Below are 142,740 nucleotides of genomic sequence, written 5' to 3' on the forward strand. Positions count from 1 at the left end.
AGTTCTAATAGTTGATAATAAGCTTGGAAGACAAGAAGTAAAGTAGAAAGATATGAAGCCATGGAGAGTGAGAAAAAAACCTGGTATTTTGGGGAAAAGCCTGCTGTGACCAGCCCTTGCCTGAAGAGATAAACACAGTGGATAAACACATCTGGCTGCACCCAAATTGGGCAGTTTGAATGACCTCTACTCCAGCCTTCTCTGAGATTTAATGTTCTAGCTCCTTAAACTGGTTACTTTATGTTCCTCTTAGCCAAAAATGAGTGTGTTCAAGAAGGAGGGAGGGCAAGGGTGGAAACAAGAAGCCCCTCCAGGTGCCAGTTCAGGGCATGGGAATAGGGATCCTTCACTGCTGGCAGACTTGGGTTCTTCTGCTGACCATGGCAGTCCCCTGGTGCTAGCCTGGCAGCAGTGGGCACAAGTGTGGCTGGTGCCTGTCCGGGTCCACAGCCCAGCATTCCCACCCACAGGGCAACAAGAGGCAGATCCACTGCAGCAGTGGGGCAGACTCATCTTTGTGATAGCAGCTTCGAGGAGGAAGCCCTGCAGCAGCTGCTTACCATTAAAGTGATATTTACTTGAGCTTTGCCTCTAACCAGGATCCAGTAGCTACGCTAATGCCCACATGAGACTGGGTTAGGTTTCCCCAGTGCACAGTGATGCTTTTAGTCATGCCCACTGGGAAAACTGCCTGCACTTGCTGCTGCTCTGTTGCACTGTGGTGGGGGAGCTCAGCACCCAGGTTGCTCCTGCAGCTCCACTAACCAGAGCCCTGCCCTGGATTTACTGCCATGTTGTGGCATTGTGTGAGCCTGCCTACAATTAACCCCAACCCATTCCACAGAAAAGAAAAGACACTCAAAATAGTCCAAAATAAATGCTTGAGCCACAAATCCCATGTGAAATGACCACCCTGGGAAGCAAACCCCAAAACTGCCCCAAAAACTCAGAGCTATCTGGGGTGACTATAGCAGTGCACACAAGGGCTTGCAAAAGCTCCCCTTTCATCACACCAGGCTGTTCCTTAGGCCAGCCCTGCCTTCCTGCCCTCCCTGTGCCCAGCCCTAGGGGAAGTGACCTGCAGTGGTGAGCTTTTGTGCAACTGATCCTCTCTTCATGCTGTGTTACACCAGAGAGAAAAGCGCCCCCAGCCCTCCTCGCTCCCCAGGGAGTGCACCTATGGTTCAGGTATGGCAGCAGCTGAGTGGCATCCAGGAGGTTCCCTGGAGGGGTGTCACAGTCACCTGTGGCAGAAGAGAGATGGACAGCCTCTCTGAGGGGCTTGGCAGGACAGCTAAAAGCTCTGTGAATATATTCAATATATGTCATTAACATAGTCATTAAATTTTCAAGGACCCCTGCAGGACCTCAGAGAGATGAGCTTATAAAATCTCACCGGAGCCCCACGGCTTTCTCAAATTTGTGCTTAAGATGCCAGTGGCTAACAAGGCTGGCCAGCATTCAGGCTCCGTGGCATAACTGGAGCTTTGTTCACATCCTTCTCATTTCATGGTAGCTCAGAGCAGTGGAAGAGCTCTGTTGTGAACGTGGATATTGTCCATAAGGCACCATGCTCTTTTTAGCAGTTGGTTGTGACTGTGTAGAAGTGCAGTTTGCCACCTGAGAACTCCTGTAAGTTTTGAAGTCCTGCCCACTGCCTTCACTCTGAACTAACAGATCTCCTTTTCTTGAGTGTCTTGGAGAAGAGAGATACTTTATAGATGTAGATAGATTTGAAACCAGATAGCATCTCTGAGATCCTCCTCCAAACACATGCTAGGAGTGTCACATAGCAATCCCAGCGCACGCACACTTAACAAGCGAGGCTTTTTTTTTTTTTTGAGAGGGGTGGGAATGTTGAAAAGAATCCATACAAAATATTCTTAAAGAAAAAGAAAGCCACAGGAGGAGCAGAACAGTCCAGCACTGCTGAGCTCAGCTGTGGAGTTGGATGTCAGTAGTTTTTTTTTCTAATTTCCCAATTGAAACTCAGGCAGCTCGGGAGGTCCTGATGTGCTCTGCCTCTTCTGTCACTCTGGGGAGCTTCCTGCCCACTCCATTCCTGATGCCTGTTGTGAGCCAAGGAAGAGTTAGCTTAATCAGCAACACCAGCCTCTGAGTAGTGCCAAATTGTTGTCATTAATCACTTCAAAAATCACTGCACTGAAAATAGTACACAGGGTCAGATGTTCAAAAACTGGCATGGTTTCACTGGTGTCATTTAACCTCAGCCACAAAGCCAGAACACACCCCTAAAGAAACACTTCTTATTTTCTTTACGTATTATTTATGAATTTTAAATCCACTCACACAAAGCTGCTCTTCACCTTTCCTAGAGGAAATAACTGCTATGAATGGTCAATCACCTCCAAGTGAAGCCAGGCTGGACCAACAAGGAACGTGTATCCCCCTAAGAGATGCCTGGGGGTGCTGGTCTGAGGGTTTGGTCGGAGCTTCTCTGTGCTACAGACCACCCTCTCTCCCTTGGAATCTCAGTCCAAATATTTGGCAGATGCACTTGGGGCTCATTACATTACAGAGGCAGCATGTTCACTGCGCTCCCCCGAATGGCATTCTGTGTGTGCTGCACTTGTTTTGTATTTGCTATATTTAAGCCACAGAAATATGCGCTGGGGAGGAAAAGAGGGAAGTGGTGGTATCTTGGAGGCAGGGAAGAAATGAAAATAATTTCTCAAAGCTGCAGTCCTCTGTGAAAAATTTTGGCTCACAAGAAGGAAAGAGGAGCATGGTCTCTGCACCAAGGACCTTGACAGGTCACCCATACTGCAGTTTATCTGGGAATGATTACAAGGCAACTCCAGTGCCACACTAATGTAAGTAAGGATAGAAATTGCTTGGAGCCTTTGCACCTGAGGACTCCTTCTGGGTTTCTTTTATGAAACTGCCTTGTTACGGACATGAAGGAAGACCAGTGTGCAGCACTGCAGAATTCATACATGGAACTAGATTTTTAAATGTCTGACATTATTTGCTCCTTTGCTTCCTGCTTCCACCCCAGCCTTTGCAGCCTTCTTCTACCTGACCATCATTTTCCCCAGACCCTGCTCATCATCCCTGCAGCTCCTCCCCTTCCTGCCATGACCTGTGGGGCTCACAGAGCAGCAGGAAGGCAGGGCCTGTCTCTATGCTGCTGCTGAGGGTTGCCGCCAGACAGGCCAAAGTCCTGGGTGCTCCTGACTTGCTCTTTCGTTCATGGACTGAGGATACCTTTGATGTTTGCTAACATGTCCTATAGTGTCTTGCCCCATATAATACAATCTTTCATGATCCTTGGTCCTTCCAGGCCAATTGTCTGCTTCACATCATGGGGTGGAGGAGAACCAGAGTGTGCTTGTGCAGGTATAAAGAAAGGTTTTCTCCTCCTCTGTGCTTTAGAGCTTGCCCAAAATTTGTTTCTCAAATGCAGGTGAGGGTGCAAGGGGAGTATGGAGGTGAACATGGGCTGGGGCCACATTTTAACTGTAGCCCCGATGTCAGCAGCAAATTTCAGCAGCAGGTATTACTGCTTGATAACATGGGAAGAGATGGGCACAGTCCCTAAAAGAGCCCCAAACAGATTCAGAATCTCAGCCTGCTGTCATGATGGATGGTGAAGGTTGTGGCAAGGAGACTGATCTGGGCATTTGAGAGCCAGGAAACAAGTAAGAGGCAAGAGATTATCCAATGATTCAAGAGGAACCCAGCAAGGAAGCTAGGAACATATTGACTTTCTGTCTGCAAAGCTGAAACTCTTCCTGGAAATGGTCTAGCGGGGTCTTCTTGATCTTAAGCATGTTGGTTTTATTGAGACAAGTAGCCCCAAGCAGGAATCTCACATGCTGCAGAGCCATGGAAAGCAATGTGTTCCACTGCCTGCACTCCTCTGGGCAAGTTGGTTTCATGGCTGTCCAGCTGTCCAGCAGCAGGAGTTCAAGCTAGCCCATTACCAGCAGCATGGATGACACTCTCCTGCAGTCATGCTCCCAAAAAGCCGGCTGATAGTGCCATACCTGTCCCCAAGTCTCCAATCCCTCCTATAGTAGCTTTGATCATCTCATAGTGTAGCTGACTTCCAGCTGTCCAGGAAAGCAAAAATTAGTTTGCAGCAGTTTTTCAAATGCCTTAACTAGAAAACAAGGAATTATTTTTATAAACAACAGACAGGGAAAAAAATAAGGATAGAGCTGCAGTACTAGACACACCATCCACACACTCGCACGTAAGAGCAGCTCAGCCAGCCCTGGTTGCTAAGCAGTCTGAGAAACTGGAATGTGCTGCTCCCTCCAGCCCTGCATGAACATTGATACACAAAACCTGCCCAGAAGAGGCATCAGTGCTGATTTTAAAACAGGTTCTTGGGGAAAAAAATGCAGTTGGTGGCTCCTTTGTGCTGCTCCCCCAAGTTATATATGTGAGGATAGGTAGGATGTATGCTTGTGCATACACCTCCCAAACATCAAATGCTGCCAGAGGCACAGGCCATTGTGGGAAGTGTTCTTTGTCTTCAGCTATCTCAGACCACCACAAATGCAGCCAGGTGAGACAAAGAACAGATAAAAGAAGGATTGATTACCTAGGGAAAGTGTTATCTCTGTGATACATCAAAAGCTAAAGGTGACTCCCCTTTCTGTCCCTGGCCCTCTCCCTCTGTATCCATAGCTGTTCCTTGACCATCATGCCACGGGACACAACCTCTGCATTATGCTTCGGTCATTCCCAAAGATCCAGCCGTGCTGAGCATCTGGCCGGAAGTCCCAAATGGAATTTGTTCCCAAATCATTGCAGAAGATCAGCACTAGTAGCTCTTCCCCACAAAGTGCCCCAGAGCAGCAAGTGGAAAGACTTGCAAAAGCACTATCATGAGAAATGAGGAACTTGAGGGTGGAGCAGCAAAATAGTGATGGGAAGTAAAAGGGGGGAAATGGTTGCACAGTGGTTAGAAGACAGAAAAACAAGTGGGTATCAAACTCTTCTGGAAAGAGAGCAAGAAGTGTTACAGGATGACAATGAATGTGCAACAAACTGGACAGAGAAGCTGTAAGTATGGGAATGGAGTCAATCCAAAGAGCAGCATGGGCAGGGTGCAGTAGGAGAATTGTGGCTACACTTTAATATGCATAGTTGGAAAGAGTAATGGCAAACTTGCATACAGTCAGAATGTTAAAGCTCACATCTTGCTCAGATTGCTCATGGCAGGGGTCAGGGTCTTGTCTTTTACCTCTCCCCTAAAAGCTTTCCCAGGTGATGGTTCCAGCACCTGCCATGTTCCCCACTCTCAAATATGGTAATTTACCTATATTTTTGGACCAAGATCCCCAGGTAAGGGCAGTCAGGTTTGCACCCTATGTTCCCACAGAAGACTTTCCTGGGTGTGATAGCTGCTGGAGATGTCCTGTGGGATGTCCATCAGCAATATGAAGATGCCTTGCGCATCCCTTCTGAGCCATGGGAGTTACACAGAAACATAGCAAAGACAAGTTACATCAGGAAAACCAGGTATAAATTGTCTTTCTTAAAGGCTAGGGCAGGCCTGATCTACCTCAGACATCCAGAGCTCAAAGCTGTGGTCTGCCCAGCCATCCCCCCACAGCCTTTGGCCTCCTGCTGCTCTGAACATGCTAACAAGAGAGCTCCATGCAAATTGCTGTCTGCACAGCCTGCCGAGCATTGCCACCCACCACCAGTCCTTGCTTTCAGGTGAATGAAGTCACCCAGGCCTAAGTCTTTGTATCTGCATAACAAATATACATCCCCACAGCAAGCAGGGAAATTTCAACAATATCCCACTTTTTCAGGGGGGTCCACACAGAGCCCTCCTGCACAGTATCTTATAGGGAAAAGAGAGTTTCCCCTGGACCTCTGTCCAGACTCCTGGGTCGTGCTCCCCCTTTCCAGGTTTGTCTAGTCTGCAGTGGACCTGAAAGCCTCTGGCTCTCTTGATTCAGGGGATTCAGTGGCCTGGAGTCTGTGTGGCAATAGGAAAAGTGAAGTACTTTTCAATATATCCACCCCCCCCCAGAGGGATGTGTAACTGATGCATATCAGCCAGAAAATCCTGCTCAGCCCTTTCAAGAAGCTTTCCAGTGCCTGGGAGGAGCAGAGCATTTAGGTATTCTCAGACTATAATCTCTTCTCTGATAATTCTGATTTATTCTTTGGCCTGGAAGCAAAGGCTAATAGAAAGCAAAGTGCTTCAGCAAAGCTCAGCAGGTAATTCAGTAGCTCTGGTTTAGTTGTCCCAAGTGTAATGTGGGGTTACCAGTGCTGAGAATTAATGTTTGTGAAGGTGCACTGGAGCTGTCTCAGAGACAGAAGTAGACCATAATTGTCAATTACTGCTTTGAAAAGGTCACTGTTTTCTAAAGACAAAGCTAAAATCAGCTGTTGTCACTTAGAATTGCACTGGGGACACTCATGATGACCTATTTTTAACATAACAGAAGATTACGCTGCAGTACCGTGAATAATTTATAGGCATAGTAGCATGATCACAGCCACAATACAATGGCAGCTTCAGTTCCTGCCAGATGATGGAGGGAGACAGAGCTCTCTGGCAATTTCCACTGAATTAGCAAAACAAGACACACGTGGAATGACTGTCCCAGCCTTTCAAAAGCATGTGTGTCAGGATGAATACATGTCCAGAAGGACTAAGTGGGGCAAAGATTTTATCTAGAGCATCCATCAACCTACTCAGTCTCCCAGCTGTTTCAACAAGCACTGGGGGCAGAGAACTGGGAGTGTGTGTAGGGCTTGGTGTGATGGGGAGGAGGAGAGTAGCCTTCTGCATTTGCTATGCTAAACTATATTGAGAAAGCAAGAGAAACAGCTCATACATCCCTACCACACGTATTTGCATAGGATAGAGGATAATTTCTTGAAAGAGGAGGCTGCAATATGAATTAGGTAATTTGCATCTGCAACCTTAAATTCAAAAAAATCTTCTGCAAGATAAGATCAAAAAGGCCAGAGGGAATTGGTAACAATTGACCAGAACTGTAGGAAGCTCCAGGTTGAAGTAGGATGTTGCAATTAGTCTATGGCACTGAAAACCTTTAACAGATAACCAGGCTTCCACAGTGAGAGCTGCCACCCCCTAAAAGGCTGAAATGGACTCAAACACATATTAAGTGTGCATGATGAGACATTTATAGCTTTCAGCGTTGCCACAAATATTTCCTCTCCTCTTTCCCTGGCATTCCATAGCCCAAAGTGCACAGCTGCTTTTTCCAGAAAGTTATTCCTCTGCCTTTGCCTCAGAGTTCACATCCTGTGTGACACAATGAAATGGGGGAACAGTTGATTCAGTCAGAGATGTAGAAAGGTCACCCTTAAAATTCTGCCTTGGAGCTACAGCAGTGACATTGTGTTGGCACCAGCCCCTACACTTTTTCTAGTGGAGGAATGGGTGCCTCTGGAAATACCACAGCCCTGATCGCTGTAGAGCCCATCTGAACTCAAACCTTGGAAACGGCCTCTAGGCCCCAGAGGTCCACACACCAGTGTGAAGAGCATGCTTCTCTGCTTTTACTAAATGTGGAGTAATTTTGTCTCATTTCTACTTTCTAAGGCTACAGGGTTTATTTTCAGCATACAATATAAATAACTCATATTCATTGTTCCTGCTAAAAATTACTTAAGATGATAGGTCATCTGGAATTGGCAGCTTGGTTTTTTATTCAGGGACAGTTTTGGGGATTGTTTTACATGCAGAATGCTCTGCAAAACCTAGCTCTGTCTTCCTTGTCATTTCCTTAACTTCTTCATACAATATCACCCTCTGTGTGACAGGTCAGTGTACTCAATGAAAACAAAGTGGTGAGTCTACCTATCCTGACCCAAATGGGGAAAGATATGGGAAGGGTATCAGCATTGACTTCTCAAGCCTCCTTGGTAAATTGTGTCTATTTACCAACCCCATAGATTTGCCAGGGATTTCCTCTGCCCCTCACTCCCTCTTCCCCCAAAAAAGAGACACTTGCAGCTGTTTAAGAGGCACAAGGGAGAGCTTGTTTGAAGGACCCTACAACAGTTTTAAATGCTGGCAGAGGAACAGCAAATCATATAGAAAATACAACGTGTGTTTGGTACTTCTGTTGGCTGATGTAAAGTCCAGTATTAAAAAAAGTCACAGAAGAGAAATGAAGTCCTAAAGGTAGCAACAAATATATGCAAAATCCGTATCTCTCTAGAGAGATATATTGATAGTAAATAAGACTATGTATTTTGGAAGGAACACTACATTTGAAGAAAATACCTCACAGTCTCTGGGAAAACACAGCCTATTTTTTCTTGAGGTAACAGAAAAGATGCTTGAAGGAAGAAACGCAAGGTCCATTCATTGCAATGTTCTTTCATTTATATTCGCCTTTAACTGCTGTCTTCAGCCCGCCCAACATCCAAATTTAGAGCTTTCATACACACTCCTGACGGCAGCGGAGGCTGCAGCGAGTGGTCCACCGGCCGCGGGCAAGGCAGGCGGCGGCAGCCCGTTCCCTGCCCCACTCCAGGCGGGAAGGGTCAGAGGGATTTTGCAGATGTTCCGCCTTTGGGACAAACGGCCTGAGGGGCCAGACGCATCGAGCGAAAAAAAGGAAGAGCAGCACAGCCGCTTCTCCCAAAAAGGTACGGGGGCACCGGGAGCGCCGCATCCCGCGGGGCCGAGCCCGGGGGGCTCCGCACCCCCGCACTGCCCGAGGGTGGGGGCGGGCGGCAGCAGCACCGCCTCCGCCGCCTCCTCCGCCCCCGCCTCCCTCCCGCCGCGGCTCCGCAAGGAAAAGCCGGCAGCGGCTTCGCTCGCTGCCAGAGCGGCGGTGCGCGGCGACGGGAGGCGAGCTGTCCTCGCTTCTCTTCATTTTTGATTTTTTGTTTTCATTTTACAGCTTTAATTTTATCCTTTTTGTTTTTAGAAATTATTATTCGCTGTTTGTTAGTTTTCCAGCTGCGGGCGCTGCCGCCCGGGATGGGGCACCGCGGTGCCCGAGGAGCGCTGGGCGGCGGCGGGCGAGCGGCGTCCCGGAGCGGGCTGTGAGCCGCGGCAGCAACAGGTACCCGGCCGGGCTCCCGGAGGGGTGCGGGGCCCGAGCCCGCGGGGAAGGAAGGAACGAAGGAAGGAAAGGGGCGCTGCCGAGCGGGGACGTGGCCGAGCGCAGCTCCGGGGCTGCGGGGCTGGAGAGCCGCGCTCACAGGAGCGGGTCCCGACCCCGCTCAGCTGCCGGCGGCAGCGGCAAGGTTTTGAGAAGGGCAGAGATGCTCTTTTGGGGCGTCCCGGGCATGGTTTTGGGCTGTGATTGTGAAGAAAATCTTGAACGTGGGTGTTCGCTGAGGGACATGAAACTGGCTTAATATATTCTCACAGAGCGTGGAAGTGCTTAGCCCTGTTTCCATAAAAAAGTCTCGGCGTTTCCTTAGGTCTTGTCTTTCTATTTCCAGAGGGCTTTTATGGTATTACTGGTTAGAGGAGAGCTTAGACCCTCTTAAGTTCCCTTTACAGTCCTCTGGCTCGTTCCCAAGGACTGATGCAAACCCATTACACACTGGCATTGCTCTTCAGTTTACCTTTGAATGCCCTGGTTACAAAAGGTCACCCTAATCCTGTGACTGGTCTTTCTATTGCTGTGTTAGCCGAGCATTTTGCTCTCTCTCATTCAAAGTTTCAAAACGCTTTCTGGAAATTGTGTGCTTGTGGCCATGCTGCCTTTGCACCCTTTCATCCGTCTCGCTGGGAAGAGCTGAGTGTATTCCCAGTGTAATTTCAGCATTCATTAATCTGGCCATGCATTCAGCCACGCTCATTTTAATTACTGTGTTTGAGCTGCTGTCACGCAGCTGGAGCCCCGGGTAGGGAACACGCTTCCAAACAGAAACATCATCTTCTCCAGTGGTTAATTAGGTTTCACAAGTATCCCTCTCCTGCATAAACAAAAGTAGGAGCATATCCAAACAGAGAGCTTAAGGAAGGAGACAGGAGGAAGGTGTATGTCCTGAAAGATTCCTGTGCTGGTTGCCCAGCTGTCTTGGAGATCTTCACACAGTGGGAAGAGATACAACGTGATGTGGTTTGTGTGGCCAGACTCAGAAAGGTATCCACTGGGATGGGTTCAGAGCCCTGCTTTATAACCAAAATGGGCAAATGTGACAGATTGTTCCACGTTTAAATGAGTGTGGGTGGGTATATATGTTGCACAGTGGGAGTCTAAAGGAAGCAAAGTTTCCTTTTTTCCCATAAATCCAGTGTTTTCTAAGCTAGCAACTGAAGATTAGGACAGTCACTTAAGATGGTGTCTGTGCTGCCTGCAAGTGCAGATAAGCACTTGTGCAAAGTGAACTTTGACAATCCCAGCATTCATAACCTGATGCTGATTTAACTTTGGCATCCAAGCAGCATTTCGTTGACAAAGTGTGGGCTTTGGGGGTTTTCTTTGTTTTGTATTGTTTTTAAAAAGCAGCATGTTGAATTTCTTTCCAGGATCCTGCATAAGGAACAGAGCACTTAGCTTTGGCATGTTGCTACTCCTCTCTAGAACGACAGTACAGTTATATCTTAGAGCTTTTCCTGCTGCAGAATTAATATTTCTTAAATGCTTGGGAATGTGTAAGTGGAAAAGTGTGTGGTTTGTGAAGGAGCATCTGTAAGTGAAAAAGGTGCTTTTCTTCCCTTGTGCTTTCAAGGCACATGACCATTTTATTCACCTGTATCACAGAGCAAACACTTGGGCTAAGAGTGGTACCAAGCTCACAGTGGCATGCTTACATGCCATGCAGGGTTACCTTTTGCTCTTTGATATTTTTAAACCCAAACAGGCAGAAAGGTAACTTCCACACAAAGTGCACTGCTGGGAAAGGTCTGGGGAAGCCGCCTTGCTTTCCTGCTGGGGGAAGTGGGAGTGAGAGCTATAAGCAGCATTGGCTTTTTCCAAAAAAGGGATGGCTGGTTTGACACTTTTTTTTTCCTGATGCTATACATGTGGCAGTGACAAGCTGCTCCCAGACAACCCACTTAACTGGGGTAGTTTTCATCAGGCAAGCTAGGCTGGGAGCAGCTGGGAGATAGACAGCTTGTGTCTGTGGCCATTCAGCCTGCACAGAGCATCAGCTGAAAGCAGACTGGGAAGGAAGTGAGGACAGCAATGCCTGAACACACGCTCCTGGCACGGGCTTGTTAGAGAGGGCTGGGATGTGAATTAGTATCAGATAGGGGCCTGTCACATCGCTTTGAAGCTGTGTGGTTCCTGGATGACTCTATTAACAAAATGGGAGGGGGGAAAATGGTTATTTTCTCGCTTAGCAGGAGCTTGGAGGTAATTTTTTTGTTCACTCAGCTTAGAGTGCCTGCTGATTTTCTGAAAGGGAGGTTGCTAAAGGAGTTTCTTACTAAGAGATTTTCAAAATTAATCAGGAAGAGCACACACTGAATTTTTTTTCCCCTCCACTAGTTTTGCACTGATTGTTGCATTGATTCCAAGATGTGCTTGCCCCTTTAGCAGGCAGAGAGAAAGAACTGGGCCCACTTGGAATTTAAAGTCAAATGTGAAGTCTTTTGAGAGCAGAAGCAATTTTGCCCTGGAAGACTTTACAAACCATGGTGGCTGCACATTAAACACATCCCAGTGTCAATGAGAATTTAAGTTGCCAACATCTTTGTTTCCCATGCTGTCCTTTGTTCAGTTACACCAGGGCAAAGGGCAGTCTGTGAGCAGGGCTGGAGGAGGAATGGCCTGATGGGCTTTGCCAGCTCCCCATGAGAGAGCTGGAAGAAGGTCGGCAGCAAAAGCCAACCCTGGATGTAATAAACTGGATCATATTATAGCTCTCTGTCTAATGTCAGGAATGGCTTAGCTAAGGCTGGACAGTCAGCTCAGTTTGAGCTCCGTGGCTGTCCTTCCCTACATGCCCCAAATCAAAGCAGAAACTGTGTTTTCTTGTCCACAGCTCTTCTGCAGCTTTATTTCTGCTTCTCAGTGCAAATGCTGCTCATGCCCTCACTTATCTGCACCCTCGTAGGCTGTGTGGCTGGGCTGGGGATTAATCCTGTCCTGTTCCTTCCCATAAAGCTGGTGCTCTGGCACCTGGAATACCTCCAGGCAGGTATTTCAAGGGGAAAGGAAGCAGTGGGTACCTGGTAATCTTCTCTGGCAGCTGTCGTTATCCCCATCTGGTAGCTTAGGGACAAACAACCTTCAGCTCTTGTTTTACCAGTTTTATCTCAACCTACACAGAATGATAGAATGGCTTAGGTTGGAAGGGACCTTTAAAGGCCATCTAGTCCAAGCCCCCTGCATTGAGCAGGGACATCTTCAACTAGATCAGGTTCCTCAGAGACCTGTCCAACCTGACCTTAAATGTTTCCAGAGATGGGGCATCTACCACCTACCTCTCTGGGCAACCTGTGCCAGTGTTTCACCACCCTAATTGTAAAAAGAAAAAATTCTCATGTCCAGCTTAAATCTGCCCTCTTATATTTTAAAACCATTACCCCTTCTCCTATCACTACAAGTCTGCATCCAGGGGATTTGGATTAAATCCCTTGAATTTTTGCTCTTCAGCTCTAGCTTTGAAGTGCTTTTGCTGCTGGGTCTGGTGCTGTTTGGGAAGAAAGAAGATTCCACCTCTCTAGTCCCATCCAGGTTAATTAGGGAGCTGCCAGGAGCCAAGCCATGATAAAAAATGACAGTCTCAATACATGCTGCCCCACAGGATTTGGGAGGTGTGGAGAAGGGCAGGTTTATGGTGTACTTAAATTGCTTTTTGGTAGCCACAGGTACAGACCTTGCCTTGTTCTTTGCATACAGGCTCTGCACCCAGTGGACTCAAGAAGTGAGTCCTCTAAGCATGACAGAAGAAGTAACTGGCCTTTTTTTCCTAAAGTTATCTTTTTCTTGTGTCTTTTTATGTTGCAAGGGTATCCTGTAATTTTTACTTCCCGACCAGCATAAAAGAAATGACGGATTAGCACAGAAGTATGCGAGCATCTTTCTTCTTTTCAATGGGAGGAACAAATTGAAGCTGACAGCTCCCTGGAACCAGTGCAACACATGAAGTAGTCACAATAATACATTTTATCTTCCAGCCCTTTTAGAGCATCAGAAGCTCTCTGGTCTCTGATGCCTCCAGTAAGCTGACCTTGGCTGGCAGAGCCAACCATCTCATTACTGCTGTCCCACTGCTCACAGCCTGCCCTCTGTCTGGGCCCTCAAACAGCCTGATTAGCTGCAGCAGCAGCTATTGCTTTCCAGGTTGTGCAGCCTGCTGGTAACCCTTCAGTAACACCAGAACTGTTTCAAATAATCCCTTCTGTAATCAACCTATTTCTTTTGTTTTAATGAAAAAACCTCATCTAGCTGCAACGCCCAGAGATTTGTTGTAGATGGTTTTGTCCTGAAAAGCCTTATCAACAGGAAAACTTCTAGTCATCCATTAACTCCAAAAAGCAGTTGCAGCAGAGCAAATCTATCTGGTCATCACCAAGGTTCTGGTTTTAGCTTGTGCCTTTGCCTCTGCAAAACACCAGTCTAGACCAACCCTACCTTTTACTATTTATACATTTGTATTTGAGCTGACCAAAAGAAGGAACTCATTTTCAGTGAAATCTGTAAGAGACAGGCAAATAAGCATCTGTACATAGTGGCAGAAGGTTCATATTTCAACAGACCATGCAAGGTTGAACACCTGAACTTCCCTTCACTTTCCTCAAATTAACATCTTTCTGTCTGACAAGCCAAAACTGCTTGATTTGTGCCTCAGTGAGGTGTCTTTCTTCATTGTCAGATTTGTCTTGCATCCGCTAGAAGTCTGACTCTGAACAGAGGAATAAAACTTTTGCTTGTAGCGAATGCACCCCTTGAGGATGCCTTAGAAGCCTTGAGGATCAAGGCTTGTGCTTGAGCTTGAGATGGTGACAGTGGTCTGTGATACTGCTGCAGGCAGGGCAGATGGTGTCACTCTGTATTCAAAGTCTGATAGGCATTTTCTTGTTGTATAACATGAAGGAAAATGTATTATAGAATATTAGTCCTGATGTTTCTGGGTGTGTCGTGCCTGGCTTCATCTAGCCCTCACTGCTGGACCAAAGGCTGCAGCTGTGGTATTTTACCCCAGAGATACCTTTGGCCAGCTGGGTGCTGCAGCTGGGCACTCGGAACAAATCCAGGCAAAGTAGGAACTCAGTTTACCTTTGGTGGAAAAGGTTCAGGCGACAGGTGAAGAGAAAAGGAGCGGGTTCTATCGTAGAGTCTTAATCCAGAGTTTTATTTCAGGGTGCTAGACTTCTGAATGTCGTAACAGCTCCCTATAGAACTCCTGCCCGCATGGTCTCGTGTCCTTTTAAGCCCTGGGGACAGGGGGAGGGACAAGTGAGGGCCAACCAGGTGTGAGGAGGGGAAGGCTCAAGGGGTACAGACGCTTGGACAGGCCAATGAACCCAGACCAGAGGGGCATCTTTTGAACTTCTGCCAACCACACGACGCCTTGCTGGAATGTTAAGATTGATGGACAGCTCTTAGGCAGGACGGCAAGAGGGGGAGGGGGAGGGTTGGCACACCTGAGAGGTTGGGATAGGTGAAACAGGAAATCACATTGCAACAATGTATTCTCCATAATTAAGCAGGTCAACATCCTCTGTTAGTATTTAATTTTAAAATGTTTGGTTTTAAAACTTTTCAACTGTGGTACAGAAATAGTAGTGTATGTTACAGCTCTGTGCCCTAATATCCCTGCAAGTAGTCAGTGAGTCTCCTTGGGTTTGGACACACCTTTTTCTCTGGTCACCCCTGTAAGCATTGCTGGATCATGGCAGCAACCTGTGCACTTTCCTAACCACAGAGGCACGTCAGTGGGTGACAGTGCTGTTGCCAATGCTCAATTAAGTGTGTAATGTGTTGCCCTGCATGACTGACTGCCCTTTCCTTGTCTCATTCAGTACGTCCACAAAACAGTGTTCTGTTAGTTCAAAGAAGGACTTAGGTTTTCACAAAGAAGTCCTGCTGGCATTGGAAGAGTTGGCTGTGAGGTGCTCTTGGATTCATTCACAAGGCTTTTTCTTGAATTCACTGTGGCACTTGCAGGTCACATCTACTTAGATATACATAAAATCTTGTGTAGGAGAAGAGATGTTTGCTAAAAATAGAGAAGAATGTTTAGTTTATTAGATGTTCAGATTAATAAAGCCAGGAGCTGGAGTTGCTCACTGCAGTAAGTCATCTGCACTACACAAAACCAAACCAAAGCTATATTAAAATGCTAAGACTCAGCTGAGGCCAGAGAATAATCAGCTTAAAATTCTGCCTGCATAAACTAGGGTTTTGCTTTCTTTGAAATCAGAGGGAGATGTTGTCATCATCTCCCCAGATGACAGCTGGACCACAAAGACTTGTTCTGTCATGCAGGTGCTGGACTGGAAGTACTTTCAATACATTTGATTTCCATGCCCTACACTGAAAACAGAAGTTCTCTGAATGTTAGATGGCTTTTCATATGCAGTTAACCAGCAAAGAGTTGCTTTTTTCCCATTCTCTCCTAGCTCTACCCTTAAAAAGAAAACACTCATCTTTCCTAGTAGAGAAGGTGGCAGCAGTGGATCCAGTGTAGCAACTCCTATCTTAAACTGAACCCTGTACACAGGGTTCTTCCAGGCACTGTATTTCTTGTGGGCATGCCATGCTGCCACCAGCTGAGGAAGACAATTGCCTCCATTGGCAAAGGGGCAAAATAATTTTCCATCCTCATGAAAAGCCATAATATCCTCCTTTTCCTATATCCTTAATGATGGTCTGTTAATAAGACATGAATAGGAAAATGCAGAAATCAACAGAGAAGGAAAGAAGAAAGGAAGGGCAGCAGAGGACAAGCTATGGGGTCATTCCTAAAAGCTTGTCATTAACCTGCAATGGCCCCAGTAGATCTTTCTTTTAAATGGCATACTGTGGAATAGCAGGGATGTGCCAAGATGCACTGCCTTAATTTGTGTAATGAAAAGTTACACAAGATAATTACCTTGTAGTTCAGTGACAAAAGCCCTGTCAGATCTTTTTGGTTCAAGCTCTGTTTATCTGTAATGTCTCTGTGTCTAGAAAACTCACATAGTAACTAATCCTATAGCATAGCTGGAGGATATGGCATTTTAAACTCAGGATTTGTTTTTTTTTTAATGTCCACTACAAATTAAACTTATCAATTAACCCTGACTAGATCTACCTGCTATAGATTTAAGGTTTCATCTGGTTTGCATTGGCTTTGTCTGTGACAGCAAACTACAGACATTTGTGAATGTTTTTGGGCAGAAACAGCAGCAGGCACAGACCAGCCTGTATCTATGGCATTAAGCTCCCTGCCTTTCAGAGGAGAGAAGTACATCAGGACTGCTTTGGGAATGATCCTTGGTCCACGCTTCCCAAAATATGCCCAGTAGTTGTGTAAGAAAGTCCTTTCTGGGCCAAACCAGAACTGTGCCAGTGACTGTTCAGCGTAACCTCCTTTGCCCCAAGGAGCAGAAAGCCATTGCAGAGACAAGAGGGAACAGTTTTTCTGTGCTGAGAAACTCAAAGTTGTAGAATGGTTTGTGTTGGAAGGGACCTTTAAGGGCCGTCTAGTTCCAATCCTGCCCCTATCCTTCTAGTTCCAATCCTGCCCCTATCCTGAGCACCTTCCAGTAGACCAGGTTTGCTCAATGTAGAGTCCAAGTCAACCTCAAATGTTTCCAGGAATGGAGCATCTGCAGCTGCTCTGTTGTAGATTTTCCAGTGTTTCAACACCCTCATTGTAAATAATTTCTTCCTTTTATCGAGTCTAAATCTACCCTCTTTTAGGTTTAAAAGATTGCCCCTGTCCTGTTACTACAGGGCCTGCTGAGGAGTTGGATCCCATCTTTCTTATGAGCCCCCTTCAAGTACTGAAAGGCTACAATCCAGTCTCTCTGGAGCCTTCTCTTTGCCAGCTTACCAACCCCAACTCTCTCATCCTGTCTTTTTAAGAGAGGTGCTCCATCCCTCTGATCATGTCTGTGCCCTCCTCAGGACTCACTCCAGCATGTCCATGTCTTTCCTGTGCTGAGGGCCCCAGACATGGATGCAGTACTTGACATGGGGTCTCACCAGAGCAGAGGGGCAGTGTCCCTCACCCTGCTGCCCATGTTGCTTTTGATGCAGCACAGAATATTGCTGGCTTTCTGGGCTCCAGTTGCATATTGTTGAGTCATCTTGATAAGTGTTGAAATGAAATGTGGTTTCACAAAGTGGTGGCAAGGAGAGAAGGTCTGCCTAAAACTCTAGATGTTTTTTCAAGTGGTTCCTGTAAACACTTGTGTGTCTATAAAGCTGTTCTGCTCTTTTTGTGGATACCTGGTATAAGATAACTGTGTGGGACAGGGTTAGGATAGCTGTGTCTTGTGGCAAGTCTGCACACAGCTATCACCTTTTGTGTTTTGCTCAGCTGCCTTATTGGTCCTCAGCCCTCTTTTTCCAGCACCAGTGTCACAAACAGAAGCTTTTCCCAAGAGGGACCCTAGCATAGACCCTTACCCCATTATGCTCTTTCAGATGCTTCTTACAAATCCTTTAATGACACTGACCAGAGAAAATAGTGATATTTTGGGAGAAGTTTAGGCTGTTTCATGGTATTAGATATGTACTCTTATATCCTGTGGCTTCAAGAGGTTTTTGAAGCTTAAAATACTGTAGCCAAAGAGAATAATATACTCTGCCATAACTTTAAATAAAATTTATTGAAGTAATGTATGTAAGAAGACTGAAGTTTTGAATTTGAAAATGAGCTGAAGCCAAGAGACAAGCAAGTTGCATCAGAGCCAGACAGGCATTCTTGGTTGTGCATGGGCAGTGTTCAGCTACTTGATGTACTGCAAGAGAGCTTCAGACAGATGCTATAGCCAAATGTAAATGAAGTAACACGGGACTTTTATGGCAATGCTCTTTAAGTGGCCACTCTTGTAAGGTGTCAAAAAGAGTAAATAAATCCATTTCTGCAATGCTCATGTCTGGGAAAAGAACATCCAGCTTTAAAGATCTTCATCCTAGGACATGTAACAGTGTATCTTGAACAGTATTTTAGGGAGCAGTGTGCCATTACGACACTCCTGGAAATAGAATGATCATATAAACATCCACAGAGCTTTAAGTCACCCTAATCCCGTGTATTTAAAGAGGAGCAGCAAAGCGTTTGTATCTCATTAGTGGCTGAAGGGATTTGACAACAATGATGTTTTACTTTCCTTTCAGGGATGAAAAGCCTGGCGTACTTGTTTAATTTAGCTCACTCATGCTTATATTAGAACATACCTGGAGTGGATACCGAGAACAGCCAGTTTGTCTGTCTTGGCTGAGGGAAAACAAATAATCTCCAGAGCAGCCCACTGGTTATCCAAACCATCCTGCATGTGTTTACTTGATGCATTTACTTTCCTGCAGATGCAAAGAAATGGTTTCCTCAGCTTGCTGTCCTTGCCCATGTTGCTACCATCTGCATTAAATGAGGGTTGTCAAGCAGCAAAAATATTGGTGCAAAGTATTTAAAGAAATCTGCATTCTCAAGGACAACTTTGCTAGCCATTGCTTTTTTCTCCTGTCTCAGAGAAGATTTTTATATTCCTTCCTTGCACAGTCTGAGAAAGTGAAGACACTCTGTGCTGCTTACACTTGACATGCAAATTTAGGTCACTGCTCAGATTCTTCATGGATTTTGCCAAAGCACTCCCACTGGAGCTGCATCTATTGACATCAGGGCTGTCTTACTGCACTTGTGCTCAGATGGACTCCTGGGCTTGTTACTTCAGATGTTCCTGTTAGTCAGTAAGGGTCAAGGGAGACCACCCGCAGCACTCATGGGTTCCTAGGCCTCCCCTAACGCAAATGCTTGCCAAAATGGGCAATCAGTTGGTCACTTCTTGTGGTCTGAGCTAATAAATTAAAATTCTGCCCAACATCTATGGTCAACTGGGCATATGCTAAAAGTGGTAGAGAAGTAGCCAGGCTGCTCCTGGCTGGAGGAGTTCCCACAACCTATTTTGCATCCTGCTAGTCTTACTACTGCTCACAAGATTGCTCCTCGTAGTTTATCTCCTGATGCAGGGATAGATAACAGGGCTGCCCAAAGCCTTGCACCTTTATGACTGTGCAGTGCTGCCAGAATGACAGTGTGGTTAATTGTGTGCTCAGGCCACTCTGCTGAACCGCTTGTTAGGGATTTTGTGCAAGGTGGATTTAAAGCATGAGAGGATTGTTCTCAGCTGGGTTTCAGAAGTGCTTTTTCTTTAGATTATTTGCCAGCGCTGGAATGGCAGTGGGACTTTGTTTTTAATTAAATCTTACATTGACATAAAGAATTATCAGTGATGAGTAGAATTGGAGTTGACTTCTAATCAAAGATAATTCTGCATACTGGGGTGGGTTTGAGATAAATGAATATCAAATGTAATTAGATGGTCAGATTTTGATCCCTCAGCCACACTTATAAGTACAAAAACAAATTTTGCTTATTTATGCTAATGCCAGCTGCATATGATTGCCCTATGTCTCTAATGATGTAGGGAGCAAGATTAGGGAGGGCTCCATGTGGGCTCCTGCGCATGCTCACCCCAGCCACCAGTGTGAAATAAATGTTGGAACTGAAAAAAAAAAAAGGAGGTCAGCTGCCACGAACCCATCTGTTGTGTGCGGAGCCATTTAGGATCAAGTTTATTTTCCTTGGGTTTATTACAGTGAAATAACTCATTTGCATTTCCCTCTCCTTGGGTTTTCAGCTCTACCAAGGGGAAGGTGCAGTGTAGGTCTTTCTCTGAAGGGATGTTAAGCAGAGGCAACAAAAACAGAGAAACGGGGGCATTGCACTGAGAGCTCTTGTGAAGGAGTAGCTGCAAAAAGGGAAGGAGGAAGGCTAACTGTGGTATGAGACAAAAAGGGTGGTGATTTCACCTTAGCCACTGCCAATCCTTATTTCTGTGTTCTATGAGGTGATGAGAATTAGAGCCAAACACATGTTTTACAATAAAAATAAAATTAAATGCAAAGTCCTCACACTGACTTTGGTACCTAGACTGGTATGAGAGATAACTTACAGAATATATGGAGCTAATATATTGCAGTGGGAGCATCAGCTGTCAGGTTCTATGCACTTACAGCCATATCTACTTTACCATTGTGCTCTTGACCTGGACTGTTAGCTTTCTTCTTACTGTTGCTTTTTATGCAATAAAAAGGTTCATGTACATCATCTAGTTTGGGTAGGAGGAGCAGAAGAAGAACATGGGCTGTTCCAGATGGTAGACAATTTGTATTTCTGGTCAGGGTGTCTAGTGATGAACTAGCATTTGAATTAAAAATGCTCTTACATGCAACATTTAAAATGTTCTTACAGAAATGAGGCCATAAAGTACAAGTCTTTTTCCTAAGGCTTGTTACAATTTGAAACAAAAGCTGAAATTTGGTACTGAAATACTACATTTTCATTTATTAGAAACAGGTAATGGCACCTTGTGCTCACTTGCAGGGATTTCTGCATGAAAAAGTAAAGCTCCCAGCTGTGGGCTTAAGAACTATAAAAGATGCATCAGTTGCAGAAACATTTCTTTGTGCGTTGTAAGAACAGAATCCACCTGAATTGAAGGTATTGAAATACAGCTAATACAGGAATCACTGCAGTGTCCCTGATGGACATAAAGTCATCAGTGAGAAGTCTGCTCAAGCCTTCAGAGAGATCCTGCTGGACAGTCAGTGCTGAGGATGTCCATGGTGAGGGAAGAGACCACCTCAGGGAGAGCAGGACGAGCTGCAGTGGGCTCAGAGAAGATTCTTGCTGCTGCAACAGGCGGGGCAGAAGTTTTCCTTCCTGTGCTGTGGCTGCCAATGGCTTTGATGCCCACCCAAGCGTGTCCCATGTGCTCCCACATGTCTTGTTTGAAGGAGGGGGCTCCATCTCAGCTGCAGCTCCTTCTCTGTGCAGCACTGCTCTTCAGCCATGTGGGGAAGCCCACGTGGCTCATTCTGTACGCTAAAATTAATGTGTGGAGCTCACGGGTGTGCTGGCCTTTCACCGGCTGATGTAGGCTTGGGAAGTGTGCCTGTCGGTGCAGCCATATGCTACTATTTAGGAATATCTCTAAGCCTTGGACTTGGGTGGAACAAATGCACATGATTTTATTCTGGCAACCAAGAATAGTTCTTCAGATGGAGCTCACATGTCTGTACAGTTCTAGCAAATGCTGCCCTGCACAAGGCAGGAGCAGCCCAATCGTTGGAAACACAAAATGTGCCATGGAAGTTGTAATTTGTGTAATCGAGTGACCAACAGAAGACACCTTTCTACAGGTGCTTTCAGGAGACCCCCACCCCACAGAAATCTTCCTGACACGTGAAATTATGAGCCTGCTCACCCATGCTTAAGAGTTTTTGTCCTGAAAGTGTAAAAACTCTTGTGCAAGAATTTAATTTCTTGTGAACGTTTTTATAATGCTCCTGAGCACTCTTATCCACATAGCACTGTCAAATTTTTATGTTTAAAAACCCAAAAGGATGTCTACTTTCTCATCCAAGATGCATGCCTCTGTACCTTCTGGGAGCCTAGGAAGCATGGAAATCATAAATTCCAGGTGGTTATTTGGGCTACTAGCCATGCTGGCCTTGTATTGCCAAAGTGATTCAGCTAAATCAGAAGGAAGAAGTTGGAAAACAAATATTAAAAATTACTAGACTTAGGCTACGAAAGCAAGCAGCATGAATTGAAGGTGCACTGAATGAACTTGGCACTGAGCTGAGCATGTGTAAGTTTTAGAATATAATTTTGCTCTTTGAGCTTATGAGTGCAAAGCAGAAAGAATTGACTGTTTTGGAGGATGACATGACTATTAGGGCATAACAGTTCCTTCCCTTATTGTGGTTGTCTTTTGGAGAGATGCAGGGTCCTAATTGTCATCTCATTGCATTTAAAAGTTTTTCTCCTTTGTAGGTCAGCCAGCCCAATAAGCAGAATATAGACCTTGGCATAGATGGGAGAGGAAAATGTTCTTTCCTTTCATTAGTCACAAAGATATCAGCTCTTTTGTCAGACATACCCCAGGTTTGCAGGTAAGAAATGTTCCTAGCACAGCAAACAGAATTGGTTGACTTTTGTAGCCATCCACTCACATTAGTTAGTGGACCCCCTCAGCTCACCCTAACCTAGATAATTATCACTTGATTTTTAACAGGCAGCCTGCAGACCATCATAAATCAACATACAAACCACCTCACTGCAGGGATTGCCTCTCCTTAGGTCCAGAATGGACCTTGAACCATGCATCACACAAGAAATAATACAGGAAGAAAGGATGATCAAGGATGCTTTCAGTCACTCAGCCCTATCCCACATTCCCATTTAATCAGTGATTATACATAATCCCAAAGTGTCCTCGAAGCCTCGGCTGCAGACAGCTCCCTTACACCTTACAGCAAATTCTAGACCTGGAGCCATAACTGTAGCTGCTACACAGAACAGGAGGAATCAAGGGCACCCTCCCCACTGTATATTGCAGCTTTACATGGCTGTTAGCACTTGTCTAGCAAAACCAACTTCCCCTTGTCATGTGGTAGGCAAAAAATACCATCTCCAAACTGGTCATGTGGAAGAAGCAAAGAAAAAAAGGCTGTGCAAAAGTTAGATTAGATTTAGCAAATATGTTTCAGCCTAAATTTCCCCTCTTAGCTTGAATCAAACACTGTTTACCAAATATTTTGGTACTGTGGGAGGTAGAGGTCTATGCTGAGGGTGATGAAGAGAGGGCAGCCCTGTGAAAGTGATTGTCCCTTCCCCACTCATTAGCTCAGGCTCAGCTGCTTCCCCATTTCCAGACTGAAAGAAGAGCTGAGAGAGGGGACTTTTATTTCCCTGGGGACAGAGACATCATCAATTATCTGCCATTCTGTGCTGCAAGCTGTCAGCGAATAGGGCAGAGGAGTACTGATAGGATTTCACCTTATCCCTTGACTCACTGATGGGCTCATCATTCAACTGCTGTGCACTTAGCATGGGCTGTACTAATTATATTAATTATACTTCTACACAGGGCATACTTATATTAGCAGTAAGGAGACTGCTGTCTTTTAAAATGAAACATCCCTGGTTCATTAACTATATAGATTTAAAAGTGTAAGTGTAGTCATTATACCCACTGCTGAAGTGGACCTCTCAAATCACAGAAGCATTTAATATCATTTTGGATGTGCAACTTGCATTATATTGAGAGCAATATTTATGCTGCATGTAGAAGACAGTAGCATTATATCACATAAGTGCTAAATGTAGACTGAGAAACTTGATCGCTCCCTTGGCGTAGCACCAGAATGCCCTTAGCAGTGTTCAGCTGTGGGGATACCCATCAGGTCAGTAAGAGAGCTGGGTGAGTCCTCAGGGGCTGAGCCTTGCTGAAATTATACTAGCAACTGCACCCATGCAGATCATCAGGATACAGCTGTATTATTAAATTCAGAGGTAGGTTTATGTAGTTTATAGCAGAGAGACCTGTGAATGGTTTCAGAGGCAGGAAGAGAAACGCCTCTCAAGAGAGAGTGTCACAACAACATGACAGATACTCATCACTCAAAGTGTATTTGTGAGATGGGTATCATTAATAATCCATCGATGCGGTGCCCATATGCAGCCATTGTTTCTGTGAATCTGGGCCGAGGGGCTGATGCAGAGTCTGCAATTTTCTGAGGTTGGTTGGAAGTGTCTGAGATGTCATATTATGAATATTAGTTTAAATCTTAAGGACAGATGGTGTTGGTGCAATAGAGTCAACCTTTATCCTGACCAGTGGAAAATAACTGAACAGAACTGGGAGATTTCACCAGTTCCTACTGCTACCTCCTTTTATCTCAGTTTTCTTCTGTACAGAAATTAAACATACATTATTCACCAAGATTATATATAATATATAGGGAGAGGCCACAAGCCTATCTGGGCTCTGAGTTCTGACCATTTTATGCAAAAGCAAAGCAAAAGTAGCTCCAGGCAGGTCTTCAATTTCCATTTCAATTGCACTTCTTGCACATTTTTCTAGTATCTTGGGGATAGTCTTAGCTACTAAAGCCTTTCAAAGCCATCTGAGTGCTTGAGCAAAATAAAGAAAATAAATAAGTACATTCCTTTTCCAAGATTATTTATTTTTTAAGTTTGCCCAAAGGAAAAGAAAATCAAAACAGTTCCAGTGTTTCTGCACAGTCACATTTGGACACTAAGATTCTGTTCAGAGTGAAAGCCATTAGTGTTCTGATCATGTTAATAGAGAAGAGACATCATGCAGAAGATGCTAGCATTTTCACTACAGTTTTGAATCTAAAGCCCTTTTCATAGCCAGTGTAGTTGTGGTTAGCACCCAACTTCAAGTTTTGTTTTATCTCTTATTTTTTGAGAAATTGTTGGTGTTTATGCTGCTAAATCTCCTCTGACTGTCAGTGTTGTTTAGCTCCTCCTAGGTCTCCAGATGTTGTCAGGGTGTGTGTGTTAATCATCCTGTCAAGCTGTGCAAGTACTGAACACTCGCAAGGGATTTTCTTTCTGCTCCTTGGCACTCTGGACCAGATTTTTGATGCAAATCCTTGTATGGGAGCATGCAGATTGCAGCCTAATTGTCTAAAGTTTATTTGCAAACCCAAAGGGAACTTGCTGTGCAGCCCCCAGAGTACTGTGGCCGGGTGGTTTCCGCTCTGTCTCGCAGGAGGTGGCTCTCTGTGCAGTTTGAACTGTTAGACATAAGCTGACCCAGGGAAACTCTCTACCTTCTATAGGGATGTGAGGTTTGACCCTGGAAGCTGCAAAATGCCTTCTGGCAAGTGCTGTGCCAGGTATCAGCAAGCCTCAGCACAGCTCAGCCCCTCAGAGGTGTGCAGAGAGCCTTATGCATGCAGGGGTGAGTACAGAGCCAAATTTGGGCTCTCATTGAGCAAAGACTCAAGTACCTCCAGCTGTGGCTGGAGCATGTTTGTCCCTGTGTGAGTTAGCCAAAGTATCTTCTGAGAATTTTCTGGTATCTTCTGAGTTGGTGAGGAGCAGCAGCTCCAGAGCCTTTCTACTCCTCCATGCTCTCCCCTTTCCGTAGGTTTCTGCCCAACACAGGTGCTCATGGTCCTGCTCTGCCTGAAAGCAGCTTCTGTGTCCCAGGGATTTATCCTTGCTGTGGTTAAACTCTCTGAGCTGAGTTGGCTGCATCTGGGCTAGGCAGGGACACGAATGGTGAAGTACCATTGCCCGCTATCCACAGGGGAGGAGAAAAATGTCTTTCACTGCACCCCGTGTGGTATCTCTGAAGCTGTTCAGTCAGGGGGACACCCTCACTTCCAAAACAGGAAGATGTACTCTGGTTGAGTTGTGCAATAGAGAAAATGTCTCATTAGCAGTAGTGCTGGCAATGCTGGGACTGGAAGAAGTGTTTCTGGCAGTGTTCTTGCAGAAATATTCCTGACAAAGCTGTTTCTTGGGCAATGCAGTCTCCTCCAAAGAGAAATAGTAGTTCCTACTGCCACCCCAAAGAGTATTTGCCCAGTTTAACACTCCAAATTAAATATAACTGAGCAGTGCACAATGTTTCCCCACATATTTGCTTTCTGCAGTGAATGTTTGCCATGCAAGCACCACATAGCTCTGGTGCTTATCATTAATAAATATGTTCAGTTGTGAAGGCTCACAGTGTAGATCTCTGGCTTTCACAAATGGCTGTTTTATTGGGCACTCTCAGTCATTCCTGACCTGTGGGGATGAGAGGGTGGTTTAGACTTGCTGTCACCCCCTCAGCCCTGTAGGTCAGAGTTTCACAGAACATCAGCTCCACTGCCTGCAGGCAGCTCCAGCCCCTGCCATACCACCCTGCTTCATTACCAAGCTCATCCCTCAGCCCAGCTACTGGAGTGAAATGAACTGGGGCCATGAGGCAGGCTGGGTCCAGCTTTTAAAATAGATGGAAAAGAACTGCTAAAACCCCTCTTTTTCATTTTCTGTCAGGTTATTTTTAAGCTGGCCTAGTTTCTCAGTCCGTTTCACACCACAGTGGTGTCATCAGCTGAACTGACATCCCAAGAAGGATGGAGGCAGTGAGAGGATGGGTCCTGCAGGATGGGGGAGCTGTGTCTGGCAGCACCTGCTGACCAGCACCCTATTCTCCAACATCCCCAATTTCCTCCTGCTCCCTGCCCTGCTGCCTGACCTGTGTTGGCCATGGTGCTCCTCACAGATTGGTGGGGCCATTCCTCTTACCAGAGCAGCACAAAACCAAGCCAGCAGAAAAATCAATTTAATTGTCTGCCGAGGCAGAGACAAGAAAAACAGTGGATTAAGAAGAAAAGGAAGACAAAGGTGTCCCCCTTTTCCCTTGTGGCAGCAGACAGAGCTGCTGTGAACCGTAGCACTTCTCTGCTATTTATTTGTGGATGGATTGAAATCATCCTAGTTTAGTGCAGATGCCAAGCTGGGCATTGGAAATGAGCACACAGAGGGCAAGGGCTTCCTCCCTGCTGAGCCTCCCCCTCCCCCCCAGACACATGAAATGCAGAGCATACAGTGCCTGGAGCTTGTTTACTCCTCTCTCTTCACAGTGGAGGGCATCCCTCTCATCACGGCATGTCATGGCTGCACACACAGCCACTGTGTCTTCCTTCTCAGCAGCCCCTGGGCTGAGCAGCCATGGGAGCAAGGATCAAAAGGGAGCTGCAGGGCATTCGTGATGTATCAATCCTTTTTAAAATTATTATTGCGTATAATCACACTTTGCAGTGATGGTGAGAGCCTCCAAGAGCTCTGCACGCTCCCGTAATAATTCCCAGGACAGATTGGGATGCTGGGGCTGGGGGTGAAGCGTGCCAGGCATGGCAGAAATTGGGGATGGAATTGGGATTATCACATTGAAGCATCTGATTTCTAGTCCCACATCCAGACCCTCTTTGTGTCTCTGATACATTTTTCAGTAGACCCTGGGCTGGAAGTCAGAAGTTAAAATAGGATTCTTTTGGTCTTGAGTGGGGATGATTTGGAAATGCACACAGATTTGTGCCCTGGCTTGCAGCCCCTCGTGGGGTTCAGGTACCCCTTGATGTCATGGATGGATACCAAGCTGTCTGGCCTCACTGCCTGCCTTTTACTCTAATTCCACCCTCACTGACATGCTTTCTGTTGTTTTTCAGGAATATCTCCGAGGCTCCCTGACATCATGTCAATAGGATCACATTCATTCTCCCCAGGAGGTCCTAATGGGATTATTAGAAGTCAGTCCTTCGCTGGCTTCAGCGGGCTCCAGGAAAGACGGTCCAGGCAAGTGCCCTTGCTCTCTAAGGGGAATTTCAAAATCAGGCTGTAAGGGACTTCTGGGCTTTAGGGGATGAAAGGGGAAAGGAGGTGAGAGAGGACTTCTATCTTTCTGACTCTCTGCCAAATAAAATGTCCTAGGCTAAAATGTCTCTATATATTTTTTGTATAACTAAGGTGTTACCCTCAGCCTGTTTGCCTCTCCCCCATTAATGCAGGGCTTCCTCACATGCCTCAGAGCTGTGAGAGAATTTCAGAGAACAGTTTTAACTTATGCAGTGATCTTTTCAACATGTGAAATGTGCAGGAACACTGCACATATACACTTGCCATCATCTCCTGTTTAAGACCACTGCTGCCTAAAAGACAGTTTTCTCACTGCTGCACCACCACGAATCCAAAACAAAGCTGTTTCCCTGAGCTTAGCTGCTGAGCCTTTCTGTGCACTGCCACTTAGCTACACAGGACTTAGGGCTTTGAATCAGGCATGCCCAAGCCATGCAGTCCTGGATGCTCCCAGAGGCTACTTTACAATCGATTTTAACTTGTGTAGTCTCCCAGTGCCAGACCACCAGTTAGCAACTGAGGAGTAACAGCAGGCAAAGGGCTCCCACTGTCAGCCCAAGTCAATGATGGCTGTTAGATGCTGACAAAGCAAAGTCCCCAAAGAGGCACCTGTATGCAGCACAACTGTCCTCACTTTGCCATACACTGCATACTCAAGACCAGTGGTGTGATGCTGTTCTCCAGAAACTCTCTTAATCAAATCCCAGTCTTCCTTAGGACTTGCAGGCTTTGCACCTGAGATTATCTGGGCTCCCCTTTCTGTTTAGCACCTGGATGTAGCTCAGCTCTCTCATGGACTCTCTAATGTGAGTTAGGACAGGTATAGTGTAGGACAGAGAAATGTCTGATGAGCCTCAGACTTGGCCTTGCATTTCCAGACAAGCACTTATGTCTTGGGAAGCAAATAGCCCAGGCTGCTCAGATTCTTAACCCATAAAGAAATGCAGACCTTTAACTGGCAGGCACAGAAGCAGATTCATTTTTTGCTAGCAGAGATAATATCAGAAGATTTCTTCAAGCTACACTCCTTTGAGATTTCTGATTTATAGGATTTCTTCTCCTTTGATGTTCATTTTGCAGGTGTAACTCCTTTGTTGAAAATTCCTCAGCGCTCAAGAAGCCCCAAGCAAAGGTGAAGAAAATGCATAACTTGGGCCATAAGAACAGCACCACGCCCAAAGAACCCCAGCCTAAAAGGATGGAAGAGGTCTACCGAGCCCTGAAGAGTGGCCTGGAGTAAGAGCTTTTATCCTGTTTGAAGGATGAAGCTTTCTGTGACATTTTAGATCCTAGAGAAACAAAAACAGGGACCCTTCCTCCTAAGAGACGAAAATACACCTCTTGAAGTCTGGATTGTGACACTTGGTATCTAAAATATTTGTATGGGCAACAGGAACACAGGAGGCAGAATCCCATTTCCATTCACATTTTGAGAAAAGCTCCCAAATCTGGGACTTCAATTTCCCTCTGAGTTTTTTTTTCCCTCTGAGTTCCCTAGAGTCCTATCAAAGGCTTGTATTGCCTTTCAGATAACATCCCAGATCATAACAGGGCTTTAATCAGCCAGATACAGGCGTAGCGACTGGAAGGCACCAGGCCATAAACTGAGCAGCAGATTAGCTTACTTGAAACTGGTTGTTCAGTGTAAAGAGAACATTGAGCTCTTACACAGTTAAATAAGTGGGCTCCTATTTATTCCCAAAAAAGCAGCAGGGAGCTGCTTTTACAACAGATCAATGTAAATGAGTTTTTTGTCTGTAAACACATCCAGTGAGGAAAGCCATTTGTCAGGCAGATTTTCTTTTAGGATGGTCATCAGCCAGCTTGGTATGTGCTGCAGAGCTCATGCATCGTTCTCTGGTTTGTGTTTGCAGTGAGTATCTGGAAGTTCACCAGACAGAGCTGGATAAGCTGACTACTCAGTTAAAAGACATGAAAAGAAACTCACGCCTGGTACGTGCCATGCTTTTTCATGTGTAGATACACAGTGGCCTTCTTGAGGTGCTGGAGCAGCCAAGGGATGGGTGTGGGATACAGGGAATTTGCACTGATGCTCTTCTTCCCTTCAAGCCATTGTCTTGTTTGTGATTTCTGTTGAATGTCAAACACTACTTTCTCATGGTGCTGTTGTGTTGCAAAATTAATCAGTTTTGTGTTCTCTGTTGCAGGGAGTCCTGTACGATTTAGATAAGGTATGCTACTCCCTTCAACACTCATTTTGCAAGGAAGCATTAATATCCATACAATGTACATGGAAACCTTTCTTAGAGGGATCTGCTGGCCATGCCAACACCTCCATTTTCAAAGGAAGAAGTTCCACTCCCCTCCTCTTCCCAGGGGGTCTGGTATTGCCTACTAATGCAGCATCAAACACAGTGTGCTCACTGATCTGGCATCAAACGTACCCCACCAACCCTTTTTCTGAGGTCTGCCAGGTCAGACTGGCTCTGGGATGGCCACAGACAGAGAGACAGACCCCTGCCAGGCAAGGAAGGAAGGAAGCAGAGGAGAGACTTCCTTTTTTCTGTCAGCTGACAGCCATTAAATCCATTCCCTTGTGCAAATTCTCTTAGCCAGCTCCAGTCAGATGGGGGCTGATAGCAGTGCACCAGGGGGCTGGGGGGGATCCAGATCAAGCCCCAGTTCATTCCTGCTCCTGTGAGTTCTGAAGAAAGAAAAATTGAAAATACATTTTCTCTGCAGGAAAATTTGGGTGAAAGAAATTTTTCAAAAACATTTCCTGAAAAAGTCTGACTTTTTTTTCAGTCAAAATGCCAAGCTTGAGTTTATTCTCAAAACCAGCTTGCTAAGGAAGACAATGGATCTTGAAATGCAAAGCCTGATCAATATTAATATGGGATTTCAAAGTACTGAAAACATTATTTTTTAACCTAAAAAAAGCTCTGCTTTCTTTGTTGTTTTTTTTTTAATAATTAAAAAATAATTAGAAAATGTAATTTAAAAATATACATTAGGTAAAGGAGTGAAGTCGCTCCATTGTCAGCAGCAGCTTAAGAGTAGTAGGGTGGGACAACTGATTCTGGATTCATGGTCATGGAAATCCTATGTGTTTTAAGGAGGAGTATCTTGGATCCATTGGGACTAGCAGAGCTAGCGTGGCAGTGGCTTACTGATTTATTTAAACGTGCCTCACCTCTGCCTTTTCCTTTCTTTCAGCAAATCAAAGCAGTTGAGAGATACATGAGAAGGCTGGAGTTCCACATTAGCAAGGTAATGAGCTCTCTCCTATCATCTTTCTTCTGCATCTGTTCCTATATTATTGTGGAAACAAACCCTTGGCCTCCTGCTACCCCTTTGTGCTGGGGAGGCTGCTCCCAGATTGGTTGGTTTTTCCATGATAGGCTGTTGGTCAGAGCCAAAGAAAGGGTTTCCACATAGAGCCCCAAGGTCCAGCCATGCCCCGACACTCCCACATACTTTTAGGTACAGAGAGAACATTGGGTTGGAGACCTGCTGGGAAAAGTCTATCTCACAGCATGCTTATTGTCAGACTTGGGGTAGAAGGAGAGTTGCATCTGAAAGTAATTTAATTCAGCAGTTATCTCTAGCACACACAGCAGCTAGTTTGGATTTATTCCTGGATTTCACTGCTAATGCTTTTGCTGTGTGGTTTGGGGCCCACATCCACTTGAATGCATTGGTGAGAATATTGGTGCAGGTACTTGTGATTTACACTAATACATTTTAGAGCTGCATGAAATCCATGGCATGTATTCTCTTACTTATAAACATATCTGCTAGTGATTAGTTACTTTTTTGAGCCTGACAAAGGAATGAATTATTTTTGACAGTTGAAATGTCTTTTGAGAGTCATTTAAAAAGCATTTGTGCAGCTTCAAGTCCTCTAATTATGACAACCTATCCAAACCTTTTAATTTCAGTCCTCTTACTCTTGGAGCAGAAAATAAAAATATAAATCATGAGGCGATAGACTGAGATTTTGTTCCCCAAGCCACCTACTCCCTTGCTGGCAACATGAATGGCAAAAATTAGTACTTGAAGAACATTTCCATTCAAATCCTTCCCACTTCCGCCTGCTCAGAGCTAATGGTTTCTGGGTTTATAATAAGAGTGAAAAGCACCAAACGCAAGAGGTAATGCTGGTCAGTGTTACTCAGGCTTGCCAACTACGTGAGTTCACTCTCTGTAACCCATGGCAACAGAGACAAAAGGAACCAAGTGTGTGGCATTAAAGCCCACAGGCTTGGGCAGGTGGAGAAACATCTTTGTTTCTTATGACGGAAAAGTTTTTTTCAGCAGTTTTTAATCAGGAACACAGAGATGCCCTCTGTCTTTTACCTGCCACTGCTTTGTAAAGGAAGCAAGGCAAGGAAAATGGGGTGCACCACAGCAGATCCCACATACATGGGGAGCAGATGACCATGTCCTAGCTACGCTCACATGGGCAGGAGCAGGATATCAATCCCAGACCAAGGCTCCACTCCAATGTCAGAAGTAAATACCAAGTGACAGCTATTTATAGTAGCTGTCTTTAGCTTGCTGGCTAGCAAGAGAAACAGGAATGAGTACGAGTGCAGAAAGCTTTTTTTGTATCTTCAAAATGGTAAAATGTTACCTGTGTCTTCATTAACTTATGCTGAACTCTTTCACTTTGCAAAGCATGCCCTGTTTTGGGTAGGGTGCCCTTAGGTCAGAGGCTTCAGCCACCAGTTATCCAAGGTAGCCTTGTAAAAATTGACCCAAGGCTTTGAAGCCATCAGGAAGACAAGTCCTGTTCCAAACAAATTAGCAACATCACTTTTTGTTACAGGTTAAGCAGGCTTGGAAAATGGGGTTTGAAACATGCCTAGGTTGTCACATCAGGCTCATCTCTAATGCAGCACACAAAGTCACAGACTGATGAAGCCAAGGTGCTGGATGCTTTCATAGAGAGAAATTCTGCCATGAAAATCCATTGCTGAGCGGGAGCACTGTGGGACACAGAGTGACCTCTTCATTTCAGTGATAACAGTGGAAAAAGAGTTATTTTAGGTAAAACCCAAATATCCTGTTTTAGGAAGGGTGTTAGAAGCAGAAAGAAGAGACAGCTTCTTCCATTCCTATCCTTCTCCTTACCCTGATAGTCAGGTTAGAAAACCCACATCTTCTGTATCTGACAGATTTAGTTTATAAAAATATAAACCACTACATATAGCTGGAGTATATATGTACATAGATTACTCAGTTGGAGTAAATGTGTGTGTTTAGTACAGGGATTAGAGGGAAAAGGGAAACCAAAACATGAGGTGTGTAAATCCATTGCTCCTCTGAAGCTAGATCCAGGTGAGACTTCATTCAAACTGTGTGTGACTGTGCTTTGCAAAACTTCAGAGCCCTTACAATATGTTGGGTCCCTAAGTTATGTCAAGGGAGCATAAAAAAATGACTGGATGTAAGTGTCTGGGGGGGGTTGAAGTTCAAAATACTGTTTTAACTTGACATCAGCTGCTTGTAAGCGCTTTACTTGTGCTGATTCCTAGTATGACTCCCAGTTTCTGGAGGATGGATGGTAAGAGTTCAAAATATCAGTCCCAGCTTCCAATACTACCTATCAGTCAAATATTGCAGCAGCCTTGATCCATGGCTGATATTAGGGAACCAAAGCCACTGCTGACCCTGCTAAATGTGCCATTTACCACTTCCAGTTGCATTTGGCAGTGTGGGTATTGCAATTGCCTTTTAAAGAGCTCTTCCACAGCGAGATGTTTGAGAAGCTGGCTGCATTCCTGCCTCGCTGGTACGATGGGGAGGACACGAGTAACAATGCTTAGAGGCGTGCAGGGCAAGCAGGTGAATTGCTGGCATCTACTGTTGCTCTATTGAGATTTTTACAGTGGAAGTTACTTTCATCTTGTGTTTCTTTTCCACAGACTGTTACACTATCATAGCTTCATTTCCTCAGCCTCTCCATAGGATATAATGGTTTGGCTGAGTTTTCTTTTAATGCAAATTACTTCATTGTGTTGGCTTTATTTTGCTGGGGTTTCTGGGGTTTTTTCAGTACACTTTCCTTGTTCCCACTAGGTGGATGAGCTTTATGAAGCCTATTGTATCCAAAGACGTCTCTGTGATGGTGCCAGCAAAATGAAGCAAGCTTTTGCAATGTCTCCTGCCAGCAAAGCTGCTCGAGAGAGTTTGACTGAAATCAACAGGAGCTACAAGGAGTACACCGAGGTACATCCTCATCAGTTCATTCTTTTCACTCTCACACTGTTTATAAGCCATGGGAACTTTACCACTAATTTCAGGAAGAGTTTCATCCAAAAATAAAACTCATCAAAGAAGAATTAGTATTTGTTTTTCTTCAGGTGAATACCTGATAACTGACAAAGACAGGTTACATGGGCCCAAAGAGTTCTTTGAAATAACAGTTTAGACTCTATAAGAGCAGGATTATACTGAGGAACTGCAGCACAAGAGCAAAAGCATAAATCTGCCCAAACCTACTTAAACTCTACCTCCTTCCCACCTGCAGATGTAGGGATGGCAGCTTGACTGGAAATGATGCGCCTACAGACATATGCTGCATCCTGTGTGTTGTACTTGCTGTGATCAAAATCTATTCTATTAAACAGACAGGAGATGATGAACAAGTGTAATAGTGTTACAGACTTCCCAGCACACAAGCTGTGACAACCTTCCAAAACCTGAAGGAAGAACTGGAGAGGGGCTAATATCCATCTCTCACAGCCTTCTTTCTTAATGTAGTCCATGTTTCTTGAGAGATTAAATCATGCTGGGAGCCACTTTGCCATAGAGCTGCTGCTGTTGGCACAAGTCCTGGCTGGAGAGGACCAGAACAGTGAGTAGGTTATCCTCCACAGCCCAAAGCTTCCCTTTTGCCATCATGAGGATTAGCATGCAGCAGCAGAGAAGCTGCTGGTTGAAGTGTCAAAAAAAGCAAGCATAGCTGCCATTTTTTAGGGCCAGACCTAGTTAAACAAGAAGGATGGCTCTGAGATTGATTTTCTTGCAAAATATATTGAATCTATCCTTACAAACAGACCTTAAAAAAAATCCCAAAGAAGTTGTCTGGCCTCACTGTTCTCTTTTTCAACACAGAACATGTGTACCATAGAAGCAGAGCTGGAAAACCTATTGGGGGAGTTCTGCATCAAGATGAAAGGTAAGTGCCTTTTCACCTTTCCCTTCTTTCTCAGAAACAGTAGCAGTTGCTGCACACATTGTGAGGGAATTGAGACATGCTGTGTAACATGCTTTATGACAGGTGGGGTTTCTCACCCATTGCTGAGCCTTCAAACCCTCTATTCACACCCCTGCCCACTGGAAAGGATTACAGAAACAGGAGCACCAATGCTTACAGACTTTCTGAGATTCTGCTTTTTGTTTTCTAGACTGATTACTTCCCACAAAGACTCCTCCCAACAGCCAAAGCAATTCAGTTTTGAAGACTGCTGTAATTTTTGCCTCTATTTTCAGTAATTCTTTGAGAAGGTGACTGGGAAATTATCTGAATTTCCATGGAGCTGAACTTGAAATTTAAAATAGCTTTTTAATTTGACATCAGCTATTACTAACTCCTTTACTAATTGTGACCAATACTATTTTTGACCAAATGTAAAAAGGCAAAAAGCTGGGGATGGTTTTCCTAGATAACTCTGTGATGACATTCACCTTTCCATTTTATTCCTTGTCTTTATGACAGGGGAGTTTATGGGATTGAATACAATAGACTCAATTTTACTGGAAGCCTCAATGGATCATCAGGTATTGCTAATGCTGTTATCCCTTTAAGACTCAATGTCTTAAAGAAGAGATTGGGAGGGGATATCTTTTTTGGATCTTCAGTCACTGGCATGAGAATAGTTCTATAAAACAAAGTCAGCATCTAAATATTCATGAACTCTTAATTCTTCACTTGGTATCTTGCCATTTAAAACATCCACAGTATTGCTGGTGGAGTGTAGAGAGCTTACAAATCTCATACAAGGTTTTGATTCTGCCTGCCTTGTCGCAGTTGTTTCCTATGATTGCATCGCATAAGATTAAGATTAATCTTAGATTAAATTAAAATAGCTACTCTGCGCTCTCACATTAGAGAAAACAATCGCAGCAGATGTTGGAGTTCTCCTAGCTCCATCCCTCAGGTTTTAGATGAACACACAGAGACAGATATTTCTGTACAAGAACCCACAGCAGAACCACAGCATGGACATGTTGAATGAAGCAATGTCACAGAGTGTGTAAGGGGATTTTCCAGCTCCCTTGGAGCATTTCTTTACTTGCTGTAAATGCAGTGCACAGTTCCTGTTGCTGAAGGTGTCACAGTGTCACAAATGTCTTGTCTGAAGAGGTCTGGCCCCTTCTCTTTTGGATGCCAAATCCTCTGGCAGAACTCAAGGGCTCTGGAGAAGGCAGGTACTGCACTCATGTGCAGGAGCAGAGCACAGAGCACAAGCAGCAGCTGCTTCTGAACACAGTTCGCATCACGTGAAGAAGCCCAAATTAGAAAACAGCAAAGAGAAATGCCATACTAAGTATTCTCTAATTAGGGCATCTGAGATTTCTATCTAGATAGTTTTCCCTAGGAATAGGAATCCTATAGGACAATATAGCCATCGCTATTGCTAAGGCTTGCAGCAGCTCTGGCAAAAAAGCCTGCAGATCACACAGCAAGTTTTCCCCTTAAGTTATACTGCAGCATATCCAGCTAACTTTAGGATCTAATTTAAAATCAAAGCATTCCTCTCCCTAAAGCTTATCTGTTCCTAGCCATTCCAGTGAAAGTTATTTTTATTTTGTGCCCTCTGTCACTTACACTGAAAGCAAGCCAACCTACACAATGCTGTCAGGAAGCAGGGGAGCTGCACAGAGCTTTTATGACTGATACTTATAGAAAAAGAAAAGCCTAATCATTTTGCAGAATCAAGATAATAAATGTGCCAGCAGGCTTAGCTAACTGGTCAGGATTAATCAGTTGTTGAAATTTACCAGGGAAACCGAGTGTGGAAATTCCTGTATGGAATCTGTGTGTCCTGTTGTGATGTACAGGAAAGTGCCCTTATAGCTGTTTGAAGAGCCAGGACAGCAGGAGGTAAAAGCCCAGATGTTTCACTCAAGAGAGAACAATTTGCTAGCCTGACACACCGGTGGCTCTGCTACACAGAGCCCACCACCAGCAGCCAGGAGTCCAGCATCCTGCACACCAGCAGAACTGCACGTGCTGCATGAGCTCCAGGTGGCACTGCCTCCTTACCACAGCCCCATGATCACCCTGTCCCCCTGTTGTTTCATATGAAAGTACTTATGCCCTATTGTCAAGTCAGCATTTAGCCTCCTCTTCGTCATGCTGAAAAGACTTGGCCAGCCTGGTTGGGCCAGTCACAGCTCACATACTTCAACATCCATATGGAGTTTTAAGCTGGAGTTTCCTCACCCACCCTCCCCATACACTGGGCAAAAAAAGGACCTTTTATTTTCCTCACATGCTTTTGGTGATGTGTCCCAGGAGAGATCAAATTCACTTTTAAAAGTGTGCCTGGGGAGAGAGAAGCAGTGGTAGAGTGCTAGTAGTCTTAAATTATTTATTAACAGTAAATAAATTAGAAAGGAATTGGTAATATGAGCTCTGTGCAAGGGCCTCTCTGTTCTGCTGAACACTAAGATGAGCAAAGAAAACTATTTTCTGGTCGAAGAAGTGGAAGAGGCAGATAAGCAGGGACAGCCCATGACTGTATGCAGGGGTTGAGTTGCTCCTACAGTACAGCTAGCAGGACTAATTCATCCCTGCAAATACAGCCAGCACAACTAGGGCTCCTCATACTTGCCTTGATTTTAACACACTCCTGTGTGTTCTGTTGGGGCATCTCTTTCTCTGCCACAGGCTTTGTATGTGGCCTCAAGACGGTTTCTTTGGGCACTGCAATACTAGAGGCATAGATTTAGGCTCACGCAGGCAAAGCTGGGTAAGTTTTTATACCAAAACAAGTGCAATGGCTGCATACTGAGGGGAATATGTGAGAAAAAAGAAGCTCCCTCTGTGGGAAAAACAACCAGTTGAATCCTGTGCAAATGCAGGTCAGCAGGCCAGGAGTGGGGTGGTAATTCCCCTTGGATTTCAGTGTGGAGCCTTAGGAAGCTTTCATTTCATATGCACAGTGCTGATATAAAAATAGCATTGTTATGTCCTACCTTAAAAAACCCCAAAACCAAACATAGATCACAAGTGCTTTGCTGTGCTACTTCTCCTGCTCTGGGGAAAAATGGGATTAATCTGGTATTAAAGATGTCAGTCATATTTTGTGATGCACTTACTATTGAAAGACACGCAGCTATTATGGGAATGATAATGTTATGGAAACACCAAGCAGAAAGAGGCCTGTTGCTTGCTGTGTGTCTCTGAAGATGCACTAAAAAGGGATCTGTGTTGAAGTGTGGAGCTCGGTCAGACAGCGCTGAGCAGCACTGCAGGGGGCTCAGCAGCTCGCCTACACCTCGCCATGGGAGGGGCTCTCAGCTGAGGGTCTGAAGCCAGATGATGTCAGGAAGGTGTTTCTCCTTTTTCTGTAGTTACTATATGAAAGGAAACTTCAGGCTCTAATAGGGAAAAAAGCTGGAAGGTATAAATCTTGCATGTGCAAGAAACCACAGTCCAATGAATTTTGCACAAAATAAAGAAGAAAATTAAGGTGGTGGGTTGTGTAGGTTCAGAGGGTGCACAGGCAGCAGTAAGAGTGGGATATAAATAGCAGCTGGGGGGCTGTAGGAGAGTGTTGGTCTCTTCTGTCCAAGTGTGGCTCTGGGCACCCCACTGCACCCCATTTCTGGGCTCAGCCACACTTGGCAGCCCAGGCCCTCCCACAGCCCCTCTGTGTCTTTCCTTCTCAGGTCTGGCTGGCTTCGCTCGGCTCTGCCCTGGAGATCAATATGAGGTATGTCTGCATCAGTTTGTTTATTAAATAGCCAAAGAATCAAAAGGAAGGCATACCTCTGCTGCTTTTTATGTCATGATGAATAAAACCTTTTCACATCAGCACCTCAATGAACAGCTATTATTTTTCCCATATGTTCTCTGAAAAGCCTTGCGTTCTCTGTATGTCTGCTTTTGTCAGGGCATCTGTCAGAAGACCTGGATTTTGCATTCAGAGAACTGTGTGATAGCTGTTAGAAGAACTTTGAGCTTTTTTTTTTTGCTTTTAAAAATCTTATTTTTGACAAAAGTTTCTAATTCCCCTGGAAAAAATCATATGCCCATCCCATACACATAGAGCAAATGGAACACATCCTTGCAAGCATCCTTTACTGAATGCATAGGCTCTACTTCATCACAGAGCTCAGTGGCAGAGAGACACTGAATAACCATTTCTCGAGACCCAGATGTTACCTGCTGTGAGGCTGCATCAGGATCTCTGGTCATTGTAGTGTTTCAGTAGAGATCATCAGGAGTGTGTTCATTACAGATGGATTAAAATAAATTCCATCTCTAATCCTCCAGCTCTACCAGAACAGAACCAACCTTGCAAGAAACTTGCTTTGGATTGATAGTGGATCCCTGCAACCAGTATAGTACTTCCTAGCTGCCTTGATCACAGATTCATTTGTTGCCACTCTCATTCCCTGTGACAAATGACTCCTGCTTCCTCTGTGGGGTCAGTTAGTTGGTGCCGGTGTCTCCCACCTGGCCCAAAGTGGTCTTCCTGCTCTTGATCCTTCAAATTGGGTTACTGCACTACAGATGTCATCCATTTCTATCATGAGACAGCCAAAACCTCACAGCTGAGGAGGTCTCTGATGGGGAATGGCCAAAAGCTCACTGCCTAGAAAGGCAGATGATCCAGCAAGTTGTAGATGTTAGGATAGACCACTGGTGCTTTCATCCTGCCCTCCCAAATCTCCCTTTCCATGCCACTTTCCCTGTAAGTGGAATTAAATGCCTTGCAGCTTTGTTATGAGTCATCAAGTTACATGAAGTTAAAAATTTGAGTCAGGGGTTCACTAACAAAAGGAGCAATTAGGAGAGCTGAGAGAGATCGATCCTCCAGTAGATTTTTCCTTCTGACTCAATGGGAAGTGGAAGGGGGGCAGCACCTATGCCACCTAACTCTTCCAGCCTTTCTCAGACTCTTTCCCCAGTTCTGTTTTTGATATTTGTGCATCATGAGAACAGATTTCTCAAGAAAATGAGAGGATTTTTCTTTTTCAGATTTTCATGCGTTACGGTCGCCAGCGCTGGAAACTGAAAGGCAAGATAGAAGTGAATGGCAAGCAAAGCTGGGATGGAGAAGAGATGGTTTTCCTCCCTCTCATTGTTGGACTGATCTCCATTAAGGTATGCATGCTGACTCCTTTGCCTGCAAGCAACGCAGGAGTCAAGAACCTGCCTTCTCATGCACCATCAGCAAAGACAGAGAAGCAGATCATTAAACTCTTTAGAAATGAGCCATAATTAGTATTTCTGACACACCTACTAAAGTGCTGTAGTATTGTCCAGTTTAGATACTACAAGACTAATCCATTTGTGAGAGTTGTGGAAGAGATTTTCTTCCCAGACTGGAGTCTTTTCATCACTGATCCATATCTTCATTGCCCTCAGTGTCCCAACACAGTTTTCTCCTGGCTGGAAGTCAATGTGCTTTCTCTTCCATAAGCCTTCAACCTAGAGATACCCATTCTCTCATCCCTGTCTAGAAATTGCTCCCAGAAACCATTCCAGATGTCCCTGGTTAGGAAGCCTAAACAGAAGAATGTCTTGAAAGTTTTAGAGGAAATGGCTCTCTTAGACACTGCAAAGACTTTATGAAAAAAAATGCAGGTGATTACAAAACCCACAACCAAAATAATCCCATATGCATGAGACAGTAGGTTTTCGATGAAAGGCAAGTTGTGACACATGCTGAATCACTCTCCTCAGTCTAACACACAGGTTTAAGGTGGAAAGTTAGGAGAGACCCCCTTTTTATAGTACACAAGAATCCCAGTATTATTAAGGTTAATGTGTATATTCTCTTCCCTTTTTGGACTCTGTCCAAACACTTTCACATAAAAGGCTCAAGAACTGACTTTCAAGCAAACAGCCAAAGGCTGATTTGCTGCATATAGAACTGTCACTCTGAATTCCCAGGCAAATATATCTCTAAATCTGAATAGTGCTCTACTCCTACTGTAACAACATACACAGAGGTGGTTCCTCAACAGTAGATCCGTGGAAGTCCTCACCAAAGGCCATCCTTGGTGCAAACAATTACATGGCTTCAGAGTTACAAGAGAGATATACCTGGAAGAGAGCTCCCTTGGGAATTATTCATTAGGCAAGTTACATCAGGAGATTCCCAGTCAGGAATTTGTCAGCTACTGAGACACTCCATGGCCTCCCTGTTCTCACTCTTCCCTTGGGCTCTGGCTATCATTACTGCAAAAGATCAAATACAAGACTAGATAGGCCCTTGGTCTGAGCCAGTATGTTTGTCCTCTTCTGACTCCTATTAAAAACATAAAGATAACACGGAATCATGATCATATGCAACTATGCATTTCCTAAAAAAACCCCAAAACAAAACCACCATCAAACCCAGATTTTTTCCTTAAGTAATGCAACAGACAATCATATTTTAGAAGCTCTTTGGCAAGGGGGCCAGGCCAGACAATCAAAACTATTATCTTGAGATTAGGGATTGCAATGCCTTTTGTGGTCCTAAATATCCTGTTCTTGTCTCTTACAGGTCACAGAAGTTAAAGGGCTTGCTACTCATATCCTTGTGGGAAGTGTAACCTGTGAGACAAAAGACCTGTTTGCAGCTCGGCCTCAGGTGGTTGCAGTAGACATTAATGACCTTGGCACAGTAAAGCTGAACCTTGAGATCACCTGGTAGTAAGTAGAACTCCTTGGTCAATCAATCAATCAATCAGCCAGTCAGCTGTAAAACTTCAACCAAAGAAAAATGGTTCATCTGTGTGGGTTGTTCTCTCCATATTTTTCCCTGCTGAGGAAGATTGTGAAGGAACTGTGCCCAAATTTGGTATATGAGAAATAGTTCATGGTCAGCCACAGTTTGCCTGCTTTTCCTGTGGTTAAGAGGGTTGTGCCTAGTTTCAGCTGTTAAATAAGGTTTGGTAAGAACTGACATTACAAGGTATGGGAACTGCTTAGTGATGATTGATCTCGGAATTGCCTAAAGCTTACTTCAAAGCTTAAAAATGGGATATGACTGATTGCTCATATATAAATATATATATAATTTCTATATCCATATAATTTTTATTTACATATACATATATATGTATATTTTTTAAAATAATTTTATGGCTTTACACTAGCATAGCAAAGTTCAGGAGGTGGCCCATCTTGAAAAGCTGGCTTTTAAGGGCTTCATACACCACAAGAGTGATGGTAGATGTCTTGGTGTTTTCTATTCATTGGTCAGCATAGGTGAGCTGGTAGCCTTAGGATACAAACCCAATTCTCACTGCATTTTAATGAAATAAGTAAATGTTATTTCTGAAGAAGCATTGATGCATTTAACTTTTTACAATCATGTGTGCTGTTTCTTTTAATGCAATAAACATGAAGGCAGCAATAACAGCTCCTGGTTTCCTTTACAATGCAACAGCTCTATTAATAGTTGAGCACCTTTCTCATTAGCATGTGTGACACTTGGCAACTCAAATGCAAGAATACTTTTCATGTGAGAAGAATAACATCAGACTACACTACATAAATGATTTCTGAGGGAACACTTCTATCAGAACCGAAAACCACACTTCTGAGACTGCTGTCTAATTAACAACATTTTCTTTAAACACTTCAGTTTAAAAACTTGCTACCTCTGGGTTTTGATGTGCTAATAAACCACCCTTTCAAAAATGCTTTCTATGGACCTGAAAGTCCCTCTTGCTCAGCCTAACAACCTCTTATTTTCTCCCCTCTTGCTTGTGTATCTGTAGCCCCTTTGATGTTGAAGACTTGACCCCATCCACAGGAAATGTGAGCAAGGCATCTGCTCTCCAGAGGAGAATGTCCATGTACAGCCAAGGCACTCCTGAAACACCAACCTTCAAGGACCACTCATTCTTTGTAAGCTCTGTTTGGCTTCGTGTTTATGTAATGAGAAACCTTAGAGTAGTTCAAACACTGCAAACATTTCACTGCTTTACATGTCTAAGCTTTTTTTTTGCCCTGGTTCCAGCAGGTTACCCTTACAAATACTTATAAAGCAAGTGCATTCCTAGCTGCTAATCCTAAAAGAAGGTGACTATGATCCTGGCATCTTTGAAACTATGTGGCCAATTAATGCATACCTATCCTTCCTGCCTGACTGCTGTGATGCTTGAATAATCTTTAAAAAATGTGTTTTCATTTTGCAACAGTAGTTAAGCAACTATTATAGCACAAGTATTTTTAAGTATCCTGTGATAAAATTTGCCCCTGTACTGAAGATATTCACAGGGTGTTCCTACATTTTGCATGAATCGAATTCTGAATGCTTAATCAGGCCATCTGTACAGAGATTAACTTTGCAAGTGCTGCATCCCATGCCTGTAACTTAGTACTCTGCTGCAAAGCATTCATTTAACTTGCCCTTCCTCACACCCTCTTTGCTTTAACTGTTGAAGAAATGGCTGCATCCCCTGCAAGACAGGCCAAAGTTGACAATCTTAGATGCTCTTCAAGACACTTTCTTTGACAAGCTTCGTCGCAGTCGCTCTTTTAGTGACCTGCCATCGCTCAGGCTAAGCCCAAAAGCAGGGCTAGAGCTATATGTGAGTCCTGGTTTTTGTTTGGTGAAGGATTTTTTCAGTTCCTGTGTGGCATTTCCATTCCCACGCATGCTTTGTGTGTCGCTCTCTGTTGCAACTCGCTCATTTTGCTGACTGATTAGAGGGCAGGACATAACTGTGAGCCCATGCAGCTCACATTGAATCAAAATTCCTCTTGGTTTCTACAGAGATAATGATCAGAAGTCAACTATCTGTGGGCAGAGAGCAGGGCAGGAGTACAAGCCACCAGTGTTCTTGAAGATCACCTGCTACACTGATTGACGCTCTACATTTGCCTAGTAACATGACTTTCAGAAGCTAAAAGCATACCCATGTCAAGGGAAAGAAGAAATAAACCTTTGACTGTGATTATGTTTAGGGAAAAAAAGCTCCTAATAATACTAGAAAAAAAATTCAAGTTTTGGACACTTAACCCTTAAGCTTAACAACATGTGGATGCCTGCAGTTCTTTCCAGCAAATTGTCAGCAAAATAGTAGTTGCCTTCCATCTGTGTCCTGTATTTCCATGAGTTGGCCACATGAGCTGGCACAAAGCAAGGTTTGTAGGTTAGATAGGCAGGTTGTCACTCCTATAGTGATTTTTTCCCCATATATCAGTCAGAGATGAACATAGATATATATCTGCCCTGATAAGTCTGGAGTCTGCATAGGCTGGTTTTGCTTCTTTAATGATCAGTGTCCTGCTCAATACACCACCAATTCTGCTGACTCATTTGAGCAGAAACTCATGTTAGACAGGATATAACTCTAGGTCAACAGTTGTTACAGACATCTATGCCACATGCAGGACATTGGATAAAAAGAAATAGCACAGTATTATCACCACTTAACCACCACAACACTAGAGAAACTTTTGGAGCAAACTGTGTTACGTTTTACAAATTGCTACTTTAGAAGTCAGAAAATAAGTAGAACAGAAATCTGTAATGAGTAGGAAAATGCAGACAATGTGGTTTATGTACAATCTCATTAAAAAGAGCCCTGGTACAGGAACTAGAGCAGTGCACTGGAAATGCTGTTTGAGAGGATATAGAAGGATGAGCAGATTTCATGACTCTCTCTGGAGATCATTTCCTAGAGCTCTCTATTTAGCAGAGGCATGGCTGAGCCCAGGTTTTCCAGAAGTTTTCATGCTGAAATTGAGGAGCTGTGCCAGATGAAAGCAGAAGTTTGATTTAAAATATTTTCTCCATCTCTCAAGTCTTGAATGCTTCTTTAATCTTTTGCCTTGCCTTTTTCTTTCCTGGGCACATGCTGTTATTTTTTTCCTCTTTCCAATGCTGCATTGATAAACACTTTCTCCCTATTGTCTTTTCAGTCGAATTTGCCAGATGATGTCTTTGAAAATGGCACAGCGGCCACTGAAAAGCGGCCTCTCTCCTTCACTTTTGGTGACCTGCCTTATGAAGATGCCGTGCCCCCTGCCAACTCAGCAGAGTCCTCCTGTGCTCACGTCAGCTCCAGCCCTGACATCACTGCCACCCCCACCCAGCACCGAGCCCTGGAGTCCTCCCAGAGCTCAAGCCTAGACTGTAGCAGCAGCGACTCCCGCAGAGACTCTGTTGCTGAGCCAAAGGACCTGCTGTCCCACGGAGAGGGAGCGGTGGCTGAGAGCAAGAACACCCCCAGGGCAGCTCCTGAAGTTTGCCAAAAGGTCTCTGATGCTGGGAGCAATCGTGTCTTTGTGGAAATGAGTGTCCCGGTGTCTCTCCTGCAGGACACGGATGAAGGCTCAGAACTCAAGCCTGTGGAGCTGGATACCTATGAGGGCAACATCACAAAGCAGCTGGTCAAAAGGCTTACATCAGCAGAGACACCCCTGACCCCAGAGAGGCTGCCTTGTGAGGGATCCATTAGTGGGGAATCAGAAGGATATAAGTCTTATCTCGATGGAAGCATTGAGGAAGCCTTGCAAGGGCTTCTCTTAGCTCTTGAGCCACATAAAGAGCAGTATAAAGAGTTTCAGGACCTGGATCAAGAAGTGATGCATCTAGATGACATCCTAAAAGTGAGTACATTTTCAGAAAATGCTACCCTAAAGAAAATCTGAGCAGGTAGAATGTCCTTGCCTGCCTTGCAAACATCAAAGTAGGCTTTCTGGAGAATAGTAGAATTCCCTGGTAGCAGTAGATTTGCTCCTGCTTGGAGCATCCTTTCACAATGTTGCATTTTTAAACTTTTGTCAGCAATGTGCTTGTCATAGCCTTGTGTCCTCAAGCAACAGATCTTTTGTCAAAACCTGGGGGAAAGAGAAAAAGGTGCTGTGACAGAAGGGTAATTAAATTATACACTTCTCTGAATGCCTTGTGAACCATTGTGAACCACCTCTTGTGAACCCATTGCTTGTGCCATACTGGGGATCAAATATAGCCAAACTTCTGCCTTTGAAATCTGTGAGTCACATCCTCAGTGGGTGTACTTTAGCATACTGCCCCTGAAGTCCATGGAGCTGTGCAAAACTGCACCAGCTGAGGATCAGGCCTTGTAGCCATACAAGCCGAATTTTCTAAATTGCCAAAAGGATTTAGAAGCACAAGTGTCACTGAAGGTTGCTGTCTCCATGTCACCTAGGCATGGCCTTTTCCTTTTTCCCCTCATCCATTTTCATAATGAAAGACATCCTGTCATCACATCAAGATGCAGAGAATAATGTTAAAAATCAGAAGAAAACTGTGTTGTTAATATGTTTACTGCAGGTCACTGTTACTTGTATCTCCCCTGTGAATAACAACTCATGACACGTTACTCTGTGAACAGTATTATATGGAAAATAATCATTTCAAATGCTTCATATTCATATGCAAGTTGGTCTGCTAGTCATTTAAGCCTCATTATTCAAAAATATGGCTGAGGAAGAAGCAGGGACTAATTTATTCTTCTGCATTATCTTTTTACAAAGAAACTTTGTTTACCTCCTTATTTCCATTGCATGGTACTTTCCCAAATCAAGCATTTTTTGACAGCCTGCAGCCCCCCGTTCCTTGCATTATTTATTCCTAGAGAGGTTTGAGCAGGCAAAGGTATCATTACTATTATTTTCTAACTTGGTACAAGAGGTTGACTATCCAAAGGCCAGAGAGACACTGTTTATGTAGGCTGCTTTGATCAGAAGTTACAAACAGACAGACATGGGATGGGGGCAGAGAGGATGGATGTGTGCGGACAGGATTCCTGCACACTCGAGATGGATGCCTCTTCAGATCTGTTGAAGTCTGGGTGTCACCTGTTGATCAGCTCACAAACTGGCACTCAGCATCACCAGCAGCCATGCAGAAAAGGGCTCTTCATGCAGAAGGGTTGAGCTGGAATCCAGCTGTGGCTGAAGAAACCTCTCTTGGCCATATTAGATGAGCAGAGAAAATGGCCCACATGTTGCTGTTTCCATATGCTTGAAGAAGCTGCACTACCAAGCCCTGAAGAAAATGGAAGCTGAAACCATTGGTGCTGCACAAGAAGCAGGATGCAGCACTCATCCTTGTCACAGATGTGTTGGGAAGTGAGTTTGATCAGCTATTGACTGTACAGTCAGTTTAAGGACTCAAACATCCTAAGTGCAAATGTATGACCATTAGTATTGTGTGCAAATGAATTGCAAATGGAACTCCAGCTCCCTTCAGCTCTAGAGCACCTGGTGCTGGATCTGAACTCCTCAGAGGCCAGTGCATTCTTCTGTGAGCTGAGACGAAGTCATGGGTCCTGCTTGGGACTGGAGGATGTGGCCTGTGTAATGGCACCAGTGACTCATGACTGTTTCTGATCAAATAATCACATGGTCTGAAAGATGTTGAAGTCATTGCACCAACCAATGGAGATGATCCCTTAACTTATATCTGATTCTTCAGGATAACCCTGGAAGCAATTGGGCACATGTGGATGAATTGCCGCATGAGGCCAGGGTATTTCATACTTCCTACAGCAACAGCAAGGTTCCTTTGCATTTCTTCCCTGCAGTGAGGTGGGGATGGTTTCCCCCCTCTCTCTAGCAAGGTTAATTTCTGAGTTACAATACTGCCTTTCTCTGTCACCTAGCAATCTGATACCTTATTGGCTTTTCCTTGATAATCCATTTGGCTTCAAAGGCCGCAAAACTCCTTTCATTCCATTAATAAATGTGCAGCTATGGGATGAAATTCATTCCTGGCTAAGGTCTGTTAGAGTTACGTCTGGAATAAATCAGGTAGTGCCATTGGATATGTATAAATTGGCTTCTGTAGCTAGAACAGCAATTAAGGAATGTGCCTTCCCCTTTCAACTTCCATTGCATTAATTCCCCTCATTCCTTTTGGAAAATGCCGAGAGCTGCGAAACTTGGATTCAAGAAGTACTTCTCATTTTTATAAAACATGTTGACTTTTGCCTTTGAGGGTTTTCCTTTGGGGAAGAGAGTGTGTAGCATGAGGAGGGGAGGAGGAATGAAAGGCTTTCCCCAGTTCTCAGGCTTTGATTGTATATGCTATGAATATGAAGGCTTGAAATGAAACACCCAATAAAATGAAGTTTTAAAAATAAAATGAAGAATTTGAAGTTTTAAGCTTTATCAATTTTTTTTCTTATCTTTCTTGTAGTAGCTAATATGTGGGGTTTTCATTGGTTCATTCTGCCTTTGCAGTGCAAGCCAGCAGTAAGCCGAAGCAGGTCCTCCAGTTTAAGTCTAACAGTTGAAAGTGCTTTAGAAAGCTTTGATTTCCTGAACACCTCTGACTTTGATGATGAGGATGGTGGTGGTGTGGAGGTTTGTAATGGTGGAGGAGGTGCAGACTCGGTATTTTCAGATACTGAGATTGAGAAGAATAGGTAAGTTTGTAGTACCTGTCAGCTGTGCTTATGCCAAACTGACACCCTGGCTCTTTGTCACTAACAGGGGATCCTGGTGCACAATTTATTCAAGGAAGACTGACTAATCCTTGATGAGTTTTAGGGTCCGAGGGCTCCCCATGGCTGCTGCATACAAAATCTTTGGTTTCCAGGACCATTTTTTTCCCTCTGTTCAAATATATGCAATCTGTCCTCCAGAGGAGAAGGGTAAATTAAATTAGGCTGACATCAATACTGGCAGAGCCTCTTCCTTGACATAGGTTTGGACCTGGCTTTCCTTGGATGTAATTACTAATTCCTCTGTGGTTTTTCCCCCCTCCCTTTGTCTTTTCTCTCTAGCCGAATGAGTCTTTGCAGTGGATTAAGCTTGTCAGTAACACTAACACAGGGCCAGATTTAAGCAGCATGATGTAGGTTGCCTTTGGAATGTAAGAGTGATGACTGGTACTCTGTTCATGGCCCTGCGTGTTACCTGCCCTTCTTTCATCACTTTTGGTCTTTCTGAGAAAAAAGAAAAAAAAGCAAAAAAAAAAGCAAAAACAAAAAAAAAAAGCTGTGGTGTTGTGCCGTGGCCTGCCATTGTTGTGTGACTTTAAGATGCTGTGCTTCAATCATTAGATCTTGAAAGCATGTTTGCCTCCTTTGAGCTGACACGATGCCCAGCAGGCACGTAAGCGGCACTAGAGCTGGAAAAAAAGAAAGGAACACCATTCCCTCCCTGCCTGTGCTCTCCAGCCAGGGAGCTGTACTACTCACAGCTTGCTTAAAGCAGTTTGAGTGCAATGAGCAACCACTGTGCAGTTCCCATCATCTCATGTCCTCATTCCAGAATAAGGCTTGGTGGGAAAAAAAATTTGGGAAATTGTGTTGCTTGCTAAACTGGCACTCTGATCTCAGTCCAGTCTGTGCTGATTTAAGGATCTAGCTTCAACCAGTTAAAATAGAAATTAAAATTTCTTTTTTTCCCCTCTGGCTCATCCCCAGACAGTGCAGATTCCCGCTTCCATTTTTAGATGTGTAAGTGTGTGACTCAGTGTAAAGATTGCAAGTGTTGAAACTTCTGAACTTGCAGCCAAACACACTTGCCATCTGGGGACTGACCTCAGGCTTTGCATTTAAACACGGGGAGGATCATTTGTACAGCAAGACAATATTGGAAATAATGATTTAAAACACAGTAAGACTAGCTCAACACTCTTGCAGAAACAATTGGCAAAGTAAGCTGTACACATTGTGTCTAAAACTGCATATGAAAACATCATGTCTCTTACTTCAGACGTGGTTTTCCTTTCCTTCTGCAATGAGCCTTAAATTTGATAGCAGGAGGACTCTGCGAGCACAGAGCTGTTCTTAGCAGCTCAGTGCTTGGGAAGGTACAAATTGTCATGGTTCTTAATCCAGAGTGACTGGGCAGGTGATTCATCACAGATGGGAGAAAGCTGTCACCACCAAGGGATAGTAACCACGACAAACCTTGCTGTTGAGGACATCACATCACTCAGGGCAAGCCAGTCAGGGGACAGGTCTGTCCCCTAGATGGGCACATCCCTCCTGTACCCAGGCAGGGCAGCCCTGCTCCTTTGTGGTATGATGTGCCCATCACCAGGTTTCTGTGCACTTTCAGCTCTTCTGCCGTGCTCTTTGCTCATCCCCTTGTGTGTGAGTGGGGCTGTGGGTGTGGGTGTGTGTCTGCTGTGGCAGCTGCCAGCCCTACACTGACCTCCTCCTCCTCCCTGCCTCCTCCCCAGTTACAGGACGGAGCACCCAGAGGCCAGAGGCCACCTGAGCGAAGCTCTCACCGAGGACACAGGCGTGGGCACCAGCGTGGCTGGCAGCCCTCTGCCCCTGACCACAGGCAACGACAGCCTGGATATAACCATAGTTAAGCACTTGCAGTACTGCACCCAGCTCATTCAGGTACCAACCCCACCTCATTTGGGCATTTATTTTAAAATCATTCCTGCCTGCAGGCTGGCAAGGTCAGTGCTGCTCCTGCAAGGTAGTGGGAGCTCAGGACTGGGACAGACACCAGAAGCTGGGGTTGGATGGTGACACCCTGACCCCAGCCAGAGGTGCCTCCATCATTTCCATCCTGGCTGGTTTCGGAGCAGACCTGACATGTGAACTAAGGGGGGCTTGGCATGAGCTGCCCAGGAGGGCTGAGGGGCAGGGCATGGGGGGGACAGGGGCATCCCCTGCTCTGGGTTACAAACTCCTGCTGGCTTTGCTGGGAGGTCCTCAGTGAAGTCGGTTCCCAGTTAAAGCAGCCCATGTCTTCAGAGGTAAAACAGGAACCCTGTCTCCACTGTTTAACTGAGATGAACTTGCAGCATTCAAGAGCAGAGATTAATTTTTGCACATGAGGCAGAGAGATTCTGTCTGCAATAGACACGGTGAAGGCAGCATGAGACAGCCCTCCCTGGGATATCAAAATTGTCAGTTCGTGCTCACAACTAGAGGGGTTTTTTTGTAGGTTTTTTTTCAGAGCACATGCACGGCAAATGCAAATTTAAACATCCAGTAAGTGAGGTCATCAGGGTTTTCCTGACAAATCAAAACATGCTGCAACTTCCTCATCACAATTATTTTACTCTTCCATCTTAGTTAAAATTAGCTTTATTTTCCCAAAGGCTCATTGAAGCAATAGAGCGTGAGCCTGATTCCAGCACCCTTAGTGCTGAGCTGGAAACTCTGCTGACTCACGCTATGAGAAAAGGGGAGGTTTTTTTGGTTTCAATACAAGAGTATTCAGTAAATATGCAGGTGAGCGAGGTGAACTTGAACAACATCCACACACAAAGCAGATCTGATATGAATATTATTTACATAGACTGCTGAAGAAGATGTAGATAGCAGCAGCAGGGAGTATTAGCAAGGATTAATTAATAAATAAAATTAATAAAGGCACCTAAGTAATTGATCAAAGCTGAAGTGGAATAGAGAAAGAGCAGCTTGTGGTCTTCCTCTATGCAGGGTTGTCCTGAAAGTCTATGGCCTGTGTTGTGTGAAAGTCAGACTGATATTCTTGCCTGGCTTTAAGTCTCGTGCTGATGGGTTTCTTTAGCTTTGTGGAGTGTGTAATCAGAAATTACTTACACAAATGGCTACTTGGATTCTCAGGTGTCTGGATGTGAATGTAGATATTGAAGGTGCAAGTAGGGATGCAATATCAACCAGGACCAAAAAATATCCCAACAACGAAAAAAAATTTAAGTTAAGGAGATCCTGTTGTTTGAGGAATGAATTTGTTGTTGCACTTCAGGTGGTTTGGAGTTTTTTTGTTTTTTCTGAGGCTGGGTTTCTTTTTGGTTCAATTACTCCTTTTTGTCTCTTCCCATTTGTCTTCACTAGCAAATTGTGTTCTCCAGTAAAACACCATTTGTGACAAGAGACCTCCTGGATAAGCTGTCCAGGCAGATCCTCGTGGTGGAGAATATTGCCGAGATCAGCACTGAGAACTTGGGAAACATCACCTCTCTTACTGATGGTAAGAAACAGTTTAGGGGCTTTACTTCTGACAAGGATTTGCCTGGGCATGTGTGTCTGCTGAAATAATCACTGTGCAGAGCTCACCAGCAGTGCACGAGAGGCCTCTGTAGTAAGGGCTGGCTCAGGGTCACCAGGAGGTGCAGCAGGCAAGGCAGGTGTCACCTACATCTGTCTTCAGCACTGGTATCCAGAAGCATGCAAGTGAGAAAAGAAAGGACTTCTTATCCAGCTTGATGTGCAGAAGATGGACAGGTGTCATTGGTGTTATGTGGATACTTCCACCTCTGAAGACCCAAATTCTTCTTCCACCTTTCTTTCCTGAGGAAAGGCAGGATTTGCATTACAATATCAAAGGCATAATACAACTTCCTGAACATTTTAATTTTTTTCTCTATGGAGAACTTCTTAGTTATTTTTCTTTTTGCATCTGTTTTAATACTTGGAAGAGTTTGACAAACACATAGTTACCCTTGTGTACACTCTGGCAGGATAGGTAAATACTACAAGGTGTATTTACTATATCAGAAAGTTGAGGCAAAAATTGAGTGACTTACTTGAGGCCATAGTGTAATGCTAGGACAAGGACCAAACTTGTGCAGACCATTTGTGGTGTGTTCCCCTAGAATTTTGTGCTATTTAAAAGGAAGAGACATCAATACCGAGAACTGGATCAGGAGCAAATTTACTCACATTACCATAGGAAACAGAAAAAACACGTTACAAACCTGGGGTGAGCACATGATCATGCTCTGTGAGGGTAATGGCTCAGGGAGACCCAGCAAACAGTAGCTGTTTATCAGTGGGATTGGGTGAGATGTCCTTTATTCTTACCTTCTTTTTTCAAAGCTGATGTTTCCAGCATGGCTTTGTTTCATTATTCATTTTGTCTTCCCCAGCAATTCCAGAGTTTCACAAGAAGCTGTCACTGCTGGCTTTCTGGATGAAGTGTACTGGCCCTGCAGGAGTGTATCACACCTCTGCAGACAAGATGATGAAGCAGTTGGATATCAATTTTGCCACCACTGTGAATGAGGAGTGTCCGGGACTTGCAGAAACAGGTACAAACTGCTGCAAAAAAATGGAGAACAGTTGTGTACTGAGCTTTGTTTTCCAACCCTTCAGAGATCTGTTTGGTCACAGTTCCAAGATCTAATTTGAAAACTAATGCTACAACTCTTGAAACAGTTTTGGCCCCAAATAATGAAACAAACAAAAAAAAAAAAAAGGTGAGGTTAACAGAAATGAAAATACTGTTTTAAGGTTATTGAGCTATCCAGAAAAAAAGTCTATTCCCAAATACAGATTTGTAAGTGATTCAGTGAATCAGGAATCCTTACACTTAATTTTGTGTATCTGTATAATTCCTACACCCCATTACAGGGCACTGGGATGAAATTAATCCACATTCAAGTGAGTTTGTCTGAGCACAGGTTCTTATCCTGTGGAGGTTGTAGCACACCTCAAACTCCAGCTATACTGACTAGCTCTCCCTTGGACAGAATGGGGATGGAGGCTGATTTGCCCAGGTGTCGCCACCTGCACTGTTGATGCCTACACAGGGCAGTGTTCTCCTTCCTGCTCCATGCTACAGCTCTCACAGGCAGTGCCTCAGACCAGCTTTCTGCCTGCCACACTAGTGCAGGAACATGAAAAATAGCAAAGCCAAATCCTGCCTCAGTGGCACTGTGGGGATGTACAGGCAGTGCATATGGAGAGGGGGTTATGATGCAGGATATTGTTCAGGTAGAAATGATGCTCTCTTGATTGCACAGGAAGGTGCGCTAGCCATCTGTAAACTGGCAGAGGTTCATCCTTACAAAGAAATTCTCTGGCAATGAGACCCAGACAGGGAGAAGGCCTGTCCAGCTTCTAACCTAACCACAGCTGAGCTTAGAAACATTGGGCACATCACTTAGAAACATCACTTATCTGGCCTTGCAGATGAGGTTCTTTCTTCCCGGTTTTGAAGTGGACTGTGTAATTTTGCCAGCAGCTTTTGCTCTCACTAACCTGTGCCTTTATCCATGGCCTCCTGCAGTCTTCAGGATCCTGGTGTCTCAGATCCTGGACCGGACGGAGCCTGTCCTCTACTCCAGCATGTCCTCCGAGACCATTACTGTCTTTCAGTATTACAGCTACTTTGCCAGCCACAGCGTCTGTGACCTTGGGAGCTATTTGCTGCAGCTCGCCAAAGAAGGTAGGGTATATAAATTCTGCTGGCTGGTTAGGGAGTACCTCCCTGTCCTTCTGAGCTCAACACAAGGCAGGCCAGCCCTGAGGCTGGTTTTACAAAAGGAGGAGAGAAAAGAGACAAAGAAGTGTCCTGGCTATTAAGTGAATGCACCTGAACTGTTGTGCATGTCAAGGGAAAGGAGGTGATGCAGATAGACTCTCAATCATTTCTATTTCCATATTCAAATGGGAAAAAATTGTTTTGAAAGCACAGTTTTTCAGGGAATGGCTGATGGTTGTGGGCTGAGCCCAAGGTCTGGGAAGTTTTCTGTGCCCACAGCTTGGATGATTGTGGTGGTGTTCACAGGGGTCCCAGAACGAGGAAAGAGACGAGAATCTTGACTCCATGTTTCAGAAGGCTGATTTATTATTTTATGATATATATTATATTAAAAGAAAATGATATATTAAAACTATACTAAAAGAACAGAAGAAAGGATTTCATCAGAAGGCTTGAAAGGAAAGGAATGGAATGATAATAAAATCTTGTGACTGACCAGAGAGTCCAAGACAGCTGGACTGTGATTGGCCATTAACTAGAAACAACTAACACGGACCAATCAAAGATGCACCTGTTGCATTCCACAGCAGCAGATAACCATTGTTTACATTTCATTTCTGCTGCCTCTCAGCTTCTCAGGAGAAAAAATCCGAGCAAAAGGATTTTTCATAAAATATGTCTGTGACAGATGATGTCTTGGTCTTTCACCACCTGTTATGGAGAGACCTTCTGAAGTGCTGAGCAATTCTCAGGAACCAAGGGATCACAGCACCTCAGAGTTTTGCAGGCTCTGCCACCAAGAGCTAAAGAGAGAAGCAGATGCTGCACAAAGTGTGCTGAACTGCAGTCCCTGGCAAGCCAAGTTTTCTTCTCTGTTTGAGAGGGAGTTTGAGCAACCTTGCCTAGTTTTCCTTTTTATTTGGGCATACGAGGGAGCTTTTGCCCAAAAGCCTGGAAGCAAAATGGCATTTCAACTCACCTCTGAAACATATTAGTCTAGCTCTTGTTGGCAGACATCAATCTCTCCAGGAAAAGCTCTCACAAGGATGCTCTGAAAGTCAATACACTGGCAAGGATTTTTGGTCTCAATTGTTAGAGTGAGAATTGACATCTTCCAGCAGAAAGCAAAGATTTGACAGGGGTGTCTGTAGCTCTGGGTAGGCGTAAGGGCTGCACTTGGGCCCATCTTCTCATCTCCTCACTTGAAGAAGGTATGAGAAACTGGCCCAGCTTAAAGCCCAGACAATTCCCCATGCAGACACACTGCCATTCTGCAGTTGCTCAGATGGGAATATTTTCGTATCCTCAGTGTGTGTAGTACAAATCAAGGATTGCTAGAGAGGAAAGGATCAATCCAAAGTGCTGAGAGGACAAAGTAAGTAACACAGACCCTTTTCTTGCACTTCTAGCATCTGTGGTTCAGGTGCTGCAGTCAGTGAAAGACGGAAAACTGCAGCACAACATGTCCAAAATAAACTCCAACAACCTTCCACCACAGCAGGAAGTTTTAAGAGCTTTGGCTTTACTTCTCAATGAAAATAAAAATGAAGTCAGTGAGACTGTGGCATCACTTCTGACAGCAACTGCAGAAAACAGGCACTTCAGGGAGAAGGTAAGTGGCAGAAAATCACCTGTCACATGACAGACCTGTGTCATCATGACTTTTTCTACCTGTGTGTCTCAAATATCTGTGCATATGAAATCACTGATCCAAGCTTGATTTAAACTGATCCAGAGGGATATCCTGTCTAATTTTTCTGCAAATGTGAAGGTCTGTTTCTGTCTTTATGCCAGTCTGCTTGTACCTGTCATTACGCTAAACAGGTACCAATCAAAACTGCAAATACTTACTGAGTGCTGTGCTCTCTAGCTATCTTCCACACTTCAGCATTTCTGCTGCCCTGTCTCAGACTTGGCTTCAGTCCAAGGCTTCAAGGTAACAGTCCCCAGCGCCATGAACATGCAAAGATGTAGGTCTCAGATTTCTTTTTTCCCCAAAGGAGTCTGCCATCTATGGGACTTGCCACCATTTCCAGAGGGGACAGACTGCCTTGGGCAAACACAGCTCAGCTGTGAGAACTAAGATTTGAGTCTATCTCTGATACCAAATGCAACAAGCAGGGCCAGGTTAAGCACAAAAATTAAATAGACGGGAGAAGGAGGAGTAAGAAAAAAATAGGGATTGGCTCCTACCCTTTCATGGCAGACCTTTTCCTGCTATCCATCTTGTTCTCTGTCAGGAAAGAGCAACAGAAAAGGCAGCTGGAAGAGGAAGAGTGGCAGAAGGAAGGCAAAGGGAAGAGAAAAAGTCTTTGCTTTTCTTGTCTCCTCTTTGCTTGCCCTCGCACTTCATCTTCTATTTTTGCAGCCTCTTGGTATTTCATAGCATCCTTCTCCCATCCCCAGCTTCCTGGAGGCAGCATCTCAGGGCAAATATAACCTTCTCCTGGAACAGGCATGTGTAGCTGATACCTGGTCCACTGCCTGCAGGAAGGACCACACAGTGGCTTCTGTGAGGGTATTATGCAGCCTTATGCTGCAGATGAATTCACTGTGCAGCTGAGTGCTGCTGAGATTTGCTGCTCAGTAGTAACTACTAATTTCCAGGGTCAAGCAGTAAACTGGTCTAGCAGCTCATGCTGACATTGTAATCATTATTTTAAGTCTCCCTGGGGTCTATACCAACTAGTTCATCATCATCCCTACATTAAAGAGACCATCACAAGGGCCACCTCTTGAGATATTAGACTCCAAGGCCCATTCAAAGCTCTTTGGTGATATATGGTGAAAGGCCTTCAAAGGTGTCAGATTGTGCATCTCACTTAACCATTAACTTCTCCCCACCAAAAGCTGCCCTGAGACTGCTGATCTATAACTGGTGGTCTGGCCTGGATCTGCTGTAGGGAATTATCCCACCTGTGCCATCCCACATGCTCCCTGCCAGGGAGGCAGGCTGCAATTGCTGTCCTTTAACAGGGTAGCAATACCTCCATGCTCCACCCTTCTCTGTGGAGACACAGACATTTTCATTGCTGTTCTTCTTTATCTGTTTTCAGGCCTTGATTTATTACTGTGAAGCACTAACCCAGCCCAACCTCCAGCTGCAGAAAGCAGCTTGCTTGGCTCTAAGATACCTCAAGGTAAGAGACAAGAAATACACTGTGGTGCTTGGCTTTGCTTTTGAAAGGACATCTGATAGGTACAAACAACAAAACAGAAATTTCAATAACAGCAGCACTAGTGTTTTTGTTTTGTGTTGCTGTGCTCCATCCTTTTTCAGATAAAGGGAATGGTTTAGAACCTTCTAAACCACAAACACCTGGGTTCTGTGACCTTGGCAAAGTTTTATCTTTTGCATATCATCTTTTCCTCCCTCTCATATTGACTTCAGGAGACTCAGTTCCACATCACAGACAAAAAAAATGTTAATCTGTAAAGTACTGACTGAGAAGGATAAAAGAATGCTTTCCCAGGATAAAATGAGCTCTAATGTATGTGGGCTACAGTAGCAGAAAAGAGAGATCACAGCTTGTTTTGTGACAAATAACTGGTCATAACATGTGGGCACTGCAGCTTCAGCTAGTAACTGGTACTATCTTTGCATTCCAGCCTATGACAGGATGGGAAAATTCACTTTTATTTTGGTTGTATAGAGCCATGGGAGACAGCAGCCACCCAAGCCTGGCTGGTATGGGACACTGGGGCAAAAAATGTGTTCCATGAGACAAATGCACTTTGGACTGACTATTTCTCCTTCTAATCCGTCCCCTGGAAGGCCGTTCTAAACTGTAACTTCATCCCAGTCACAACTGATGCTATCCTGCACATAATCCAGCATTGTTTAAATATGAAAAACCTTTCCCTTAAATGAGAAGCTAGCAGGCATCCCTGAGAGGCAATGGTGAGGGACATGTGGGTGCAGTGGGGTTTTTCATTGCTCAGGAAAACTCAGACTAGGAACCAGTGGTGGGAACTGGAGCTAGGCAAATTTAACTTGGGCAATGTGGCAGTGAGTCTTGAATGGTGAGAATGGCTGGGGGAAAAAAGCTACTGAGGGAAAGTATCTTCATGTGGAATCTTCAAAGAAAAAGCTGAAACTGGAAGTTATTATTTCAGAGATGGAAATGCTACAATGGATAGGTGGCTGTGGATGGGGTAACCCAGGAGCAGTTTAATCCACAATTGGTTGCACAAGGGCCCAGTGAATCTCTGAGGGGTTTTTCAGATGGCAGCAAGCTCTGTGTGGCTGTGCCCCATCACTTTCAGGCATTTGAGCTGTAGTCACCAGTGCAGCCTCAGCCCAAGTCACACACGAGTGGCCACGCTGAAGACAAGGTGGTGAGATGTAATGGCTGTGGCAGCAAAGCCCTCATTCAGAGCATGCAGAGCAGGCCTTGTGCCCCTTGGATTGACAGGTCTCATACAAATACTGACTCTGTGGCTCAGTGCCTCTTCCAGGTGTCACACTGGGGCAGTACCTGCCCTTCCTTTCACTCATCTCTCTTGTAGTATTAAATAACCAGCCAGAGACACTATGATAGCTGCTCTCCCCAAAGACCTGACATTTTTGTTGCACAGAGCAGGATTATTCCTTGCTTTCTTCCCAAAAATAGCAGAGGCAAGGCAGAAGTCTGCAAATACTGGTGAGCACAGGCTTGACATGCTTTTTAGGAAACCTATTTGCTAGATCCCTCCTGTTCATTTCCCTGCTATACCCTTGCATTGGCATTTTATGGCCTTGGTCCACAGTCCATCACCTATCCTACAGTCAGAAGTGGCAGACATAGCTGGTCTGTCAGATTTATGTATGTAGTGCATAGGGTAGGAAAATTAGGAAGGGTCCACACCAGCAGCAGAAAATACACCTCCTCCAAATGCTTCCCCTCAGGGAAACCCCATTCCTCCTGTCTCCACCAAAGCCCTTTGCTTGGAGTGGGGAGGGCAGTGCAGAGGATGGTTACTGTTTACATGCAAGGTTGTGGAAAAACCCCAGAGTGTCCTGTGTGGTGCTAATGCAGTTCTCTTTGCACTTCCCAGGCTACTGAGAGCATTAAAATGCTGGTCACGCTCTGCCAGTCTGACAATGAAGAGATCAGAAAAGTGGCATCCGAAACCCTGCTCTCCCTCGGTGAGTTGCCTGGTTTAGAGCAGTATTTAATTTTATTTTTTAACAGGGCAGCATGTAAGACACCTGAGCTGTGTAAATGTGAGACCGTAAATTGAAACAACACTTTACAGAGCGACTTAAACCAGTCAGAAAATACAGATTCTTAAAAATCATTCATTTTGAAAACGAGCTAAAAAGAGAAATTGAATTTTGTGAGTCTGGAGGGGGAAGTAGTAAAAGGAAGGATAGCAAAGGAGAAGGAGAGAAACAGAAGGAATTGATAATTAATCAGCACAGTTTCCGGGCACCAGTACTTCAGTGGCACAGAAAAATTGTGTTTTTCTGGCCTTTCGGCTAGGCATGAATTTCTGCTCTATGGGGGAGGTGTCCTTGTGTTATTTTAATTATGCAAACCCTTCAAAAATGCTCTCTTCCATTCACCACTTCAGCAGGAATTCCGTCTGCTGTTGGACGTGTTATTGCTCAGATTATAAAACAACTAGCCCAAGGACACTTGAAAACTCTGATTGTTCTGCCATTCTTCCAGACAACATACAGAGATCATTTTTGGTTCCTAATTGCCAGTTCAACACATTAGGCTCAATGCTGTCTTAGTGGAAGTGCAGTTAGATGGCAGTAGCTAAGGAAAAAGGGGTTGAAAGACACAATAATATTTAGCAAACATACTCCTTCCTCATTTTCAGCAGTATAGAAGTAACATTGTGGATAGACTCACTTCTTTAAAGTGCCAGGAAGTGGGAGGTGGATAAACTTTATATTTTCCAAGGTTGAAGTGGATAAACATTTACCTCAAGTACATCACAGCAGCAGCTGAGACCTTGAGAAGCACAATAGGCCATTCAGTATGACAAGTGTGCAAGATACTGTCACCTCATCACAGAAGCCACATCTGCTTCTGTTTGGCTTTAGATAACCTAACAGGTTACATGAGAAATTAAAAAAAAAATAATAATTTGAACATTCAGGGAATGTTTAACTTTTCCAAATAATTTCTGAAATTGCTTCTAACAAAATAAAGTTTAGGAATGGCCAGAAGTTACTGGCCAATCAGTACCTTCTAACAGCAGAGAATCCAGTATTTTAAATGTTCTAGGGCAATGACATAATATATTATTATGCTAATATATATCATAATATATCATTTTGCATTTAGGTGAAGATGGGAGACTGGCATATGAACAGCTGGACAAATTTCCCCGGGAATTTGTTAAAGTTGGAAGCCGCCGTGGAACTGAAGCTGCCACAGCTTTTTAGATGGAAAAGAACCTGCTAATATTTAACAGACATTAAAGTAGGATGGAGTTGCACTTCAGTGTGGGGAACAAAAGGAAGACTTTAAAGAATTCTATGAGAATGTTCCAAAATGTAGCAATTTACAGACTTCTTCAAGAAAAGCAAAATCTAAAATCCAGCTTAAGGATTCCTATTGGCTCCTAGTTGCAGCTCATGATGGAACAGTCAGATGCTGAGGAACAATACTTTCTCGACTGATTCTAAACAAATAATATAATTGCAGTTATTCAGCCTCAACGGACTTCTGTGAGGTTTTTAGAATTTGGCATCTGCATATATTTTCCTATTATATTTACCTCCTTGAAGTTGTTGTGAAAGCTTGAGACATGTGATACCGTATCTATCAAGGACAATCACGAGGCCACCTGAGCAGGCATGCAAAGTTTTCCCTTGAATCCCAAATGAAGTGTCTGCTGCCTTGCAGTGTCCCCAGCAACACTCCAGTAGCAGGAAATGCTGCTCAGCTTTCTCAGTTGTGTCTTGGTAATGAAATACAGGGAAAGTTCTACAAGTTTTGCCTTGAGAAACAGCATGATGTAAACCCTGGGAGGTGTCACTTTGGTGACTCATTCTAAATGCCTCCACTGGTCTTTTATTCCCTTCTCTTGCCCTCCAGCAGCAAACCATCATTAATCCAGCAATTTCTGAGGGGGATCAAACAATCATGTAGGTTTCTGAAAACTAAATGAAAAGGTAAAGTGCATTTATTTATTCTGAGAAGAAGGAGTGAATACCGCTAATTGCACGAGTCCCCAAAACCATTTTGTCCTGCAAGTTGCAGGCAGGATTGGATTTTGTACATTCTAATTAGAGGAGCATAGTTTCTATAGAGTGATTTCCATATAAAGAACAGAACAAACTCAAGTGGACCTCAGAGGCAGTAATAAACAGAGGGAGAAGTGAATGCGCCTCCCCTCCCTGCACTGCAAGGCTGAAAGACAGCGAGTGCTTCAAACTGTTGATTACAAGCCTTAAGTTAACAGAGGAGGTGAATAGAATTTAACAGAAGAGTGTTCCTGTACTGTGTTCATTATGCATGAAATGCTATTTAGATGTCAATTGAAGTATCCAAATTTGCATAGACGACATAGAAAATATTGCAAACAGTTCACATCAAGAGGAAACCTTGTGAGCCAAACACTTTGGCAGGCAGGGGTCATTTGTTTTGTTTTTTTTACTCTGAATGTTACAAGAATGTACATATCTGTATATTTATAAATATATATATTCTTCCTTTAATTAAAGAAGTACATTTTGTACAGTGCAAAATGCTTACTTGTTTACTGAGGAATATAAACTTTTTGCAGAAGGTGAAATAGTCATGTTATGGTTTTTATACTACACCTGTCCCATCAGTTGAATTCTTTCAAGGTGTCCTTTTGTATCTACTTTTTTTTTTAATTTTTTCTTTTAGTTTTGTGGCATTTGTACTCACCATATTTCCTATCACATTTAAGTTATAATAAAGATTATTTTTAATTACTAAGCACATCAGTCCATATGTATAGTCACCCTTTCCATCAGCAGTCCTTCACTATCAGCCTCATAGTTTAAGTTTAGAGCAAGCCAGTTTTGTGTATCATTCAAGATACTTACCAAGAAAGGCTCCACAGGGACTACCAGAAAATGTGCTGGAGAGCCTCCAGGATTGTTACCAAACTTGCACTATTTACTTCTCCCTTCTACGAAGACAGACTCTCCTCAGACAGAAGACATTCCTTCCATTCATTTTCCCTTTTCAAACATTAAGGCTTACAGCACACACCTTGGGGAATGTAGAGCTGCCTATGGAGCAGGGAGCCAAAGCCACAGGGAACAGGGAGCAGCTCACATACAGAGATGCTGCATCAAATGGAGGGTGTATCTCATCTCCCTGTAGTTTAAAGCCACCCTTGGAGAAGTTCACTAGCTACAGCTGATCTGCTACACCATTGCAACCAGGATTCTCCACAGCTGTGACAAAGTGAACAAACCTTAACGCTTCCAAAACCTGAAGGCAAAGAAAAATGACCAAACCATTTATCTGTCTCCAAGCTTGTACATGTTTATGCTTGCAGAGCTGACAACACTGCCTTTTCCTGGCTCCTTGGTGGAGTAGGAAAACCAGATGCACAGAAGTGAACATCACAAGGCTTGTGCTTACCAACTAGTAAAGAAGGAAGCAGCAGGCAGTAATTACAAAAGCTCTTAGGGCTGCAGCAGGCTTACCTGGACAAATTGAAAGGTCAGGGCCACCCCAGGAAGTGTGTTAGGAAAAAGTTCCCATACAAAGTAGCTCAGCAGCAGTGCAGATGGAAGAGATGGGCAGCTCGCTATTAGTGCACTTGGGAAAGGGGTTTGTTTATCTGGTGGTAAAGGTATCCTTACCTTATGCTGTGCTGGTTTTTACTACTGTGGCATGCTGTCACTATTTCAGCATGTGGCCCCATAAATAGAAATCTGTAGCACCCCTATACTCCTGTAGCTACAGCAGCAGCATGTTAGGCTGCCCAGTTTCACACTGCTACTGGCAAGGCTTTTGTATCCATCAGATTTTCAAAAGCTATGCTCTATAGCTTCACCCTGTCCTGCAGTCTATGATATATACTTTATAAATAATACTTATCAATAATGTGGACTTCAAAATTAGAGTCAACAACTGCCAGACACTGTATCTTAAGTATGGCTCCCTGCTTTGCAGTGGGATTGTCCTGAGAGGATCCACAGCACCCAGGTTCAAATGGATGCAGTGTCCTCGAGGGTAGGATAGATGTGTCCTCACATTTCTGATCACATTTCATTGCAGCCATCTGCCAGCAGTTCAACAAACAGCAGCAAATTACAGTTCCTCATAACACCATTATCAGCTGCTACACTGTTTTGTCTTATTACAAGAATGGAAAGATAAATGAATAGCACAATAAACAATAAATGCTGAAAAAAAACATTGATGACAATACAACTCAGTCTTAAGAACACTGGAGTGCTGGAAAAGCACAGCCTTGGCAAAGTTTGCACTTCTTATAAAATTCTTAAATCCAGTTCTGAAAACAACCAGAGATGGCCCTTGAGGAGAAGTAAATGAACATGCATCACATGTTCTTAACAAAAAACAACCTATGACTAACTTCATGACTTATGCAGAGGCCACACCATAAGCTGCAGCACAGGACAATGCTGCAGCCCTTACATAAGCAATCCATGCAAAAAAAACAAGTGAGCTTCACCTGCCCAAACAAGGAGCTATTATGGTCTGATTAATTTCTCCACACATTGTCTTAAGTACAATGGGTGCTTAGCAAAAATAACAATTTTTAGTGTAAACCAGTTATGAGTTCTTCCTCACACAAACAATCCACCTGCCCCATGGTTTGCTTGTCCCTGCATAGCTGCTCATTCTTGAAACATCTGCCACCTGCAAATGACCCACCTGCCCTTTGCTTTTGCAAGGCTGAAATTCATGCCCTGCTCAGACACACACATTTTATGTGAGAAGTGCTAGGACACTGTAGATACATCCCACTTGCACACAGCCTGAGCCTGCCTCGGTGAAAGACAGATTGTGTCTGTACCCTCTGCAGTGAAAAGGAGTCAACAGGCAGGTAGCACAAATGCATTTGGCTTCTTGGAAAGAATCACACTCTAGTTAGGTTCCAGAACTGATACTTTTATTGTGCTAGATAGAATGTTATCTCTGTAACTTAGCTGGATAGAAAGGTTGTCTTTAGTGATGCTGATTTTCAGCTACTACATGGTCATGTTCAGTGACAAATGAGTTCCCCTATATACTTAAAATGTCAGATGGTTTTAAGATAACTGATCACAAATCTCTGTGTAATTTCTACACCTTTGACAAGCTGTGAGCACATAAATACCAAGTTCCTAGACTTAACATGTAGCACAGTGCTGCTGCATGCATGTTCAAAAAAAAGCACTCAAGAATTTTCAGAACAACAAACTCAATCCTTTTAGAACTTTTTAAACAGCAGTTAGTGCAGCATCCTAAAACTGCTGGGAACATTTCCATACATTTATGTCTGATACAATAGGTACAGTCAGTGTTTGGTCAAGGTTCAGTGCATCTGTGACAAAGCATGTGTAGAGGTTTTATTACTGTGGCAGTTCAGCTCTCACACCTAGCCTTCTGGGGCATCACAGGTTTTTTCCATTTATACAGCAAACTACCCACTCTGCTAACAAATTGCACTTAATGAAACCATAGTAGTTTTGGTTTAAAACATCAGTATGTATGACTAAGTGGCACATGCCTTTTTGATGTAAAAAATTTACTCTCTTAGAGGTGGGCCAAATGCTGCAATACATCCATCAGCCTACTTGCAGAACTTCCATGATTTATTTGTACACAGTCTATTTCATCAGAAGGATCCAGCATATCAGACTGTCACATTTTGTTTTTTATTTAAATAAAATCAATCCAGAAAAAGCTTAAGAGTTAAACCTAATAAGCATTCTTCTTGATCAGCCTGAAGGTAAGAAACACACAGATGCAGATACTGCACACAAATTCTGGATTTGTCTTTCTGGCAGTTCTGTTCCAACAGCAGCACCTGTACTACAGCAGTTCACACAGCAAGAAGTGAAATAGTAGAAAAGTTGCACTTGCTGTCTCATTTTGGTTTGCTAGTCATGCCACAGTCCTTTCTTCCCTTCTACAGCCTGTGCAAATACAATATGCCTGATGTTCAAAAATAAAGCCACCCCTAAAAACTACAGTTAACAATCAAACTAAATTGAACTGCAAAAAACAACTACATCAAAACGAAATTTGTGTCCTTATTTACTAATGCTGAATTACTGTGTTAAGAAAGTTGCTTAGAATGTGAGATAGGAGAGGTCTAAGTCACTCGACAAGCATTATCCACTTCTCATTAACAGAAAACCAAGGTTACTCTACAAAGCATTTGCCCAGCACCCAGTTTAGTTTCTTCAAGACAGCATCAGTGCAAAATAAAGGACACATCTTTCCCACCTTCATCCTGTGATGGAAAGGAACATGTCTAAGCAGCCCTTGGAGCACACACTGCAAGATACAATCTTGTGCTTACAAAGTCCACAAGAAATTGTGATGCTTTGTTTTCTAATCAGTATGCTTGAGGTAAAATGGCAGCCAGGAGTATTACCTCCTACAGTGGTTTCTGACATTTCCTGGATGTCACAACTAAAATCACTTGTAAAACATCTGTTAACTTATCAACAGCCACAGGAAGTAAAACAGAAGGAATATAAAGGTGCCCATCTGATAGCTCCAGAGCCATTCACACATACTCTGAAGCAACCATCTTTGGCAAGGCCAGAGAGAGATCCACGAACTAGGATGCTGCTATTCACTTCTGCCTCCTGAAAGCCACTCAGCTTTAAGCTCCTCCCAAGATATGGCAACAGGTCCCATTATTAAAGCCTTGTTACAGAACAACTGCCCCAAGTTCACTCAGTACTGGAAAATCTGTATCCAACTTTCCCGCTCCATCACAGCCCATGCAGATACCAGATAGGGTGCTCTAGGTTTTAAAGACCTTTTCTATTCCTGTAAACTTTCAGAACCGAAGTACCTTGGTAAAAGGGTGTCTCATCTCTTGGTAAATATCAGAGCAGTACCTTGAAAACACCAAGTTTCCTTTTAGAACAGCTCTGAAGTACAGGCTGCTTTGTCTCCAGCTAGTTTTCAGCACAGCTGCTACTGGGACCAAGAACATACCACCTTCTCTTCCTAAGCCAATTAAAGTATTACTAACATAAATGGTCTAATATTTCCTATTTAGGCTCTCATTACACAAATTGCAAAATGTTTCCTTAGCAGGCAGAGTAATTTTAAAAAACCTGAAAACCATAAATCTAACTGACCTTTAGATTTTGACTCTCATTACCCAGGAAGATTTTCTGAAACCTCACCAACAGCACACAAATTTTTGCTTTCCCCCCCCCTCTATCCACAAGAAAAGCAATTTTGTTCTCCAGAATTCTGCAAATCTAAAAAGAACTAAAAACTGCCCAGGCAATCCCCCCAAAAACTGGAAAGCTTCCATCTACAGGAGTCATAATTGGTTTGAACCAAGGATTAACTATTCCCCTGTCAATTAGGACACTATTTTGGTAATGCAAAGATTTATTTATCAATTTTCATGCACCATGTCAGAATAACTGATAAGAAAGATATTTACACAACAGTTGAAATACACAGTATTTGCATTTCCTACAGGCAACTACATGCAGCCTGTAGTAAATTTTCCATGCAGTATTCAGATACTCCTCCCACTGCTACATAATTCCAGTTAAAAATACCAACATCTGTAATGTTCCCACAAGAGTTTCTGTACCTGAGGTTCAGTATGTGCTTTCAAGAGGAAGTCTGCAATTAAAAGCCACATACATAAGCCTATTTAAAGGTTGTCATTCCAGTTGCAAATGGCTTGCTTCCTTTGAAGGAAGATCTGATCTATTCTCCCTTAAACCAGACAATATTTGTGATGGCTCTTCTTCAGAAGGGCTGTCTGCCTCATCTCCACAGTTGTGGTCCTCATTTTCCTGTCTGGATTCCTCTAGAGCCAAACTCTCCAGTGTCTCAAGATTGTCAGGTGCTTGCCCAGTTAGCCTCTACAAAGGAACAGAAGACAGCAAATTTAATATTTTTCTACTTAATAACTATGAAATAGTGAAAGAAGACTCTGCATATGAAATTAAGCAACCTAATTACATTTATTTGGAGGTTGTTGACATAGTCAAAACATTCCTCAGTTACAAAAACCTTAAGATATAAGTTCAACTCCAATTACTACCTCTTGTAAATCACATTTGCTTGTTCAGTTTTTCTTAGGTTCTTCAGTAGGACAGGTTTCATCTCAGGCAACCTAAAACATGGGAAACTGGTTCCCAAGTTAAGTATTTACTATAGTACCCTACAGATTTAATTTTAGAAAAATTACTGTACAGCCAATTTACTCAGTTTTTAGTTAGAGATGAAGCTACATTAAGTCGAGATGAGCTTTAAGACCCAGCAGTCTCTAGCACTTGATCAACCTAGAAGTTCCTCACCTAACCTGATCTAAGGAAGATAAACAGGACTGTGAAGAAGCTGATTTTGAAGCTTCTGGTTGTTTGATGGATCCCTTAAGGCTCATTTAAGCCTCAGAAGGGAGCAGCTTACAACTAATAAGTGATCATAACTTTCGAGAAACTGCAGAGACGTTTCCATCTATTAGTTCAAGTCCTCAAGTAATCTAATTTCTGCCAATGGTTTTATCACTAACAAGCAGTAGTCCCCAAACACCAAAAAAAATTCAAGTGTAGCAAAGCAGTCTTTCAAGGCTGATCTAAATAACTGCACTAATTGAAAAGTAACTCAATGAAATTTAATTCTTGATTACACAAGTTACTTGCAATAATATCACATTTTGCTTCCACCTCTCAGTCTAGTCATCACAGACTCAAGGTATTTGCCAGGCATCCACCTTCATACCCCAGCTTAATGAGAGCCTAATTCCTGCAAAAACAACCTCATGGCTCCACACCTATCTATGTATTTATCACAGCTTCAGAGGCTCTTACAAACAATTCTCTCCTGCTGAAGGAGCCATGGAATTAGTGACAACCACTCACCCCAAGGAACTCTCAGAGGGAGCTGTTACGAAATTTGAGTTTATAAACCATAGAGACTGTGTACAGCCCTTTTCGGGCAGTGAAACTGGCACTTGACAAGAAAACCTTGACCTTAAAGAGAATGGTGCTCCCTCTCACTGCTCTACTTTGTGACTCTGTTGCAAGTTCAGTTTCTCAAAGGACACAGCCAGTACCAACCTATTAAGCACATTAATTTAAGTAATCCCAAAAAAAGTGAAAAACCGACTCTTCCTTCCCTTATCACAATCTCCAACATGCAAATCCTAATGCTGTTAAGAGAGTAGATTGAATTCCTCCTTCTGAAAACATCAATCTTAGTATTCTCACTACTCCTAGGTTCTAAGATGGGAAAAATTCATCCCCTAGGAGCTTTTTGACTCTAGAATTAGAGTTATCCTGCAGTAAACAGGTCAGAGAGCAATTTAAAATGAAAACTCATGTGAGCACATATAACAAGTCATGATTCATTATAAATACTTTGGCTGGTTTCTCACTGGTTTGTTCCACAACATTAACTGAAAATTACTTTGAGTACCTCAATCACACTGGTCATATAATGCACATGCTCAGCAAGGGACATCAGCTCTTCATTTTCTTCTTTTAGGCGGGCAATTTCACCATCCTTCTGCTCAATCTCTTTGTGCAACTGAGTTCAAATAACAAAATGTTAGAAGAGGAAAACAATAACCAGGTGACCTTAGCAGTTAGACATCTTTGAGCAGCTACCTTTTCGTTTTCTTGAAGCACTTCATACAGAGCCTTCCTCCTTTCTTCAGCCACTTCTTTCCAATACCGAGATGAAGGATCTCCTGAATGTAAGAGGCCGCATTAAGTCTGTGGTAAGACTGACTTCTTAAGAGCACCTTAAGATATCTAACTTGTATACAAGTATTCTGTGAGCTGTGATGCTAAAAATTCGCTCCATACAGTGTTTTCAAAGATTAGTTGTAGAACTACAACTAGTGACACAAGCTTACAGGAAACAGATCCTACGCTGCATTAATGGCTGTACAGTGCCTTCAGGAAGCCACCTCAAGCATGGCAGCAGGCTCTGCAAGATGGCCACACTTGCAAATCCTGCTCTGAATGTGCACTTTGTGGAAGACAAAAGTGTTACTTCCAAGACACTGTCCACACTGGTTCTGAGAAACTGCACAAACAACACACTGTGGCAGAACAGGCTTTGGTTTCATCTTAATTATTAGTCAATGGAAAACTTATTTCCTTTGTCATTTAGATAAAGGCTTTGTGAGTTTTTCGTGATGTCTAGCGGGAGTTGATGATACTTATCCTCTATATTTAATATAGATGTCTGGTATTTAAGGAGTTCATGATAACCAGAAGCTGAGAAGCATTGTGTGCAGCAGTGTTGTACCTTGTTATTTTGGCTGGGCTATATGTTTCAAAAGTAGCACTCCAACAGCAGCATAGCATTTAAAGTGCAAGAAAACATTTCAGGAATTACCACGTACCTTTCATCATGAGATCTTCAGCTTGAATGACACCATTCTCATTCTCTTGCTCCTTGTTCACAGACACCTCAGCTTCAGAAGACTTTGAGGCAAATTTGTTATTCCAGAGCTTCCTTCTGACTGCAGATTTCTTCTGCATAAAACATGGGCAGGTTTAAGTTTAGAGGAACATCTCAGCCTACACAAAAATACAAACTTCTGAGCCTGCACACTCATGACTGCAAGTGTCTAAGTCCTGCTTTCTTCACATTATAGTTCTAGTTTAAACATCTTCCTTAATACCCAAAGAACTCAAATTGCTAGGTTTTAATATTGTTTATTACTAGAACAATAGTAAGCTTGTGTCATTCTAGTTAGCACATTGCATTTTTTTCAAATATATTAGTTTTCAGTTAACAGCTCAAAAGCACTTCACTATGACTAGAAATAATTCCATATTTACAAGTTATCTTTTAGTTTATACCTCATTATGCCTGCCAACCAGGTTACCAGCTGCTGAAGGCTGGATCATTTTAAGAGTTGGTCTTCGGGCAGCACTGCATGTGCTGTCTGTGAGGTACTTCTGAAAAGACAAAAATGGGTCAGACAGCAGCCACTCTTCTTTACATCTACTGAAAATTAGGAATCCATCATGCTTCCATTAAGGTAACACAATTCATCTTTTCAAGACAAAAAAAAAGTGACACTGTAGCCTATATTAAGGCTTTTGTAAGGAAGGGGATCTAATTATTTCTACCAGAGATAGATCTTAATCACATGAAGCTATGATCAATCCCTGCCTCTCAGGAAACATTTACCTTTCATAAAAGAACTTCAGCAGAAATACTCTGATTAGATTCAAGGCCAGTGACTTTAGCTGGACCTCTCAAACTCGAGTTTGAGAGCAGCAGTCTCAGACCCTTGGGGACAGGGACAAAAGAGACTGCAGGTGCAAGGTTAGGTGGTAAAGGCACATCAGGCAGCAGCTGTTTTTGTAACCTGTGAACACACCATCAAACAGTGTTTATTTAAATAGATGTGTTACTTTGATTATCCATTAAAATGGATCAAAAGTTTCCTTGCTCCGATCCAGAGAGTCTATTGTTTTGCCTAGCCAGTATGTTTATCACCCTTGCTATCATGCATAAATGCCTCTTTCCTGCATCAAAGCTTTCTGACTGGGTTGGTTACACTGCCACCATGGGATAGCAAACAATGGCAGACAACCAAGCAAGAGCAGCCAGGATACAATGCCACAGCAGCGTGAGAAAGTCACCGATTCACACCGTACTTCATAGGACAAGAGCTCCCATTTCCCACGGTAGTTTCTGCCACCAATTATCCTACCGTTCCACTAAGGACAAACATTAACTGCTGTGGGAACAAGAATCACACCGTGTGTCAGACACTGCTTGCTGTTACTTAGGATTAGAGTTAGCTATACTCTGCCAAGAAATTATTGGCCAATACTCAAGTTAACTCACTGAAAGTGCAAAAAGCCACACCGAGCAATTCACACCCTAGAGACACTATGGGACAAGATTGCCATAAGTCAGATCTATCAATTAGCAGTTTTCACTAATACCTGAAGCTTCCATTCCAGTCACTATGCCTCATCATACAAGAGCCACTAGCCTCTATTTTATACCCTTCTGTACCATTCTGATTAGGGCCTACATTGAAAGACTTATCAAGAAAAGTTACTAAGATTTATTCCTAATCAGTTAACTCTTAAAAGCCGAAATTATTTAAGTATTTCCACCACTTCCAAGGCAACTATTATTCACAAAAGTGACTTCAGAAAGTAAATTGCCTGCTTGAATACTTCAGTTAAAACATGTCCAACATAAGGCAGAACTCTTCATAAGTTCCCACTCATAAAGAACAGCCTACAAAACCTACCCCACAACCCCTAAACATAAGCCAGACAGCTTCAGTAAGCAAAGGCACATAGTCAGGACAAACAAACCAAACCAACCCTGAAAACTTAAAGAGAGAGACAGTAAGCTCAGTGTCAAAGTAAAAAGGACTTGCTGAGCAATAGGAAAAAAAGTAGTCATAAGCACATAGACCCAAGCAGGACAGCATGTTCCCAAGCCACAGTGTCTGCCAGGACGTTACTCAAGCCAAATGGACATAAGCCAGGTGGAAGCACATTGCAAGAGATCCCTTTATTTTCCTTCAGTGGACAGAGAAGCTTGTGTCACACAGAGAGGTACTAGCTTCAAGGCTTTAAAGCCTATACCTGCAAAGATCCTGAGGACTTCTCCGCCGTCAATTTGTGTTTCATTTTGGAATTCATGAGATCAACTGCAATAGAAAAACACTACAATTAAAACAGGAGTTAGAGAACATTACCATCTGGTATTACCGGCCTTCATGGCTGCCTTAAGCAGTCAGCCATGTACGGCGTGGTCAGTGGGCCCCTCCCGAGGCTGCACCGAGACACGAGCGGCGGAAAGGCACAGCGCGGAGCGGCCTACCCGCAGGGCTGGCGGGCAGTCCCCGGCGCACACCCGGAATGGCTGTGGGAGGAACGGGGCACGCACCCACACCATCCCCGCGGCCCGGCTCCCGCCAGGAGCCCGCAGGGCTGGCGGGGCTGTCCCAAGCGCACACGCGGAATGGCTGTGGGAGGAACGGGGCACCCACCCACACTCGGAATGGCTGTAAGGAACGGGGCACTCACCCACACCATGCCCTAGCCCCGCTCCCACCAGCCGAGCTCGCAGGGCTGGCGGGGCTGTCCCAGGCGCACACCCGGAGTGGCTGTAAGGAACGGGGCACTCACCCACCCCATTCCCCCGGCTCTTCTCCCGCCAGGAGCTCGCAGGGCCCCTCCCTCCCCGCGCGCCGCCGCGGCCAATGGGGAATAGCGAGGCAGGAGCCCGCCAACACCCGAACTCGGCCACGGAACCTTGCGGCCCCAACCCGCCGCCGGTGGCAGGGGCTCAGCCGAGACGGAGAGCAGCCTCTTCCCGCCTCTCCTCGTCCTTCCCGCCCCTCTCCCGGGCCCGAGGCCCCGCTCACCGGCGGCTGCTCCCACACGGACCCCGCAGCGCGCACTCGCACACACGGCCACCTTCTTGCGCCCGGCGCGCGGCTATAAGGAGCGCGCCGCTGGTCACGTGACGCGGGGGCCCTCTACGAGCCAATCGCGGGCCCCGTTCCCCCCCGCGCCGCGGCCGGTGCTGAGGGGGCGCGCGCTGCTGCGCGCTGTCCTGCGGGCTTTGGGTCATTTCTGGCTTTTGGTTTTTTGGTTTTACTTATAAAGGAATTGTGCCAGATCAGATTTAATCACGTCTCCGCTTATTCTCATCACTCCTGTCTAAACACGGTACGACCTGCAAAACCGGGGAAGAAAGTTAGCAGTCTTAAGCCACAATAACTGCTACACAACACTAATTTTTCGCATGATATAGACTACAGCTCTTATTAATTATGCCGCATGCGTGCTATTAAGTTTGTTAGAAGCCACTTGACAGTTATATTCGTGCAAATATTTGCACGTTTATCTTTTATTTATACTAATGGTATCTTCTGCTGACTTGTGAATAAACAGTTTGTCGAGTTAGGGACACGTTCCTTACAATCAAGGTCTCACAGAACAGCTATCAACGTTTTTCCCAGGCAATATGATGGAGCTATTAGAAATTAGGATAATTACAGAGAGAAGCATTTATTTAGCCTGCCATTCTGTCGGTCTCCTGTTTGGAAATAAATTCTATGGCATTTACGAGAATGTTTTAAGTAGAATGTCACGGTCCGATGAAAGCAAGAAAGGCAGAACATAAAAAAAGGATGCATTAGGAAATCTTTAAACAAGGATAAGGAAATAAAGCTAATCTCTCTTGTTCAGTGTGTCATTGACCCATTTAAATTTTCATTGTCCACAATATCCTTTGGCACATACCTCTAGAGCTCAAATAATCTTTGGTCTGAAGAACACCTTTTTTTTTTTTTTTCTTTGAACCTGATTCCAAAAGTCACTTGATGTCCCCAGTCCTTGTACTGGAAGGGACAACAAACAACCTGCCCTCATTTAGACCACTGTTACACAGACTGCTCTTCAGTTCTCTCTCCCAGGCCTACTTATGGGCAGACATGAAAGCTGTTCCATCTTCCTGCTCTTTTGTGAACTGTATGGCATTTGATTTGCCACTGCTGAACTCTGGGCTGGCATTTCGGTGAAGAAATCTGCCTTAACTCCGAGATCTTATTCTTGAGTGATGGTCAGTTCAAAGTTTTTCATTCAATGTGTGAAATTAAGAGATTTTTTCTTATGTATATTCTCTGATGTTTATCTGCATTGAATTTCATTGCTGAATTTGCCCATCACTCAATGCCATAATGTCCTTCTGCAGTTTTTCAGTCAGGTCCCTTCTTGTTATTTTGAATAATGCATTGTCATAAGCAAGCTGTCACCTCAGTAAGCTTTGTCTTCTATACAAAAAATGAAAATAACACATGCAGAAATGTCATCTAAATTAACATTGTTCTGTTACAGTATTTAAAAAAAAGTTAATGCTCTTAGGTTAAATTCTTGTTGAATCTGGAAGAAAAGTTGAAATTTCTGGGTTTCAAAACACCAGCAGGTATTCGTAACTGGTTATATATGCACACAAATCCTACCAGCATTGAATGTTCTTTCAGAAAAATCTCGATACAGGTAGCGCCTATATGAGCACAACATAAAAACATTACTATTTTTACATTTTATGTTTTCTTATTCAAAAATTTTAAAATCCAATAAAAACTATACTAAACATTTAAATTAGATGCATGCTATTTATGATAGTCAATTTCTATCATAAATCATACTTTAGAGGCACTGTGTGCATTTTAGGGCTGCAATATATAAATTGTACATCTTGTAAATACTATATTTTTGAACTAAACTTTCTCAGACATTACCTTTTCAAAATTCAAGTTTAATTCATAAAAAAATTTTCAGCTGGATTTACAGTTCAGAAGTGGAATAACTGCTTTTGGAGATGTTGGTAATTGGAAAGGTCCAAGGTAATGGGAGATGGTTCTGATGTGACAGTCTTGTTTGTTTTTCCTTTTAATTTGTTCCTTGCTGGAGGCATACAATCTGGAGGTTTATTACAAAGCTGCCACTCCTTCAATTTATCCAGCTGAAGAACATGTCCTCTTACGAACCATGTCCCAGAGTTCAGTCTCTTCAGTTATAAAGGTTTGTAAAGAACCCCATCACCATCTCAGAAAGAACACTTGGAGTTTATTATTAGAAGCCTATTCATGGCCTTAATTGTGGGAAACCAGTATAATGATATAAAAACCTCACCAAAAAAAACAAATTAAAAAAAAAAAAAAACCAAAAAAACCCAAACAAATCCAAACAAGCATCCAGGTTATTTTACTGTAATAATTCCCCTTTTGTAGCCAAAGTTCCAATGTTTTAATTTAAACAGGGAATAGGGCATGTTTACATGCAAAAAATCTGTCAACCCAATGCTAGCAGAGTACATTTTTCTTCGGACTGAGTGCAATATAATGTATTTCAGCTTGTTTGTTTCATAAAAAAATGAAATCCTCTGTCATGAATACTTATGACTATTTGCACTTCAAGTGAGCCTAAGCAAACACTCCGAGGTTTCCCACAGAACTCAGCCAATTTGTTAGATTATTCATGGCAGCAGAGAATGTGTACTTTTTAGAGCTTTTGTATTCCATTGCTGTTGATAAATGTTATCAGTTTTTACAGCAAATGACAACTTGGAGGACTTCATGTGCCTGAGAACGTGGGAATAGGTGGGTCTCCAGCAGCTTGGGAGTCCTGTATTGCTGACGTGCCAGTGTGTGGAAACTTCCTAAGCATTGCAGAGGGAGAGTCTGGACTTGGCTATCTGAATGAAGTGCTGGCAAGGACAAATTTGTACTTGACAGTCACACCGTGCCTTTTGTCAAGGCCCTTTCTGTTCTTTGCAGATAATGATCTAGCTCTGGGCTGCCTAAGGACTCTATTTCTACCTGCCACATTAAGTACAGGTAAACCACATTGTGATTTTTAAAAATTTTGTGTACTATGTTATTACATTAATATCATAAAAGAGCTCTTATTTGTTAATGTTTACTGTAAAAAACGACTGTAATTGTTTGGGATGCAGAGGAACACCCTGGGAGAGGGCCAGGGAATGTCTCACCGCAGTCCTGCCCTGGCCGCAGCCCTGCAAAGGGCCCGGGGAAGGAATCCCCGAGGCCGCCTTTGGAATCCCTGACCCAGTTAAGACCTGTGTCTCTCGGGGTCCCTCGCTGATTTTCCCTTGGCCCTCCTGTCCGATATTTATTTCAGGGATGAAAGGGCTCCCCGCAGTCCGCGGGGTGACAGTAGGTGGCAGCGTGGCATCATGCTTCCCCTCCCTCTGCCTCTGGTTTCTCCGTCGTGCTTCGTGTGTTACCGACAAGAAATTCACGGTTTGTCTTCTTTTCTCTGGGTTAGTCAGCATGGAAGGCTGCATGCTAGTGAAACTCGTGGATTATGTAGGCGGCACAATCCAGGTATAATTCATAAGGCCGACTGGGTTTTGGTGATGGCCACTGTTAATAATTAGATCTCTCCAGAGAGTACACAAATTTCATGTATCAGAACAAAAGACTGTCCTATGAGCCGTGATCCTGAGTGCCTCAAAGGTGAAAAGTTAAAAGAAAAATCTGCATCTCACCTGGTTATTTTTTCCCTAGTTGAGTATTGTGTGAGCCACTAAGACATCCTTTAAGATACTGTGAGGTCCTAACCCACAGCTTCAAAAAAAAATTTATAAAAGTGCTTTAAGATTTAAAAATTAAACATGCTCTATAAAAGCTACAAATTAATAATAAGCTAAAGCTGCTGTTGACTGCAAGTATTTAGAATATTATTTACAGACTGAACAAATAAAACAAGTTTTTTCAAATTTTACCCTTATTCTTGCAAGCGTCTGCTGATTAAAACACAAAACCTACATTGTTTAAGACCAGTACCTCACATGCCCAAGAACTTATGTCCCATTTTAAGACCATAGCCCCCTGAAACTAGAAGGTGGGGCATAAGGAAGTGCCAAACGAAGGTTAATATTGTAGCAACAGCTGTGCAGTGGTGTGCTGCTTTTGGCAGGGGTAGAGTTAATTTTCTTCTGTCCCCTGCTGTCCATCACAAGAAGAAGTAGACAGTGGTGGACAACCCAAGTCTTTCTATGATTCTGTGATTCTAACTGGGTTCAGAACACGATATAAGGAATGTTGTACACATTAAACACTGACATTTCTTTGCACAAAAGCATTCCTCTTATGCCTTAGAAACTGCTTTCTCTGAATGTAGAAAGGAGTGAATCAGTACATTCTGAAGTATATGAAAGAGTTTTAATTACCACCTAATTTGTCTTGTTTGAATTTACAAAGAATACGAATTTATTTTTGTCTGATGCATAAATATTTGGCACTGAATTAATCATAGTTCTGTTTTTGAAGCAAGTAGCTTCAGGGCTGATTCTACTTCTAACATACAGTACAGTATGTGTGGAATGTACAGAAGAAAGATAACAGAATCCATCTAATCTCTTCCTAAATATGTCTATAGCGTACATATCAATTTCTGACAATTTATTAAAAACTAATTATTAACATGAAATTATTAATTTTTAAGTAACTAATCATTAAGCTGGAAATTAAGAGCAGAGGCATTAGAGTACAATCTTGCCCACATGCTTATGAGTAAACATGTAATTTTGAAAACAGGAATTAGACTCTGAAATTAGAGAAATTTTAGGAAAAAGAAACCCAAAACAACAAGGTGTATCTATAAAGTTATCAATGGTTTTTAATTTACAGAAAAAGCACAAGTTATTATGCAAAGGAGTGCTTGGTTTCACTGAAAATAGTGAGGATATGACAACATGGTGACTAGAATATACCAGGTTTTCAGAGAAGCATAGCCGGCAACCAGGTATTTTAAACTTTCAAACTTTTTTCAAACAGATATTTTAAACTTTTGCTTCTCAAAATTCCATGACTCACTTTCTCTCCCAAGGAATATATTTTAAGACAGTAGAGTACGTGACTACCTTCACAGGGGCCATTTCCATGTTGCTGGATTCTGTATTTCTGCAGGATGGCAGCCCTGATGCTGCGATCCCAGTCCTCAGAGGGGTCTGTGTGCACCTGACTCCTCCAATGGTACAGGACTGCAGCTTTGTGCTGGTGTACACAGTCCTCCTCACTCAGTGGAAAGCCTCAAGGACACCAGCTGATTGTCTGTGCTGTGCTAACCAAGCAGAGGCTGACCCACTCTGCTTGGCTGTTTTACTCAGCCTGGATTTATCGTGCAAAAGAAACACTATTTTTGCTGTGTTAATGGGATTTAAGCCTAAAAAAAAGAGAACTATTACTGCATATAATGCCACAACCTACTTGTCAGGTTTTTTTTGTATAACATGCACATTCCTTTCTTCTCAGTGATAAGCCTTACATTGTTTTAAATTAGATTTGAAGAGAGGCTGTCTATCATTGGATCGAGTGTTATAATTGCAAAATACACACCCAGCTTCCAGGGCCACAAGCTTCTTTTATAAATGATGCAACATTGCATAACCAGCATGAAGCATAACAACAATATGCAATTATGTAGTCAAGAGAATTATGGATCAATAGCATACAAATATTTATTTTGCTAAGTCTTAACTCTCCCTTCATTAAGAGATGTTATTTTTTGACAAATGTTTTAACTAAGATGATGAGATTTTTCTACCCTACAAGCTTCTTCAGGATGGAGAAACAGAAGCACAACCATATAAAAGTAGGACAAGACTCAGCCAGTACTCATGAATTTAATAGTGCAAAATTTCTGCATGTAAATGTATAATAAACATACTTGGGTTGGTTAATTGACTCATTTGCGTAAATGTTGTCAGGGTACCTTTACTAGACAATGAGCAAAAGGGGAAAAAAATCTTCTCTGAGCTTGCTAAAGAAAGGAAGTAGTCTGTATAAGGAGGAGCACCAGTCTTTACAGAAGGAAGCTGGAGTGATTCCAGCTCCCCATCCCTTTCTGAAAGGATTTGAGCAGCCTGAGTTTGCAGAAGACAGGTGGTGGCTGCTTAACATGTAATACTTTGTACTTGATCTCCCTTTTCCTTTACACACAGACACACACATCTATATATGTATATGTATATTTCATCTAAGTATATATATTCCTCTCCTCATAGCTCTACTATAAAGCCCTCCAGAAGGAAAAGTGCTCTTACGCCAGCACTACATTTGACAAAATTTTTTGGGTGCATTCCTCAGCCTGAGGCTGGGCAGCTGCCCGATCCCTTGTGACTGCATCCCTACACTCAAAAGGGCAGCTGGAGTCCCTGGGCTGGAAGAAACGCCTTCCTTTCCCCTCCGCAGGAGGGCAGGGCGCCAGTCCCCCCGCGGGCCCTCTGTGCCGGGGCAATCCCCTCGTCAGGCGCTGCCGAGCTCTCGCTGCGCTGGCACAAAGAGGGTCACAGGCCAAGCGTGAGTCATGCCTTAAAATAGCAGCGGGCGCAAGACTGCAGCACAAAATGTCGCACAGGGCAGCGTGGAAAACAAAACTGGACCGAACCGGCTGGAAGAGCTGTTATCTAAACGCTGCTCTCCTTAAGGACAGACTGATGTTGTTAAAAAACTCATGTCAGTCTGAAATAGCCACAGAAGTGTGGAGCTAATGTAATCCTCCTATTTACCTGCCTTGCTTTTTACCACCAAATAAAGGGTTATTTTCATCGGCATTGCCAATTAGGACTGAACAGCAATCTCTAAGTAGGTAAAAATTATGTTTCTGCTCTGTTCTTGTTCAAACAACAGAGGAATGTTCCGGGCAATGCCCGTGTCAGGGAAGAGGACTGCTCGCATCGGAGAGTCTGGGTAACACCCAGGGAAGATAACGAGGTCCAAAGGCTGAACACAGCTCCTGACTTCAAGACAGGCAGGAGAGACATGTCCGAGGGAAAGTATGTAGAGGAAAGGTGTGCTAAAGGAAAATAACTAATTTGAGGGTCAGGAGAGAACAAGGGGGATCGGCAGGGACGAGTAAGAGACTGGGGGACCAAACACTGAAATGTGGAATTACTGGAGAGTGCCACTGGCATGCTACATGGGCTTTGAAACACGATCAAGTGAGAGAGACAGTGCCCGCACTTGTCTTCTGCCTGTAATATCTCTGTAATATCGCCGCTGTTCCGTGGAGTCACAGGCGCCAGCTTCCAGGGAAAGGTGGGAGCGCTGCGCTCACCCACCCGGGCAGCCCGGGCCGTGCTGAGGCACACACCAGCCGCTCAGCACCCCTCGGCTCCCGGCACTGCGAACCTGCGCTGCCGGCACCTCGGGAGCAGCCCCGGGCCGGGACATGTCGGACAGCGAGGAGGTTTCCTTGGCACGCAGGGATGGGCCAGCAAACGACCGGTGCTGCGATGGTGATTCCTCCTACTCGCCCTGGGCCTTCCCACAGGGAGAGGGCCCAACAACAGGCTGTGTCTCGCTTGGCGTCCATTGGTCCCATGACATTCGTCCTTCCTTCCAAAGAACGGGAAGGAAAGGAGGGCATTAGCCTGTCCTTGTAGTGCAGAAATAAAACCGCTTACTTCTCTCCAAGGATTAGGTTTGTGTCTCTGGAACAGCAAGTACTTATTTATCAAACTTAGCCAGCCTCCTCGGAAGCGCTGCGGCCGCCATGGAGGAACACGGACTGTCACACTGGCTGCTGTGGCGAGATCAGCGCTGCAGACACGCCCTTCGCCATGTCAGCTTTGAAAGCCTGTTGGACTTTAATTGTTGTTTTATTTACAGTTTTACTTTGCATACGTGGGACGGGCTGAATACAAACCGCGATGGACCAAATTACACAAAACATGCCATTACAAGACTTGTTTACCTATAACATCACCACACTTAAGACTGATACAAGTTTAAGTATTCCTGCAAAGTAACGGAATTTGAGGATCGGGCGTTCCTCGGGTGGGACGGAGGGGAGCTGCCCCAGGCACATACCACCTCGGGCGGGCGGGGGGGTGGGGCATGGCTCTTCCCTCCCCTTTGCCTCACACCCTGCCCGTCGTCGTTCCCCGGCCCGCCCCCCCCCCCCCCCCCGAGAAGGGCGTTGAGCAGCCCCATCCGGGTCCCCGTCCCGCGGGCACCACGCGGGGCGAGCGGGCGGTTACACGAGGCGTGACCGCGGGGGGTGGAGGGGAAGAAAGTGTAGGGCAATGCTGATTCCTGGCGCGGTGAGAACTCGGAGGCGCTCCAAGCCGCTGTTGTACTTTGCTTTCTGCCATTCCCGACAAGGCGTCTCCACGGTGGTTACCGAGGTTGAGCTCTACCGCCTCGGCCACAACAGTGCCTCGCCCCCCCCCAGAAGCACGAGGGCTTGGTACGCGCCGGCGGTGCGGGTAGGGCGGTGCCTGTGTGACTCAGGCGCTGCCATTTTGAGGGGTCCGTGGTGGCTGTGTAGCTGCACTCCGCGCTCGCTCCGTGCCGAGGCACAGGCACTCCCGCTCCCTCCTGCCCGCTCCTGCCGTCGCCCTCGAGGACGTCCCGGGACCGCCTGGGCGAAAAGAGGCTCTCCTCAGCCCTTTCATCATTCTTCCCGGCCGTCCCGGTCCTGTTCCGACGCCGCTCCGGGATCTCTCTATGCCCGCCGCCCTCCTCCGTAGGAGCCGCTAGCGCAGGGACAGCGTCCTCTTCCTCCTCCTCCTCCTTCCGCCGCCGTCGCCTCTTCCTTCTCCTCTCTCCGCCACCATTTCCCCACTCCCCGGCCCCGGGGCGCTGAGCTAGACTATGGGGACCAGGTCGGGGCCGAGCAGCGGCAGAGCGGGCGGCCCGGTCACCGTGTCCCCTGCGGCAGGGATGGGGGGGCTCCGCGGCTTCGTGGCTTTATCTTGACATGGCTCCTCTCCGTGCTGCCAGCACTGCTGCCACCTCCTCCTCCACTGCTCCTCCTGCGCCCGCCGGCTGCGGGTAGCGAGCGGGCCACGGTCCCGGGCTCTCGTCGGAGCCTCTCAGTCTCTTGCTTTACTCGGGGGGAAGCTTTGGGAGGGGTTCTTTTTTGTTTGTTTGTTTTTGTTTTCCTTTGGTTTTTTGTTCCTTTCTCTCCAGGGAGAGAAGGGGAGAAATACTTTTTTTTCCCCCCTCCTCTTCTTAACCTGGTCCGACGAATTTGTTAACCTAAAAACTTTTTAACCCCGGCTAATCAAACACCTGGGGAGGGGGAAAAATGTCTGGAGAGAGGAAGAAAATAACCTGATAATTGGAGATTTGCTTTTTTTCGGGGGAGGGTGATTTAGAGGTTTAAAATTGCAACCTAGGTTGCAATTAGAAAAAAAAAAAAGCAAACAAAAACCTCGCAAAAAAATCTGTCACCGAAAAGCAGGAGCAAAACGCACTCCATGTTTTCCGAGTCGTGGCCATGAAGTGAGAGAGGCGGTGCTGCTGTGGGTGTCCCGCTGCCCCGGGCGCGGCCGCCCTGCGCGCAGAGAGAAGCCGAAGGGAAATCCAAGAGCGCCGGCCATGCACAGCCTCGGCTGACCGTGCTCGCAGCAGCAGAGAGAGAGAGAGAAGGGAGGATCCCCGGGGGATCAGCAGCCCAGGGAGTGTATGAGGTGTCGGGGGATGTAGGGCTCTCCCACTGCTAGGGAGCAAGCCCGGGCTTGGGGCACTGATTCAGGTTTAAGTCTCTCGGTGAGAAAATACTGTCCTTTGAATCCCTGCCCGCCCCTTGTCAATGGCCATCATGATCCCTCTTCTCTTGGGCAGCAGTAGCCTCAGGGTAGTGATGAGCAGGATGAAGTTAGAAATGACTCCGCTGTCTTTTCTCTTTGCTCCCCTGCAAACCAGCGCTGTGTTGTCTGTAGTTGATTTTGTTGTTGTTGGCGGCAGAGAAATGTCATACTTCCCGGGTTGTGCACTCCTCCTTTGCACCCTTTTCTCTGCTCTCCACCAAGTGTAATAATTCTAAAGAAAAAGACAGGCAACATAGCAATAGTGGAAGGCTGAGAATAATAATCAGTAGAGTCATGAATCTGGCTGGGGTAGAACGCAGTTTGTAATTTCAGCTTCGGGTTTTTTTTTTGTAAGCAGAGCAAAAGTACCCCCCCCCATGGATTGGGCTTGTGCCAGTTGCTTTTTATTGTACACATAAATTGTGATAAGATTTGTTTGGGGTTTGTTTTCTTTTTTTCCCCCCTTCATTCTTTCCCACTTATTCCTGCAGCTAAACTGTTCAAATTTTTCTCTTCGAAATTCTTTGAGGTTTTTTTCTTGATTCATTGTAAAACCTCTTGTCCAGCCATGGCTGGACAACTACTTTCTTTGTTTCTTGACCCCTCCAATATGACATTCTCGTAAAATATTGCCTGAGGTGCGGTTCTGGGTTACATTAGCGTTTGATCTATTCAGTTGTATTAGCAGGAATCGAACGACTTGTTTCTGTTGTACTTAAGTCTTACGAAAAGGTGCCCATAGTTTAGCGACAGTTTCCAAAGGCTTTAGTACCACCTATATTACAAAATGGGGGACCCAAACTCCCGGAAGAAACAAGCTCTGAACAGACTTCGTGCTCAGCTTAGAAAGAAAAAAGAATCTTTAGCTGACCAGTTTGACTTCAAGATGTACATTGCCTTTGTGTTCAAAGACAAGGTAACTTGGTTTTAAAGTATGTCTGTGTGTTTGTTGCATTTTAAGTGTTCTGTGCAAAGTCTTACTGCCTGATTGCATCAAATGTTTTATCCTTAACAGAGTCCACTGACTTTTATTTTTTTTTTAAATTGCTAATTTCTATAATACTCACTTAGTTCACGTTTGTAATTTTGACTCTTTGTGTTTCGTAGTTTTGTAAGGCAGGGGGTTCCAGTGCCTCTTTAAATGGTTACTTAGTAACTTCTGTATTGGGTAGATATTTTTCAAAGTTAACACTGTAAATCGTTGAGCCTAATTGGGGTCTGTCCTGCCCCGTTGCCGGCTGTGAAGGCAGTCTGGCTGGGGCGATTGCCGAGTGTGTTTATCTGGTGAAAGCAGGAGGGAAGACCTGGCAGCTGAAGGGAGGAGTCGCAGGATGGGATGTGGAAATGGCCCAAGTGCGCAGGCACATGTGGAACTGCTGCTGTCATCTTGAAAGGGAATAAGGAGGGCAAAGAGAAAATCTTCATTTGCTTGGCTGCCTCCTCTGCTGCTGAATTCCACACATCTGGGTGGGGAGCTGGGTCTTTCTAAAGCCAGCTATAGACCCGCAATTGTGGGGGAGTTTTTATCCACAGAACGTTAGGGGAAGTAGGTACTTAGAGGGAGGAAGTGAATGTGCTGAACACATGATGAGGAAGTGAAGGTAGAAGCAAAAGGCAAAGGCAGCAGAGTACATAATGCATGTAGATGAGCTCTGAAATTGTTTAATCTCTTCATATGTATAGATTTTGTTTTTCCTTGAAAAGCTTCTTTAAAATTTCTGAGTTGAGTTTCCTCTTGTTTGGATTTTATTGGGATATAATTTCTGGGTGCTGTGTAATAGTAACATAAAAATGAATGTTTAAGCAGTGGCAACAATTAGATTTTTTTAGATGGTACAGCTGTAACTTTTAGTTGGACATTGATACTACTTTTTGGTTGCTTTGTAGAAATTCATGGCAAATGCCTGTTTTAAATTTGCATACATCTCAGTGAACTGAAGATGTCCATCCCATACCATTTTGCTTAAAGTAGGAGTTTAGCTCAAGTCAGCATGGTCAGCAAATAGTTGCCTGTTACCTGTGTTCTGATGGGGGGGAAGGGAAGTGGAGCATTATTTGGTGAGATACATTTTGTCTCTTAAGTAGGTCAAGACTTCCAGTGCACTCTAAGAAAGCTGTTAGAAACAGACATAAACTTTATTGATTTTACATTCTCATAATGTTTTGGCCTTGCTTCAGAGATGCTGAAATATTTGTAATGAGTATAGAAGTTATATAGCAAATGAAAATAGTTCTCCTTTGAGAAGATTATAGCTAGCTTCAGAGGGGATCTCAGTCACCTGCTGTCACCAAATGTGGCATTGAAAGATTTCATTTTTCATAAAAGGCCAACTGTCAAAAATTGAAAAGGAGAAAAAAGGTGTTACCTGATTTGCAGAGAGAAGCTTGCAGAAGTTCTTGGTCATCCCAGAGTTGTATACTCTACTTGAAGAAGGAGTAATTCTGTTAATGTTTATATAGAATCTTAGTGTTTTCAAGATTGATATGTAAATCTGCATTTTTGGAGACTACAAAAATCTGTGCAGCTTTTATAAAAGTTGTCAGTCTGATTCAGTTTAATTTATGAACTTTTTTGCATATGAATTTTAGACTGATTTGTGTCAAAATCCTAGTCTGTGTGATGTGTACTTTATACATTATACAGAAAATCACAAATCCTGAAATAAACTGTTACCTATAGTTTCCTAAAAAGGATTGTAATCTTAATGTAAATTGTGCTTTTTTTTAGAAGAAAAAGTCAGCGCTTTTTGAAGTGTCTGAAGTGATACCAGTCATGACCAATAACTATGAAGAAAATATCCTGAAAGGTGTGCGGGATTCCAGCTATTCTTTGGAAAGTTCCTTAGAGCTACTGCAGAAGGATGTAGTACAGCTCCATGCACCCCGCTACCAGTCCATGCGCAGGGTAAGGCTCCTTTTTATCCTTGCTGAATTGTACTTTTCCAACACTTGTGCTTTTCCTTGGGAATCTTAAGGCTAATCTTCTTGCCATCTTTGTCCTTTAGAAGGCATGTGTTAATAATTCTTGCAACAGCTCCTGCTGTACATCTAAGTGATGTTGCTTTATGAATATTGGAAGACAGACAGTCTTTGCTAATGTTTTCTTAAAGTTGTAGTTTATATTAAGTAGGTGATGATACTAAAATTCAGTGGAATGCAAGAAAGACTTCAGCTGTGGTACGAGTAATGCAAATGGAAAATCGAACAAATGTTGTACAAGTATCACCTCTCAAGTATGTGCCTGTATAGATAAGTTGCTTATCTGTGTCTTTGACCATTGGAGGGAATGTAACTAAAGAACTTTATTGCTCACAGGATGTGATCGGCTGTACCCAGGAGATGGACTTCATTCTATGGCCTCGTAATGATATTGAGAAGATAGTCTGTCTCCTGTTCTCTCGGTGGAAGGGATCTGATGAACCCTTTAGGCCTGTTCAGGTATTTGGTTTTGGATTTTGACTTCAGTAACTACTTGTTCCTGGAGGGAGTGTTCTCTTTAACCACTAAGTTGATAAGGTATGCAAGTTCTGTGGATGCTAGAAAAATATGCTGTCTGCTTTTATTTATAAAGCAGTCAGTGTTCTGAATGCCAAATTCTGACTCCTATCTTTATGCACTGTTGTATTAGCCCTTCCAAAAGGGCCTTTGCAAATGACACGTATGTATAAATGCATTCAGTGTTTGTATTTGTAGGAGTGGATTAGATGTGCCTCTTAGTACAATTGAATCTTTGTCTAAATGTGATAGTGTTGTTAAGGTTTTGTCAGTATTCCAAGTTGCTGTATTTGATTAGATTGAAGAGTGAGATGGATGGAACCTTTGCATTATAAATTGTTGCACAGGGATCTTCTGCCATAGGAAGGTAAATTGGGTTTTGTATATGCTGCAGGTAAAGTTGTACCTTTGAGTTGTTAATATGTCATTGCAATGGCTGATGTCAGCGTTGGCAGAATGAAATTAGGGGATTCTTCAAATTGTGTCAAGACACTGCCGTGGTCCTCAGTTTCTGCTTTTCAGAACAGCTCAGAAAAGGAAAGAACTAAAGTGGTTGTAAAGCCTCAGACTGAAGAAAATTAATGGGTTACATGTGAGCTTTGTCTTGAAAAACATTTTATTTCCCTCCCTCACACCATGTAGGCCAAGTTTGAATTTCATCATGGTGACTATGAAAAACAGTTTCTGCATGTTCTGAGCCGAAAGGACAAGACTGGAATTGTTGTCAACAACCCTAACCAGTCAGTGTTTCTCTTCATTGACAGACAGCACTTGCAGGTAAGCTTCTTTTGTCCTTGTTTTAACAGGTGTACTTTAATCACAGAAAGCTTTTTCTTCTTGGGAACATCAGTGATTTTGCTGCAAGGTACTCAAGTAGAAAAACTGATCATGCATTCATGATTGCATTTTGGCAGTTTCAGGGGAAACTTACACTATAAATAGGACTCATACGTGCAAAAAGTAACTATGGGCCACATATGTGTTCACATAGAACAAGAAGACATAATGTTCTTGTATTAAAAATTAAAGAAGTTCTGAAATAGGCCTAACAGTGTATAGGAAAAATTAAAGCATTGGTTTGGTTTGGGTGACAATACGGAAATAATTCAAGTGAAAAATAGTGAAAACATCTTATGCATTAGAGTTTGCAGACTAATTTTAAGCTCTGGCTGTTTATGTGTATGAAATAGTGAATTTTAAATGTCTTTGGGGGTCTGCCTACTAGTCCTGAGTTAACTTCTAGGCTTAATACCTTTTCTTTGGGTTTTCTTTGCCTCTAGACTCCAAAAAACAAAGCTACAATCTTCAAGTTATGCAGCATCTGCCTGTACCTGCCACAGGAGCAGCTCACTCACTGGACGGTTGGTACCATAGAGGATCACCTCCGTCCCTACATGCCAGAGTAAGGTACTGGCCAGCAAAATGGGGAAGATCACAGAATGCAGCAGTGGATGTTCACTTTCCTCACCACTTCATTCTTTCAGAATTTAGAAGAAAATGGACTCATGTTCAGAACACTATACATTGTGAAACTTGATCATCCTGGATTTTTTTTATCAGTTGTATCTCAGAACTTTGCAATTTTTTTTTAGATGTTTTCTGCATGGACCTTGTGAAAGAGAGGATGCTCTGCACACTTCTGCACTGCATCAGCATCTTACTGAAATGTGAAATGAAGGGACTGTACATTGAAACAAATGTATCTGAAAGCACAAGGTGATCATTTGTGGTGGTGTTCCCATTTGTGCTGGTCATGCCCCCTAACATCTCTAATGTTAACCATCAATGTTTTGAGGGTGAGAAGTGAATGTAACGGGTATAAAAGCCTTATAGCTTTGCTGTTCATGATTGTATAGACGAGCACTATCATTCATTCTAATGAACGAAGAAGTGGCTATTGCAATAGCAAGTAAGTGTGGGAAAGAAATCTTCCTTAAAAAAATGCATCTCATTTAATGTATAGGCATTTTTTGCCTCTTTTATTTTGCTGGGCCATGTCTTAAGTTTACTGGCACTTTTGTTTTGGATCTCTTTCCCCAAGTTGCTGTATAATTGTATGAAGGTATTCTTTTGAGTTGGATGCATTTACACAGATGAGGCAGACCTGGAGTCTGAAGTTGCTAAAGCAGCTCAAAAAAGGTAAAATAATAGCTGCAGAAACAATGTTGGTAGAGGATTATTTTTTCTTAAGAGTTGAGACTTGTAAACTTGCAGGTGAACTGTGCAGGAAATACTGGTTTCTAAAACATTTCTTACAGAAAACCCATTGAGGTTGTTTTTTTTTCTTTCTTTTGGAATAGACATTATAAACCAATGTAAAATAGTGTTTGGAGTGTCAAAAGTTGGTTCTGACAGAACATTTTAAGATTGTGCAATGATAAAAGAAAGACTACTGTATAGTTTTGATGACAAAGAAGGCTCTGCTTAAGGGTTGAGTACTTTACTGGAGTAAAACTGCATAAGCCTACTCCCTTTGGATAAAACTAGTGCTTACCTGTTTAAAACTTGTATTTAGCTTTTGTTTGGAATTGGAAAAAATTGAAAATTAAATAAATTAGGTAAAAGATGGCTGGTTTTATTTATGGAAATCCTATTAATTGAATCTTAGTAGCATCTTGCATCTTAAGAGCGTCATCCACTACAAACATGAAAATGTACAGACTGTAAAATGTTAAGATGAGTCTCAGAGGTGTTCTTGCAAATGTGGGCTGTATGTTTTAAAAAGTACTGGTCAGAAATAATGGCATTGCTAGTATCTTACTGTATTGGTACATAAGTATTTTTACTTCCAAGGTTATAAGTTCCTACAGATTAATATGAAACACTCTACAAAAATGCCACCTGAAAGCTCCAACTTCACTTTCATAGTTGCCTTAAGTTACAAAGAAATAATGCTAAGACTTTCTACAATATTTAGTAACCACCATGCCTGCCAATAATACTGAAAATTTCTCAGCTTTAAGTGCCTCTTCTTTGATTGATCTGTAAGACATAATGCAAAATGTCCACATAAAGCTTGAGCTAAGTTTCATAGGGTCTGGAACATTTAAGTTTCTGGACTTTAGAATTTGCTTAGTAAGTGCCATCCTTTGTTCTTAATTTGTCATTTTGGACATCATCTCACCACAGTGAGAATAGGGTTGTAGTTACCTTGATTAGCAAACAAATGACAGTTCTTGCATTAGGTGGTTGGGTTTTCTTCAATCTGGTTTCTCTTAGAAAAAGCCTTGAGATGTTGGTCTGAGTGGCTGTGTACACTGCTCTCCAAGTGTCAGCAACCATATGGATTTTAACTTTATTCTCTGTATTACAGGAAACAACCTGTTCTGTTTAATTCCATTTTTAGTTCTGTACACGGTCTGTAAGACAGGCTGCTCATTTGTTCCTCGTGACAAACCATACCGTGCTTGGGAGAGCTCTCACCTTGGGAGAGCACAGGATTAGAGGAAGCAAAAAATTGGAAAACTAATTTTGTTAAATGTGGTCTATACTACCCAGCTAGCAAACCTTATTCTTCTGCTGTGCTATCAAAGTGAGTTGAGAACCATCTGCATTGTCTACGTGGCGGGGGAAAAATGATAAAGGACCAACAGATTTCAGAGCTGAGAATGTGGGGGGATATATCAGTTTGTTCTTGTATCATTTGGCATCTTTGAAGTGTTTCTCTCCCCTTAAACAGGACAGCTTTTGAGGGAAGAGACTCAATTCTTGTTCCACTCTTTGTCAATGGAACTTGCAGTTCAATCTCAAAATATTCTTCCATTAAGTTACTTTAGCAAAATGCCCTTCAGAAGTGAATGGAAGTAGTTCATAACATCTAGCTTTTAGTTTCAGGCCCTCTTTATATAAGCTTAATGGCTTTTTGGTAGTCTTTTTTCAAAATGTCGGTTTCATCTCACAAAACTAATTTTCCAAAGCACAGTTTGTGATAGTGTGCACCTCATTTTTGGGGCTGTTTGTAAATACAGAAAGGCTCTCTTAAAAGAATTTTAGTTACTGCCTATTGTCAACTGCTTGTGTGGCTCCCTTGGTCATACTAATACCAAGAATTGAAATACACTCAATATTGCACCTGAGAATGGGAGTTTAACCGGGCTGCTGCTTAAGGATTTGTCATGAGACCTTGGTAAGTGCCAAGGGGGCAGGGATAAAATAAGTAAACAGAAGACTATTAAATATTAAATGCATCTCAGTGAATTGTCTGGTGAAGGGAAGCTTGTGTCAGGTGCTTCCTGGGTGATGAGAAGCTTCTTAAATGTTATAGTCTGTACATGACTATGAAGCTTCTCTTGACTTGTCAAGCTTTTTCAGCTGTGCAAGAGTTACCAAAATATGGTAAGATGGAGAACTTGTACAGAACTGCTGTACAAGTACTGCCAAAATGCAACAGGCCTGTAGTTAGTTGGCAGTTGATGTCCTTTGTCATGTGTGTCTCAAAGTTCCCCCTCAAAAGCTAGATTATAGCTTTAGTGTTATTTTATAAACATGAAAATTTATGTTAAGTGTTAGATAGTAGAAACACTGGGGTTAGTCAGTGTTTCTCTTAAAAAGAAAAAATTGGTTACTCGATTGGTTACTAATCTCTGAGCATTGAGTTTTAGATCAAAGGTACTGATCTCTCGTTGCAATTTCATTTTTTTTTTCATTGCAAAATGTTAAGTTTGTTAGAAAAACAGCAGGTGGAAAGATGAAAATTGGAACTTGTAAAATGACCTAAACTTTTAAAAAATTGATGTTTCCGAAAGACCTATTTAATTGTACTTTTAAAATACAAACCTGAGGATCAGCCTGCACTACAGTAAGTGGCTGTGATCCTTGGGAATGACCACATCTATTCCTTGATACATAAGATGCAATGGATTAGTTTTGAAATTACTTTAAAACATCACACAAATGCCATAAAGGCTTGGTCCTTGCACATACTTGCAGCCTGTGAGCTGAGGAGAACTCTGTTTTTTCTTGCACTCATGTGCTGAGTCGTTTAGGTTGCGTGCAGTTACTGAACACCAGCTTATGTTGAATCAGGATCTGGGGGGTTGAACAGTGAGAAGAGTCACTGAAGGGTTTTTTGCCTCTTAATAGTGAGATTAGTCTAATGGACTGTTGGAGGCTTCATTTAATATTGCATTAATGTTACTGCCATTGAGTGTGATAGCTGAAGTCAAGAATGGGTAGAGAGCATTTACATTCACCAAGCAGACAGACATGCTGGTGAGTTTACCTAATTGCTATTTACTTTTATTAGCCTGGAAAATCATCTCAGATTTTTCATTTTGCATTTATTGCAGCAGTAAATTCACAAGCTGTGTAAGCCTGCAGATTCTGGAACAGCTTTCTGGAGTGAAGCAACGAGACAAAACATTATTAGAACCCTTCAGGTCTGCAGCAGTAGGTGCTGCTTTGTGCACTGCAGCTGGGAGGGAGCTCATGAGGCTCACTGGACAGTGCAGATGCTGCAGAGGGCCGACTGTGTCAGCTCTACAGGTTAACTGAAGCTAAGTGTAATTTCTCTTCTGCTTGGGTGACTGAAATGCTTTTTAGGGCTGAAGATATCCGTGGCCTACTTCTGCTTGGAAAGGATTTACATATGGAAAGGTCCCTTAATTTAAGCACAATTACTGTATGCTAGAGCACCCACTAAAAAAATTGCTGTTCTGAACTCTGGAAATCTATTCAAGCAGCTACTGCTTTTAAGCAAAAGAAATCAAAGATCCAGAATTTTACTAGAGTTATAAGCCCCAGGTACTGTCTTAGTAAACAAAATAGAGTTGTTTTTTTTTGTTTAGTTCATTTATTTTTGGTGTTTTTCCTGAAGGATAGCAAATGTGTCTTGTTTGATGAAAGGTGGCAGGTAATTTATTCTCTTTTAAGTGAGAACTGTATAACTGTATATGCTGCTGTGTCCCACAGCCATGGCAGCTTGGGATCCTGGTCTAGTGATAGCAGTGGTTCAGTGAATGCATTGCAGAATCATGAAGGTGATAACTCTCATCATGTTGGCCCTGAACTCAAGTAGCAAAATAGGCATATAAGTGGGTTTTTTTTAATTCCTGGGGATAATGAGGTAAGGAAGGTTTGGGGGGTTCTGCCTAAATGTTTTATTTGCAGATGGAAATTCTAAAATTGTGAATGATATAATGCAGTCGGAAATTCTTCCATATGCCCTGGCAGTGGCTCAGAGCCAGTCAATGAAGCCGAAAAGATTTGAACTGCTGTTCAGAACAGTTACTTAACAGCCTAATTCAGCTGATATCCCTGCCCTCCTGCTCCATTCCTATTAAGTGGTGGTTTGTGAATTTGAGAATTGTAAACCAGCAGCTCAGCCACGAGAATACTGTGATGGGTGGCTTGACATACAAGAAGGAATTAGAAGGAATTCTGATTCTTCAACACTTGTTTCAGCAGTGGCACCCTTCCTTATCTTCTCCCTAGTTTATCACTGACATCTTCTCAAGAGCTGGAATCCTTAATGACTAAACCCCTTCTCACTGCATCTTAATTTGTGATCTGTATCTGCCCTGATCAGCATCTGGACCCCTGGTTTCAAATGCCAGTGGGAACAAGTCTGTTCTGATTCCTTATTTTCTCAAGGCATCTGTAAAGCACAGCTGTACATGGTGCAAGCCCGTGGGTATCAGTCCAAATGCGTTTGTTCAATAGCAGGGATCCGAAACCAGCATGAAACTCTTGGCTGGACAGGGTATTGCATGAAGTGGGAAGCTGAAGTCTCACTGAGAGAGACAACTGTTCTTCAACATTTCATACCACTGAAATGTGGCATGAAATGGCCACTTATGTGGCTTCTGTAAGAACAGACATCTAGATGTAAGTATAATTTGGGTGTTTGGTATATTTAAAAGAAAAACCCCAAAATACAACAAACTGCAATATGGGAGGGCTGGTCTCATTTTTAGCTGTTAAGAAGGAACTTGCAGTTGTCTGTTAGTTACTGGATATGTAATCTGGTGTACTACTAAGACTCACAAGATGAGCTCATGAAATCATTATTTGCTTGCTTGTGGGAATTATGCCTAAATCTGCAGTGATGGAACCAGGTCAGCTCCACAGGAGGTCTGTTTGTTCTAATGCCAGGTGGAGCCATGTACTACTTGTCCTTATTACGGTAATTTGTTTCCATTACTTTGAGATTCAGCTAAGGTAAGATACAGATTTTTCCACATGTCGGTTAGAGTGAAATCAGTAAAGAACACTTCCAAGTATTAAGTCTGATGCTTGACAGTTTACTCTCAAACCTAGGCAAGCTCAATGGTGTCAATTCCTTCTAAGATCATCTCTGCACCTGAGTTCAGTTTTAAAATAAATTATGAGGTCAACATACTGCTGCTGGTGAGGGATAACAGACAAGGTTGTCTTAAAATAATCCATTTAATTAACTGCTTCTGAAATAACTGGCCTGCATATTAACGATGTCCCTCTTATTAATTAGGCAGTTCTAAAATACTGTGTTGAATAGTCTATTGTAAGGGAGAAGAGAATTCACTTGTTATTTCAGGAAGGTTTATTTCTGTTTCCCTCTCAGCCTGAAACAGTCCTTGCCAGGCTTGAATGGGAACAGGAGGATACTGCTGTTTCCGTGTTGAGGTTTGCCACTCTCAATTGGCCTGGATGCTTTTCAGCTGTAATTATGGAGATATGATGAATGCTAAGTGATAGAATGGGACCACTTAACTCTGATAGGTTCCTGAGGCAGCCAGTGCTGATTGAGGAAGTCATGTTAAGTTGCAGTGGGACAGTTACACAAGGACAGAGTGGCCCCAGCACATGCAGCTGAGAGTCTTCTCAATATTTTGGCACATATTGAATTTGGCACCTACGTCATTCTCACCCTCTGCCTTTTATTTCAGGTAATAGTCAAAATCACTCTTGTGTTCCAGTGAGGGGAATGGGTTTATAGCAATTGGAGGGGAGTGGCTTTAACTATCTTCTTGGACTCTACTACATGAGTAACCCGTGTAAGAAAACTGGTAAACTTAAGAGTGAGAAAAAAGGTAACTGGATATGCCAGAACATGTTAATAGGAAGAAACCAGAGCAGCAATCGCCAAAGTCAGGAAGTGCATCCAGTTGATTTGATGGATCCTCTCTGCTCATCCAAATAATTGCAGAGGAACTGGAGATGCTTAAGACTCCTAACAGTGCTCCAGGCTGAGGGAGCTGTGACGTGAGAATTTCGTACAGTGCAGCATCTAGCTCTGATGAGCAAAGATTTAAACCAAAAAAAGTTCCTGGTGTAGTAATCACCTTTGCAGAGCTGTTTCAGCAAAGCATTGTGTTCCTTTAAATAGGATTCAGGGATGATTTCTGAGTATGAGCGAGTGCAACTCCTGTGGGAAAAACAATCGCGAACGTACTGCTAAAGAGAGGATGCTACTATTAAAAGTTAAACTAAGCACAGGCATGTAAGCCCTGTATGCTTCGGAGGCAGCCCCAGAGAAAAAGCTTTTCTGAGAATGTATATACCATGAAAAACTGTTCTAAACTTGCAGCAAAAATACATGCTGGTAGCTTGAGCCCACTGTAGATATTTTTTTAGAGAACTTCCACTGAAGGGTTAGTTATCTGCTAATATTAGTTGTTTAAAAGTCATTTTGGAAAGATGATTGATACATTAGTAAACTTAATACAAGTTTGTATTGAAAATCAGTCTGCATGAACAGGTCACCTAACTCAATGAAAATTACTTCTTTTGGTTTAGGAATGCAGAGAAGAAAACCCTAACTGCTCATCACAAAAGTCAAATAACTGAAGACAATGACTCAACTTCCACAACGAAAAAGGACTTACACATGCCCTTTACTAGTGTAGATCAGCTTTTTGCTAGAGGAGACAAACATGAACTGTATATGTAGCATTGCTGTTCTTATTACAGCTTGATAATCTTGCCATGGATCATTTGTCAACAGTTTGAAGAAAGCAGTTAAGCCTGTCCACAGCATTGCAAGAGGAGACTGGGCTTCAGCTGATGAACAGCAGCTTAACTCTACCACATTTAAGCCAGGTCAGATAATCTACAGCCTTAGCCTGAATGAAAGCTCACCAAAATTAGTTTTTTACATCTGTTACATGCAGCTGATGGATTTTAAACAAATATAACCACAACCTCAGCTAGAGAGAGCTGAAAAGCCTACATGATATAACTATTTTCACGTTCCAGGATCAGAGGGAGACGATGACATCTTGGGTGAATTTATGTACAAGGATTCCACCAAACCCTCTCTCAACTACTCCATGCTGACAAGCTTTTACTTAGTGCAAAGAGGCTACAAAACTATGAAACAATCCTTAAAAAGGTAGTTTCAGAAACCTTTATTGAATACTTCTTAATTTATTACAGCATCAGTAAATTACATTTTGCATTAGCCTGCTTTACACTTTCAAACCAGTTCTGGACAATGTTGCAGGAACTCTGTACTACCACCTCAGGGAACAAGTACAGTTGGGAAGCACTTCTAGTGGTGTTTGAGTGTGACAGTGACAGGCATGGAGACAGGGTTGCCTTGTCACATGATGCCACAGGTAGAGAAGGCAGATCTCTTAAAATGCTTTCATGCTGGTTAACCATATGGCTGGCCCAAAGGCTCTTCCCTTCTGCTATCTTGACCAAAAAAAGCCAGGTGCGTCCCTGTGCTGTCACACTCTGTTGTTCATCCCAAACCCAGGCTGGTGGTAATTAAGAAATCTGTTTGCTTATTATATAATTGAGACAAATTCACTTGATAGCAACTATCACAACTTTGTGCAGATGATATTGCATAAGTGAGAAAATAATTCTAAATGGGATTCTGGAGTCCAACATTCTTATTTAAAATACTTTTTCATATTAATTTCCCAAGAACTTTGTATGTCTACCTTGTGCAATTAACTTTCCTGTAGCCTTATTTGTTAAATCCACAGTGGCAAATGCAAGAGTTTTTCCTTGCTTCAAAATCTGAGCTGTAATCAGTATGTCTTCTCCAATCTTAGCAGCAGAAGTGTATCTTCAAGGAAGAAAAAAAGGAACAGGTAAGGAATTGTACAGAGGATAAATCCAAGAATATTCCTGCATTTTATATTATCATGAAGGAATTAGTAGAAGCAAATAATAAAGCAACATCTCTGTCTGCCTGCCTACTTGCAAGCCCCCACTTAATGGATTTGAGCTCTTCTAACTACTGGCAGTAGTAGTAAGTGTAAGAGTTCTCTGAGAAAATGGAGGCTAGAAAGAAACCCATTGGCATGGTTCTGTGGAAAAGTCTGTTTTGGAACAGAAACAATGAGGTATCCAAGACTTCAGTTAAAAGTTCAGCTCCAAGTCCTATTCCAACCACTGCTGGCTTCCTACAGCCTTTCTAAACTAGTTTGGCTGCTTCAGCTGCAAAATGTCAATGTCACAAAGGCTCCAGAAGGTCATTTCTGTATGGAACTGTAAGCATAGGTTAACTGTTCCTATACCCTGGTTAGAGGAAAGTCATGGTAATCTGGACACCCTCAAATGTTGTTTCCATTCATTAGAAAACTCTTTGTTTTATTTACATGAGCAGGAGGGTGCGCTTTTAAAACCCACTCTTCGGGGAATAGGAAGAAATTTCTGCACAAAAAGTTCCCCTGGAACAAATTAGGAGGAACATGATCCAACCATGATCTGAAGTAAGGGAACAATATTCAAATGTTAGAGCTGCAGAGGAAAATGAAGAATTGCTGGATGTTAATCTTGTTGAGATAAATTTCATCAACGAGTCCATTTTTATACGCGACGCCATGTCACAAGAATGTCAGCCACGCCTCATGCTGATGTAGCACCAGCTCCATTCTTGACAAGGGCAGGATTTCAGCCTTGTCTCATTTCCAGAAGCTACTGCTGATCCTCTTGTGGTTACCAAAAAAAATTTTCTCTGTTTCTCTCTGTTCTTTCCATTACTGAAATAGCTTCCTCATGACAACTTTTTAAAAAGCTCCTTCCCAAAAAGGAAAAAAGTTCTTGTAACAATATTTGATATCCAATCTCACTTGTTCAATGAATGCAGTAGTCCAAGTTAAAAAAAGATATTAATATTGCTTCATGTAACATTGCCTAAAGGTAATTTTGGATCACCTCCAGAGACAGCAACTTCTTCAGATTTCAGCCCTTATGTAATTGGGTGAACATAACTGATAGTGTCAATAATTCAGATGTCGGCCTCTTGTTATACTACTGCAGGAAAAAGCCAATAATGATAGGAGAATTTTAGGTTTTAATTTCCAGTGAGATCCTAGTCATCACAGTGGTAGCATGAAGTTCAAATAAATGCTTAATCCCCCATCTGCCTAGTGGAGAAATCAGAAGGTGCAGGGAGAGAAAGGAGGGAACCTGGTAAAGATACAGAGCACTCCCCACACACTTTTAAAGCTTTTTGTTTTTTAAAGGCAGTTTTGATGAGGGGTTACTTTTCTAACATTTTTAATGCTCTGTGTTAGTTATTCTAAGTAGGATTACTTTAGTTCCAATTGGTCATAATGCCTTCATTAAAAGTCATGAAGCAAAGCTGACAAGCTACAATAGCATGATCAAAGAAAGTTTCAGAACAATTGGTTTTTTAAGACACCGTGCTTTGAATTTTCATTACAGGAAGAACTATTCTCAGTATAAAAGTACCTTAAATTAACCTAAAGCAAAGGATTTTTTTTTTTCCACTGAGAAATTCTGATTCAATCTGTAATTCACCCTCTATACACAACAGAGGTAAACTCTGCTTTTTCTCTGGTTTATGGAGTAATACTAAAAAAGGGTTTACAGAAAGCTGCTTACCCTAGAGCTTGGGTTTTGAGGAGACATTAACATACCTGCACAAGCAAAAACTGAAACCAAACCAATTTCTTAGGAGTAAAATTGTTGACATATCAACATCCTGTTACATGCATTCTGTGAAGGAATCGGCACTGTCTCATAAACACATGTAACAAATAAAAGCTTAAGAAGGTCCAACTCAAAATTTGAAATCAAATGTCAGTCTCCAAAAACACACATGCAACCCCTTTAATTTATCAAAACAGGACTTCTGAAACCAAAGAAAGCACCCATTTTTAGTAAATGCCACAGCACAGAAAAGATGTACAATGGAGTCAGTCAATAGGGGAAGAAAAGTGAGTATGTTTTGGTAACCATAGTGGACGATACCTACGTGATGTTCATGTCCACACTGACCCCAGGCGCTGCTCTTTCTGTGTACAGCAATGCTGCTGTTGACACCACATCCACAAGGGTGGCTGTCAAACCTCCATGTAATGTGCCACCTCTGTTCGTATGCTCCTCCTCTACTTTCATTTCACAAACGACTTTTCCAGGAGTTGCAGAGTGAAGTTTCATCTGTATAACCAAAAAAAGGAATAAAAAGCTTAGTGACAGTAGTACCAACACCTAATATTGCCCTCAATCAAATTGAAAGTAAATTTTTTCTGACTCTGGACTCATGAGACAAATTAAAAGATGGAAAATAGAGTAATTCAACTCAATGCCCCATTAGATATTCCCATAGATTTTGAGCAGAAGACTGTTGCCTTAGAAAAATCTGTACTTCTAATGCAGACAAATATTTAAACTGACAGCCTAACAGAACTTCAATAGGTGCTATGCTGGCATGAATTCCTTAGGAGGAAATTGTCTTCAGTTTTCCTTTTGCTTTAAGCCATGAGTGAAAGACCAGATTAGAGGGAACACAAAACTGCTTTAAGTATCTGTGTGTACCATGGTTGTGAAGGCATTTGTTAGCTCACAATATAGTAATGAGACCACCAGTAATTCATTAATCATTACATAAGAGCAACCTCAATAAAAATCAGTATTTTGAAATGAGCGTTGGAAATACTAATCAGATCGGCCTCTCTGATCAGAATTCATATTCATGAGTAAAAGTATCCAAGGCTGTATCACAGTGTTACAGCATCATTATTTGCATATACAGTTTTATTCTGGCCCACAGGTGGTAAATCCAGAATTACAGTTCACCTATGGTACCATGCTTCCCCCTATAACCAACAAAAGAAGCTGGAATTTTGACACCAAGAAGTTACTGCAATTCAGTATTTGAAAATCTCTATTTCAATTTCTTCAGTCAGTAGCACTATATTCAAAATCTGAAAGCAGATGCAAAACTGGGGTAAGTTCCACATATATTTACATGTATAACTAAGACTTTGAAGTGCCTTTAGACTATTAAAAGTGAAATGTGGACATAATTATATATTTCTTCTTACTAATTTTCAGTTTTTTTACAAGGGTTTTTTTAAACTTGAATGTTTCCATTCTGTTACCAGCTGAGTTTAAATATTTTTTGATCTTAAACGGTATTAAGGTTGAAATGTTTCCAGTTTCATTATAAATTATATAAATTCAGTTCTTTATTTATGATGCAATGTAAGAGCTGAGTTTTGCCCTCTCTGATAAACCAAAGTCTATCCAAATTTTGCAGAAAAATGATACTAAGATCAACGATGATGTAGTACAGTCTTCTAATGGAAATAACTGGTATTAAACAGAGAGGAAATTACTGAGGCAACATCTTAATGCAGAAATAGCACCGATATCAATGAAAACCTCAAGTCCTAAATCAGGCATGCTGCACTGCCCTGGATGCCTGAGCTTCTGACAGAATTTCTAAGGAGAACTTTACTGATGCTCAACACTGGCAGCAGATTGCTTCCACTCCCATCAGGGACTGGGACTGGTGCTCCACCTCACCAGCGAGGTGAGGAAAGCATCTGGTCCCATTTGTCATTGCTCTGAGCTGGCACTACATGCCTGCTCTCCTTGACAAAAATAGTTCAGTACTTGAACGCTCCCAGGACCTACTCAGCTGGAGCTGCTGGTCTGTGCTTCTCCCAGCCCTGCTGCGCTTGTCCTCCCACGCGTCTGCCTCGGGGAACAGCACACTGCTTCAGCTTCCAGGCTTTAAACACACAGTCATTAAAGCCTGGGTAGATACCACATTGGAGTTACACCAGAAACTAAGTCTGAGGCTTGAGGTGAAAGGTTTCAGACTAAAATGTGTCTTCCCTGGAATAAGAAAAACCTTGAGTCATTTACTTATGGTAAGAGAGATTTCAGGGATCTCACAGAAAAGCAGCAGTTACTTTTAATTCAAACTGCACTTTTATTGTTATTATCATCAGATTCCTAGCATCCTAATTCTAGAAGGTTGCAGGAAAAATCTGAAAGCATTCCCCAGGAAGACGGGAAACCTGTCTCCCAAGGCTCACTTCCAGGCAGTTACCTTTACAAGCTGAAATGCTAATATCTGCTCACCACTAATCAGGATTTAAAAGGAGTGTATATTTATCACAGTGAAGTGGTGACTAAGAACTAAATGGACTCCATAAATATATAAACTATCTTCTTAAAGCTTTATACATTTTTTAAAAACTTTATACTCACCTACATGTCTTGGAAAAACATGACTGTAAGAATTACTTTGTTAACAGTTGGTTTCTATTAAGTGTATCAGATCATGGTGCTGTCAACAAAAGCACTGCTTCCATTACAACATTTACTCCTCTATAATGCAAAGCCATTTTTACATGGCTGATTTTCTTAGCTATATTTACTCCATCACTCCATGTCACAGTTACACAACCAAATAAAAATTAAAGTGAAAATTTAATGAGAACACTGAAACTGCTTCTAGAACAAGAACTTTCCTACACAGCCGCTATGCTACTGCATGCTACACAAGTTGCAGTAACTTCAACTTTTTTTTGAGCATAATGTAGCATGACACTGCAGCAGTACCAGTCAATTACATTTCCTTGCACCAGAATGTGCAGTGAAGGTATAGCGTAAGGCCTTGTGTAGAAATTCAGAGAGCACTGGGGTGTGCATTGTGCTGTCAGCCTCACCTCAGGCTCAGGAGATGTCATAACGAGACACCTTTCTAATTTTAAACAGGGAAGTTTATTTTACAATTGCACAGTCCCGGAAGTTAATGGCTTCGCACGTACTGCGAAAGAAAGAATGCCACCTGCTGAATGACTCCTAAAGGTTATTCAGTACGGCCACCTTCAGAGAGCTGCTGGAAGGCAGCTGGAGGGTTTAACGAGAGTTACTGAATAACAATTGAGTAATTATTCTTATTGTAACAATTGTGTTTTCTACCCCGTGTTAGCAGCACGGCCACACGCCAGGGTGCGAGGCCTGGAATGCGGGGAAACACCGGCGGGCTCCTGCCGTGCCCGCAGCCCCGCCAGGCTCGGCCCCGCGCAGCCCCCGCGGGCTGATCCCGGTCCAGCCGGTTATTCCGGGAGGGAACAAAGGCCGTACAGACGAGCTGTCCCGGCGGGGCCGCGCTCCCAGAGCCCTGCCCTCCAAGTGCCCGTACCTTGCCGAGCACTCGGTCGAAGCCCTTCGACTCCACCATGTACTTCATAGCCTCCTTCAGGCTCTCCACCGTGAGCCCCATGCTGCCGCCCCGCTGACCGCCGTCCGTCCGCCCGCCCGCCCGCGCCCCGGAACGGCAACCCCGGCACAGCAACACCGGCACGGCAACGCCGGCGGGCGGCGCCTCTCCCCGCCTTCCGCCGCAGCCATGGAGGAGAGGGCCGAGGCCGCGCCGAGCCCGCCCCCGGCGGAGCACAAGCGGGAGCAGGAGGATGAGGAGGCGCTCCACGTCGCCAAGCGGAGGAAGGTGCTGTGCTCCGAGTTCGCCGCCATCACCAGCAGCGACGAGGCCGTGGCGCGCCGCTTCTTGGCCGGCAGCGACTGGCACATGGAGGTACGGCCGGGGCCGGCGGGGCCGCGGGGCTGCCCGGCGGCGGCCCCTCGCTGACAGCCGCCCCTGTGTTTCAGAGGGCGCTGAACGCCTACTTCGACCCGCCGCAGGACACGGGGGCAGCGGCGGGCGGGGCGGCCCCGGCCTGCGCGGACAGCGGCACCTGGTAGGTGACAGGGACGGGGGGATGCGGTAGGAGGAGTGGCTTGGGGAGCGGAGCCTTGGGGAGCGGGCAGGCAGGTTTCCCTCCCCGGGGGCAGGCAGGCTCGCCTCCCCGGGAGAAGGCAGGTTTCCCTCCCCGGGAGAAGGCAGGTTCCCCTCGGCAGGAAGGTGCTGGGACCCCCACACCCGGGGAGACACATCGCTGGGCCGAGGCGTAACCTGGGGAGCAGCGCTCCCCTCCCGCCGGACATCGCACCTCGGCTGAGGTGCAGCGAGGCAGGCGGTTCCTGTTCCTTTTCTGCTGCCGTTCTCGTCCTCTCCCGACGTTTTTCTCTCACGGAGAGGCTCTCAGGCTTTTGGACTGCCTTTTCCCTCTGTGGATCCTCCGGACTGGTGGATTGTGAACTTTTGGAGAAGGCACAGGCATATTTTCTTCTCTTTGCCTTGTGTTGTGTAGTGATACGTATACAGATTTTACCATACACACATCTGTATATGAGTAAATTATGCATATTTGTATTATAGTGGATGTATGCATATTTTTATCTCTATAAATAAAATAGGCTTGTACATGCATACTTTGTTAGATGTACCTGTGAAAGTTAAGATGTAAGATCTGTGTTCTATGTACACCATCTCATAGCATACCTGGAGGAGGTATTGAGTGTACTGATCCGCATGTGGAATTGAACTTTTCCAGATCCCTGCCTGCTGTGGTTTAACCCCAGATACCCACTCACTCACTCACTTGGACACCCTGACTTACCATCACTCTCTCATTGGGGTGGGAAAGAGAATTGAAAAAAAAGATAAAACCCATGGGTTGAGGTAAAAAAACAGTTTTACAGTAGAAATAAAATTAATGATAATAATATAAAATTAACTGTAATGAAATTTGAGATAACAAAAAGAGAGAGAGAAATGGAAGCCAAGAAAGATAAGTGATGCACAGTACAATTGCTCACCACCCACTGACTGATGCCCAGCCCATCTCCAAGCAGCAGCTGGCTCCTCCTGGCCAATTCCCTCCGAATCCATCACTGAACATTATGATCTGTGGTATGGAGTATCCCTTTTGCCAGTTCACATCAGCTCGCCTGGTCATGTTTCTTCCCAGCTTCTTATGCACCTGGCAGAGCATGGGAAACTGAAAAGCCCTTGTCTTGAGGTAGGCACTAGTTAGCAACAACAAAAACATCAGTGTGTTGTCAGCAGTATTCTGACCAGGTTTGCTTGGCAAGGTTTGGGCAGCGAGGGGTTACAGGCGTGGCTCCTGTGAGAAGCTGCCAGAAGCCTCCTCTGTGTCTGACAGAGCCAAGGTCAGCTGGCTTCAAGGCAGACCCTCTGTGGAACAATGCTGTGCCCATCAGCGGTGGTGGTAGTGCCTCTGGGATAATGTACTTAAAGTTAAAAAGTTGCTGCACCACAGCATCTGCAGCAGAAGAGAGAACTGAAAACAGCCCTGCAGACACCAAGGGTCAGCGAAGAAGGAGGGGCAGGAGGTGCTCCAGGTGCAGGAACAGAGATTCCCTCAAGTGTGCTCCTGCATGCCCATTGGAGAACTACAGTGGAATAGAGATCCTCCTGCAGCCCAGGGAGGACTCTCCACTGCAGCAGCTGGGTTCCTGAGGAAGGCTGATCCCGTGGGAAGCCCACACTGGAGCAGGCTCCTGGCAGGACCTGTGGGCACATGGACAGAGGAGCCCATGTAGGAGCAGGCAGGACTTGTGACCCCATGGGGAGTCTACTTGGAAGCAGCCTGTTCCTGAAGTACATGGGGAAAGAGTGGGATTGTGGGGAAAGAGTTGAACTACTCAAGTGCTTTGGATTTTGTTGGTTACCATCTGCTCACATCAGAATGGTAAATGTTATCTTCCATCCATAGGTGGAGAAAAAACCACTTACTTCACCTGTGTACCACAGCTCTGTACGTCAGGGGCCTGTATGTTTTAGTTACTGTGCTTTTAAATGATGTTGAGATCCATACATGCTTTAGCAGATAAGTGAGGCAATCGCAGATAGGTCAGTGTTAGCATGTTAACAAATACACTCTCTCTTTAGCATTGACCTCACTGCAGATGCAACTACAAGTACTGCTGGTGTCAACGGTGAAGACTCGCAGCAGAAGGAAGATGACAGCAACTTCTCGCTGATCACCTGGAACATTGATGGGCTGGATCTGGGAAATGTGAAAGATCGAGCTAGAGGAGTCTGTACATACCTGGCATTGTAAGTACAGCCTCCTCTTTGTATTGTCAGGTGCCTGGATTCAACAGAAAAATAAAAAGGCTTCTTGATTCAAGAATTTAAAAATCTTCATGTCCCAATTATCTTAATGTTAGATGCAACAGATCAATCACCCTATAAATCCTAAATGGCTGAGAGTTGTTATACTGACTGTAAAAGGTGTGAACCTGTGGAGCATCCCAGAGGTTAAATGTTTCCAGATGGCTACTTTAAAAGTCTAATAATGAGCAATATTGTTCAAGTTGCAACCATACATCACAAACATAATTCATAATAGCATCTGGTACATGAGAATCTTCCGGAAAACATGTCCCAAAGCTACTTTTCAGCTGCTTAAGATGAATTCCTCATGTTATGTAGTATAAACCTGCAAGGTCATGGTAGAAGGAAGTAATGCATTTTATTACCGTGTTGGTTTCATGTTCATAATAACAATTGTTTCCTCCCTTTTAGTAAGGGTGGTGTCTTTGTGCTGCTAAGTACAGTGCAGATAGCTTTTTCTTTTTTTAAAGAGCAGATGCTTACAAAACCTAGGAAAATGAGGGCAAGGTGCACCTGAAATCCCTGACTTTGTTCCATTTGGCCTCAGTGTTGCAGTACTACTCAGTTATTAATTGAAATTTTTCTTGCCTTGCTGATTTCAGATACAGTCCGGATGTTGTGTTTTTACAGGAGGTCATCCCACCACATCTCCCTCTTCTCCAGATGAAAGCAGGCAATTACACTATTATTCCAAGTAAGAAAATACCCTCAGGTGCTAAAGACAAAAACCAGAAAGTAAAGGTTGGGTTTATTCTGTTTCTCTTGCCAAAACCTCCAACTGTTTTAAATAATATAAAGAAGGAAGCATTTGATGTTTCTGTGTTTTGGTATCAGCATGTAGCTTGATGCAAATTATGCATGTGAAAAGCTTGCTTTTCTGGCATTTTCCTTTGTATTTCTTTCTGCATTTTGAAAGATTGGTAGCAAGGGTAATCAAAACGTACCATAGATAAATAATTTTTTTTAGGTATTTGCATTTTAAAAAAATCTGGAAAATTCAGACCATTATCATGTAACTTTTCACTAACGACTTAAAAATCAACATATTCTCATAGGTTGTGGTAAAAAGGTCTCTTTCAGAACCTTAACTGCTTTATGGCAGTTCTGCTGTGGTACAGCAGAAGATGTCCTCAAACATTTCTTTGCTTGGTCCTCTGTAGGTAACATAGATGAGTATTTCACTGCTGTAATGTTAAAGAAGTCCAGAGTGAAGCTACTGAAACATGACATAATACCTTTTCCAACGACTGCCATGAAGAGGAACCTTTTAGTTGTGCATGTGAGTGAGTCAGGATGTACTAAGACTAAGCAGCTGTACTTCTGCCTTCCAAACAGAAAATCCCAGGAAAGGCTGAACAGGCTTTTTCTCTGTAACAGTCTCAAAGAGCAGAAAAACTTTTCCAAGCATACAAGCCCAGTGGCATTTGATACCGACAAATCTTTTATGCAAGTTACTTACCATACTTTGCTTTCAAGTCTCATAACGTCTGAAAACAAAACTAAAAGCCTGTTATCCTTCTGTAAGCCCCTTTTCTTCAATGTAAAACTAATATTAACCAGAGCTCTAACATTCAGTCATTTGCTTTGTGATAAGATTTTGTCTCTGAACTTCTTATCATGATGTGGATAGCAATACTGCCTCTTTGTTTCACACACAGGTGAGCATATCTGGTATTGAACTTTGCCTTATGACTTCTCATCTGGAGAGCACTAAAGATCACTCCAAGGAACGGATAAAGCAGCTGCAAATAGTGTTAAACGAAATGCAGAAGGAGTCTGAGTCCACCACTGTTATATTTGGAGGGGATACAAACCTCAGAGACAGCGAGGTAAATAGAAATAAGCAACTTTGTTATTTAGAGAAGGTATTTTGGCAAAACCTTCTCAGGCTTTTCTGTTGTCTTTATGAGAAATTACCTGCTTAGGCAGAGCAGAGATAGTCAACACTTACTCTTAAGATGTGGAACTGTGACCAAGTAGAAGTAAGCGTTGTTTTGGCTGAGGTGATATATATGGAGTCCCTTTCCAAATAACAAAATGTTTTAATAACAATACTTGTATCTGAACAGATGCAGGCAGATTTGATGGAAGTTTTGACTTCAAAAACATTTTCTCATTTTGAGAACCTGGTCTTTACTTGTTCAACTCTCCAATTCTCAGAATCAATGAAGAAAGAGGGTGGTCTGGAGAAATAGATTTTAATTCCTGGCAATCCAGACATTGAAAATTAGAAGTAGTTTTTTTGGCTGCTGATACTAAAAGGGAAATTTGTGCATTATTACTAGAAGGTCAGAGTATCACCTCTCATTATCGTGAAATTCCATTGCGGTGAACTGGAATGACGTTGGTTTAGGAAACATCATGTTGGCCCCTATGCCTCAGCATTTCAGAGCTGAACATTTATTTTGGAACATGTTTTGGATTTAGAAAGTGCTACAGGAAATGGTTGTGCTTTAGACTATCTGGAGAAATACCATAGTTTAGAAACATCTCCAAGATCTTTGATTTTTAACAACTTATGTTTTACAGAAAAAAATCCAATGCTGTGACAACTCAGTTCTATTTTTTTAAGGTAGAATTTGTGAATTCACTGTCCTGTGGAATTTTTTCCCTTCTTCTACCTTCAGGTTACTAAACTGGGTAATCTGCCTGGCAACATTAAGGATGCCTGGGAGTTTTTGGGTAAACCTCAGCACTGTCGCTACACTTGGGACACGCAGTCCAACACCAACCTGAATGCAGCCTACAAGTGCAAGATGAGGTTTGACCGCATTTACTTTCGGCCTGCAGTGGAAGGGGGGCATTTCATTCCACGAAGCATGGACTTAATTGGTTTGGAAAAACTAGAATGTGGCAGGTTTCCTAGTGATCACTGGGGCATTCTGTGTAATTTTGATGTTATATTATAAAAAAGAAAAAAAACCCTCTATCTTCAGTTTTTAGGTGATTTATTCTTGTTTTTACAAAATTTTACCCTCTCAGTTTAAGGTAGGGTGTAGTTAAGTTTTCAACCCGTTCTTTGTTCTTGGCTTCTGCAGGAATGGCTTTGTTTCAAGACAGGTTTCCCTTTTCCTATTGTATGCATCTTTTCTTGAATCATGTTTTATAATATTTATTTTTGAAAATATCTGCAAAACCAAACAAATTCTAGTTTTAAAATGGCAGGAAAAACCTGTAAATACAATTCATAAACATACACAGTGATTTAAAAGACACTTTTATTTTGGCATGTATTATGATCTCATAATAAAGGCTGCTTTTTTGTATTTTAAAACCACTTTTATTGTGCCTTCATTGTTTATTTTGTAACCATTCCCATCATCCTTTATGACCTTGTCTTTTGTAGGATGTTTTATATTGGCTTCTGAAGTTTGTGTTGAATGTACATGCCCCTTCAGGCAAGACAGTAAAGGAGCTGAGGAAGGAATGACTAGCTTCTCACAAAAGACAGGTTTCAACTACGGTTGAACAGATTTAAGAAAAATATGCCTTCTATTTGACAAGAAAATGATATAGGCAGATGCATGGAAGTTGTTCACTTGGGATGGTGTACACCTTACTTGGTGTTTATAAGCCTGGATATGAGGTTCAGATTAAGATGTGTTTATAAGGGAGCTCTTATAAACTGCTGGGCAAAGCCTGAACAGCTCAAGGCCTTGCTGACTTTCTTTGCAGAAGATCAACCAGACCTTCCTACTCTAGGAACTGTGTAGTCAATCTCATAGAAGCTGTTGTTTTATAGATGTGCAAAAGGGAAAGCCTCCTAACTTTCTCATGTGAAGTTCAGTGCACAGGCATGGAGAAGGAGAGATAACCCGTCAGTGACGTGAAGTGAACGGAGTTTGACAGCCTAAATTCTTCTTTTTGTTGTTGTTGTTGTTGTTGTTTGTCTTTGGTCTTGAGCCCAAAGCTTACAAACAACTTGTACTTTGCTGCACTACTGTGGTGGCTTGGTTCCACCTGGTAGCCAGTCTGCCACCCAGCCACTCTCAATCCCCTTTCCCAAAGAGGTGGGAGGAAGAAATCAGAATAAAAAGAAAATACAGGAAAGCTGATGGGTTGAGATAAAGACACTTCCCCGTTATCCTCATGGGCAAAACAGACTTGGTTTGGGGGACTTGATTTGTTTTGGAAACACATGCAAGGAAGGAAGTTCCAGGAAGTTCAACTGGAACATGAAGAAGAACTTTACTGTGCAGGTGGTTGAGCACTAGATCAGGCTGCCCAGAGATGGGGTGGAGTTTCCCTCACTGGCAATAGTGAAAACTCACTCCTTACTAATGTGCTCCAGTGGACTGACTGTGCTTGAGCCAGGAGCTAAATAAAGTGTTTGACCACTCTTTCAGTAAAGAAATTTATCCTGGTGTCCAGTCTAAACCTCTCCTGAATAAGTTAACCAGTTCTTCCTCTTGTCACAGGAACAGGGAGGCCTGAGGTAGGTGTGGTTTTCCTTTCATTCAGCAGGAGCCCCAGGTGACTTTACTAAACAAGCAAATAAGCCTCAGGATGTTAATTCATCTGCACAGAAATCAGCTGCCGAGATCTCCTGTTCTGCTTTCACTTCTTTAAACGGCAAATTCCTTTTATTAAAGGTGAAAGAGAACAGCCTGTTTTGGGAAGGATGTCCAATCCTTGATTGCTTTCAACATATCCCATTATTTTATAATAACTCAGCTGCAAAAACAAGGAGGGAGAAAGCACTGATACATTTTTACACTCATGTTGAGCCCATAATCTCTTCTTTCTATTCCAAAATAAATAGTTCTATAAGAAAGGGAAAAATAGGCACAACTGCCAGGATTTTCCAACTGCCAGGCTTTTTCTTCTGGGCTTAAAATGGGGCTGGCACAGATCACACATTATGACTCGCTCCATGACAATCTTGTTCCTTACTAAGCCTCTGAAGAAATGTCATGGGGTTTGTTGTCAGGGCTTACACCTCCTCCCTCTCCCTGGTAGTTCCAGCCAAAGGATTTGTGGGGAAGGTGAATGCAGTCTGACTTTTCTAACACTGTTTGAGAAGGAAAAAGCACAATAAACTCATGTTTCATCATCAAGAAACACCAGATTCTGTGGCCTTCTGTATTATGGCTGCTTTTGGTTATGTGGCTGCACCTTCTGGACTATTTTGGAAGACATGAAAGAGGCTGACTCCTGTTGTTCTGAAATAGGTTTTTGAATCAGGGATAAAAAAAGCATTCAGAGTAGTGTGTGACGTATCTCGATACCTAAACTCCATATCTCTTTCTAGCATTGGCTGATTCCTCCTTTGATCAGCAGTCTTTCCTAACCTTTGGAATAGATAGTGAGGGGGGGACATAAGAGCAAGAAAAGACATAACATTTATATGGGTCAATTAATTTAATTATAATTATAAACAGTAGGTAAGAGGAAGACTCAATTCAGTGCAATTAGTGGTTAGTCATTCTTTTAAAATGAGGAAATTATGCATACATCCTTTGAAAGCATTCTTGAACTACAGAAGTGGTAATACTTTATAAGAAGACATAAACACTACATGTTTCACTGACTACTGGATGTGAAGCAATACATCTTTAATTAAATGTACTTTAAACCACTTAATAAGCATCTAAATTGCTGACAATCAAGGGCAGTCAGAGTCTTTAAATTAATTTGCCTCTTAATTTAATCAGTGATGTAAAAGGTAAAATATCTGCTGAATACAGCAACTAAAACTTAAAGGGGTAGAAACAGCAAAGTTAAACCAAACAAAACATTTCTTGGCCTGCAATTTGTAATTTGATTTATTTTCTTGATTCAGTAGCATGATATTATGGCATCTATACAGCCCAAAGGAGTTATGCAAATGTGAAAAAATTAATAATCAACAGTAACCTGTACTTGTGGAAACCATGTACAATTGGAGGCATAGTTTTATTAATTCTTTGATCCAGTTATTAAGAGAAGCAATTTCTTCTGAGAACCCAGCCAGTCCTAAACAGCCCTACATGAAAAAAGCTTGAACTTACTAAAAGAGAAGTGATATAACTAGAATTAAATAAGGAAATGTTAAACATATAGGGAGTCAAATAATAAATAGATGTATTTAAAAAGAAGAAAAAGAGGGGGAAAGAGCCGGTAAATTTCCCAGGGTTTTGTTCACTAAGATTATATAATGTTCATTAATGAAGATGCATAGATTTTATCTTTTTATTTCTTGGAGACAAAGTTTGTTGTGTAACATCAGCTCAGAGGAAAGAGACTCCCAGTGACTGAGAAGTCTTTGGTGTAACACTGACATTTGAGAAAGTAGGAGGCTTAAACAGGAGGCACAGTGGGCTGAAACACTGCTTAATTACAACAATTGAAATGAAAGTTACACTGTTTCTGCAGTGATAACTCTTACATGAAAGACAAAAAGGAAGGATTACACCATGCCATTAAAAAATTTTGCGCTATAGTTTTTCCTGATACTGTTACTGGTGGGACAGAGGAGCTAATAATTTGTTGAGGCAGAAGCTTGACCTGGACCTGGAAGTAGATACTGCATGCAAGTATCGCTGGCAAGGCTGGACAAAAATGTCCAAGAAAGGGAACTCACTTTCTTGTGGCTTTCAAAAATTCTCCCAATTATTGAAAAACCAGAAAAAAATCTGTCTCAGATGCCCTGGAGGTGAATGCAGTCGTCCTTTTCAGTGTTGGCAGACACTTCCTTGGACTGAAACAGGTCAGAATTTTTTCCATTTAGGATGGAAGATGGGGCAAAAGGGTCTTTCTGCAAAAGCACAAAACTATCTCACCAAGGTTTGGTAACCAAACTTGTGCATGTTCCACATCTCCAAGTAGATGGCTGGCTTGTGAACAAGGAAGATAAGGAGGGAGAGCAGGGTTCAGGGTGCCCAGGGGGCTGCACCAGCCCCCTGCAATGGGAGAAACCTCCCAGTAATGCTATGCCTCAAATCAGGGCTTCCCTGCCACCAGCACCAAGTGGGTGGGAGAAGCACCATTCATGTTAATGGAATGGGTGTTTGCCAGGTCTCCTAACTATCCCTGGATGTCTGACAGTGAGTTACCTGTCCTGGCTGATGGCAGCTTCACAGGGCCTTTGTCTGCCCAACTGAGTGCTCCTACTGTGGAAAGAAGCTGGAGGTGAATCAACATTGATCCGTGTTTTAAAGCTTCCATGGTCTTTAGATAGCTTACATCACACTCAGTCTATTAGTTCACCAGTGTTAAACCTATTAGCTCATCAGTGTTATGAAAGGCAAGAATTGGCTCAGCAGGAAAATACCATCTTATCCTCTGCCCTATGCAGTAATCTGCTTTCTCGGTCTGCTCCTCAGTTTCATGGCATTTCTGGAGCTCACAGGCAGGGAATGGGCAACAGGAGCTGCTGCTGGGGTTCCCAGTTGGGAGCTGTTGGCTCGGATGCCTTTGTGTTTGCATGGGACTGGCTGCATCCTGTTTGTTCAATGGAGAAGGAAAGTCTGCTTGTGACAGAGCCAAGGGCACTGGACCAGCTGCTGCTGTGCAGAGAAAGAAAAGGGGGACATTTGCCGCTTTCATCCTTTCCCCTACTTTCACTAACATGGTGGGAGGTACCTCTGTGCAGGATGAGAAGAGGGCTTATCTCCCTCAGCCTGCACTGCACCAAGGAGCCCTTTGCATACTTGCACAGATGGTTCAGAAAGCTCTAGCTTTGAGCATCCAAGTGAGTATTTTTTTCCTGCAGAAGAATCTGAAGCTATATCTGGTGCTTCTCCAGTCAGTAAAATTAGGAACTCAGGAGCATGCAAAGCATTGGAGGTCAATCATCTTCCCCCACTGGCTCTGTAAATCACCCCTGGGTGCTGACAGGAAGGCTGCAAGGCAAGAGAAAGGGGGCTGCCTTGGTAAGGACAGATAGCCAGGCTTCCTCTCTCTACACACATTTCCTTTTCTAAACTGAGCAGTCTCAGTCACCATCAAAAAATATACAACGTTCTCATTGATCTTTTTTGTGTTATTATTAGAACAATTATTTTTACATCAAATAAGCAGAGTTCAGCCTCCCTAACTGTGGCCTAACCGTGGAAATCACAGAAACTGAGGAATAAAAATTGACATAACAACAGAGCATGAAAATTATTTTAAATTCAGTCAGACAATTTCAGAGTTACAGTTCAGAGATTCAAACTCTATATTTACAGAGCTTGCACCAAGGGAGATTTGACTATCTTCAGGAAAAGTCATACATCCTACTGTTAAAAAATATTGGTAAGGTGGGAATCAAAGGGGGAAGTAAAAAGACAAGGCAAAACAGTTGTATAGTGAAGAGATAACATTTCTCTTTACCTTTTTAACTACTAATGAGAATCACCTTCATATTGCCTTAAAGCTAAATTAGTCCAGCACTGCAGAGAAGTTTGTGGTTATCCTTTCATGATGACACCATCGTGGATTGTACCATGTCCTTGTTTTGGTCTATCATGTCAAAGCTTATCTGATAGTCCATGAGCCAGGAAAGAGCCAGGGAGAACATTTTTTACTGGAGCAAGGTTCCATTTCATCTCAGCAGCTTTCACTTCTTCACTGGCTCCTAGTGGTAATACTAAGAAATAAATTCCATATCTCTTCTTCGTCCCACACCTGCAACTTCAGCATAGAGTTTCCACAACTAGAGTATAAGTGATCTTGTGGTTTTGCTTTTGCTTTTGAGGAAAATCCTATTTTATTGACATCTAGGATTGCCCACAAGCAGAGGGAAAGAGTCAAGTCCGTGAAAACTTGGGAAATAGGTTTTGGAGCAGAGTTGGAAAAATTCCCTTCTGCAAGGAACAGGTTATAACTTGCCACTGCAAGGCTGTCACATTTCAGGTGTTTAGAGAGTGGGGGAACCAGTATCTTAATATTCCCTTATTTTTCAGAAGAGTAACTGGTAAAGCAACAAAGATCATTCATGCATACACATGAAACACACAATGTGTTTTCCATGGACCACCTGCTCCACTGGTTTGCAGTCTGGGTGGGGTAGAAAATTGAAACTTTCTCAGCTACTAAAAGTTCCCCCATGTCTGTGTGGCCTTGCTGGGCACTGGACATGCTCCATATTGTAGTATTATCTGCCATTACAAAACATTCTGAGGAGAACAAGGCCGCTGAGTGAAATGTAACGTTTTTTATTAGATTGCCAGGAGGGGGAGTTTATTAGGACTGGCTGGCAAAAACCCTCTCTGTGTTAGGCTTCTGCTAATAAACTTTGCATGATTTCTGCTTGATGAGCATGAAGCAAGGAAAAAAGAGGGATTCTTTTTGTTGCAGTTATTTGCAGTCTGATTTTTCACGCCAAAAGATAGTCTGAATGATCTTAATTATAAATATACAACAGAACCAAAGTGAAGCACAAGTCACACAGGATCCAGTAATTGTTTTCAATGGATCAGCTTCTCACACAGTATCCTTCAGTTGAGGCTTTCAGATTACTTAGCTAGGTTGAAAACAAAATGTTCTTTCACAATGTATTTTTGGTTTGAAAGGGGATTGGTAGCTTTTTTCTGTCTGCTTGAAGCCTGCTGAGCTGCATGTACTACTGTACTCTCTCAAAGCTTGGTTCTTTGCAACTCTGAGAATAAAATACTGCACTTGCTCCCATTGACTGACTGAAATAAAATAATCTATGATGCCTGAGCAAGTCTAAATGAAATAATAATATCCTTATTAGTGAAAACCAGATTGTTGATACGATAATTGAGCAGATTTATTGTCATCTCCTTGGACTACTCTGCTGAAACAGCTTGATGTTTTATTTAATCTCATATCAGAGGAATTGCAGGCTTGTAATCCATCATTAAACAACATTTAGAATGATGGATGAAAATGTCAGCTTTCCCAACATAATCAATCCATATCTCATTAAAACATATTATTTATGTTTCTTATAATGGAACTGCAGGGGTTTCCCGAGGAAATAGAGACATCAGATGTTGTTGAAAGATGAGATGAGCTATACTGTAATTTATGAATTAATAAATGCATATAAAAATACTTATCCACGCTATCAATTGTCTTTTACCATTTTACAAATAAATTGAGTGCCTTGGCTTTTTCCTCTTTCTGTGTATGGCAGCATTTTGTTATGTTTATTTTGTTAGTAATAATTCAGTGAGGAAAATATTAAAAAGCATGTAGGAGAGACCATTTTGCAAATTATTTCCCAGACATGGTGTAGGGAAAAGCCCTTGAATGCAAATTAGTAAGAAAGACTTTACTGTTCTGTTGCTGTTTGCTAAGGTCAGCTTTTGTCTCCGTCAGTCCCCATGCAGACAAAGCAATTCATTTCTACAACTACAATAGAGCTCCATTTTAAGGATACTTTCTACTGTGTTCTGGCTCAAAAATGAATGAAACTTTGATTTATGTGGTTATGGTGCTATTGTAGTCATTGTCACAATGGCAGCTGTTGCCTCACTTTATATTTGAGGATCACTTTATGCTTCAACTCCTAAACATCAAGAAAAGAAAATGAGTAGTAAATGTCTGCCTTGTGTACAACAGACCAACTCATATTTCAGATGAAAGTGAAGACAAAATGTAGGTTTGATTTGCCTGTGGAACTACCATTATCTGCATCAGTGGCAGAAGGGAGTTGGCCACAGGAAACAGTTCCTATCTGTTCAGCAGCCAATGCAAAAGAAAAATTTTGCATTTTTGTCGTAGTGTCTTCTTTATCAGGTCATCCTCATTGCACCAGACCAGTGACAAATGTATGTGTTGGTCAGCTAGAGGTGCTTTGAATTCCTGATCCTATATGGGCTCTGGGCACAATGCACTTCCAAAATTTGTTTCTGAGTTAATTTTACCAAAGGCAATGCTGGCTGTGAAGGGAGAACAGTCTCTACAAGCTGTTAGCTTTCCAGATAACAGCCTGTGTGTATGGCAAACCAGGTATAAGACATAAAGATCTTATATTTTTCTCCACCTTAGACCTGCAGAGTAGAGATATTTTTCTTCTTTTCAATTTTCTTTGATTCATGTAACTTCACCTTAGTGTGTGTGAGGGGGGATCTGTATACACAAGACAGAAATTTTGGCTTGGTTGGTGCATGGTTCATGGAAGAAAAGGTTTTCAGAGCACAGCACAGATTTTAAAAATGTTACTACTTGTATATCCTAAAGAGGGGGAAAAAAACTCACTTCTTCATGCAATGATGACATAAATTACATTATCAAATCCCCTAGCCCAATCATAAAAACAATCATAATATTTTCACGCTTACTCAGAAATCTATCAGTGAGCTACTACAAAACTGGTTATGCAGATTATATGTCTTCTGAAATTACAATGATACTGTCTTCAGATTAAATAAAGGTACATTTTATGGCAGCTGGAAGAGTAACTGGAAGGCAGAAAAGATGTCCAAATTTCAGCAGTGATGTCCAGAGCAGAAACATGAATATATTATAAAAAAAATGGCAGAAGGGAGAAAACATATTTGGTTTCTGTCAATAAACCAGAGAATGCACATATATGTCTGATTTAGTGCCTATCTCTGAAGGGCACACATACATCAGAAAATATCTGAAAGTCATATTTGGGGAATTTTTCTTATTCATTCTTCTCAGGCAAGGGAGAAGAGAATTGTGTTCTATATTATGTTCTCTCCCACCACAGTTTTCTAGGGAAAAAGAAGAGTTTAATCCCTAAGGAATTGTTCAATCAGCTTTATGGTAACAATGAGACTGATGGTGCCCTTGAGAACCTGTATGAGATGGCTGTAAAAATAGAAGATGAGGCCATCTTGCATAGCCAGCCTTTTTCAGTAAGAAATAGATTCTCTTTTATCAGATAAGAAATGTGTCAGCAACAGGAGACACACAGTCTACCTTTTCTAGTCATGAGAATACTTTTCCACAAACACTGAGATTTTTGAAAAGACATGTTTATCTTTTCTCCAAGCTTAATTTTGACAATGTTGTAAAGACTTCTAAGCGACCTGAGGATTCAGTAAAGTTGTTCCTGTTCTTTAGCAGTATTGTGCTTTGCCAGCAAGTGAGTAATTTTCAATAAATATGCCATTCAACTTCAAAAAAACATGGACTAATGTTAGTCTGATCCTTTTAGTTGAATTCTGTTTATTTTTCTGAGGCCAAGAGAAATAAAAAAGCACCAGCAGTGTGTGGGTTTTGGAAAGAAAAATCTGGGCAGCACTGATAACATTCAGGCAATCAGTGAAGCCAAAATTCATTCTGTTCCAAAGAGAGGCAAGGTTTTAAATAAGTACAAATTGAAAGCATATGACCGTCAAAAACTATGTAAGGAATGAAAAGTGTTGAGAATCCACAGGTATCAATGTCCCTTTTAACATGTTAATATATCACTTTTAGTGAACGAAAGTGATGTATTTAACCACAATGCATTCTTCAGAAAAGTTGGCACAAAGAAAGAGAAGGTTTTGTGTTTATTGTTATTAAACTAGGTATAAGCTCCAAGCAGAGCTACCAGATATGGGTTGGTTTTTTTGGTTGTTGGGGTTGTTTTTATTGCTGATTTGTTTTCTTTTTTAATAGTCCTAAAGGGATTAAATGTCAGAACTTAAAACAGGCCACTGAATAAGAGCAAAGAGGAAGTGGGACAGTGGATCCAAGGAGCAGAGAGATTGAAAGTCATTTGGGGTGAAGTTCTGTCAGATGCAATTCGATATCTGTGGGCTATTATTTTGTGATAAATACTTCAGGGTATTGCTATTTTTCATAATTTATCATATGGCTTATAACTAAAGCTAGGTTACTACTTTAAAATTAGACTGTAGAAATAAAGGCATGGCCACCTTCTTTAATAGCAACAAGTGATGTTTTAATTAACTTTAGAAAGAGTGGATGGTAAAAGAAGGAGGAATTGGATGGTGAGCTTTGAGACTACTTAAGAACTGCCCCAAACCTGTTCAGGGCACAGCTATGATACAGGTGAGTATCATTCTAAGGCACAGTTAATGTGGTAAAAAGCTTTCATTAATATTTTAGATGTGGTTGGAGAAATTAGGTGTCTTGCACTAAATATTTGTGCTAAAGTATTTTGTGCAGTAAGAGAAAGAAACAATATAACTCTAACTTTGACACTAATATTCATTACATGTATTATCTGTATGAGCCCACAATATTTCAGATCCAGTGTCTTTTTTATAGTGAGTGTCTTTTCTGTAGTCAATTTTACAAATAAGCATTAAATAAAAATGCGTTATCTGTATGAATCCATGATACTTCAGATACAATGTCTTTTTTATAGATTTTTTTTGCATATAAAGAATGTCTTTCAAACAACTGATTTTCACAAATACTAAAATATAAATATTTACTATTCTGTATTATTTCTATAAATCAGTTTCTGACTTATTTTGCTAGGAAGAAACCATCCCTTTTTGCACTTAGTGGGTATGTAGTCTGCAATATTGAATGAAAGCACCAGTATGCACTATTTTATGATGGAAGCTATCAATAATCTGTACCTAATATATTGTATTGAATGAAAGACTACATAAATCAGTTATACAAAGGATTGTACAATGCTTTTAGTGAATTTCCAGAGAGTCAGAAAACCTATAAATCAATGTATTTTTTAATCAATTCAATGACAGTGGGTTTAATTAATTCAATTTGCCTGAATAAAATTAATGATGCATTTTTAATATTTGGATTTAAAACAAATATTCAGAATGACATCTTTTATGTTTATAATGTTAAAAGATAACAGTGAGTGAGTGAGTGAGTGAGTGAGTGAGTGAGTGAGTGAGTGAGTGAGTTAGTTAGTGGATACTGTGCATCCACAATGTGCCAAGGTAGTTTGATTCAAACCTGAAATCTCTGAAGTTGAATTGTGAGAGTGAGAGAAGATTAAGACACCAGAGTGCACTGAAGAAGGATTTCCACAGAATATCTGGGTAGACTTTTCAGGTCATTTCCAGTGACAATTTGAGGAATACAATTTTAACTTGTGATGGGTGACTTTGGCTGGATGCCATGCACCCACCATACTGCTCTATCACTCTGTTCTCAGCAGGACAAGGGGTGGGGGGAGAAACTAAGAGAGAAGAAAGCTTGTGGGATAACATAAAGGCAATTTAATAAAGGTCATAGAGAAGCAAAGGAAAGCAAGAGATTTATTGTCTACTTCTCATCATCAGGTTATGCCCACCTCCTTCCCAGAGAGCAGGGCTTTAGCACTCACAGTGATTGTTCTGGAAAACAAATGTAATAACAAATGCCCCTCTCTTCTCCCCACCCTTACCCTTTGTTTTATTTGCACACCGTATTAATTTGGTATGGAATATCCTTTTGGTCAGTTTGGGTCTGTCCCCAGCCCACTGGTGAGTGGGGAATGTTGAGGGACAGTGCTGATGCTGTGCCAGCCCTGCTCAGCAGGACCCAAAGCACAGGTGAGTTATCAACACCTTGCAGAGCAGAGCTCTGTGGGGTCTGCTGTGGGAAATGAGCTCCAGCTCAGCCAGAGCCAGCACATTCACAAATCCAGTGCTCTTCAGCTCAGAGCAGCCATTTGGAAATGGAGAGCAATTCTGTGGTGGGATCATTGGGAAAGAGCCTCTAGACATGCAGAGATGCTCTAGTTTATGCTCCATCGAAGGACACAAATCCCTGGCTGGAGTATTTCAAGTGAAAGGATCCAATAGCTTTGAACAAACTTCCAGCTGGGTACAGCTGTCAGTAATTATTAATCTCACTGCAGATATGAAACACCACGGAATCAGTAACCCATATTTCTGTCTCAGAGAGGTAGAAGTTGTTCTAACTCTAGAATGAATTGCTATGGTCTTATCTTCTCCTGTACTGATTTGTTCTGTTCCTCTTGATAAAATAGAACATACAGTGCAAGAGGGCAGAACACAGTATCATTTCTGTGTGGAATAGTAGTTTCAAATCCCATGTAAGTGCTTTAATACTATTCTGTTCAGGTGAAAATTGCAAAAAATATTTATCTTCACTGCTAGTTTGGCACAATTTTTAAGGTTAGCACCTGGTTTATGGTGTTGATGTCAAAAAATTAAAGGCAGTTTAGTCTATGGATTTCAAGGAAGGCAGTTCAAAAATATGGGAGAATAACATGCTTTCTCTGAGCCTCACTGAAAAGAAAAGCTATTTTAGTACTTAAACCAGCTATCCATGAGCTTCACAGAATATAAAAACATTTGACAGCAAACATGATATTTCTTCACATATGTCTCTGTTTAAAGCAAAACTTTAAACTGAAAACCAAGGAAATGCTTCTAATGCAAGGTTAGTGGGATCTGCCTTTTGATTTTATGAAAACCAAAAGCAAGTGATGGCACATGTTGTGGGAGGCAGTAGTTTCCTAGCTCCAGACTCACAGTCAGTAAGCAGGTGGTTTTCCTTGCATGTGTGTTTTGCTAAGATGGAAGCATAATAAGAGTTTTTAATTTGACTTGGCTTAATAGAATCTTTATGCTCACTACAAAGAATTGAAGAAAAGCCAATTTGAGAGAAAAAGAAGAATTTTTACATCACTTACCAACATATTTATATTAGACACAGTGTAAACAGATAAACTGAAAGTATTCAATACATTTTTTGTTGTACTGCCTACAAGAAAACATCATTGAAATAGCACTGATTTTTTAAAATGAGATGTTGTCTAGTCACTGCCATGTGTGGAAGGTCATCAGTATTGCCTGCTCCTTGGTACACCTTGGAGATATCACAAAAGCTGAAGACCTTAGAGATTTGAGGTGCTTCCACTTGAAACTCTAGCCAGCTGATGACTGATTACTGGTTATTTGAATAGTGAGAACAACATACTTACAAACTTAATAAATGTTTATGACTAAAAATGATGATTTAACAATGGTTAGTTTAACATTCAGCTAGTGATTAACATGTGCCACATGTGCTTCATTATCAAAATTGCTAGGAAAGATACTTTTCATGAAATAAAAATATCATTTTTATTATAATAGTAATTCCATGCTATATTCACAGTATCTCAGATATTTTTGTTTGTTTGTATTATTTTGCACTGAATAAAACAATTCCATCTGTTCATGTTGTGTTTCCTGGGAACTAACTCTCGACCATTTGTCAGCTGGTTGCTGTTTTTTTTAGAGAAGGATGATTTTTTTGTCCTAACTCCAGTAAAAGTTAATGGGTTCTGACTTCCTGGATCAGCTTGTGGGTCTCTGTGCACTGTCTCTGCTTTAACACATGATGAGCATGCAGACCCTCCTGCCTCCAACACTCTTTAAGAAGCTTTTGCAGTAATGATTTTTGGGAACCCATGGAGTCTGACATTTCAGGTTTAAAGAGGGAACTGCACACACCTCTCGAGGGCTCTGTGTGAGACCTCTGTTGCTGGTACAGAGCTAAAGCACACGGCTTCTCCTCCTGAAAACATCCTGGATGTTAGCACCACAGTAGGTACAAACCTGATAGGACATAACAGAAGCCTTGCTACTGGCGTAGACCTAGAAGGAATTTAACCCAGGGTGTCCTTCTAATATCCAAGCATTTGCAGGAAGAGGATACTGGGTAAGAACTGTGCTACTCTCTTTCGCAGTAATGTGAAATCAATGCTTTTGTTCTCAGCCATAATCTTGAATGTAAGAAAGTCTAATGGGAGCACTGTATATACCCTCAGTCCTCCAGAAACTCAAAGTAAGTACTGCTTTTCTGTTCTTGCCTTTCAGAACCTGCTTGATAGTTACCAGATGCAAAGACACTGGTAGCACAGACTTGCTGAGTTATATGGTATTCAGAAAAAAACTTGTAATTGTAGCAGTTTAAAAGCTTTGACTGTTACTATAAGCACCACTTCTGGATTAAATATGGTACCACTTTTTCAAAATAAATATTTTCAGCAGGCCCTGCAGTTAAGTGCATCATTATGATTAATTTATGCAGAATGAAGCAGCCTTTTAATTGGTAATGATTAGCGATCTTTCTAAATCTGTAAAACTTCAGTAGGCCTAAGCTTTCAATATATAGCACTGTCTATTTTTACACCACAGCTTCCATTTAACAGGACAGGAAACATCTCATCCTGAAACTGCTGATGCTGCAAGCTCCAAAATAAAAACATAAAAAAAATAGGCTTTTACTTCACCTACAGTGCAGCAGGAGTGTCAGCCCATATTAGTTTTTATCTGACCAGAAAGCAAAACCTATGAATTTTTATCACAGCATTATCTAGAAATAAACAAAAATCCTCTTGCTACAATCTTGACCCAAACTTACCTTGAGATCAGAGATTAAACAGAGAAGGAATGAGGGTGAGTAGAAGTAAGTTTAACTTTACCTTTTTTGTTTTCTACCAATTAATTATGACCACTGCCTGTTTTGTACTTAAATTTGATTAAACACTTCTTGTGTAAGGTCCCCATTAATTTGACCAGTTTCTCAGCCCATGTTTTAGAAATTTGGAAGGTAAATACATAATTATTTACTGCATAATACCAATATGTGGCACCACTATGTACTCAGCTGGATCTCTTGTCTAGGCCAAGTGTAAATGCACTGTAATGCTCAGGGGAAACTGGTGTGACACCAGTGTAAAAGGCAGGAGAATTAGAGCTTTTTGGTAAAGTGCTTTCATATTCTCACCACAGCCTTGTCTCTTCATACCTGTTCTGCATCATCTCTTTTATGAGCACACTTGGGTCAGCTTGGAAGGAAAGCTGTCACCTGAAGCTTACATGCATATTGAGAGAGCAAAATAACACCCTTGTAAAATGCTGTGAGACTTCAAAGCCATGTATACCTGTGCTGTATTTTGTGAGCTACAGCACCTTTACATGTTATGACAGGATCAGCTGAACTCAAAAACTGTTTTCTTACCAACTGCTCAGAACCAATTGGTGCTGTCGCAGCTGCTTTACAGATTTCTCATGGCAGCAGGGAAGCTGCATGGGGAGGTCAGTGCCACAGCACTTGTCCAAAAGGCAGTTGTCAAAATGTCTGAAGTACCTGTTCCTGTCCTTAAAGAAGATTATTCTTGATTTAATACAACTTCACTTTCACACACAATGTAAAGCTTATAATTATCTATAAATGTAGTTCACTGTGCCCAATATATATATATATATAATTTCCTTCTTTTTTAGGCTGTGAGACAAGAACAAACTTATGTCCCATACAAAACCCCATTCCAAGTCCATCCAAGTCCATTTAGGAGAAGATATTGTGGGTACTAATTCAGCTCTGTATTGTTCCTAGACCTTGTAATACAAACAAACACAAAGTCAGAAAAATGAACACACATTTAAGTTACTTCTACGCTTTTTGGCCTTTAGTGCCTAGGATAAGAAAAAACCATGAACGTGTGAGGTGCTTCATAAGCTGATTGCCTACATCTGGAGCATAAATGTCTCCAGAATAGCTGCTTAAAAAACCATATTGCTGAATTGTGATTTGCACATGACATACTATAATTAGAAGGGGAAGCTACTTGGGGAAAAAACAGACTGTAGAAGCAGCAAGCAATAACGACAATGTTTCCATTTAACTTTGTTTAGTGCAAAAGACACAAAATGACAACAACATTCAAACTCTATTTGTGCAGATGGCCCAATCAAGGGTACTTTATCTCTCGCAGGTTAACTCCTTTAGTCTGTTTTGGAAAGATGCTACATGGAAACACTTATGTTTGTCTTTCTCTAACAATGTTTTTTCTCACAAGGTCAGATTTACCAGCAGGACACCAATATCCACAAAAGTGCACTAACGAGGCAAACATGGATTTGGTGTCATTGAGTTCCTCCCCTGGTGTTTCAAATGGTAATTTCATGTGGGTGAAGTGAATACCATGTGAAGTGACAATTACATCGTGAATTGCTGTATTCTGAAGTGGAAATGAGGCAGTCTATCTATTATGCGGTCTATCTGTGAAATGACTCTTGCTTGTGCAAGTGCAGGTGCAAAAGGAGCTATTTGATCAAAGCGGTCCTGCTGTGTAAGATACATGCAAGTAAAAGGAGAGAAGACAGGATTGCATTTTTACCAATTATCAAGCATTAATAGAAAGTCTACTTGATTAGAAGTGGGACTGTTTCATTAAACATGATCACTACAGTTTATAGGGTTTTTCAGTTCCTTTCTTCGCGGTGATTTCTCTGACTGCTCCATGAGTTACCTTCTTCCCAGTCATTTCTCTTGTCCAACCTTGACCCACAGATAGTCTTTGGCATTTCATGATATTGTGGCTTGTGGTAGCAGAAACTGCAGAACCAAAGTCTTCCCTGTGGCCTCAAGCCAAAGTGTTAGTTGTTGGCTAATGTTTAGAATGGAATGCTGACAGCTATGGGTGAAAGAAACTTGACATTTTGCATTTCTGTAAGCCTGAAATTGGAACAAAAAATGCACTGAAAAATCCACATCCTTGCCAAAATTTTTTGATTCTTCAAAGAATCAAATGCCTTTGCAAGATTGCAGTAAAATTTCATCCAAATATTCTTTTCTCATATCACATCCATTCTCAGTTGTTTAAATAAGGAAATCATGCTTTGTAGAGAAAAAAAACCCAAAAAACCACGAACTAATAATAAGCTCAGATTCTTAGGAAAGGCAGGGAGTCAACATTTGCCATAGGTGCAGTCATCCATTGAAGTAGATAGTCATACAAGGAAAAATTAAGGGCAAGCTTTGACCTGTAAGTAAAGCAGCTTTTCTTCTAGCAAGCCAATAAAGTGAAATATATAGTCAGTTATTGTCAAAGCACACCCTTCACTCTGCTTAACACATTGCATAATTTCTCAGGTTAGAAAAGACACCAGGCTCTGCTACGCAACATTTTGACCATGCAAACTTTATTGTTGGTATAACGATGCAACTCAATACTTTCATTAAGCTTTTGGTGCCTGACTGTAGTTATCTCACTTTCCACATTGAAGTTTGTGATCTGCTCCTCATTTCCCAGTCAAAAAATTATCATTACGTACATAGCTAGCATACAGGTGATTCCAGTCTTGGGCCTCTGTCATTAGAATGAGATCCATCAGTGCTTTAACACACTGAAAATAATGATGATAAGAAAGGTGTGGTAAAGAATGAGTCTGCCTGGATGGAGTGGTGAACACCATTTCCCATTCTCAGCCAGGGTGGTGCTCCTGCATTTGGACTTGAAGGATCTGACCTACCTGAGGCTGCTTTCTGGGCACAGGTGGTTTGTGAATACACAAAATTGCACTGGCAATCTCTTAGTGCTGCACAAGGTTGTAGGTCCTTTCTAAGAGAAAATGTTTGCTAGCTGAGAACGACAAGAAATTTTGTGGGAGGAGGACATCTAGTGATCTGATAGGTATTTACATGAGCTGTGCCCTTGCACAGCTGAGTCAGCCAGCTAACCAGCTACAGGATTTCTTGCACAATAGTGAAGAAGGGGGCAGGTATGCTTTGCTATAAATCTTGGGCTTTTGCTGAGATGACACCCAAAACAACAGCAGCCTTTTAACAGCCTGATTTTCAAATCAAGGCTCTTGAAATTAAATGCTGCATAGAAGTAGTGATTATGGCTACACTTCTCCTCTACAGCCATGCCATCTCCCAGCCTGTTTTGATGACATTAATGACTACTTACACATTTCTAGCAGAATGGCCATTAAGATCCTGATATATTTACTCCTAAAGCTTCCCCTTGGACTACACATCTGGTCAGCATAGCAGCATCTCTGAAAAACACTGACAACTCCTTTATAAAGATTTAATTAAAAATTATTCTGAAAGCATGGTTTATTACATCCCAGAGTGATGAAAATCAGTTATTCAGCATTGTAACTGCAGTGGGAGAATATCTCTGTAGTTCATGCTATTAGCCCCTGACAGATTGGATTTCTCCTTCCAGACTTCAACTTTGAAAAACCCTGCTAATAACATGCAGCTTTTTATGCAGTTTTTGTACCAAACTAGTAACTGCTGGGGTTTAATGTCTGTGTGTGTGTGTGTGTGTGTGTGTGTGTGTGTGTTGCAGGCAAACACCAACATGAGTGGTTTTCAAAGTCACAGGGAATATCCAGAAGGGTTAAGAAAATCTCTTCAAACCATGTTAAGAAATCACATCCTTGATTCAGGACTGAAACCCACCCATTCATATCAGAACATATCCTAAACACAGAATCAAATTTTTAAAGAATAGCTTATACTCGTAAATCTATTACAGTATGAAAATTCTAAATCTGCTTTGAATTTGAGGGGGATCAGTCCTGCCCTACATAGTCTTAGACTTGTTATGCTGTATGATGCTTGTAGGTGGTATTCTTCCAGCTTCCTAATACAAATATTCCTCTGAATAACTGATTTTTCTGGGAAGGTAACAGCAAATGATAGATGATAGCACTAATACTGGTGTACAAGTCATATAACCATTTTATATAGAGAGACAATTATTTAATCTTTTTCTCATTTTAGCCAACATAGCCCATGGAAGCTGGCAGCAGAAAGAACTTTTTAAGGAACAATAATCCTGGGTGTCTTATCATAACTTTTTCTTAAACTCCTTTGGCTATTGAACAAGGAATTCAACTTTCCCTGCACATGGGCAATTTCTCTCAGGGTTAGGCAAGGTTCCTTTGTCATGTAGAACATTTTCATTCCAAAGTTTGATAAACAAAGTCAGCATTGACCTTGCTGTGGTTATTATTCTGGTTTTTAATATTTTCAAAATGACTGATACTTTGTCTTCTGAAATAAAGAAAAATCCTTCTCAGAAGAAAAATATATAAAAATATATTGCTTCCTTCTATTTCTGGATTCTGAAAATTACCGGGTGCCAAGCTCTGAACACAATAAAATTGAAGACCCATGAGGGTGACCTAAAGAATCACAATGGTGAAGAATTGTGATATAGTGATTTAGCTAATTTTGTAGCAGCTGCTTGACCCTAGAAAAGTGAGAAATGAGTTTTCTGTTGCTAAATTTAATGAATTCCTTTTCTGCCCTCTCATAAATTGCCAACCTTCATAAATGAAAACAAAGATGAGGTGCATGCAAATATAAAGGTTAATATGAAAATACATAATTTAAATGGAGAAATGCTGCATATTGCCATAGGAGGATTTTCTTGCATCAGATATTGCATAATTCTTCTAAATAAGGTATTTTAAAATTAGCAGATTGATGTAACACAACTTCTGTATCTTCAGAGCAATTTTCTATTATTTGCAAAACTGGCTACATATTCAAGAGCATAAATACAGCTGAGTGACTTAATTTCAGGGTAATTTTAAAGCCTCATTTACTTCTATTTTACTACAATCTGTAAGTTTGCAGTAGAACAAGGCAGCCACTTTTAGTTAGAATTAGATTTAAATACCTTTCTGAATCAGACCATGAAGTGCCTGATCATTTAGTAGGAACATGACTTACTCTTTTAGTTGTGTTTGCAGTTGTATTCAATTCAGTGTGGCTCAGCTTGATTTTGAAGGAAGCAATAGGTGTCATTTATTGGTTGATGCCACATATGAATAATGTACCATCAATAAGCAGTGGTCAAATTTCTCTTGATGATCACTCTAAAATGCTCATAATTACAATTTAATACACTTATGGTAATATTAAAACTAGAAATTTGCCAAATGGGGCAAGTTTCAATGTATCCCCAGCCTCTAGGCTAGGCTTTTACTAGTCAGACTGTTCTGGGTGTACAGCGGCAGTCACTAGAGTCCCCCAGCACCTAATACTCCCATATTCCATAGAGCTCTTTCAACCCAGCAGATGTTCCAAGGAACCTTATGAGTTCATGCTCCTTGGGTTTCTGTGGTTGAGATCACTCTTGAGGTATTAGAAATAGGTGATAGGTATTAGAAAGTCTTTTTTCCCAGCCCCAGGACTGAAGAAGTAGTCAAGATTCATCTGTTCTGCTTTTCAGGGTTGTTTATTTTCTCTTATCTATAACATTTTTCCCTGATCTGCAGGGATCTGTCCAGCAGCTCATGTTGTGGCACAATGCCTACCCTTGTGGTGGTGTTATATTTTTATGCTAAGAACTACGTGTACTTTATTTACAATAATTTTCCAATACCTATCACCTATGTTAGACAGTCTGTCTCTACTCTAAACCAACCCAAAAGTGCCACCATCACAGCAGAAGATGTAGGACAAGAAGAAGAAAAGAAGAAGAAGAAGAAGAAGAAGAAGAAGAAGAAGAAGAAGAAGAAGAAGAGAAGAAGAAGGACAGGACATGCCCAGATTCCTTCATCTTGCTTCTTGATCTCCAATTCTAAAACCCCAAAATTCTACTTTTTCACCCTGTGACAAATAAACTATTATTCTACTCAAACTTTTGTGGCTTGTAAATCGTCAAACAAAGTTGGTAATTTTTTCCATGGGCTAAAATCGAAGTCACAAATGACTTTTTGACTCTGTGCCAAGGTCTCTGAGCCCCTTGCCAGGGTTTCAAGTCATGCAGGGCAGTCAGAGGAATGTCCTGGGTCCTGACACATGCTCAGGATGAGTTTCCCTGTGAGCCAAAAGCCTTTCTGGCACAAGACTCAAGTTGCATTTCCCAGCTCTTGTGATATCACTCCTGTGTTATCAGTCTTTGTGATAACAACTTATACTTTCCAGGATATTTAAGTACTATTTATACATTTAGTAAAGGTAAGACTTCAACAGCTACAAAAATTATATGTAATTTTCTTTTATGGTCTTTGCAGGCGAGTGAAAGACAATGGATTTCTGTTGGATCGGCGGAAGAAATGCGGCACTCAATATGAGTGATCAGCAAGTCTCAAACTTTATTGATAGTTCACACATATTTTATATTGGTGTTAATGAAGCTTATACATATTGCAAAGCTGAGCTCATTATATCGGTCAACCACGCCTACTTCTATATTCTTACGGTTATTTTGTTACTACTTCTACATTTTTGTGGTTATTCTGCTGAAACTATCCTCATATTTTTGGCAAAAGATTCTCTCCTCTATCCAGTTGTTGCATCAAGGGCACAATGTCCTTGTCAGTGGTTGGACACTGACTGCTGAATCCTAGACTTGCCTCCTTCTAACTTAACCAACGGTATTATGTCGACGTGACCTTTCTCAGCCAGCCAACTGTCCACAAAGCTCTCCACAGATTTCTTCTCTGCAAAACTCGAGGGATGCTGGAAGTCATCAAGCAAGTCACACAAGTGAACGCAGTTGCACAGGTCAGGAAACGGAGATGTCCCAGTAAATCCTGCTTGAGTCAGTCACCAGTAACTTCACTGAAATGAGCAGGATACAAAAGGAGTGCAACCAGGATCTGCTAATAATAAAGAATGTGTTCTTGGGGTGAGAGGCCTCCTGGTACTCGCTGAGGAACTCTGCTGAAGAAAGAGCAGTGTGGCTTCAATGTCTTTGGAAGCCACAAAACAGAATTTAATTTGTTGAACCAATCTGGTAAACAATCTGTGCTCTAAACAAATCACACAAAATGTTTTCAAGAGGGCCTCTGCAATGGGCCTGGGAGCAGCCAGGGCAAGTTATTATTCAGGCTCCTCCTGCTGTTGTTGTTTCTCCATGCTCCTTTGTGGATGTGCACTGGAGCTTTTACCACCTTGTCTAATAGACAGTGCATTTATATTTTGATCATTTTTAGAGTGGCTTATGAATATGAACACTCATTAAAGTTTTTTCCCCCAGAAGTATCAAATTAGATGTTTTCAAAATTTCCTTCACTTAAAAAATATGCTACATTGAGGTTAAATTAAGGTTTATTTTGAATTTGTCAAAATTTACAAAAAACTTATTTAGGTAATATTTAGTTAAAATATTCCACATTTATTAAATAAATACCTTGCATTGAAGCTTAACAGATATGCAAATCTGAAAAAATGCCATTATATTCATTACCCACCGCACTCCACTTTTATTTGGTTTAGTTTTTGGTGTTTTTTTTGGTTTTTGATTTGTTTTTGGGTTTGTTTTTGTTTTTGGTTTTGTTTTTGGTTTTGTTCTTGTTTTTATTTTTGGTTTTAATTTTATTTTAAATTTATTTTAAATTTATTTTATTTTTATTTTTATTTTTATTTTTATTTTTATTTTTATTTTTATTTTTATTTTTATTTTTATTTTTGGTTTTGTATTCAGGTTTTTGTTTTTGTTTTTGTTTTTGTCTTTGTTTTTGTTTTGTTTTGGTTTTTGTTTTTGGGTTTTGGTTTTTGGTTTTGGGTTTTGTTTTTTTTGTTTTGGTTTTGGTTTGGTTTTCTTTTTCTTTTTGTTTTTTTTTTTTTTTTCAAGCAAGTAGACCTAGTAGGAGTTGTTTGCAGAACACTGCCTTCAATATTTGTGGGTGAAGATCTTAAAGTGCTCCCTGAGCGTGACCTATCTTGGATGCACAGTCGTGGCAATGTGGGTCTCTGTTGGGAAACACTCCTGGAAGAGCAGTCCAGGCTCCATCACATGGATCATCCCCGTAACGTAAAGCTGCTTTTGTAGGGCAGCAGACAACCAAAGGGTGGCACCCTGAGGATTTGCTGCTTCTGGGCTACTGATAGTTATTCAGTAAATTTTAATTAACTTACCAGTTCCAGTATCTTTCCAGTTATACAAAAGTGAATAAAAGGAAGACCACACACATTTCTCTACTTGTGCACTAAATGTGCATTTTTTGGAACACAGGAGGCTTTCCAGGACCTGGCATATTTTCATGTGTACATGTGCTGAGCACTCTACGCCTACAAAGAGCTCAAAGGTCATGTCTGCATAGTCTGACAGACTGCACAGCTTCCATTTGAAAACAGAGGCACAGTGAGAAATAACTTTGCTTTGCAAAGGCAAGAGAAGCCTGAAGCAATAAATCCCCCACCTCCCTGCAAGTAGCATTGGTGCCAACATCATAGTAGCTGTTCAAAACATTAATACTGGGATGTAGAGAACAGTTTTGCATAAGATCCAAGGGTAAGGAGTCAATCACTAATTTACACTGTCATGCTTATTTAAGCACTATTTTGTGTTTCCTAGGGACACAACATAACTTGGATAACACTTACTGACAGATGACAGATTGTCTCCATAGCTTTATGCAACCTATGCTCTGCAAAATACTGTTCACTACAAGCAAAATTGGTACTTATGATAAAAACTGATGAAAACATTTCTTTCCTCTTTTGCCAAGGTTCTCATGTTAAAACACTTCAACTCAACACAGTTAAAAATGGAGCAAGTAATATAAATTCAGTATTATAATATTATACAAATTTATACTCAGTCAGGTGCCAGCCAAAAGATGGAACACAGATCTCATTTTCTTCTGGATTTTCATAGTAAATAAATGTTTACATTCTTCTTATCAAGAATAGTGCAACCCCAGAACATTAAAAAAATGAGTTTCACATTATAAAAACAGTATTAGGTAACTAATAAATGGACTCAGAATTTCATGGTTGTATCTCATTTTGATTAGCATGATAAAATGAAGAAACCAATCAGGATTTTTCACAAAATGGGATCTTAGTAAGAGTTAAATGTCTTGTCCAAGATTTTAATTTGAATTGTCATTTAAGAGTGGCGTATTTCACTTGCCATTTTTCATTAACTCATGTCCAGATTACCTGAGGACTCTGCAGCATCTTTCCTCTGCTGTCTCACCTGAGCCTGAAGGACCTTTTCATGGCATGAGCTTATTTCTCCTGAGCCAAGAATCTGGTACTCTTAGCTGTGCCAAGAGCATAAAATTGTCTTTTATGAGTGGGTGGCAATGAGTAGGAAGAGGTAAAGCAGTTTCCTTCCTGAGCAGCCAGCCTTGGGAGGAACAGGACTGATGGCTGCTATGAACAGCCAAGATAAACCCAAGGCAGGGTGCCCAGGGATGCAGAACTCACACAGTGGCGTTTGGCAGCCCTGTCCCAAAGGCCACCTGAGATCTCTCATGTTTTGCTGGGCTCTGGGCAGGCAGCTGCAGTTTTGCTCCTGCCACACATCCCCAGTGGGCAGTGGTCTTCAGCAGGTAACGTTTTGCGTTTGTTTGCTTCTGTTTTTCTGTGGAAAACCAGCCAGGAGTCAATTGTAATTCTGGGCTGGAAGACATCCATCACAAAATAAGATGGAGATTGGGAGAAACTGGTAAAACATGTTGGGACTCAGGACATCTTTCTGGCTGTCTTGAGCAGCCAAGACCCCTGCCAGAGACCCTGGCACAAAGCCCAAGATGCCTGTGGTTTTGATTATGACCTGTGGAGCAAGTTACTAACTTTAGATGAAGATTTGCAAGCTATGACAGTTTAAGTAGAATGATAGTGAATTTATCACGGGGTGAAAAAAGTAGATTTTGGGGTTTTTAGAATGGGGGTTCAGGGAGCAAGATGAAGGAATCTGAGCATGTCCAGCTTTTCTCCTTCTTCTTCTTGGCCTCCATCTTCTGCTGTGATGTTGGCACTTTTAGACTGGTTTAGAGTAGAAGCTCACTGTCTAACATAGATGATAGGTATTGGAAAGTAATTGTAAATATTGTACACGTAGTTTTTAGTACAAAAAGATAACACCGCCCCGGGAGCAGGCAGAGTGCCTTGGACTGTCCTGCTGGACGGACCTGGGCAGGACAGGAGAAAGAATTTTATAGATAAGATACAATAAACAACCTTGAGACTGAGAAATGAAGAGCTCTGACTCCTTCTTCAAGCGCAGGGCTGGGAAAAGAGACTTTCTAACTTATCTTGGGGTCACTCTGACCAGAGAAAGGCCCCAGGACAAAAACATCCTAAGATTAATTATGCCACAGGCAGATGTTAGAGAGAAGTTAATTCCTTAAATCAGATCTATACATTCAAAAGTCTCTACCAGTAGGTGGGTACTCAAGATTTTAAGGTTGAGTGGGAGGTGCTGTTTTTTAGAAAGGGAGCGTTATACCAGTCAGGGAGAATAAAGAGTCTTATTAATTAATTAATTTATTTATTTATTTATTTACACTTTAGGACCTTCTTTTCAGTGATTCTAAAGTCTAACCTGTCTCTGGGAAGTCTGATGTTATGTGATGAATCCAGATCTCCCAGTGTTTTGTGTCATTACCAAAGCAGAAAAAGCCTGAAGTGTGCAAGAAGGTTACCACAAAATGCATCACACAAACATAGATGTTCTGAATTACAGGTTAGCATAAAATAGCTTACTTCAGTAAGCCCTAATAGTAAACCATGTAACGACATATCAATCAGTGTGATATAAATGAAAAAAATTACACTATTCCATTCTGATCATTCTGTGAAACTTCTCAGAAGTAGAATAAAACAAATGTTTATATCTCTCTTCCTCATAACTTAAATTAAAGGAGTATAATATTGCTGTGCTTATAAAATGATATTGACCTGCTTTTAAAAAGTCAAATATGCAAATGGTGAAGAACTGGAATACGATATGAAAAAATACAAATTATTCATCCCTGAAGAATTTTTGTTTATTCTGTATCTCAAGCCCTAAACCTCATTGGTTCACAGAAGTATTTCATTTAGTGTTCCCATGCCTTTGTTTCATGTTCCAGAAGATGGCAGTAGTCCCACGGTATCTTATGGATATATAACAGCTGTTTTGTCTCCATACAGATTGTTTTTTTTCCAGCTGAGTTTCTCTATTTTACTACTTAAGGAGTAAATATTCATTAGCATTACTTCAGTGCTAACATACAGTTTGTACCTGAATTCTCTTAGCACCCATTCAGAATTTGCTTAAAAAATTCGTTTCCAAACAAAACTAAAATAGAAAAAGCATTTGTATTAAAATGTCTTATTTAAGGCCATGTAAAAATACTGTGCATCTACTACTCCACTCTAGGGAGATACTAATGTCTGTTCTGTCTTGGGCTGGAGAGCAGAAAGGTATTATTAAGCTAATGATAGTTAAAACAGGTTTAATTGCAGCCCTGAGCAATCAGAAAACTTTAACACTTGAGCAAATATTATCTGTGCCTGCTGGTGCATAAACTGAGGTACAAAGAAAAGCTTTTTCATTTTCATATTTGTGTTGCTAATCCTCCATTTAATCAGAAATCTTGTATTTGGTATTCTCTTAGACTCCATAAATCAAACCATGACACAATAAAAGCCTTAGGTCCTCTTTTTGAAAAAAAGAAGTGTATTACTCTGCAGTTGCAGCTGAAACTGAAGGTATAAATATTCATAAGGTGATGTTAGGTGGTAACTGCAAAAGAGGATATCTGTAAATGTCTGTAGACATTTACAGCCATGTTTTGGAGATCACTGGTATGGCATGAGGCTTGGTGTGACTACAAATGCCATCACAGGGAGCACAAGAACATGGCATGGGTTGGGTTGGGAACATGGATGGGTTGTTTCCAATGACACTGCCTGCTGCATTTATGGTCTCTTGCTTACTGCAGAGGTTCCTGAGTCCCATGTGCATTACTTAGCTCACAATACTGTCTCTGGTGCATCAAAGCCCCAGTGAGAGCTGCCTCTTTGTGTACCACTGAGACCATGCCCTGTCTCTTTGTCTGCATTTTCTCAGCACTTTACACAAAAAAGAGTTTGATTGGAACATTTGGATCTTACTTGATTAAATGTAATATATTACTTTAATGCCATCTCCAGTATTCCTAAAGGTCACTTCCTTCCTGAGTGTGTTTCAGAGTCTGTAGTTTCTTTTTCTTTTAATCTAGGAGCCAGCAATTCATTCCATTGTGATTAATGGAATTAATCACAATGGAATTATATTTTTGCCCTGCTTGCCGTGTGAACTGCAAAATACATGGAAGTTATTTTGGGGACAATGGATGAATTGTAAAGCAGCAACTGTGAAATTACCATGGTGAAATCCTAGCAAGTTTTTCTCCTTTTTTCTTGTTTCTCTTCCTCTTTCTCTGTTCTCTGAACTCAAGTGAGTTCCTGTCATGATGACCTGAGACTACTTCAAGGATAAGTAAAGGATGATTTATTCAATCAATAATCTCTCTTGACCTTGTTTCTGAAAGAAAAAGGAAAATATGTTCAGAATAATTTAAAATCCTTCCCCTGTAACTTCAGCTGCCTGGAGCTGAATACATCTTCATTATTTTTGGAAAAATGACTGAAAGGCCCAATTTCCCTCTCCAAATCCTCTTGAATGCCTACTACAGCACTGAACTGCAATAAGAAGATACAAGATATTAGGGATTTGGGCAAAGTCATGAGGAGAAAGATGAACCCAGTTTTAAAAGTCCAAGAGTTTCAGGTCCCTAAACTATTACCAAAAGATGAGGATTATCTGGTGAGAGATGTCTTTACACCCTGTGCCTATGACAAGCCATAATTTACTTCATTAATCACCATTTTTAAAGAAAGGACAGATTTAAGTGCTTCAGGGTCAGAAGCTGATGGTGACTCGTTTAAGTTGGACTTGAAACCACCTCTGATGCAACTGAGAGTGGCCCTGTGGCTGTGGCAGGAGGAGCTGCTGCATGTGTAAGGTGGAGTTTCAGAGACAGGAAAGGCATTGTGTTCTATGACAAAGCTGCTACAGAAAAAAATGAGAACAACAAGACAGCAGCAAGGGAGCACAATTAAGCATTCACCCATACATTTAGAGCGACCAATCAAGGCTCTACAGCAGCACATGACCTTACAGATCATCTAGTTCCAAAGGGACACCTTTACTCGAGCAGGCTGCTCAGAGCCCCATTCCTGAGGTGTTTGTTGCTGGGATAGTGGGTGAATAACTGCTGAAATTTCCTTTGTGCCTTATGAGCAGGAAAAGGACTCTATCCTTTTGTGATGCTGCAGGGAGCTACAGAGAGTTCTGGTCCCAAGGAAGGTTATAGAGAAAATCTTCCTGGAAGTCATATACAAGCACAAGAAGATTTGGAACATCCTAATTTCCTTAACTAAAGGCAAGTTTGATCTGACCATCCTGATGACCTGTGAGGCAGGGACAGGTTCTGGTGACTAGATGACAGGAGTGGCTGTTTTCTCACCTTGATCCTATGAAGATTTTTACAGTTTCACACAATTACCTCACAACCCACACACCAATATGAGCACAGCACAAGGATAAGGGGACAAAGAGGCACACCATGAAAGTGAAAGCAAGCTGGAGGGCACACTGTGGCTGATACATAGAGTCCAAAAATACCACATCACTTCCTGAGGAGTAATGCCATGGCACAGTCATAACTAAAACCAAAGTGGTTTTGATACGTGCTTGGAGAGAAATTACAGATATTTATGGTGTTTAATATAATTAATTGGGTTAGTTCAAATTCTTCAAGTGTGTCTACAAGAACCCAGAGTTGTGTTTGGTAAATGAGGCAGTTTGGTTGAATGGTGGCACTTGTAGAACCTTGGCTCATTAAACTAGAGTAGGACAAATATAGGCTTTGTGAAACTCCCATGACAAACGAATTTCACATGCACATTGGATCATGTTGGTTGTTGCTCCTCTTACACTTATGTTCTCTTCCTATAACATGTCCCAGGGCTTTTCTGAGATAAATGAATCCTAAAATCCATACTGGGGATGAGGAACAGTAAATACTAATGTTATTTCCTTCCTAGCACTCTATTCTTTCCCCTAAATGAGCTGGCATTGGTGATGAGTGACAAAACATAACCAATTAAAACACATTGAAGATTATGTTACAAAAAGTTAGATGAACTCTTTTCTCCTTTCACTTTTGGCAACCTGTAGTTAATTTCGAGGTGAAAAAGCCTAATATGAAACTCCATGTTGTCCCATGTTGTCTTGGATCCTCTCTTTTATCTTGTAGAGAGGCCGTCATAAAGCAGCACAACTAAGATAATGAAGTGATAATGGTTGAATTTACACTTATTTTGTCATATATAAACACATGCAACTTTTTGAAATTTCATACTTACTGGGCTTAAACATTGCAGTATTTTGCTTCGTCATAAAAAAGAATGAACCAATGGAGTGCTTCTTTCTTCTTGTCATGTTGTCTGTGTGTACATATTTATAGCAATAAACCAAAAAATTTTGTGGGAAGCCATGCCATCTATCTGAAATTTTCTGCTCTACAGCTTCTCCAAACAACTACAGCATGGATGTTTTTACCAGAAGATTTTTGTTAAATGAAGTACACTCAAGTGTGTCTGAAACTCTTTGATGTATGTCCCTCAAAATTGTTTCAATTTTCCCTGTCTAAAAGACATCTTCCCAGTGCATGCTAAGTTGTTGCAGATAAATATTTCTCTTCAGCCACTTAGCTTTTATCTTTGCTTTCACTCTGCTCAAGAAAATAAAGTAGGGCTGATTCATAGAATTCTCCCTACATTCTCCCTACACAATTAAAGCAGCAAAGGAGATTTAGAGGCGAAGAAAAAGGGGGATTATCTGGGACTTCAGTCAAGGCAAGTTATCAAATATTAGCTAGGACAAGGGAAAAGGATAATTAGTAACATTAGGCAGCTGTTCCCTTTTTTCCAGTTTAATGACACCTATGGTGTTCAATTTTCTTAGCATTGCATCTGTGGTTCAAGGAAAACACAGGATAGGACTGCATCCAGCACAACAAACCTTGTAATACTTTTTTTCCTGTGAAGTTACATCAAAGCTCACTAGTGTTATCAGAAAGCCATGAGGTTATGTTATCAGTATGCTCAAAGCAAAAACTAAAGTATTAATAGTCAACAAATACATGGCATTTTCCAGTCTAGGAAACAAAATGTCCTCTAAAGAATATATCACAAAGGGAGCCATGTGAGACTGCTGCAGGACGGTGCTGTTGTGAAAGGAAAGCAAACACGTCAATGCACAGGACCTCAAACTTGGATTGCCACCTCCTTCTAATCCTGACCTGACTACATGTGTCTTCACAAATCATTTCACCTCCATTCCTGACACTCTGCTCACATTGCCTACAGAGGCTGTAAATTTTCTTTTAAGTGAAGGAGCTTATTAGACTGAAGATGTACATTTTCTGTAAATTCTTGTAGAAAGACAAGTCACTGATGAAGCTGTCACCACTAATGGGTAATAACTATTTTATGGTGACAAACAGCAGAGGAGGTGAAGTGAGAACAGAGCCAGGGGAAGACCTGAAAGGAATGACAAGTGCTTTATATTTGACACTGTGCCTTTGATTTAATGAGTCTGCTTACAAGCTTCTGTTTCAAAGTGTACTTGTGTGAATTATGGGAGTGAAGATGCATTTTCAGGTTGGATCAGTTATGGAGCAGTGTTGATCAAAACACAGGAAAATGGTGGGAGCTGGATACTCTGTGAGCCTGGTATTCATCAAAGCTCACAGCAGTTTTTCTTGCTTATCATCAGCTCTGCTTCTTCTGACTATCTTCTAGCTTGCAAGTTACACAAATGGGAATCCTGGACTTGTAACCAGAATTCTCAGACCCATTTTTGTTATCTTTTATATTCATTTTTACCCCCAATTTTTTTTTATCAAGGAACAATTTTTGCCTGCAGTTAGAACTATGGATACAAACCTTTGAGGAATTTCTCTGTATTTGGCTGTTTCAACAAAGTATGCGATGCTAATATCCTCCTCTTAATTGATGCAAGCCAAGTCATTAGAGAGACAGACTTAAAATTGTATAACGTACAACAAGCTTCTGGTATAACAGATTTCAAAAGAGCTCAACAAATGAACAGTTCTTTAAATGCATATACCAGTATGAACATAAGTTCCTTGTTGTCTTACTTCTTTCTAGTCAGATGTAAGCACTCTGGAATATCATGGAGGCACTACAGGCTATACGTGCACTCCGAGGGAACACTAGGATGAGTAAAGGAGGGGATCACAGGGTGGTATTCTTCAGTATTTTTACTGATAACTTGGCTGACAATTCAAAGGTCACTCTTACTCAGCTAGTAAGCAATATTTTGTTTTTTAACGGTAAGCAACATCAAACTGGGAAAAAAAACCTGGAATTGAAAACATCCCTGACTAAGTGGAGCTGAAATAAAATTCAATCATTCACAACTAAAAACAATGATCCATAGTCAAAAAATAAGCAAAATGTAAATGCATATGTGAAAACTGTTGTGTTATATGCAAAAGTTATTGACACGACTGTCTTTACAGCCCTCAAATTACTACTATGTGAAGAATTAACACTAAGTCAGTGATGGTTCTGTGTTTCCATGTCATACTTCTGTATGCAACATCAGTAGGGTGGCAATAATTTACTAAGGATGCTGACATGAATCTAACTTCCAGCAGGTAAAACTAACCACTGGCTTCTCAGACATACTTAGGGTGCAGGTCCTTAAAGTTATCTGTCCCTGAGTCTTTCTTGTTGTCTCATCAGTATTGAGAATGCTAGCTACCAAGAAACTGTGACTACAAGCTCATCCAGTTGCAGATGTTTAGATGTAAAAATATGCAGTACACTAATTCTAATTGCAATCCTTTTATTCATAAATAAATGGGTTTTCATTTCAAAGAAGTTAGAAAGAGAAAGCTATAGAGTTTGTATAATTATGACAGCCAAGCAGCTGTTGATTTGCTTGGTACAACTCCAGCAATATTCCTAAACTTCAAATAAAACCTGCTAAATCCTCCTTTTAGTGCTCATGGACTTTGAAGTCTGAGAAATTCTAGCAACATACATAATATATCAAGACTTGCTCGCTTCTTACTAATGAGGCAATGTGGGGTCCAAAAATCTCTTCATAGCAACACGTCCTAGTAGCCTATCTGAAAGCATGATTTCTGCTTCAAATACTGTGTAAGATTTAATCTACATCAGCAGATTAATGGTTATACATCCATATTTCTAGAAGCTTGCAGAGTTAAATGACAGGCATGAGGAGCAGTACCTGATTCTGTGGTGACATTAACATCAACATGTCTGCTTTTGCTATTTTTTGCGCCACTTTGTAAAGCATGCATCTTCCTTGTAAAATGACCTGAAAGCTTACCATTTCCCCCTAAATTTTATAATTCGTTTTCTGCAAGAAGTATTCAGTCTTCCACGTCTGAGTCAGTCTTTATATACAATGATTCTTTTGGGTCCCTTCCCCTTTAGGATATTCTATATTTAGACAAAATATTTAGATGGACTCTCTTAGAAAGCTACACAGAAGAGCTGGGTGTCCTTATACATTTATTCAACATGTGATCTGTGTTTTATTTCAGCTACTGAGGTGGGAAAAGTTTGTAGGGAGTGGTGATAACTTGAATTAATTTTAGTCATAGAGGTTGGAAGAAACACAGGAGCTTTCAGCACAACAACCTTTCTCCTAGCCTAAGAAGAAATGCTTCCTCATCCCCAAACCTCATAAATGATTGGGTTTTTTTCCCAAGCTACAATAGTTTAATTTAAGAAATGCTTTTCTTATATCCCTAGACCATTGTAGTAACCACAGCATTGTTACCACTGCTGTATGAGCAGTAGAAAAAGGTTCTGACTCCAAAATAACTGCAGAGGGCACCATTAATTCATTATTTAAACCCTCCAGTGACAGGGAAGATCGATGTCCCTTGAAAATCCCAAATAATATTTTATATGTAAATAACCCAGGGCTTTGGCAACTCTAGCATGTATTGCCAAAAGCAAATATGAGAGGATTTTGTGATACACCATTTCTTGAAAAAGTGTGTAGCTACATTACATTAAAATTTTCAGATTCTGAATAGACTGAATATAGTGTTCTGTGAGAACCTATTCTGTTTATGCTTTATTATGATATGTTACAATACAGTGGCATTTGGCAACACCTTTTTACAATATGACTAAAACCACAAAAGAAAGATTGGCAGAAAAACAAATTTGACACTGTTCTTGTTTCTCCTTGGTGAATGCCAAGTTAATAAGACTTACACCAACTAGAAACTAGTGCTTTTTAACATTATGCTTATTTTCACTGATATCCAATCTTTAGTGCTAGCGAAGATATTGTTCTCTTTGCAATTTCTGGGACTATAAGATACTTTTTCAGGGCACAGGGCAAATCTGAATCTTTGGTTATGGGTAGGTAGTCTTGTGAGAACATACTTCATGGGAAAGACTTCAAAATAAGCTGTCTTGGTTTGGAAAGACAGGTGTCTGCTAAGGAAGGCAGGAGCCTCCCTGAAATGGAAAATGTAATCCCCCTGTTTCCAAATTGCTATAAATTTTAAATTAAGGGGCTCTCAGGCAAAAATGTGGGAGCAGGAATAACAGTTCTTTACTAGGGAAGAAAATTAAAAAAGATAAATAACAATGCAGTGAACTAAACAACACTGACAGAGTCAGAACAGAACCTGACACCCTGTGGGTCAGGGTGTTGGTAGCAGTCCAATTGGAATTGTAGCTGCAGTCCTCCTGGAGTGGCAGGTGTGGCTCTGTTGGAGCAGGGATCCTGTAGAAAGGTGTAGCTTTCCTCTGAAGATCCAGTGGAAGAGGCAGCTGTTCCTCTGGGAAATCCAGTGAAGAAAGCCATGCTGGGTTCAAGAATCTCCAGATTATATCTGGGTAAAATGCTTGGCTCCTCCCTCTGGGCGGAGCATCTCACAATCCGATGCTGTAGTTCTTCTCAGTCATGCAGTGACATTCAATAGCCTGTTATCAGCAGATGTCTCCTTGGAGGGAGGAGTGGTTGTGGAAGAGATAAAGAAAACTTCCCACTTAACAGAAGACAACTGCCATACAGATGGCAAATAGAATACAATTTGCTTGGCAGTCCAGGACATATGCTTACCCTTTGTACATGAAACAAACTACAGACTTTTTTCTCATCCTCTGGAGCTCATCCCAGATCTCACTTATTTCCTCACTTGCAAGTATCTGGTTTTATGGGTCTCAAAATATTGTGGGAGCTCATTAGCGAATTTTCAGTGCAGAAGAGCAGAAAAAATGCATTGTTCATTCAGGCACTTGATGGATTTCTCAAGTCTTACTTAGTAAATCATTACTTTTCTAGGAGCCTTTCCAGAGTCTTGCTTTAGTTTGGAGAACTCATCCAACAAACCTTCCTTTCTGTTCTTATGGTACTGCTCAGTCCATTTAACCTGACCTTGACTTCTCCCTTTCATTACTGCCTGCAGACTAGGTATTTTCTAGTTATTAGCATTAGAATATTTAGTTGCACATTTTCCAGGGCCATGCCTATGTTAATCTACTCTTCCAGTTCAGTAAAACAAAATGTCTCTGTTTCTGAATGTGCAGTGCTTGGGGTGTGTGTGTACACACACCGTGGTCCATCTGAAAATGCTCTGAAGCTCAGTCCTCTGAATGTTCATCTCTGTGGATTCAGATTATAAAAGTCCGATGGGAAACCACCCTTTCTTCTGGGAACACTTCAAAACAGCTACTTGCAGCTGCCATATCTGCTCCACTTTTAAGTCTCTCACTGAGAAATTTCAATTTCAGTTTATGTCTTTCATTTGACAAATCAGAAAGCAGACACTGAATCTTGCCTCTAAACTGCAATTTTATAGAGCATGAACTGCACCAAGATAAGTCCTTCCCATCATAAGGAAGGACTCCAGTTCTCTGTCACATTTGCAGTACAAAATGGGCTGTCTTTAGCCTCTGACAATATTTGTTTAAAATTTATGGCCCTCACCCATCTGCATTTCCTAGGTCATGGTATGTATGTACAGGGAGAGAAAAAGAGGGGGAGAGAAATTCCTCCTAACATTTATTTAAATAGAAAAGTTCCCTGTTTAAAATAGTTGTTGATGCAGAGTTTTACTTAGAATTTATTTATAAAAGACTCCACAGATGCAAGTGGATGCTAGCTGCATACTGCTGCAGGTAATATGTCCTGCAGCCTAAATAATATGTCTAACCATGCCAGAGCAGCCAGCAGGATGTGGACTAAAACTGCTTCATCCTGCATGCTGTGTAGAGACTGATTGCATTGGGGCATGATGATAAGAGTGGGAATGGATTTAAATGGCAGCCAGAAACTTCATATCACTGGGAAAGAAGATAGAGCTTTTCTACTTCCTAACTTTGTCACATGTCAACTCCTAAAGTGTGGCCAACATGGAAGTTAAAATAATAAATAACAGCGCTATGATATTTGTTGCTGTTTTCCAAGCTTTTTGTCTCAATGCATATGGAAATGGGTTTTAGGACTTGAGAGGATTAACTTTTTGTTTCCTAACAAGATGTAAGACTATTTGGAGTCTTGGATGCATGAGGTAGGGAAGTCCTTATCAATGTATGTAGGCAATATATATGCTATTACCATGGCTTCATGGTAATAGCATCACACTGCTGGGTATTTGTGTTAGGCTTGAAACACATGCAAACCAGGTAATTACTGTATTTCAACACCAAGAGTCCTGATAAATATAAAAGGTGCCTTCACAGTCACTATTTGATGACAATAGTGATCCCAATGTCATTACAAGTAAGATTTAAGTCAAACATTTTTTCAAGAAAAAGATATGTTCTGCATTTCACTAGGTAAAACCCCAATATTTGCAGATAAGTGATTCAATGGATTATGGATTAAAAACTGCAACTTTGGGATTTTTATTCTGATGAAGGAATGGCTGTTTTGCTAGGGACAGGCAGCTGCTCCTCGTTTTTTCTCTTCTCCACAAAGCCAGATAGACCCTAAGCATAATAACACACAGTTAGGATAATGTTATCACCATATGTTGTAACAAAATGATAGTTGCAATGTTATAAGAAGAAATAGTAAAATATGTCTCATTATTTTTACTGTACAGTAATTTCTGAAATTGTTTTGCCCAGTTTCATGTGACTGCTTCAAAAGATGAATCTAATTAAGGACTAGCTGATTAAACAGCTGACATAACTTGTAGGAATACCCCTCCACAGCTTCCCTGGCAATCAGCTCTCTGAAGGGTTAACCGTGGCTGGACTCCAGGCTCCCAGCAAAGCCACTCTATCACTTGTCTTATCTCAAAAGGCCAGGGGAAGGAAAATATAAGTAAATGCTCATGGATCAAGATAAGGACAGGGAGAGATCACTCTACTGGTTACTGTCAAAACAGGCAAAACAGACTTCACTTGGAAAAATTAGTTTCATTTATTACCAGTCAAATGAGAGTAGGATAATGGGATAAAAATCCAGATCTTAAACCCTCTTAATCCTATACTTCCCTTCTTTCCGTTGCTCCCAAGTTCTATCCCCCCTTCCTGTCAGTGGTGCAGGGGCACAGGGAATGGGGGCTGCAGTCAATTTATCACTCATTTTCTCTGCTGCATCTTCCTCTTCAGAGGGAGGACTCCTCACGCTCCTCACCTGCTCCAGTGTGGGGTTCCTCCCACTGGAGATAGACCTCCACAAGTTCTCCAGTGTGAATCTTTCCCAAGGGCTGCAGTTCTTCACAAACTGCTCCAGTTTGGATCCCTTCCACATGTTACAGTCAACAGGAACTGGCTGCCCTAATGCATCTCCTCATTCC

The 142,740-nt window shown here is 42.1% G+C and overlaps 5 protein-coding genes across 10 annotated transcripts; 3 read left to right on the plus strand and 2 right to left on the minus strand.

The window, feature by feature from the left end:
- Nucleotides 1–8,451: 8,451 nt before the first annotated feature.
- RIPOR2 (RHO family interacting cell polarization regulator 2) lies at nt 8,452–61,542 on the plus strand. Of its 3 annotated transcripts, none has more exons than XM_036403530.2 (23): nt 8,452–8,625; nt 27,153–27,279; nt 28,420–28,575; nt 29,214–29,292; nt 29,508–29,531; nt 30,517–30,570; nt 33,385–33,534; nt 34,423–34,486; nt 38,209–38,252; nt 39,524–39,649; nt 41,040–41,188; nt 42,262–42,391; nt 42,931–43,077; nt 44,414–45,103; nt 47,705–47,889; nt 49,659–49,827; nt 51,262–51,397; nt 52,296–52,457; nt 53,438–53,596; nt 55,042–55,244; nt 56,689–56,772; nt 58,670–58,760; nt 59,914–61,542. In XM_036403530.2, the coding sequence occupies exons 1-23, from the start codon at nt 8,538–8,540 to the stop codon at nt 60,012–60,014; spliced, it is 3,318 nt and encodes a 1,105-aa protein (XP_036259423.1). In that variant the 5' UTR covers nt 8,452–8,537; the 3' UTR covers nt 60,015–61,542. The 3 variants fall into 3 exon arrangements, with proteins under 3 accessions (XP_036259423.1, XP_036259440.1, XP_036259432.1); XM_036403539.2 differs by lacking the exon at nt 8,452–8,625 and adding an exon at nt 8,824–9,047; XM_036403547.2 differs by lacking the exon at nt 42,931–43,077.
- A 2,136-nt stretch (nt 61,543–63,678) lies between these two features.
- On the minus strand, nt 63,679–72,246 carry GMNN (geminin DNA replication inhibitor). Of its 3 annotated transcripts, none has more exons than XM_036379084.1 (7): nt 72,149–72,246; nt 71,364–71,428; nt 69,603–69,701; nt 69,140–69,272; nt 68,394–68,476; nt 68,203–68,313; nt 63,679–66,644 (listed from the first exon to the last, which is right to left on the minus strand). In XM_036379084.1, exons 2-7 carry the CDS (start codon nt 71,418–71,420, stop codon nt 66,441–66,443), a joined length of 687 nt encoding a protein of 228 aa, XP_036234977.1. In that variant the 5' UTR covers nt 71,421–71,428; nt 72,149–72,246; the 3' UTR covers nt 63,679–66,440. The 3 variants fall into 3 exon arrangements, with proteins under 3 accessions (XP_036234977.1, XP_036234979.1, XP_036234978.1); XM_036379086.1 differs by lacking the exon at nt 72,149–72,246 and adding an exon at nt 71,910–71,927; XM_036379085.2 differs by lacking the exon at nt 72,149–72,246 and adding an exon at nt 71,808–71,872.
- Nucleotides 72,247–80,580: 8,334 nt separating this feature from the next.
- C1H6orf62 (chromosome 1 C6orf62 homolog) lies at nt 80,581–87,921 on the plus strand. The gene is made up of 5 exons (XM_036403582.2): nt 80,581–82,774; nt 84,587–84,763; nt 85,174–85,296; nt 85,996–86,130; nt 86,634–87,921. The coding sequence occupies exons 1-5, from the start codon at nt 82,646–82,648 to the stop codon at nt 86,757–86,759; spliced, it is 690 nt and encodes a 229-aa protein (XP_036259475.1). The 5' UTR covers nt 80,581–82,645; the 3' UTR covers nt 86,760–87,921.
- A 6,743-nt stretch (nt 87,922–94,664) lies between these two features.
- ACOT13 (acyl-CoA thioesterase 13) lies at nt 94,665–100,806 on the minus strand. Its single transcript, XM_036406425.2, has 3 exons — nt 100,700–100,806; nt 97,511–97,695; nt 94,665–95,350 (listed from the first exon to the last, which is right to left on the minus strand). Exons 1-3 carry the CDS (start codon nt 100,778–100,780, stop codon nt 95,194–95,196), a joined length of 423 nt encoding a protein of 140 aa, XP_036262318.1. The 5' UTR covers nt 100,781–100,806; the 3' UTR covers nt 94,665–95,193.
- TDP2 (tyrosyl-DNA phosphodiesterase 2) lies at nt 100,805–106,817 on the plus strand. 2 transcript variants are annotated; one of them, XM_036406423.2, is made up of 7 exons: nt 100,805–101,092; nt 101,167–101,255; nt 103,313–103,480; nt 104,143–104,234; nt 104,701–104,819; nt 105,199–105,369; nt 106,168–106,817. In XM_036406423.2, the coding sequence occupies exons 1-7, from the start codon at nt 100,907–100,909 to the stop codon at nt 106,447–106,449; spliced, it is 1,107 nt and encodes a 368-aa protein (XP_036262316.1). In that variant the 5' UTR covers nt 100,805–100,906; the 3' UTR covers nt 106,450–106,817. The 2 variants fall into 2 exon arrangements, with proteins under 2 accessions (XP_036262316.1, XP_036262317.1); XM_036406424.1 differs by lacking the exon at nt 101,167–101,255 and having other exon boundaries at nt 100,905–101,092.
- Nucleotides 106,818–142,740: the final 35,923 nt, after the last annotated feature.

The sequence above is a fragment of the Molothrus ater genome, chromosome 1, assembly GCF_012460135.2.
Source record: "Molothrus ater isolate BHLD 08-10-18 breed brown headed cowbird chromosome 1, BPBGC_Mater_1.1, whole genome shotgun sequence".
NCBI classification, from domain to species: domain Eukaryota; kingdom Metazoa; phylum Chordata; class Aves; order Passeriformes; family Icteridae; genus Molothrus; species Molothrus ater.

Coding starts and splice junctions, on each gene's coding strand:
- RIPOR2 (XM_036403530.2), top strand. CDS start 8,538: ATGTTCCGCCTTTGGGACAAACGGCCTGAGGGGCCAGACGCATCGAGC. Junction 27,280..28,419: donor CTCCAGGAAAGACGGTCCAG/GCAAGTGCCCTT, acceptor TTCATTTTGCAG/GTGTAACTCCTTTGTTGAAA. Junction 28,576..29,213: donor GCCCTGAAGAGTGGCCTGGA/GTAAGAGCTTTT, acceptor TTGTGTTTGCAG/TGAGTATCTGGAAGTTCACC.
- GMNN (XM_036379084.1), bottom strand. CDS start 71,420: ATGAATTCCAAAATGAAACACAAATTGACGGCGGAGAAGTCCTCAGGA. Junction 69,702..71,363: donor AGTCCTCAGGATCTTTGCAG/GTATAGGCTTTA, acceptor TTGTCTTTTCAG/AAGTACCTCACAGACAGCAC. Junction 66,645..68,202: donor ATATGACCAGTGTGATTGAG/GTACTCAAAGTA, acceptor GTTCCTTTGTAG/AGGCTAACTGGGCAAGCACC.
- C1H6orf62 (XM_036403582.2), top strand. CDS start 82,646: ATGGGGGACCCAAACTCCCGGAAGAAACAAGCTCTGAACAGACTTCGT. Junction 84,764..85,173: donor GCTACCAGTCCATGCGCAGG/GTAAGGCTCCTT, acceptor TATTGCTCACAG/GATGTGATCGGCTGTACCCA. Junction 86,131..86,633: donor TTGACAGACAGCACTTGCAG/GTAAGCTTCTTT, acceptor CTTTGCCTCTAG/ACTCCAAAAAACAAAGCTAC.
- ACOT13 (XM_036406425.2), bottom strand. CDS start 100,780: ATGGGGCTCACGGTGGAGAGCCTGAAGGAGGCTATGAAGTACATGGTG. Junction 97,696..100,699: donor TCGACCGAGTGCTCGGCAAG/GTACGGGCACTT, acceptor TTGGTTATACAG/ATGAAACTTCACTCTGCAAC. Junction 95,351..97,510: donor AGTGTGGACATGAACATCAC/GTAGGTATCGTC, acceptor TCTTCCTTGAAG/ATACACTTCTGCTGCTAAGA.
- TDP2 (XM_036406423.2), top strand. CDS start 100,907: ATGGAGGAGAGGGCCGAGGCCGCGCCGAGCCCGCCCCCGGCGGAGCAC. Junction 103,481..104,142: donor GTCTGTACATACCTGGCATT/GTAAGTACAGCC, acceptor TGCTGATTTCAG/ATACAGTCCGGATGTTGTGT. Junction 104,820..105,198: donor GGAACCTTTTAGTTGTGCAT/GTGAGTGAGTCA, acceptor TTTCACACACAG/GTGAGCATATCTGGTATTGA.